At 50.9% G+C, this 143434-nt stretch overlaps 1 protein-coding gene across 3 annotated transcripts; it reads right to left on the reverse strand.

Moving 5' to 3' along the window:
• Positions 1-15671: 15671 nt before the first annotated feature.
• Positions 15672-96381, reverse strand: CHST15 (carbohydrate sulfotransferase 15). 3 transcript variants are annotated; one of them, XM_068961245.1, is made up of 8 exons: positions 96259-96381; positions 52902-53947; positions 51652-51991; positions 49578-49724; positions 46199-46355; positions 26398-26554; positions 20072-20219; positions 15672-18160 (listed from the first exon to the last, which is right to left on the reverse strand). In XM_068961245.1, the coding sequence occupies exons 2-8, from the start codon at positions 53445-53447 to the stop codon at positions 17970-17972; spliced, it is 1686 nt and encodes a 561-aa protein (XP_068817346.1). In that variant the 5' UTR covers positions 53448-53947; positions 96259-96381; the 3' UTR covers positions 15672-17969. The 3 variants fall into 3 exon arrangements, with proteins under 3 accessions (XP_068817346.1, XP_068817347.1, XP_068817348.1); XM_068961246.1 differs by lacking the exon at positions 96259-96381 and adding an exon at positions 95116-95172; XM_068961247.1 differs by lacking the exon at positions 20072-20219 and having other exon boundaries at positions 18027-18160.
• Positions 96382-143434: the final 47053 nt, after the last annotated feature.

Below are 143434 nucleotides of genomic sequence, written 5' to 3' on the forward strand. Positions count from 1 at the left end.
CAGAGGGGTCCCTGAAGTCTGAGCACGCCTTGCGTATGTCAGCTTCCTTCCTCATGACCTTGTCACGGGCGGGATTCCTCACACTGGCTCCCGGCAGTCTACCTATGAAAGGTGCTCAGTGGTAAGAGATAAATGGAGGCACTGTAGAAATTTCAAGAGATTATTTGAGCATTGTTGCTATTGTTCTTTCAGTTGCTAAGTCGTGTCCAACTCTTTGTGACCCCATGGACTGTAGCCCACCAGGCTCCTCTGTCCATGGGATTCTCCAGGCAAGATTACTGGGGTAGGTAGCCACGGCCTCCTCCAGGGGATTGTCCCAACCCAGGCATCCAACCCATGTCTCCTGAAACTCCTGCACTGCAGGCAGATTCTTCACTGCTGAGAAGCCCCCATTTGAGCATACACTGATTAAAATCAAAGATGGTTAGGAGCTGGCCACCAACAGGAATAAGGGGAAAGGATTTCATACAAAAGATGTGGACACAAAACAGGGAAACAACAGGGCCGAGGCCGTTGCCCTGCTGGGGACAGTTAGTTGGCTGCTTGTTCCTATGTGTGTATCTTCCCGGATTCCAGTGCATTGACCTGGCTGAGGTTTCAGCCAGCTTAGCTGAGCTACCAGGCATCGAGCCACTCAGTCCATGGCCTCCTGGTTTAATTACTTTTACATCAGTGACATGATTCTTTAATTTCTCACTCTAACCACCCAAACGTGCTGGACCTGTGGGCGGATGCTGTGCTACAACTGGGAAGAAAGCTCAGCGATCTTATCCTTGCAACACCATGAAACAAGTTGCAACATGACCCCCTCTTCTGTTTGTGGATGGGAAATGCCGGTCCTAATTGGCCCAAGGACCACCACCCCCTGCCCCGTGCATGCTGTGAATGCTGTGATTGGCCCTGCCTACCTGCCGGCCTCCCAATCACATGCCCCAGCCACCAGCGTGGGTTCCCTTATGGGATCTGAGGGCAGAGCTGCCACTTTAACACCCGCATGTCACCCATGACATGAGGGACCTCATCCACGTCGCCCATGAGCCCAGCGTGTCCCTGCAATGAATAACTCAAGCAGGGAATGTGGGAATCTGTGCCTCCCCCTCGTCCCACAGCCATTTCAAACAGTGGCCTCTCTCCACCCCAGACTTCCTTTTCAAGAGGGTCCAGCTCCCCCCACAAGGCTTCCAGATTAACCAGACGCTTCCTGCAGGCATAGGTCATCCTGGTGCTTTGCCACTTGCTGGGAAACCAGTATCACAGACCTGACCAAGTCAACCAAGAAAGAGAAGGAAGACCCAGGGACCAAGATGGGGACCAGGAGGCCCCAGATGAACCAAGTCCCTCCCCACCCCTACCCCAGGCGGGTTTCCTCCTTGTTAAATGGAACAGCCAGGCCAAATCATGTCCACCTCTCTGCGTCTAGCCTTCTCCTTGTAATTAATATTTCACCTGATTATATGAGTCAGAGGAAACCAAACGGAATGAAGATGATGAAACCAGAAAGGTCTGGTCCTGAAACTCACACGGTGCACACATCCTGGAATTATTCCACAATAAAAAGCCTGTTGAAACGTGGTCAGACAGAGCAGAGGCCAGTCCTTGTTGTTTAAGCAGAGAGGGAACAGGAGCTGCTTCCAGGGAACTTTGTTGGAAAGACCGGCCTGCCCAGGACAAGGTGGTGTGGGTCAGGTCTCAGGAATAAATACCAGCCCAGGTGATTAAAGGGGCCTCATGCAGGGTCCAGTTTCCTGTGCTGTGACCCAAATGGAGGGCGGTGGTGCCCACATCACAGCCTCCTCTGTCTCATCCATGCCCTGCCCACCTCTGCGGGTGCCCGGGATGTCAGGGAGGTAAGAGGGGAAGCCTGGCAGCTCCCGGTAGCACTAAGCAACTTTGCAAACCTCTGGGGCCTTCTGGAATGATCCAGACCTGTATATAGTTTCAGGGTCTCCTCACTTCTCCAGCATCTGGGAGGGAAACTCAACCTCTGAGAGCTGAAAAGCAATAAGAGGAAAACTCCATCCCCTTTCCTTCCACAGCATATCAGGACAAAAGCATTGTGGTTTAAAATCTCCTTGAAGGAAATACATCAGCTGCCCCAGACTGAGAAGCCCAGAGATCCAGGAGGGGCCATGGGTCACCTGCTCTGGCCGTGGGCTGGCAAAGCCAGGCAAAGCGGGGTTCTGGGTCAGCCCTGGCTCATGGTGACAAGGGGGAAAGCAGTGTTCTACAGCTTAAGAAAATTTTATATCTATTGCAAATGAAAAGTGTGGCCTCCCTCATCAGTAAGAAAAGGCTACTGCCACCATCAAGCCACTGTAAGCCACCCCTCGCCAACAACGAGCCCTGAGAGGACTCACAATGAGAAAGCACCAGCCAGCGGCCCCAGATGGCCAAAGTGCATATGGAAGGAATGATGTCAACGAGCCCAGACTCTTGCATCTTCACATACACAGAAAAGTGTTAAATTCATTGGCTTGAGATGTCTGGTTTTCTTTTAATTAACAGTAATCTTTTGATGTTCCGACTACTCGATCTCTCATGCAAAAGCCCCTGTATAACCCGGCTCTTCCCTCGCCTCTTTGAAGCAGTCCATCTGAGCAATCTGAGAAGCTGCGTCCATTAAGCCCCAGTTTTGTCCTGCCAAATAAAACATAATTCCCAACTTTTAGGCTGTGTTTTCTTTTCGGTTGACACTATCTGTCCATCTTTCATACATGACATAACAGGTATTCTCCTGAACGTTTCTCAAATATTAACTGGTTTAGTCCCACTTTACAGATGAGAAAATCAAGGTGTGGGGAGCTGAGGTCCCTCGGCTACTGGTGGAGCCAGGGGTTGAGCCCAGCCTCCTCCCTTTGTGCCTGCCTGTCTATGTAGCCCGGGGCTGGAGCTGAGGTAGGCAATGGGGCTGGCTCAGGGCTGCCAAGTGGGCTCAGCGCCTGGACCTGGCTAAGAGCTGCAGACACAGTGGTGACTAGGTGAGCTGGCCTAGAAGGACAGCAGGGAGGAGGGGGACAGCCCTCTCACCAGCCCCCGGCCCAGTACCCCAGCCCCCAAGGGCCAGGCCAGCCCGGACCAGTGGATGGACTAGGCCAGAGATCCCTCAGAGACTATCTCCTTGATGAGGAGCAAGCTGGGTCCAGGCAGGGGCCAGCGGGCTGGTAGCGGGCCTTTGGAGGGAGTCAGATTCCTGCATTCATGGACTTTGCCCAGAAGCGGGGAGGCAAGCCGCAGCCACTCACTCCCAGTGGCTCCAGCACATCCCCAGTTGCAGCCTGCCCTCTGCTGGGCCTGTCGGGGGACCAGGCAGCAGTCTGCATCCTCGGGTGGCTTCTCAGAGCCCCCGCCTCGGCCCTTGTTCAGAAACTGAATGACGATGCTTTTGTGCACAAAAGCACGGTACAGCGCGGCTCACACGCCCATCATCATTCTAACCACTTATTTGGGCTGGAACTTTTAGTTGATTGCACTTGTCAATGAAACCATTGCTTGAGTTGTATAAAATGTGTGAGTGTCACAGCTGGGGGTAGGAAGGGAAGGGTTGAGGAGCAGGGGATAGAGATCTGAGCTCCAGGTCACCCCCCCCCATCAAGGTGTCGGGGTCCATTCAAGCTTCCATGGAAAGAAGAGTATTGCTCTGTTTTCGAAGTTAGAGCCACCTGACCCCCTGCTGGCAGATTCTTAGTAAGAGACTTTGTGATGCAAGACGTGGTCAGGTTCCAAGGCCATTGGCACTCGAGACCTAAGAGCCCAGACTCTTGACTCAGGGCTTAGCCAACAGGGGTGACAGTCTGTTAAGGAAACAGCGCATTGCTAGTGGAGAGATGTTTTTCCCCCTCTGGTAATTTCATTGTTTAAGTCTGGCTCCATCTTCCCCAAGATCTACAAACCCTCTCTGATCTCACAGGACAGTTACAGAGGATCAGAAGTGCCTCTCATTTACATCTTATTCACCACCCAGACTTAATCACCAGTGAAATCTCAGCCTCTCAGACTGGTTTCCAATCAGCTGCTACTATCTGAGTAGCTGTGGAAGAAAGTCTAGCTTGGCGTTCCCTCGGCCAGCACCCTGGTGTTTAGTTTTCTAAACCTGGACTTACCTGGACAGTCAAGTCCCTATTTACCTAAAAACAGCAAACAGAAACCCATCGCCTCGAGCTTAGGTCAGGGAGGAGCTGTGTCTCAGCTCTGGAGACGCTTCCTCTGTGGTCCCTGCTCCCTCCCAGCTCACGTCGCATCTTAGCTTAAATTCATCCATCATCTATTCTGGTGACCAGAAAAAAATTCCAGTTCCTTTAGAGACCAGCCAGCCTCCCTGTCCATCCAACATCGTCAGCATCTGCGGTGCCCCAGCCTGTGCTGGGCACTGACCTGGGAGCTTGGGACAGGAAGTATCAGGCAGTTACAGTCAAAACTCCTCCCTCCATAGTGCTAGTTAGCAAAAGTGTTATTTGCTCAGTCTTGTCCGATTCTTTGAGACGCCATGAACTGCTATCTGCCAGGCTCGTCTGTCCATGCAATTATCTTGGCAAGAATACTGGAGTGGGTTGCCATTTCCTTCTTCAGGGGATCTTCCTGATGCAGGGATCAAAGCCGGGCCTCCTGCACTGCAGGCAGATTCTTTACTGTCTGAGCCACCAGGGAAGGGAAACGGGAAAACAGTAAGCCAAGTTCATCAGTGAAAGATGATCACACAGAAGATGAAAAGTGCTGTGACACAGAGAGGCAGAGGGACCTGGAATGACAGCCTTCGGGTGGCCTTGTTGCCAGGTGACCGATGAGTGCCAGGCAAGGTGATCAATGGTGCAGAGACCCTGGGAACTGAGGACAGGCTGGGGGCTCCATGGGCTTGGATGAAGGAGGGAGGGGATATGGCAGGAATTGAGGTCGCAGAGGATAAGAGCAGGTCACGCAGGGCCTGGAGGACCACAGGAAGGACTCAGTGGTTGTCTGGGTGAGGGGATGTCTTGACAGGGTTCCGGCAGAGTGACAGCCCCCAACTCATACCTGCAAGTCTCCTTCTGGCTGATTGATTGTAAAGAGAGCCAGCGTGGGCGCTGAGGGCAGGCAGACCACTGCCCAGCCACTGGGAGGCAGCGTGGAGATGATGAGAAGGAGTCTTATCTAAGTCTGGCCTTAGTTAAGGGATGGGCAGGAGGGGTCCCAGGCCAGAGGAGCATGGGGTGGGAGAGAGCTGAGGACAGCTCCTGGTCTGGGGCCCTGGCTGTGGGGAGGATGGGGATGTCGGCCCCTGAGGCCGGTTTGTGATGCTGGGTGGTGGTGACGGTCAGGAGGCAGATGGGCTCTGCAGAGAAGTCTGTGCTGGACACGTGAACTGAGGTTAAAAGTCAGCCCAGCTGCCATCCTGTCCTCTCTCCCCCGCAGTCTGGCCCCCTGCACCTCCTTCATCAACACAAATGTCCAAGTAACACCCCTACTCCAGCTCTCTTCCCCCGAGCCACCCGTCCCCCGGCTTCCATAGCCCCCAGCAGCCCTAGACATGACCACGGTTGCTTACACAGTGGTGTCCCGTCCCAAGGACAGCATCCCCTCCTCTAAGGTAGACACTGGTCTCACCACGTCCCCAACCCTGGTGGGCCTGCAGTGGCTGAATGCAGCCCGCGGGCCTCTCCCTGCCCTGTTCCCCTAGGGGCTGATCCTCGGCCAGAGTGTCCCAGAGGTGAACGCAGGTCCCACTGCGGGGCCCAGGGATCCAAGTAGTCACTGCTGCTCTTGGGGACCCCAACAGAAAGGAACCTCCTTCCTGCAGGCTGCAGGCTCTGCCCGGGAGCCTTCGGGATAGAAGATAACACCAAATACACACACACACACACACACACATTCCTACAAGCACGCACTCACTCACATACACACTCACACACACACATGCACTCACACACATACTCACTCATGCACTCATTTACACTCACACACAGATGCACGCAGTCACACACATGCGCACACTCACACATGCACTCATATACACTCACATACACACACTCACACATGCACTCACACACTCTCACACACATACACACTCACATATACTCACACACTCACATGCACTCACATATGCACTCATACACACTCACTCATGCACTCATTTACACTCATGCACTCACACACACTCTCACACACTCACTCACACTCACACACATACACACTCACATACATTCACTCACACACACACTCACACACACACTCATACACACTCGTACTCATGTACACTCACACTCTCACACGCACTCGCACACTCTCACACACATAGACACTCACATACACTCACTCACACACACATACTCACAAGATTTCACCTTTTTTTCCTCCTCCTCTTCCCTTCCTCAGTCCTTGCCCGAGGGTTTTAGACTGGGAGACTGGAAAGCCTGAAAACCCAGCTCTGCCTGACTGTGAGCATTTTTTAAACACAAGGCAATATACGAAGTATTGGTCATGAGTCTGATGAAGAGTGACACTGACGCTCCTTTAAGCCGTGGAACCACTGAGCAGGGTCACCGCAGAGGACACAAGCTGGGCTTGCGGGACGTGTGTCCCGTCCTGATTCCCCAGCCAGCACAGCAAATCTCTCAGATAGTCAGGAAAACACTGCAAATGCTGAAAAACGCAGCCGAATCGATGCAAATGCACGTAGATGTATTTGGGGAGCGAGGGGTGGTAAGGATTTTTCCTTTCGTTCTTAATTTCAGCGTCCCATAGTCACCGCAAACCCGTAACCAGGGAGAACAGCGCCCAGGGGTCTGGGCTCGCTGCAGGAGCGCCCCCTGGAGGACGCGCGGCCGCCGGCTCCCTCCTCGCTGTCGCTCCCCAGGCTCCTGCGGCCCATTCTCCGCGGAGAGGCGACCAGCTTGGCCGCCCAAGCTCTGCGTCATATTTTCTGCTGCAAAGGACATCAAACTGCTTGGGTGCTATTTAAAAATATCTAAACAAATGTCCCCTAATTCCTAGCCTAGGAAGCAGGATAAATTGTGTCGGATTTTTTCCAGAAAAAAAAACTTTTTTTTTTTAGAATAAACAGAAAACAAACAGCAAATAAACAAACAAGGACAACAAAAAGAAACCCTTCCCAATCACATAGACAACTTTAATTTATACCTCCTATAAAGCAAGGGCATCCCAAGTCCAAAAGTTATTGCAAACTTTGTTTCCAGAGAAGTGACCCTTTGGGTCCAGACCAAAGCAAAAATAAAAGCCCTTTCTGCAAATATCTCCAATCCCAGGGCTCATGGGAATTTCCTAGGGAAAAAAATGGTAACGTACCCCAAGAAAAACTCATAATGATTTTTTAAAATAACAAACTACACATGGAAACAATTCACAAGGGAACGCCAGCAGATTAAAAAAAATAATAAAAACAGAATGATTAATCCTCCAAACACTTATAACAACAGAACAGTTCAAATGAAATGATAAATCATGTTTAGAATGATTAAAGACATAAAGAAGGGACAAAACCCACATTTAAAAAACAAAGTTTTATGAAAAAAAATTACAGACTTTTTTGAAATGAACCAAATTGAAATTCTACAATTGAAAATGACCCAAATATGTCATTTTAAAATGAAAAACTTAATAGTTTCGAGACCAGGGTTGGTGATGTAGAGAAGTAGAAAGATTTGGTGAACCGAGACATAAACGGGAGGGAATTTCACAGAATGCAGTGCGGGTACAAAGAGGCAGAAAATCCGGAAGTGACTGAGAGGTGGGAACATGACTAAGAAGGGCCAGACTGGAACCCGTGGGGGTTCTGACGGAGCTGGGGGCACTGGAGATGACCCTGGACATCAATTCTCCTTCCAGCTCCTGGCAGACTGCCTGTCCCATGGCTGGAGGCGGAACGTGACGAGTTCTGGCCACTGAAACACGATCAGCCTGGACTGGGTCACCTCTCAGCTGATGAGGGTGCTGAGAAGGTCACATGCTCCAAAAGGGGCAGTCCCCAGGTGGCAGGGGAGAAGCCTCCTGGAGCAGCTGGGACAGACGAGCAGGAGCTTGAGGAGCCTGAGGGAGACAGCTGTGAGGAAGTGGAGGGAAGGTGACAACCTGGACCCTTCAAACATGTCTTGCAGCAGCTGCTGGTAAAGTGCGGTCATTTTCTTTGCTCGTTAGGCAGTGTGTCTTTGAATGTCCTGGCAGCGTGGGCACAGCGATGCTTCTGGGTTGTGCCAAGCTTGGCTTGTCATTGACACCCTGGACACTCCCAGAGCTGCCTTGTGGCCATGTCTCCAGACCTGCCTGTTGGAACCCAAGTCCAGCCCAGCCCAGCTTTGCTCCATCCAGCACATGCCTCATTGCAGGAGGGAGAGCAAGCGGTGGGGAAGGAAGGTCAGATCAAGCAGGAGGAGTACCCAGAGCCACGTGGAAGTCCAAGACCTCAGTGTGCCCACACTAAGCAGGACAAGTGTCAGCCAATGATCCCCTAAAGAAAGGGGGTCCCCCTGGACCCCTGAGCTCTGTCCCTTCACATCTAGGAAGGACAAGGGTAGCAGAGCCTGCCTGGGTGGGGCTAGAGGCCACAAAGCCTGGCTTATGGAGATGGCCTGAAGCCGGGAGACTCAAGGTCCATTTTGCAAGAAGAGAGGAGAGCCCAGGAAGGACGCTGTGGGGAGTGGAGATGGCAGAACAACGATGGATGAGGAAGGAGCTCTAGGTCTGCAGGCAGAGGCTGCAAGCCTGGTCCTCATCACCTACACTCCCACCTCTGAGGGGCCCCTAGGGGCACCAGGGCTCCCCCAGGCTCTCCTGAGACTGGGAGGGTGCGTGAGACCCAACTTCAGGTCCGCTCAGGACAGGGTACTAGGAAGGGTGGGCGGGCCGTCAGGGTTGAGAAGGAGAGGCATCCATGTGGGAAGGACCAAGATGGGGAGGGGCTGGTGGGGGGCGGGTGTCTGACCACCACCAGTCTCAAAGGGCAGAAAGGTCTCAGCTCAGTGCATCAGCTCTGTGTCCTGGTGGCCCCAGATGGAGCGAATGGACCACTGGGCTGGAAGTCAGTCTGGCCCTTTCCCAGCCTCCCTTTCTCTAAAGGCATGACGGGCATGATCCTACATGGCCTGCAGGCCTCTTAGCTTAGACAGGGGTTGGGAAGGGCCTGGAGACCAAGAAGCACGTGTGAGCACCTCTGGTGGCCCCTGAAATCCCTCCTCTGCCACACAGTGGCACTTCCAGAACAACTCGCCTGGTTGGCTGATCGGAGATCTTAGCCCTTCCACCCTGGGGCGTCCTCATCCTAGGATGACCCTTGGTCACCAGGAGCTCCCTGGCCCAGGTGAGAGGTGAGCAGGAAGACAGCGGGAGGTCGAGCGGGCCAGCCAGGTTGGTGACGGGCATCTGTCAGGGTAGCCCCTCAGAGAGGTTGGTGAGAAATGTTTTCCTGGTGCAGTGCCCACATGGGTCACACGGGGGCAGCACAGGGCTGCATGTCAGTGGGAGCCTCCTACTCCCAGGGCTGGCTTCCTGGAATCCCTGAAGAATGGGGAGGGGGTTGCCACACCCGCCCCAATCCCTTCTCCAGACACTTTCTCTGCAAAACACGTTGGGCATGGAAGCAGCTTGGGGAATGTGGCAAGTTCTCAAAAGGCAATAAAGAGAAACGCAGATCTGAGGCCCCTTGCAGTCCTCCAGGTCCCCCACACTGCTCAGAAGTTGGGGAAACCAGGGTTCGGAGAAGTCAAACCACTTGCTCAGGGTGGTCCAGATCACCAAGCTCCCCGTTCAGTTCTCTCTCCAGGCACTCTCGGCCTCCCTCTCAGGAACATTGCTCCATGGCTGGGTATCTGAGGGTGGAGGAAGGAAAGCCTGTGTGTACCCAGGATCCACTGTCTGGATGGGAGATGAAATCACAAGTGACTACCGAGTCACGTGGAAAGCAATCAGCGCCACGCTAGACAGAGGTGAGACAAGAAGGGGAAGAGTCCTCAAGCAGGTCAGGAGGTGGGAGACAGAGTGGAACCCAGGAGGCCGTCATGGAGAAGGAGGTAATGCTTGCACTTGGCCTTGGGGTCGGGGGGAATGAAGTTGACTCAGTTGAACAATGGGGAGGGTGGGCACTCCTGGTGGCACAATGGCTCAAGCAAAGGCAGGGAGACAGACCATGTGGAGCAGAGGTGAGGTGTGTGCTCTCTTAGGGGAAGTTGGCCGTGCAGGCTGCCTTTGGAACTGGAGGCTGGCGTGGCTTTGGAATTTGCCTGAATTCCAAATCATGTTGAAAGTGTAGAAAAATGGCAGTTTCTCCAGATTATCTCATGTGGAGGTGGGAGTAAACAAACGATCTCCATGGTGACCGTGGGGAGGCCAGCCCGAGGAGGGAAGCGGCCACTCCCCATTCCTTACCCGTGACTTGAACCCACAGCTCCGCAGGAGTTGCTGGCCACAGGGAACACAGAGGGCCCCTTACTAACCTCAGAACTGGCAAGATGGGGGCAACCCGAGATTCCTGGGCTCTGAGAAAGCTTCAGACCATGAGATGGAAGGGCCCCTGGAGCCACCGGTCCCTCCTGTTCAATCCCCTAAAAAGTCAGGGGCTCAGCACACACACAGCTCAGCTTCCTCCCTTCCAGATGGGTGCAGGACACAGAGGGGAGGCAGAAAGAGGGGGCAGAGGCCAGGATCAAGGCTCTGCCCAAAGGCCCCTACAAGGCTGGCAACGACTGATGAGGTGCATGGAAGAGGGGGTGGGGGCATGTCCGTTCCACTGCTTCTACAAGGAAATGACTTGAAGAGGCCACCTGGTCCTGACCTCAGTCCCCAGCGCCTGTGTCGGCCTCCCGGCCCAGACTGTGCAGAAGGTACGGGCACCCACCTGACTTCACCTGAGTCTCTGCCTGCCTCACCTGCCTCCTTAGAAGAAACTAGGGAGACTTCATGGACTCAGAGGTGAGGACAGCTGGTTAAGAGGCAGGTCCTGGAGATCAGCAGACCTGAGATCAAGGACTAACTCTGCTCCTTAGGAGCCAGGGTTGGGGGGGGCGGTGGTCTCGGGCTTATTAGTGTCGGCCCCTCTCAGCCTCAGCTCCCCACCTGTACAAGCAGAGGACCTCTCTCACAGTGGTGGTGAGGGTCCACGGAGACGCTGAGCACAGGGCCTGGCGCTCAGCGTGTGTTCCATAACAGCAGCATCGCTGTCACTCCGTCACCTCGGGTACTGTGGATGCCTCTCGTCTCCCTCTGCACAGACAGGTGCCCGTCTCCTTATCCCGCAGCATCCTAGCTGATGCTCAGGGAAGGCTTAGTGCTGTTGGCCTTTCTGCAAAATGCCCTCCAGGCAACTCTGTGTTTATTACAAGTCAGTTATGCTTTTTCCCAAGTCTTTCTTATGCCAGTTGTGCTTGATATCAGACATGTGTGATTTAATAAATATAGAAACTAGCAGTTCTCAAACTGTTTGGTAGCCAGACTCCTTTACACTCTTAAAAATTAGTGAAGATTCCCAAAGAGCTTTTGTTTATATGGTTCACATTTATCAGTATTTGCTGCTGTTCAGTCGCTCAGTTGTGTCCAACTCTCTGCGATCCCATGGCCTGCAGAACACCAGGCTTCCCTACAGGAGAAATTAAGGTGGAAAGACTTTCAAAGCCCATGAATGCACAAGCGTGTAGTCCATCAGCTATCAGAGTGGGCTTCAGCCTCTAGAATTCATCATTTGTACTTTCAAGAGGAAATGAGAGGATAAAAGGGTGAAAAACGTCTTGGTATGGTCATGAAGAGCCTTAGTTTTGCCTGGTGGATCTCTTGAAAGGGTCTTGAGGGTCGCCAGCATCCTTGGACCACACCTTGAGAACTGCTGATGTAAACAAATGAAATACAAGCGCAAAATATGAGTCACTTTCTGAAAACCAGGTCGGAAGGGTTGGTAAGTCCCAGCACACGAGGGGAGTAACTACACGGATGACAAAAGACTCTGCCTGCCAACGCTTCGCAAGGGCCTTTCAGTTCTCATGCCCCTTTAGAGAACGAAAACCAGAAACCAGCTCTGATTCAGCACCATGTGGTTTTGGCCACAAAGGCGACCCGAAACTCCAATCTGCAGACTCATGTTTGGGCAAAAGGCTTTGGCCCTTATATCAGAAGACAGATACATGAATGTACTTTAAATATTTTAAGTAAAAATCAAATGTTTAAGAACGTGTATGTGGTTAAGAATGATTTACAGATGCTCTGAGAATTCTGACCTCACCCAGCCCATGCTGCCCACCGTGGACACAGATCCGGGCTTCATCCGGGCCTCTGACCTCTGACCTTTGCCCTCTCCCACCCCCACTTCACACAATCAGGGCCCCATAAATACGTGGTGAAAGAACCAGTGAAGCCATCACTGAATGAGCAGATGAGCAGGATCCCACCCACCCTAATGCCTGGCCCAGAGCCTTGTGCAAAGTAGATGCTCCGAAAATCCCTGCTAAAAAGTTAAATGCGGACTCTGCAGACTTTCTAGCTGGGTGTCCCCTTGGTGCCTTTGAGGCCACCGGGCAGGGCTGAGTCCAGGGACAGCCCGTCCATTTCTGTTGTGACTCCAAAGCCCCCACAGCCAGCCCCCTAAAGGCTGCTTGGTCCTGTGAGTGGGAGGCTTGGCCAGCCCAGGACTTGGAGGACTCCTCTGCCGGCAGGAGTCTCAGTGGCAAAACCCTTCTGGCCGAACAAAGCTGTGTCTCCTTCCCTTTGTTTTCCCCTAGAAGCTCCGGTCACCACCTAGACCCCTGGATGGGCAGGTCTGCAGAAACCTCTGCCCAGAAGACCCAGAAACTGCTGCCCTGTGCCTAAGGGTATCAGAGATGGGGCTGACACGTGACATGCAGACAGGCGGCTGGGGAGGGGGAAGCTGATGAGTGTGGGGAATGCATGCTGTAGCATGGTTAAGAGCTCTGACTTGGAAGATACAAAGGAAAACTTCTGAATTGACATTCTGCTCTTTCTTTCCAGAGATCGGAACTGTGGGACCTCAGGTAGACGGGGAGCTTCTCAGACCCTCACTTTATACTTTCATGTACCATTACCAGGGCCTGTGGTGTCCGCGAGGAGACGGGGTGGACACGACCCTGGCCTTGAACCCAGCTCATCTGGCTCCAGGCCCAGGGCTGGCCCCACGCCCCCTCCCCACACTGTCCTCTTCGGGGGCCAAGTTTGTTGGGTGCAAGTCAGACTGTGCCTTTCAGGGGAAGAATGGTGAAGAAAGATGGCCAATGACTTCCAGCCTTATTCCCAGGACCTGGGCTTTCTCTGCTCTGGGAGAAGGGAATTTCTCAGGGAAGTGCAGGGCGGGGTCCGCCACTACCTCTCGGAGGTCTTGGGAAAGTCCTGAGACTCGGGAGGCCCAGGCTCCAGGCCACGTGCTTCTGGATCTGACCCGGGCCTGACCTTAGAGGGCCTGCTAGGAGCTGGAGGTGGACAGAAGGCCCTGGGAGCCCTGGCGGGCCCCAAGCTCGCTGCCCTGCTACCCCCAGCTGGAGCCCTCCACTGTGGGGGCTGAGGCTCCCTTCTACTCTCCTCTGTGCCCCAGACTCGAAGCCAGGCACCCACAGAGCAGCGGCTCACACGGGATAGACAGCCCTATTTCTTGCTCTGCCCGAGTGTGCGCGTGATGAACGGAGGTGCAGCCGATTGGTCCCGACCCCTGGCGGGAGGACCCAGCCACTCCAAGTGGCGGACAAGGGGGAACGACTATTATTCCTCTGGGGGGCCTCTGCAGACACTGAGGTGCCACCACTTCCGTCTCTGCGGTGTCCTCGTCACCTGCAGGCTCTCAGGGACAGCCACCTGCAGGTCAAAGAGGTCCAGGACCGCCCAGCCTCCGCCCTGCCCAGTGGGACCTGCAGGAGCCATTCTGCAAAGGATGGGCACCACGAGGGGGCGGGGCCGGGCACCACGAGAGGCGGGGTCAGGCAACACGAGGGGCGAGGCCATGCTGACGGGGCGGGGCTTCAGCAGCATGAACAGAGCCAAGGTCACGGAGAGGAGGCCAGCCTGGGGCCACCAGGCACAGGCGCTGACAGCGAGGTTGCCGGTTGCTTTCCAAAGGCTTCCTCTTGGAGGCTGGTGGGTCCCCAAGAGGCCCTCGGGGGCCAGAAGACATTCTAACCGTTTGTGTGGTTTTCAAAAGCGACTCCCATGGAAGCATGACTCACTTCAGAGCAGCTGAACTTCAGAAACTCAGAAGTGCCTGTGTGGCTTCTGCAGGTCCTCCTGGGACCACCGCAAGGCTCACTTGGAAGAAACATATGAAGGAACCACTCGCCATTCACCCTGTCTCCTCCCTCCTCTCACAGGCACTGCCTGGACAGAAGACCTGCCGTCTCAGAACAGACACATTGGGAAGCTGGGCCTCCCTCTGCTAGGCAGATGCTGCCCACTCAGACCTGCTTGTCCAAAAGGGGCAGGCCAGTGGGCACCCCCTGCATTCTCTGACTGCCAATCTGCTCACGGGACCACCCCCTGTTGCTGACTGGATAAAGGTTCCCAAAGATGCCTCCATCCTAATTCCTGGAACCGAGAGATATGTCATGTTACCTGGGAAGGGGGCTTTGCAGGTATGGCCTGCAGACGGGAAGGAGAGCTGATCTAGCTTTAGCATCCTGCAACCCAGAGTCCAGGTGGTGCTAGTGGTAAAGAACCTGCATGCCAATGCAGGAGACTTAAGAGATCTCGGTTCGATCCCTGGGTGGGGAAGACCCCCTGGAGGCGGGCATGGCGACCCATTCCAGTATTCTTGCCTGGAGAGTCCCCATGGACAGAGGAGCCTGGTGGGCTACAGTCCACAGGGTCGCAAAGAGTTGGACACGACTGGAGACTGGGCACTCAGTCTGAGTGAAAGTTTACACTCAGACATAGATGGTCCTCATCAGAATGTTCCCTGAGAGCTGGGTCCCGAGTGGGGGTGGGAGTGGCCTCACAGCAGCGGGGGTTTTGGACAGGCCCCCGAGGAGGGGGTCCTGGGATCCACCTTCCAGACACCCCCATCTGCCCCCATCCCCGTCTCCCACCCGCCCCTTCTCCTCACGGGCATAGCACCTTCCTCGCTGAGTGAAGCTGTCCCTGGCTTTGCCGTCAGGAGCTGGGGGTCTCCTCGTTGGCAGACCCAGCCTTGCTACCCCCTCTTCCCTCTGACACACCACTGTGGGGGGCAGTGCTGGGGCGACGCGAACCCAGAGTGGGTCTTTCCAGAATTCGGGAACCAACCCAGCTCCCCACTGCCTCCAGGATGACCCAGACTCCCACAGCCCCAGACCTGAGGTGACCTCATCTCCCGCAGGCTTGCCCCGGCTCCACCTGGGGGCCTTGGGTGTCCAGGGACAATGACATGCGTACAGTGACACCAGGAACCTCACACTCACAGCCCCCAGGGGCCAGGCAGGCCTGAGACATGAGGAGAGCAGCCTGTTGGGAGCAGCAGGACCTGTGATCACCCAAGCCTGAAGCCTGAATGTCTGAAGACGACGCTAGGCCCGTCTGTGGACAGGGCTGCACCTCGCCGCCCTGACTCACACCATCCGCCGGCCGCACACAGGAGTCCCTGGGGACGTCCGCGTCCTCTCTCTCACCGTCACCGCGCGTGGCAGGTCCCCTGTGTACAGTGCCGCAGGCGAGACGCTGAGCTCCTCCTGTGGCTCCTTCACGCGCCTGCACTCGGCGGAGATGCTCCCATGGGTGCTGTGATGGCTAAGGAGGAAGGGCGTGCCCTCTGGGGTCCGCATCTAGTTACGATCAGTATTAACAAAAAGACCGCACATCGGTGGTTCATGAACACACCTTAACGCGACGAAGGGGGTACAGTTTAATACAGTCGGATGCACAGCTTTGGGGACATAAAGTAACTCGGGTCGTGAGAGAGGCTCTGATTTGCTTTGGTTCGGGATGATGGGCTCAAGGACCACCGCTCGAAACAGCAGCTCTGCTGTCACAAGGAGAGGGGCCTCGCACGCGAGAGCAGAGGAAAGCAAAGGCGGCAGACAGACAGCCCTTTGGAGAAAGGCCCCTGGAGAAACTGGGTCTGCGCAGACAGTGCTGACTGGCCCCCAAGGATGGGCCTGCGTCTGTAGAAAGATTTGTATAATAAACCAAATAATATTGGAAGTAAGACTTTCGGTTACACTTCTGTAAGAAGCAGAATTATGCTGCATGTTGTTCACATGCGTAGGGGTGCGTGAGCAAAGTCCTTGTGACCACAGTTGGGGCCGAAGAGCAAAACGTGGGCTGAACCCGACAAGCTGTTAAAGAACTGGCAGAGAAAGGAACCCATGAATGGGGGTTGAGTCCAGAGCAGAGGGGGCTGATAGGCAACAGAACTGAAGGGAACCCACTGAGAAACACACGCACGCACCCACACACGCACACCTGTACTGCAAATAAATACACACGAATGCGCCAGTTATATCTCCCTACAGAACCTCGTGCTCAGGCCACGTCTCCTGTGGGCTGCTGCTCTGAGTGCCACGGGGAGAGAGGAAGAGGGGGCCTGTCCCTGAAAGTGGGAGTTCGGGACCCAGGCTCCTCCACAGCGGTAACAGCCCGGGCGTGGGTGAGCCCACTGCGTGCCTTCAAGTGGACAGAGCATCCCACCTCTGACGGCAGTAGGGATGGGACAGCTGAGTGAATCCTCAGCCCCACGAGTGGTGGCTGCCCATGGAGGTGTTTGCACTTTCTGACTGGTAGTGTGCCCGGCACCTCGACCTGGAGACCTCTGACTCGCAGAAGCTTCCACTGACAAACCACGTGCCTAGCTTAGCTGGGGGTCCCGCCTTGGGGCTTGTGTGCAAGGACAGTGTTCAATCTTTCCCATCACCTCCAAGAAACAGCAAGACCGTCAGCGCATCTGACAGCAAACCGAGCTGCCAAGTGTCCCAGAAAGTTCTGTCAAGGATCTGCTCCCGGCTTTCTCGTATGGAATCCCAGCACAGCTCGTCCGGCCCAGGCAGAGCTCACGTGCGTATTTCTGGATCAGAAACAGGCATTCTGCAGTTCGCTGGGTGAGGAAGGCCCTCTGGCCACATATGGAGGAGAAAGTGGTAACAAGCTCACTAGAGAGGAAGGCAGAGCAGTGGAGCCTGTGGCCCCCAGAACTAAAACCTCCCAACGCAGGCAGCTCTCTGAGGCCCTCAGGGGCACAGCTGGGGCCAAGGTCCATGGAAAAATCCGTATTCCTTCAAGGTGCTCAGTCTGGCATTAACAGTGACCATTTCCCTTCCGATTTTAAACTGAATTTATATCTTCAGTTAGAAACTGAAAAAAAAAAAAAACCTCTTGAGAAAACATCTAGATGGACAGAAAAAGAGAGCTCCAGCCAGTGAAATGCAGAAAGTGGTTTGTTTTAAATACATTCGCTTTCTTTTTAAACATAAGTAAAGTCCACGAGGACAGAAGGGGAGGAGGTCCGAGACAGGAATGTGCTACCCAAAATTGGCTTGTGTCTTTTCTCTCGTAAATAGTGAAGTTGATGGGGTTTATATCTGAAGAGACAGAAGGGCTGACTTTGGGGTAAAAGGCAAAAAAAAAAAAAAAGAAATGAACCTCATGATTCTCCATGAGAATCCATTCTCCACCATCATGAGGTTTAGTGACCTGAACAGAGGATTGTGAAACTGAATGTGTAGTGTGTATCCTGGCCCTCCCTGGGCTGGGGCCTCCAGTGGATCTTGGAATCTTCAAAGCCCAGACTCCACACCCAGCACCCTCCTGCACCCCCGCCCAGCACCGGCCTGCCTCGTCCTGGAGCCCAGACACTCTCAGAGCAGAAGGGGACCCCTTTCCAAGTGGACTCTCCGACAGCCTCCATCCGAGGCTTGGCGATGGGTCCTTGCTGGGCTGTGTGACGTCACAAAAGATTCGGAACCAGATTCCACAAATATGGGCCCAGGGAGGGGGATCTCCTCCAGGCTCTGAGTGCAAGAGTTCCCCACCAAGAGAGACCTTCAGACCATGGAAGTCACGGAAACCGCAGCCCTGCCGGCTCCGGGAAGCCGGTCTCACGTCTTCCTCCATAGGAAGGCCTCATCAGCGAGGACCTGTGCCAGCCGGGCATTGAAAGGCCCGTAGAAGTCCCGCAGAAGCCTCTGGGTGACCGGCCACATGGGCCCCAGATCCCGGTCCTCGGGACGCCGCGTGTTGGATGCCGGGCTCTTGGTCATCAAGGCCTCTTGCTTCTCACTTAAGGGTCCTGGAACACAAAGGAAAGAGTCTGTGAGGCAAGTGAGGGGCCTAAGAAACTCTGATGAGAGAATCCGGGCCATGCTTCCTGGGGAGTCAGGAGGTTCCCGTAAGAATGTGTATGGAGATTCAGATTCTTTGGCTGGATTCATTGCGGACTTGCTGAGGGAAAGTGAAAAGTGAAAGTGAAGTCGCTCAGTAGTGTCCGACTCTTTGTGACCCCATGGACTGTAGCCTACCAGGCTCATCTGTCCATTGGATTTTCCAGGCAAAGGTACTAGAGTGGGTTGCTATTGCCTTCTCCAGGGGATCTTCCTGACCCAGGGATTGAACCCGGGTCTCCCGCGCTGTAGGCAGATGCTTTCCGTGTGGTCTGGTGGATTACCCGCCCTGGAAGCACAGCTGGGTCTCTGGGCACAGCCTCGCCTCCTGGTTTCACTTCCAAAGCCCCCTAAAGAGGAGCTGGCCTGTGCCTGGAGAGCTGTGGCCTGCCACACGCGGCCTCTGCACGGATATGCTCCGCAACCAGCCACTCGAATTCTGCCTCCACCATTTCCACTCCAGGCCGCTGCAGAGGGCCTCGTAGTGGGGCCATATTTCACCCTGTGTGTCCTGCTGTGTAGTCATCGTGGGGGGACGGGTGGGGGCCACCCATGCCCAGGGACCACCCTCCACTGGCTGAACCTCCACCTACAGCAGGGGTGTCCATGCGGAGAGGCCCAAGAACAAACCAGCAGGTGCTGCCTCCCAAGGGTGCCGCCTCCACCCCGAGCCCTCAGGACCTTAAGCCTCTCACTGGCTTAACCTCTAGAATCCCTGCTCAGCCTCTGTGCCCCAGGGCTCTTGGGGTCAGGCTGAAGTCCTGAGCCCATGCACAAAAACTACACCCCAGTATCCCTGGGGTGCGTGACAGGGAAGGAACAGACTGGCCTTTGCCATCGTCCATCTCAGGAACCAAAGACGAGTCACTGAAATGTGCCAGAGTCTGCAGGTGGCCCAATCAAAGGTTCCAGGCCTTAAAAGGAAAAAGTAATCACCCTCTATCACGTTATGAGGTCTCCGAGAAAAGAAGAAAGGAATCAAATGACACAAGGGCCCTGAGTCCCAGCGGTGGGCAAATGGATTTCAGGAAATATTCAGTTGACAAAATTCCCAGGCAAGCTCATCAGACAGGGCTGCAGGGGCGTCTGGGTGGGTGTGGGGGAAGAATGTGCAGGTCAGCCCAGCCTCTCGAGGGGTCCTGGATGCCGCCCGCCGGGGAGCACTCTGCACCCGCGTACACGCCTCTACCAGCCATCACTGGGGCCAGCGAGTCGGCCCGCTGCCACAAAGTGCCACTAGGGACTCGAGGGGACGGTGTCCTCTGGGTGGGAACAGGGTCCTTCACCCTGGAGGCCCAGGAGCCCAAATCTGGCCACGTGACACTGCCTCCAGGGGTCCCAGCAAAGCAGGGACAACCAGTGACCTGCCCATCCCGTCCTCCAGGCCCTATGGCCTCTGCAAGACAGTTCCAGCAGTCAGGACACCCTGTCCATCCTCATGGCACGCCACTGCTTCCAAGGTCCCTTCAGCAGCTGGGACCCCCAAGTCATGTGTAAGGATTGCACGTGTACGAGGATGCTAAATTACTCCTCGCCCGTGTCACCCTGTCACTAGGTGATTCAAGCCTTGCTTCCTCCTCTCCTTCCACTGGACCGTAAGCTCCCAGATGAGTGGCAGTCTCTTCCTCCCCAGAGACCCCCTCCCCACACTACACACAAGGACCCATCTGGAGCTGGTGCTTCACCAACAGGTGCTAATCTGTGGGTCTCCCAGCCCAGGCCCACCCTGCTCAGGCTCACAGAGTCTGCCTGGGACCCGGCAGGTCGGTGTCCATGGAACTCGCGCCCTGCTCTGTGGGTGTCCGGCTCGAGATTCATACCAAGGCTGAGGAACCGGAAGACCCTGTGCATGGTGTCCTTGACGTTGGAGGCATGGTCTTCCAGGCGGAGGATGAGGAACTGCTCCTTGTTAAAGACAGTGAGCCAGTCTAGAAGGTACACGGCGTACAGCCCAACCTGGAGCCTCACCTGGGACCAAGCCAGAAGGCGGGCGTTAGTTCAGGTTAATTCCTCCCAAACCGCAGATGCTTTTCTACAGGCACTACACGTCATAAACCAACAGCGAGAGGAATCCCAGCAAACAACTACCTTCAGAAGCTGGATTTTTTTATGTGGACCGAAATGCTGGACTGGATGAAGCACAGCTGGAATCAAGATTGTTGACAGAAATATCAATAACCTTAGATATGCAGATGACACCACCCTTATGGCAGACAGTGAAGAAGAACTAAAGAGCCTCTTGATGAAAGTGAAAGAAGAAAGTGAAAAAGTTGGCTTAAAACTCAACATTCAGAAAACTAAGATCATGGCATCTAGTCCCATCACTTCATGCCAAATAGATGGGAAAACAATGGAAACAGTGAGAGACTTTATTTTGGGGGGCTCCAAAATCACTGTAGATGGTGACTGCAGCCATGAAATTAAAAGATGCTTGCTCCTTGGAAAAAAGCTATGACCAACCTAGATAGCATATTAAAAAGCAGAAACATTACTTTGCCAACAAAGGTCTGTCTAGTCAAGGCTATGGTTTTTCCAGTAGTCATGTATGGATGTGAGAGTTGGACTATAAAGAAAGCTGAGCGCCAAAGAATTGATGTTTTTGAACTGTGGTGTTGGAGAAGACTCTTGAGAGTCCCTTGGACTGCAAGGAGATCCAACCAGTCCATCCTAAAGATCAGTCCTGAGTGTTCACTGGAAGGATTGATGCTGAAGCTGAAACTCCAATACTTTGGTCATCTGATGCAAAGAACTGACTCATTTGAAAAGACCCTGATGCTGGGAGGGATTGAGGGCAGGAGGAGAAGGGGACGACAGAGGATGAGATGGTTGGATGGCATCACCAACTCGATGGACATGAGTTTGAGTAAGTTCCAGGAGTTGGTGATGGACAGGGAGGCCTGGCGTGTTGCAGACCATGGGGTTGCAAAGAGTCAGACATGACTGAGTGACTGAACTGAACTGTTTTTTTAAGTCTTTATTGAATTTGTTACAATATCACTTCTGTTTTTACATTTTGGCCAAGAGACATGTGGGATCTTAACTCTGTGACCAGGGACCAAACTTCCATCCACCCTCTGCATTGGAAGGTGAAGTCTTAACCACTGGACTACCAGGGATGTCCCCAGAAGTTGGATTTTAAACACCACTCATGCTTGCTGCCTTGTGCAGGCCTTTGTGTCCCATGCACAAAGGATTCCCACACTCAGGGTCTCATTTCATCCTTAGAACCACCCTGTAGGTATCTTCACGACATCTCATAGAGAGGACCTGGGTGAAGGGAGAGGCCAAGGTTACGCCCACCAATGGCGTGGAATTCCTTTATACAGGACCCAGCTGCCTTTGCTTCTACACCCAGCACTCAACAGCCATGAGAAACACCTGCAAATGCCCAGCAACCAGCCACAAGAGGAACCGCCAAATGCCAGGTGCCACACAGAGGTCTAGGACCTTCAGTGTGTGTGCACATCCCAGTATGAGCAGCATTGTACGAAGTCCTTCCTGTCCACCTGCACTTCGGGGTCCTTGTCCTTCTTCTGTGCCTTCTCTTGTGCCAAACTGCAAGCATGTGTGGTGAAGCATTAACCTGACTCACAGAGATGTCTGGCCTTGGTCCTTGGCTCCTGAGAGGCCACCGCAAGCCCTCTGGGAAGTCCTGCCTGATGAGAGTATCTCGCTTGCCCAGGGGGCAGAGGGGGTGGGTCTGGACACTGGACAGTCTAACAGCATGACTTAGGATGCGGGCTTTGGGCCTCGCAGGACCGGTCTGACCTCCAGAAGGGACTGGATGGGTAAAGGTCAGCCAGGCGGGCAGTACGTGATGGAGCCTCAAGAAACGCTGCAGACACCAAAGGCTTGGCTGGGTGTCTCCGGCTGGCAATATGCTGCGTGTACCATCACACGTGCTTCTTCTCTTGGCTGACTTTAATCCGTGTCTCTTCCCTGCTGTAAACCGTAACCATGAGTGTAACAGCCAACCGTGTGCTCTTGATTCCTTCCAGTGAATTACTGAACCTGATGGTACTTTGGGGGACTTCCCCCAGTTTGCAAATAGTGTCAGAAGGGAGAGTGGTCTTGAGGACAGTTCCCTCTGACTTCACAGTTGGCTGTGCAAAGCTCCAGAAAACAGCAAACCCTTCCCCTTCTGCTCTGAGGTCCCCCCTTTCTCCAGCACTCCTACCCATGTCCCCCACTCAGGGACCCGCTCCGTGTCCAGCCTCTGGTTGTGCCTCGTGTCTTTGTTTGGGCACCGTCCCAGCCCCATGCGTGGTGCTCCTGCCTCGAGTCTCTGAGGGTGAGCTCCCCACACTGATGCCTGGCCTCACCTGGCTCTCCTCGTGGGCAAAGTCCTTGGCCTGGCTGGACCCCCAGCCCACCCTCTCCCACGTGGAGCACCTCCCAGTGCCCAGTCCTGGTTCCTGACGCAGACACTTTCACCTCCTACTTCCGCTCCCTCTCAGCTCGACCCTGACCTCCTTCCTCCAGGGTGGGGGCCAGGATCTCAGTCGGCATCCCCTCATCCCGCATGAGGCCAAGCCCCCTGGCACTCCCACGCTGAACACGGTGACGACCACAAGACAGTGAAACGCTTGACAAAATATGTACAGACACTAACTGGCTTCATCTTTAGCTATTCTTTTTTCCATGTCATTGTTCTCCTAATTGTGTGGGAGGTGGTGGAGGAAGAAAAACAATTGGAGGGGGGAAAGCTATCTCCAGAATTCATTAGCTGCCTGCAGCCCTTAGGTTGCAGCTACCTCAGACACCAGCTAGCAAAAAGACCTCAAGCTGGGCCAGAAATAAAGAGAAAACAGGCACGTGCCAGCCTCAGAAATAAATACATGCGTCGCCTCCAACACAGACAACCAACCACTGTGAGAACGGCTTCTTGCTAAATCATCGAGAGCTTTCTGTTCTCAGTCTGTCTGTCCCTCCCATGGAGGACCAGCCTGACCAGGTTTATCTCTTCCAGAGAACCTGCCCTCACTCCTAAGAACCTTCTAGAAGGTTCTAGAAGGTCCTGACTTTGTAGCAGGATGGGGGTGTTTTAAAGTAGCTGCAGTGGTCCCTGGACCTGGCCACAGGGGACAGCATTTCCCTGGAGTGCGTCTGTGCCTTCATGGACAAAGCCCCCCTGCACTGGGCCAGGCAGGCCTCCCGCAACTGGGTCTGCCTTCCCAGGAGAGCTGTTCAGCAGCAGAGGGACCGTCCGGGGCAAGCAGGGAACAAACTTGAGAGGGCTCTGCAGGGGCAGAGGGGTGGGCAAGCCCTCCTGGTCTCCTGGACACTCCTGTCTCACTCCAACCCCTCACCCCCCACCCCCAGCCCCCTTACCAGTCAAGGGAAGTGCCACTCACCTCGAATGATAGTTTCTGGTTCATGGAGCATCACTGCTAACAAACTTAAGACAGTCTCATGCCACCCCTCCCTTCATCTTTCGCCAGTACCGATCAGAGAATCAAAGTGGAATGGGGATAAAAAAGAGTCTTTAGGAGAAGTGCCCAATACGTTTAAAATTTAAAAACATTAGAGCTTAGAGAGGCCTTTGAGGTTATCTGCTTCAGCCGGCTCTGGGTGGAAACACAAGATGCCCAGGGAGGGCGAGGAGCCTGCCAGGGTCGGTTGGAGAACACCCACCAGAGCCTGGTCTCGAAGCTGGGCCCTCGCCCTGGGGGCCTGTTCCCCCATCCCAGCCAGGAAAGAGCTGAGGAGCGCGGTGTAGGGTCTCCCCTGACAAGAGCATACCGAACCCCTCTGCTCCTCACTAGGGATTTGGTTGGAACTCTCCACCCAGCTTCTCCACTAGTTTCACAGACTGCCCATTCATTCATTCATTCATTCATTCATTCTGCAAATATTCTAGTGCATCCTGCATGCCAGGTTACATGCTAAGCAACGGGGATGTGCTGCTATGTAACTGACGTGGCCCCTGGCCACGTGGAGCTTGCAATCTGGTGGAGGTGGAGCTAAACTGGTGAAGAACAAATTATCTGTAATGGCCAACTGTGATCCAGGCTGTTGGGAAATGAAAGGCGTGGAAAGAGAGCGAACGGAAGTCAAGATTAAAGCAAGACCCGAAGGATGAGGAGCACGTGCCAGGGAGGGGCGTGGGGTAGGCTCTGGAACCAGGTGTCCCCAAGACGAGCGCCCAACACAACCCCTGGAGGGCTGCTGCACAGGCAGATGGACCCGCTCCCCTTCCCCTCCCCCATAACCCGCAAAGCTCCTGATTCTGGAGTCTGGGGCTCAACCTGAGAGTGTGCTTTCCTGACAAGTCCCCAGGGATGCCGATACTCTTGGTCTTGGACCACACCTGTGAATCCCTGCTCTGAGGCAAGAGGACCCAGCAGGGGAGGGTGCGGCTGTAGAGCAGTGATGGAGAGGGAGGTGGGGAGCGGGAGGGCAGGCAGGTGGGACCGGCTCCCGAGCTCAAGGGCCAGATTCTGTGTTGATCCTTTGTGTGCGTCTTCCCTGCAAAACTATACACGCCAGCAGGGCGGCCTGGGATCCTACCTGCTCCTCTGTGCAGCCTGCTCTTAGGGGAGACACTGACTGGAACCGCCTACCCCAGCCAGGCAAGATAGGAGCCACTCGCATGAGCTATCTTAACAACAGGTCAGGAACACGTGGTAAGGAATGTGGAACTAACAAGCTCCCACAAACCAGAATAATTCAGGAAGGGTCAAGAAAAGAGGAGATGCCAGTCCCTATGTCCTACCAACCTGCCAGAATCCTCCTCGCTGAAATCCATCTTGGCTGAGCCATGCACACACCACCAGCCAGGATGGAGTCAGAGTGATTGCCCAGAGACAGCCTGGAAACTAACCCCTTCACCACGAGACCTAAAACTTTAAGCCGCCTGGCGGGGTGGTTCTCCTGGGTTCCCTTCCCCTGCTGCTCTCCACAGGGCCACCCGTTCCCAGTAAAGTCTCTTGCTTTGTCTGCACGTGTGTCTCCTTGGACAATTCATTTCCAAGTGTTAGACAAGAGCCCCCTTCCTGTAACGCTGTCAGATAAGATAGTCTGGACAACAAAGAAAAGGGAGGGAACCCTCTTGACTTCAAACCCCATCACACCTGGGGGTTCCCCGGCCTCCACCTCAAGCAGCTCTACCACGTGGCACACTCAGTGGAGCAAGCCTGTGGACCACACTCAGGGGCTGAAGGAGACTTACCACTGCGGCAAACCTGCTGAGAAAACACTTGTGACAACCCAGGGTGCTGTGCAGTGCAAAACCATCCCTTAGCCACACCATGCTGAAGTCACCAGTAACGGCTTCTTTTGCATGAGAGAAAAAGGGGGGACAAGGAGCTCAAACCAGTCAACCTGGAGGGAAATCAACCCTGAATACTCATTGGAAGGACTGATGCTGAAACTGAGGCGCCAATACTTTGGCCACCTGATGCAAAGAGCCGACTCACTGGAAAAGACCCTGATGCTGGGAAAGATTGAAGGCAGGAAGAGAAGAGGGCATCAGAGGATGAGATGGTTGGATGGCATCATCGATGCAATGGACATGAACTTGGACAAACTTCAGGAGATGGTGAAGGACAGGGAGGCCTGATGTGCTGCTGTCCATGGGGTCGCAGAGTTGGACACGAATGGGCGACTGAACAATAACAGCAACAACAAGAAACGTATAGCTATATTCCTGAAGGCAAATGAGAGCAAAGAAAAGAGGGATCAATGGACAAAAATGTTCCATTAAGACTCAGTCGGAGAAGCACTGAAAGTCACTGGTGGGTAATTTTTTAAACCAACAAAACAATCCAGCATTAGAGAGAACACTCTTAAGACAATCAGAGAGTCGGGTCCTCATGTCTGCCAGTCCTAATTGCAGGGTGTGTTTCTGAGCCTTGCTAAATAATAATCTTCCTAAATGCACCCTCTTTCTTTCGCGGGGCGGGGTGGGGGGAGGAGTGAGCATTGCATCTGAGCCATCAGTGAGGAAGAAAGCAGGGTGCCAGCTGAAAGCGCCCATCAGCTTTTATAGTTTTTACATCCATGAATATTTGTTTGGCATTAGCCACCGCTCAAAGGCATGGGGAGAGGCATTTGCACATTAAAATGCTTCTCTGTTTAAATGCTAAAATCCCCATCCACAATGCCCTCACACAATAAGCGCGGAGCAGCCCTTCCGCATACGCACAGGCATGGCGTTGTTGAGGGTGTTGTTGTAGACGCAGGCGCGCAATGAATAATCCAGCATGCAATTTTCAAACAGCTGCAGAGCTTCTGTCACTTTTTCATGGAAGTCATCTGCAGATTTATTCGAACTTGCAAAGTAGAGATAGTCGGAGTACAACCTGTGAATAAAACAGATGGATCTTTTTACCCCCAGGAATGTGAAATCGCGCCACTTGCGTGACAATGGAAATCAACAAGCAATTATGTTACCTCATTCGGTTCATTAAGACACCACCACTCTCTTCTTCCCTAGCCCACAAGCTGCTTCCAACCGCCCCTGCCCGGACGATCTCCCCACCCTCCACAGGTCCACCCATGCCCTCCTGGACGCAGGCACGGTCTACACTGGCCCCAGACAAGCCCCCATTCATTTTTTCTGTGCTTTCCTTTTTTTTTTTTTGGTTCTTTCTAGGCACCTTCGGCCGAGGCGGTTTTCACAATGAGTGAACTTTGAAACAACACCAGATTACAAAGACTGTACAAGAGCAGAGAGGCCATGAAAATTTTATGCCCTTTCATGATCCTATCTCCTCTGTTCATGGCGACAGTAACAGAACAGCTGTCGCTCTGCCAATATTACAGTTCTGTGTGAGATTCCTGGCCCATTTCAGACTCTGAACGTTAAAGCAAAATTATGAAATGTATCTTTCTAGGTTGATAGGAATCTATTTTTAGCACAATGTAGAAACATCTCCACCCCAGGTCTAAGGCATGCAGACACCAGTAGACCTCCACACGTGTCCACGCACATGGAGCTGTTCACCCAGATCCCACAGCATGTGCATAGGAGCTGACAGTGTCTCTATTTAACCAAACTGGTCTCAGGTTCCTCTGGGCCTTCTTCCCAGCTCAGCCTTGACTCTTAGACTTTCCTTGTCAGTCTCTGCATCTCCCAGTTTTAACAAGAATCCTGCCAGGTCGATTTAGCCATTTAGCCGGACTCTCCCCTTAACGCTGCTGTTTCCTCTTAGTTAACTTCCCATCCGCCAAGCCACATCCTCCTGGGCTACAAATTCCCACCTTTTCTTGCTGTATCTGGAGTTGACCCCAATCCCCCTCCCCTACTGCAAGATGCCACCTCAGTGGTCCCTACACCTACAGCCCTCAATAGTCGCCTTATCATTCTTTAACAGGAGTCAGAATAATGATTCTTTCTTTTCCCACAAATCCTTTGCACCAGGGGGTCCTCTGGTGGCTCAGATTGTAAAGAATGTGCCTGCAATGTGGGAGATCTGGGTTCGATTCCTGGGTTGGGAAGATCCCCTGGAGGAGGACACGGCAACCAACTTCAGTATTCTTGCCTGGAGAATCCCATGAACAAGGAATTCTGGTGGGATACAGTCCATGGGGTCGCAGAGAGTCGGACATGACTGAGTGACTACGCTTTCACTTTCTCCACATATATTTTATTGTACTTTAACACTACAGATAGATATTTTCTTTGACCATGGGATAATTCTTTTCTTATATCAAATAAACAAAAGAAAGGGCTTCCCTGATGGCTCAGTGGTAAAGAATCCACCTGCCAATACAGGAGAAACAGGTTCAATTCCTGGTCCGGGAAGATCCCAACATGCCACGGAGCAACTGGGCCGTGCGCCACAGCTACTGAGCCTGTGCTCCAGAGCCTGGGGGCTGCAACTACTGAACCCACGTGTTGCAACTAGTGAAGCCTGCGCACCCTGGAGCCCGAGCTCCGCAGGGAGAGAAGCCACCGCAGTGAGAAGCCCGCACACCCCCGCTGGAGAGTAGCCCCCACCCACCGCAACTAGAGAAAAGTCTGAGCAGCAACGAACACCCAGCACAGCCAGAAATAAACAATAAAATAAAAGCAAAACAAAACAGGTTATAACACTATACTGAGCACACCTTTGTTTTAAAGTCCTCAGCCCCAACTTCCCTTGTGCCCTTTACTTTTGATCCCCAGCTCCTACAATCTTAAGTCATGGTGGGAAGGATGGGTATAGCATTAAATTCATCTGTAAAACAGGAAAACTCCTTGTGCTTTCCCCATGACAAGGTAATCCATACAGACCTCAAGGGTGAGCCTCATTATCAGTTTCTTGTACATCGGTCCAGAAATTTTCAGTGCACCTTCAAATATATATCTGCATATCTTTCATTTTTTAAAAACACAGACGTATCAGGTTATATCGGATGGGATCAGATAATACATCTGTTCTATGGCACTTCTCTAATTATTTAATTAGGGAGAATTTTGAACATTCATAAAAGTAGATAAGATAACATATACACTGCAGCCAAACACAGATTCCATTGTTGTAATTTTTTTTTGCAGTTCCACTCAGCTTGGAGGATCTCAGTTCCTCGCTCAGGGTTCGAGCCTGGGCCACAACAGTGAAAGCCCAGAAACCTAACCACTAGGTCACCGGGGTATGCCCCAGCAATTTTTTACTTTAATAGAATTCCCAAGTTGAGAGTTTTCTACACCTCTTTTCACCTCTTCTCCTTTTTCTGCTGGCAGAGAGCTTAAGTCTTTACCCTTTTTTTTTTTTTTTGGTTTTTCAACACTTCCCCCTTTGTTTCTGTCTCATGCCTTTTTCAACACACACCTCCTGCCCTCCTCCCTGCCCCGCCCCGCCCCATGCCCAACACCCTTCATGCACACTCAGCCCGGGGCTGCCAGGAAACCAGGCTGATGCAGACTGGCTCCCTGCTCGGCGCTGGCCTGCCTCTGGCCCCCTCGGCTCCATACTTTCTATTCTCCCAGCATCTCCAACCAGGCTTCCTTCTTTCCAGTGAAGGAAACAGCAGATCTTACTAGGGTCCCACAGGTCTGGGGACTGTAGCTGTGCACCGCTGATTGCACCCAGGGCTTCCTTCTGGCTGTTGGCCACCCTCATCCCCCTGCAGAGATGGCAGTGCCCTGGGGGCACAGGTGGGCTGCAGACACCCCTTCTCCAGCTCCCACCCCTCCCCACTCACTAGTGAAAAGAAAAGAAAGTGAAGTCGTTCAGTCGTGTCCGACTCTGCGACCCCAGGGACTGTAGCCCATCAGGCTCCTCCATCCATGGGATTTTCCAGGCCAGAATGCTGGAGTGGGGTGCCATTGCCTTCTCCAGGGGATCTTCCCAACCCAGGGATCGAACCCAGGTCTCCAGCATTGTAAGCAGATGCTTTCCCATCTGAGCCACCAGGGAATCCAAAGATTTTCTGACAACTAGAGCAGCTTCTCAGGGACCGATTGTCTTCCCCTCTGGCATTTGGCACAGTGCCTTCTGCATGCTGCTAAGTCGCTTCAGTTGTGGCCGACTCTGTGCGACCCCATAGATGGCAGCCCACCAGGCTCCCCCGTCCCTGGGATTCTCCAGGCAAGAACACTGGAGTGGGTTGCCATTTCCTTCTCCAATGCATGAAAGTGAAAAGCGAAAGGGAAGTTGCTCAGTCGTGTCCGACTCTTAGCGACCCCATGGACTGCAGCCTACCAGACTCCTCCATCCATGGGATTTTCCAGGCAAGAGTACTGGAGTGGGGTGCCATTGCCTTCAGGCTCTTTAGAAATCACCCACTGCCAATGTCCAGAGAGAATACCTCGGAGAAGTAGTGAGGTGTCTGGAATCTGCCCACAGATTGCCTAGAATCCATGCACACACACTGGAAGGAGAGTACCTGTACGTCTCAGCCTGGTCAGCCACATCTCCAAAAGGACTTGCTTCAAGACTAATCCTGAGAGATGCTCAAGCACTGGCAATTAGCTCTTCCCCCAGATCCGTGTTCAGCCACGCACACGGCCCCGATGACACTGCGCTTGTCGACTACAGGTGGCCCCCACATCAGCTGTGCGGTTTTCCCTCTTCAAACACGGGACCTCCATCAAGACTGAAACATGGCACCTGTCCCCGCAGGCTCAGCCACAGCATAACCGAAGAGCTGATGAATAAATGCCCGAAATCAGATTTGCGTGGAGCTCAAAGTGCAGTTGGGTGGCACACACCTGGGCACCTTGTAGCATCGAGCTTGTTGGAGGCCCCTCCGAGCTCACACCATTTCCTATGAGTGCTGCCAATTTACAGATTTGCCCAAGAAAGATGCCGGGGGGTAGTGACCAACACCTCTGAGACTGTCATCAGAATCTGGACTTTAATAGGAAGCTCAAGTTTAGAGTCGTTAGCAAGACCTCCCACACAACCGTCTAAATCGGTCGGTAGAACTGGAATTCTATCACATCGACTGCCATCTAAAATTCCAACCCTGGGCTCAGGCTTTCCACAGTGAGTTTATTTTGTGGTAATGACGTTTCTTGTAGAGGGGTGGCTCATAAATAAAATAAGAGTCTCTAAAACCTGGCTTAATTTTAAACACAAAGTAACTTCATGAAGAATCTGCTGACTCCATACAATTCTTTAGAGATCCAGAAGTCACTCCAGCAGACAAACTGGGACATGTCCTCAGGTCCAGCCGCGCCAGTCCAGCCCTGCCCAAGTGAGAAGACTGATTTTCATCTGCCTGGGGTGCAGTGAAATGAGCTCAGGGCCCCACCTTCTATGAATCAGGTTGGTTCACGGCCCTTAGTACCAGGCCAGGCCCACTTCCTCGGCAGGGTGAGGGGAGATTTCTCCTTCCCCTCAGTTCCCCAGGGACCCTGGATCTGCTCACAGGGTGGGCAGCGGGCCTCCCTGGAGCCCACACACGTGCCGAGATGAGTGTCTGTAACAAGTCCTCCACACCCTATTTGAGCAGAGAACCTCCCTGCGCCCGTTTGGAGTCTACAGATGTCCTGAAAGATGCCTAACTCCTGACCACCGGTATCTGCGAATGGGATCTTATTTCAGCAATAGGGTCTCTGCAGATGTCATTATGGTGAAGACCTCCAGGTGAGAACGGTGGGCCCAAAATCCAAGGACTGGTGTCCCTCTAAGGGGCGAGGACGTGGACACATGGGGAGGAGGCCACGTGAAGACAGAGGCAGAAACTGAAGTGTTACCTACAAGATAAGGATGCCAGGACTGCAGAAGCCACTGGAAGCTGGAAGACCAGTGGAACGAACCCTCCCTCAGAGCCTCCGGGAGGAACTAAAGTCGCCACCACCGCCTTACCTTCGACCTCTGGCCTCTAGAACAATGAGAGAATGAATGTCTGTTTTTCAAGCCAGCTCATTTGTGATGATTTGTTACGAGAGCCCCCCGAGAAACTAACACAGACCCAAAACCAAATTCCTGAGGAGTCATTTCTGCCAGCACCTGTCTCTCACCCTGAGACCCTCGAAGAGTAACCTGCCTGTGCAGGAGGATGATGGCCGTGTGGCCAGCTCCTCCGCAAAGAAAGAAGAAGGAAGACGAGCGACACAAGACCTTTACCTCCCCAGAGGGCACTATCTGAGTACTCATGAAGAATCAGGGGTAAGACTGTCTTGAATAAACGATACTATGATTTTCCCAGGTGGGCCTCCTAGGCGGTGCTAGTAGGTCAAGAATCTGCCTGCCAATGCAGGAGACACAGGAGTCAGACCTTGGGTCCATCCTTGGGTCGGAAGATCTCCTGGAGGAGGGCATGGCAACCTGCTCCAGTTGCCTGGAGAATCTCACGGACAGAGGAGCCTGGTGGGCTACAGTCCACGGGGTCGCACAGAGTTGGGCACAACTGAAGCTACTTACACAAGTGTGTGACTCCCCACAACTACTCTCTGGGGAGAAAGTCAGATAATGATTTTGGAAGAGTGCCAGTCACTTGGATGCATTAAGACCATTCAAAAAACGTTGAGAAAGAGAGCAGATATATCAAGAATAAGGCTCCAAACGCACCTCAAAACACCAGAGCAGGACACTGTGGACCATGTCCTCCACCTGCCTTTGTCTGTGGGACAACGTTCAGTTCAGTTCAGTCGCTCAGTCGTGTCTGACTCTTTGTGACCTCATGAATCACAGCACGCCAGGCCTCCCTGTCCATCACCATCTCCCGGAGTTCACTCAGACTCACGTCCATCGAGTCCGTGATGCCATCCAGCCATCTCGTCCTCAGTCGTCCCCTTCTCCTCCTGCCCCCAATCCCTCCCAGCATCAGAGTCTTTTCCAATGAGTCAACTCTTCGCATGAGGTGGCCAAAGTACTGGAGCTTCAGCTTTAGCATCATTCCTTCCAAAGAAATCCCAGGGTTGATCTCCTTCAGAATGGACTGGTTGGATCTCCTTGCAGTCCAAGGGACTCTCAAGGGTCTTCTCCAACACCACAGTTCAAAACCATCAGTTCTTCGGTGCTCAGCCTTCTTCACAGTCCAACTCTCACATCCATACATGACCACAGGAAAAACCATAGCCTTGACTAGACGGACCTTAGTCGGCAAAGTAATGTCTCTGCTTTTGAATATACTATCTAGGTTGCTCATAACTTTTCTTCCAAGGAGTAAGTGTCTTTTAATTTCATGGCTGCAGTCACCATATGCAGTGATTTTGGAGCCCCCCAAAATAAAGTCTGACACTGTTTCCACTGTTTCCCCATTTATTTCCCATGAAGGGATGGGACCGAATGCCATGATCTTCGTTTTCTGAATGTTGAGCTTTAAGCCAACTTTTTCAGTCTCCTCTTTCACTTTCATCAAGAGGCTTTTTAGCTCCTCTTCACTTTCTGCCATAAGGGTAGTGTCATCTGCATATCTGAGGTTATTGATATTTCTCCCAGCAATCTTGATTCCAGCTTGTGCTTCTTCCAGTTCAGCGTTTCTCATGATGGACTCTGCATAGAAGTTAAATAAGCAGGGTGACAATATACAGCCTTGACGTACTGCTTTTCCTGTTTGGAACCAGTCTGTTGTTCCATGTCCAGTTCTAACTGTTGCTTCCTGACCTGCATACAGATTTCTCAAGAGGCAGGTCAGGTGGTCTGGTATTCCCATCTCTTTCAGAATTTTCCACAGTTTATTGTGATCCACACAGTCAAAGGCTTTGGGATAGTCAATAAAGCAGAAAGAGATGTTTTTCTCGAACTCTCTTGCTTTTTCCATGATCCAGCAGATGTTGGCAATTTGATCTCTGGTTCCTCTGCCTTTTCTAAAACCAGCTTGAACATCAGGGAGTTCACGGTTCACATATTGCTGAAGCCTGGCTTGGAGAATTTTGAGCATTACTTTACTAGCATGTGAGATGAGTGCAACTGTGCGGTAGTTTGAGCATTCTTTTGCATTGCCTTTCTTTGGAATTGGAATGAAAACTGACCTTTTCCAGTCCTGTGACCACTGCTGAGTTTTCCAAATTTGCTGACATATTGAGTGCAGCACTTTCACAGCATCATCTTTCAGGATTTGAAACAGCTCCACTGGAATTCATCAATTCGTAGTGATGCTTTCTAAGGCCCACTTGACTTCACATTCCAAGATGTCTGGCTCTAGATTAGTGATCACATCATCATGATTATCTGGGTTGTGAAGATCTTTTTTGTACAGTTCTTCCGTGTATTCTTGCCACCTCTTCTTAATATCTTCTGCTTCTTTTAGGTCCATACCACTTCTGTCCTTTATCGAGCCCATCTTTGCAGGAAATATTCCCTTGGTATCTCTAATTTTCTTGAAGAGATCTCTAGTCTTTCCCATTCTGTTGTTTTCCTGTATTTCTTTGCATTGATCACTGAAGAAGGTTTTCTTATCTCTTCTTGCTATTCTTTGGAACTCTGCATTCAGATGCTTTTATCTTTCCTTTTCTACTTTGCTTTTCACCTCTCTTCTTTTCACAGCTATTTGTAAGGCCTCCCCAGACAGCCATTTTGCTTTTTTGCATTTCTTTTCCATGGGGATGGTCTTGATCCCTGTCTCCTGTACAATGTCAGGAACCTCATTCCATAGTTCATCAGGCACTCTATCTATCAGATCTAGGCCCTTAAATCATTAACCAAAGGATAAGTTTAATCAGAGAAGAAAATGCAGAGACAAAGGAAAACAGTTCAACAAGACTAGATAAGAGTAATGCAATCATTAAATCAAGGACCTTCAGTTCCTCAAAGGCTGTAGGTAATATTCTGAGCCGTACCCTGTTAGCTGTCTTGTAGATACTGAAACCCCCACCAGGTGGAAGAAGTTAACTACATGATGACCAGACCATCACCATGATGTAAGCTGCTGGAATTCTGAGAACTGGCCTCCAGAAAATGGAAACGAACTGACCCTGGAACTGAAGATTAACTATACCTAAAACATTCAAGATGAGCTGGTCAGATCACTGATGACCAACTTCAAGATGACTGTCAGAGCTGACTCTGCTGTTTCTGCACGTACCTCCCTCCCTCCGTCTATAAAAGCTCTTGTCCCCTGATTGGAGGGAGTAGGGGTGGGGAGTGGGCCTTTGGAGAAGCATCCACTCCCCCCACCCTAGTTGCCAGCATCCAAAATAAACTTTCCTTTCCACTAACCTTGCCTCTTTATTGGCTTTTGAGCAGCAAGCAGCCAGAGCCCACTTTGGGTTACAGGCACACTCAAATAACAAGTGGAAGCGTAACAAAATAAACCTAAATATCCATATTTTACTCTTTAAAAACCAACTGTGCAATGATGATGTAGCGGAAAGAGGCCAACCTGGAAACTGCACAAGGGGTTTAGCTGACGCAAGTGCATAATGAATCATCACAGACCTGCAGGGACCCAAGCACCTCAGGCCTCATTAATGAAGGCATGGCACTGAGAATGTTGGGAGGGTGTTGCTCTGCACCACCCGGCCAGGTCAGAGTCCTCGAGGCCACTCGCCTTGGGGGCTGGGTGCCAGACACAGAAGCGGAAGGAGTCACTTCAAATCTGGAGAAGCAAGACTCAGCAGGAAGGACGCCAGCTTCAACGGCTAAAAGGCTATTCAGAGCTGGGAGGGGACAGGTCCCAGACTCCTGAAGGACCGACCCCTGGGTAGAAGGTTCAGGAAGAAAGCCGGATTTGATACGGGGAAACCTTTCTCCAACTGGGGCCGTCCGGCACAACGGGCATGGTCCAGGCTGCAGGGGTAAGGGCCTCCCAGGCCAAGTGAGGGCCAGCTGACCTGATCCCCACCCCCAGCCCTGAGTTTTGGTGCTGCCAAGCCCCCTCCTGCTGAACCATCTCATTTTCTGACTCTCAGACCCTCCCAAACAGATGGGTGTTACATTTGGCCAGAACTGTTTCCAACAGCAATTCCAAATATAAGACATTCCGAGCCTTCTGTGCTGCGGTTATTTTAGAAGGCTGCTGGGGCGGCCCCGAGACAACAGGCTTGCTCATGGATGTGAGCTGTCTTTCCTGGGCAGGACAGGGGTCCCGGGACCCCAGCAGTCCTGGAGAGGGGCATAGGAGTGGAGGTGGCAGGGGCTCCCTGAACCTGGTACCTCTGGAAAGAACCACATCTCTTTCCAGGGGGACAAAGGAGTGGCCAGCAGTGAGCTCACAGGTCTCACCATGCAAAATCTGGGTGGTTACCCCAAGGTCACAGCTGAATTCATCCAACAACAGCAGGGCACTCTGAGCCTAGGTGAGCAGAGTTGGGTGTATTGATACAGGAAAACAAGGGCGGCCACTACCCCTTGGGCCTCTCCTCCAGCCAGGCTCACTCCAGGGCTGTACAGGTTAGCCTCCCAGAATCCTCTTGGTATCCACCTGCTACATGGCTGCACCTGGCTACTGAGGCCTGCCCTGTGCTCAGCACTACACGTGCAATCTCCCTCCCTGTTCACAACCAGCCTTCGGGATGTGCTCTGTCCTCTCCAATCCTGCAAAGCTTCCCAAGGTCATGGGGCCCAGGAGGCCCCAAGGCTGGGCCCAAACCAACCCAGACCTGCTCAACTCCAAAGCCCAGTGACCCGACAGGACCTGGCCCCGGGCTCATACTTTAGGGACAGAGCCGCAAACCGGCAGCTGGCCCGAGTCGGGGACTAGCCATCTGATGGTTTGGGGGGCTTTGTTTTGAGGTCTTTATTGTTTTAGGTGCAGAGTGATTTGGAAGCAAAAGTCAGTTCTGTCACAGAACTACTTAATAAGTTACAGGAGACTGAAACGCCATCACACCTGTAATACAGCAGCAGACATCAGGGTGAAACCTGGCATGACCAGGAAGAGAAAACGTGCTCGACAACTGGAAATCACAGCACAACAGAGGCCCAGGTATCTCCCGGCTTCCGTCCCTACTTCCCGATCTCTCGTCACGTGGATGAGCTGATACTCATTGGCCACGGCAAACAGCTTATTTCAGTTTATAATTGAGCTCTGAGACCATGACATGCATGTTGACTGGCCTTCCTCTAGGTGCAGACTGCAGGTTCCAGCTCAAATGTCACTACTTCGGTGAGACCACCCCTTGCGGCTGGTTTCTCCTCCTTTCGTGAATTATTTTCATACTATGTTTAAATTGAGAGATGATCCACAGCCCATAAAATGCACCCTTTTAAACAAGCGAACAATGTAGTAGTTTTGGGTAAATGCACAAATTTGTGCGAACACCGGCACCATCTAATTCTATGTTTTCATCACCCCAAAGGGAGAACTGGTTTTCACCGGTCAGTCCTCAGAGGGGCCCAGGTCCCGAATCGATCAGATCCCCAAGCCTGAAAGGCCCACAGAAGCTGGAGCCTTGGTGTCAGGTCTGTCCAGCCAAGTGCAGGCCATCAGAGGCCTGGAGATCCTCGTCTTTCCAGCTTACTACTGCTCACCCCTCAGCCATCACAGAGAGCCATGCTTGGTGGAAAGACCCCAGGGCAGATGCCAGAGCTGTGGACAGCTGACCGACAGCTCCTGGACAGGCCTACCTCAGGCCAAGTACTCCCTGGCCCTTCTGTGCCCCTGAAGTGCGTGCCAGATGGCGACACACATGTGAAGGGTCACATTTCATCCCTGGCAGCCCCAGGAGTGGGCACACTCATGTCTTCTAATCTGCTCCCCCCCGCCCCGCGTAAGAGCACAGGGTTCTGCGGCTTCTGGAGGGTCTCGTGCACGCAGTGACCACAGTGCCAGCCAGAGCAGCCCGTCATTGCTGTCCATCTGCTGGCACCCAGACCCAAATTCCTGTCAATAACTTCCCGACCTTTAACACGGTGTCATCAATAATGATGATGTATAATTTTCCTACGAGGAAAAAAAAATAGCCATTTAATATCGCTGAGATGGAGGCCCTTTGTCTACTGACTCACGCACCATGACCATCTCATCATGAGGAACAGGGAAGCGGGGCTGGCCAGACCAGCTTATTCGGAGAAAACCTCTGGAGTCACTCAGGTTGTGTGATGCTGATGAAGCTCACTTTCTGCCAGAGAAAAACATACTAGGTTGGGGCCTAAAAAGGGTCCACAGGGAAGCAGGGCTGCCCGGGCTGGGCCTTCTCTTCCCCTTGAACACAAGCAGGATTCTGGACCCAGCTCTGATTCCCTCTGCACATCCAGTCGCGGGGCCTCAGTGAACCTCTGTGGGTGGAGGCCATGCCAGCAGCCCTCCACCCACGAGCCCCGTGTTGCTCACAAATCGCTTTCATGGGAGATGTGTCTGAGACCCTGAGACCAGGGGAAAAGAGAAAAAGCAGGCGCCAAGAATGGTTGGGCTACCCCCAGATTAAGGCAGCAGCAGGGCCAGGCCGGGACCCCCAAGTGGGAGACCTCACCACAGAGCAATGGCCACCATCCCCAGGCTGGCCGGTCCAGGACATGGGCCGCCCTTACTCGTCAGCCCCCACACCCTGGGTCGGAAAGGCCCCCTGACTTCTCTTGGCAGCCTGGCGTCGGTGCCCCATGCCCCCACCGCCCTTCCAATCTCTGCAGAAGGACACACAGCGGGCTCTTCTTCCCCACGCTCCCCGGCACACAGAGCCTCCTTCTGCAAACAGTCCGTGTGGGAATACTCAGGACTGCCAATGACTTTGTAAACACTTCCCGAAAAAATAAACACTGTTAAACACATGGGGGTTTTCAGCACGATGGCTTTTCTCCCGCCAGTAATGAGAGGAGGTCCCTCCCCGTACGGACACTCCCGAACGGCCTTCAGAGGACGGGGCCTGTGGCCCTGACCCAGAGCCGGCCAGCTCCCTCTCCCTTCCCTGGCGGCTCACAGCGCAGCCTGATCAAAGGACATGGTGTCACCATTAAGGCCCATACCAAGGTGTGTCAGTAACACCCAGACAGGCAGCTTCTAAGAAGCAGAACACCCAAATTCACCAGGAAATTAACCTGTGGCTTAGGACACTCTGCTACAGTCTTTCTCAAGACTGCTGCCTAGGATTCCAAAACCTCCAAGGTCTTGAAGAGGGAAAAGGGAGGAGGGCAAGGCCTTAGGTGGCGGGAGTGCGCGTTGCTGCGGTTGTCATGACCTGTACATTTCAGCGCCATGGCCCCCTCCACCAGATTCCATCTCTTGTCCACAAGGGAGTTCTCCTAATTTCCCTTTGAGCTGGTTTACATTAAAAATTAATCTGTCAGTGCTAGGGAACCGCCTGCCTTTCAGTCTTCATGCAAAATCTGCTATAGAGAAAACATCCCTTGGCCTTGGAATGCCAGAGCTCCTGTACTGCCTGAGAACATGGTGGGAGTTTTTCAGCAGCAGCTGAGTCGCCAGAGAGACTCTCATCAGTAGCGGGGACACACAGCAATTTCAGAAGCATCAATCCGGCTCTTCTCCCTGCTCCGCAAGCTGCTCCACGCCCTGGGTCAGGATCCTGCTCTCACTCATGTGGAAACAAGTGAAGGAGCTGAGTGCAGGCTTAGGGCTCTACATAGACTGGCATCCTTACTGATCACAGAACTCTGCCCAAGTGGGGAGCCTCCATCCTGCTCACAGCTCACAAGTTCAGTCCCTTCACCGAAAGACCTGCACCACCCAAGGTTACACCTCCCCAGGGCAGACGCAGCCAATGGCCGGTGGATGGGAGATGCCTCGAGGAAGTGGTTGGCTGAGACCCCTGTTGTGACCTCTCCCTCTGTCGATCCTGCCCTGTCGCCCCTCACGGGGGCTGGCCCAAAAGCACGCCCTGTAAACTTCATTTTGTGGGGGGGGGCGGGGGGGCCTCCAAAATCACTGCAGATGGTGACTGCAGCCGTGAAATGAAAAGACGCTTGTTCCTTGGAAGAAAAGTTATGACCAACCTAGACAGCATATTAAAAAGCAGAGACATTACTTTGCCAACAAAGGTCTGTCTAGTCAAGGCTATGGTTTTTTCAGTAGTCATGTATAGATGTCAGAGTTGAATTCTAAAGAGAGCTGAGCACAGAAGAATAGATGCTTTTGAACTGTGGTGTTGGAGAAGACTCTTGAGAGTCCCTTGGACTGCAAGGTGATCCAACCAGTCCATCGTAAAGGAAATCAGTCCCGAATATTCACTGGAAGAACTGATGCTGAAGCTGAAACTCCAATACTTTGGCCATCTGATGCAAAGAGCTGACTTACTTGAAAAGACCCTGATGCTGGAAAAGACTGAAGGCAGGAGAAGGGGATGACAGAGGATGAGATGGCTGGATGGTATCACTGACTCAATGGACATGAGTTTAAGCAAGCTCTGGGAGATGGTTAAGGACAGGGCAGCCTGGTGTGCTGCAGTCCATGGGGTCACAAAGAGTCAGGCACAATTGAATGACTGAACTGACACTGAACTGATAAACTTCCTGTACCCTCTGCCGCAGAGTCGGCCTCCCAGTAACTGACCTATGACAGAGATGAAAAGCTTGGCCCCTCAGTCCAAGTGACATGCGATCAAATCCGTCTGGCCACTTAGTAACCAGGTGACAGCTGATAGGTAACTTAACCCCACTGAGCCCACACACATTAGCTGTGACACGTCAAGACAGCCCTCTCACCTGCTTGCAAAGTTCAGAGGAGGCAATGCCTGAAAAGGACTTAGCACTGAACCAGGCTAAAGAAAGTGATTGGTGAGTGCTAGGCTGCCACCTCCCCACTGGAGAAGACTCTGGGAGGGCAGACGGGAAGGACTCGGCTCGGCTCTCCAATGTATGCAGGGCATCCAGCATATCAAGAGGGCTGGATAACCACTTCCTTGAGTATCTGAGTGCTTGGTCTGGATATTGTTATTCTTACTTGCTACTATTGTGGCTGAATAATAGTAACTAATAAGTATATAATAGTTACCATTTGCCCAGCATTTTTAAACACACTACACATATTAAGTCACTTCATCTTTACAACCCGATAGGACTGAACGTGAAAATGTTACTTGCTCAGTCATGTGCGACTCTAGGCGAACCCATGGGCTGTAGTGGGCCTGGCTGCTCTAGTGCATGGAATTCTCCAGGCAGGAATTCCGGACTGGGTAGCCATTCCCTTCTCCAGGGCACCTTCTCGACCCAGGGACCAAACCTGGGTCTCCTGCATTGCAGGCAGATTCCTTACCGTCTGAGCCACCATAGAAGCCCCAGATATAGGACTATTTCCCCTCATTTCATCAATGAGGAAGAAAGAAGGCATAGAGAGGTTGAATAACCTGCTGAAACTCACATAGACAGAGAGCCGCAGAGATGGGGTTCAAATACAGACCCTGTGGTCCCTGAGGCTGTGTCCCTATCACAGTGATCCTGGGTCCCTGTTCACCACCCACACACCCCAACAGCCACTCTGGAGATGGAATGACATTGATGAAAGGTTCAAGGTTCCAGTCCAAAGGTTCCCTCCTGCTCATCACTCTCTGCCCGAATGAAAAACTGCACAGAAATGGATTCATTTCATTAGCAGCCTCATTCCTTCCATTCCTAGCTTATCGCCATGAAGAGAATAATTTATTTAACCAGCCCAGTGGGTTGTTAAGAAAATCAGTTCATAAAAGCAGGTAAAGAAAATAACTCCCCAGGTTCCACGGCACTGGGGACAAGACACTGGGTCTCAAGACACTGGTGTCAAAATCAAGCTCTACCCTTAATGGAGCTGACTTCTCCTTCTGCTTTGACCTCTCTTCATAAGACGTGAAAATCAAAGACTCCTGAGGTGGTCGTTATCATGCACTGTGGGAAGACCACCCGAAAAATGAAGCCCAAGATACAGGGATGGTAAAGTCCATGAATGATGGTGCAAGACCACTCTCCAAACATCCCTCAAACAAAGTATGTTGAAGGGGTGGGCACCTCCCAGCCATTTTCTGCATTTCTTGCTGACTGTAACCACCTCTACGCTGAGTCAAACTCCATCAACTGTCTCACAAATGAACAGGCAGGCGGCCAATGTGGGCAGTGTTGAAAAGAAGTCTTTTCCACTTAAGAATTGAACTAAATGAAGGAAAACCCTCCTTGTAATTGGTGGCTTCTTGTTAATTAACTGGGCCGATTTAGCCAAGGAACTTGAATTTTAAATTGTCTTTATCTCTTACGTAGAGAAACTTGCAACAGGAATTGCTGGCTGGCCCTTTGGCCCTAAGAACCATCCCATCCACATTCCACTATCCTCTCTTCCTTGCCAGAAAGATAAATGGGCTTGCTTCTCTGGAAGCTTTAAAGTGGTTGATTTGATTTTGCTTACAATTCCAACATTTTCAAACCCTCTGCCTTTGATCAATTATAGACATAAAGGCTAAATGTGAATTTAAACTAGAAATGAAGGTTTTCCCCCACTCCTCTCTGAGCCTATTTGTACAAGGAAAGAAAAATTCAGTCCAATCCCACGGGCAGGGAGAAACTCAGGGAATCTCCCACTTGCAGAAGTACAAGGTCACGGAATGGCTTAAGTGGCTGATAGCCTGGGACCCAGTTAAGACTAATGGGAACTCGGGCTCCAAGTGTTTGCTTCTTCAAGAGTGACCTAAACACCCGGTATTTATCATCCTTTCTGGTCGCGATGGGAAATGAGCCAGCCATTTCAGATAGGCCATGAGTCATGGGGTTCCAAAAAGAAGAAATTCCTATTAGTTCCATCCTTTATCAACGTTTACAAAGCAATGGAACAGCTGCTGCTGTCAGTAACCCCCACAGAAGACGCACACACACACACACACACACTGCCCTGTGCACGTGGGCTCGCTGCCCCTCCACACAGCACTGCGCCGGCACTGCCTCTCTTTCCGGCTGTAAGGGCGTGGTTTCCCAGAGGAGCGAGAGAGCAGCACAGAGAAGTAGGTAACTTCTAAGATGGTCCCGAAGATCCTCTCCTCACCCTGGGACTCATTCCCTGTAATCCCCTCCCCTTGCCTGTGTCCTGGACCACGTGACTTGCTTCTCGAGAGAATATGGCAAAGGTGATGGGCTGCCACTCTTGTGCTCAGATGACAAAAGATGGAGGCTCCCAACTTGGCAGCAGCTTGCTCCTTTGCAGGCTCTGATGGAGCAAGCAGCTTCTGATGACGGGGTGGCCCAGTGGCAAGGTACTGAGGGCAGCCTCTAGCCAATGGCCAGCAAAGAACCATGGCCCTCTTCCCACACTTCTTGGGGAACTGAATTCTGCCAACAACTGCATGAGCTCGAAAGCAGATCCTTCCCCTACCGAGCCTTCGGATGAGACCCTGCCTTGACGACAGCCTTGGGAGAGCAAAGCTGTGCCGGGTTCTGCCCCATGAAAGATAGTGCAAGATAGTTAACTGTGCTGTCTTAAGCTGCCAGGTTTCTGGGTGATTTGTGACACAGCAGTTGATGAGAACTACAGTCAGCAGCCCCGCGACAGGGTTAGCTTCCTGAGGAGGCTGTGTTGCCATGGCATCCTGCCCTCCTCCGCACCATCGCGTGTGCGTGAGGATCAGTGCCTCGCATTCCTGACAAAGTGCAGCTCCTGGAGGGCAGGCGTCTGTGTGCGCCTGCTCAGCACCAAGAGCACTGCCCAGCATGTGACTGGGAATCAGTGAACACTGTAATTGATGAACTCTTTCTGTTAAGTGAGTGTCAGGAAGGCAAGAACTTTCAGTTCCCAGTATAAACAGAGCATTTGCTCTTTAAAAAAAAAAAAAAAAGGAGACAAGACTCCTTGGAATGGCCTCCTACTAAGAGGGGAACTACGGGCTGAGGTCTGAGAGGTGAGTCGGGCAGCCCTGGCCCCTGGTTCCATGTCTGAACCCGGGCAGCATGACGGCCCTTGCTGTCCAAAGCTTGTCTTCACAGTTCCCGTGTCCCCAGAGGTGGAATGAGAGCTGTGGGGAGAGGGACGTGCCCACGGAAGCTGGCTCCGCTCTCGGAGAGCACACGAGTCCTTCCCTTTGCACTCTCCATCCTCCCTGCCCAGTATGCTCCTTCCCTTTGACCATGGCCCTCGCTCCTTACTTGGCAAACTCTTACTCAGCCCTCAAAACCCCACCTGGCCTCAGCTCTTCCAGAAAGGCCTTTCTCTGCACTCTCCACTAGCTGCTCTTTCCCTCTTGGTGCCACACTTACCCCTTCCTCCCCGCCCTGGCTGAACTGCAGACCGCAACGCCCACACCCGTCTGACTGCAGCTGGTGTGAGCGCCTCGTCCCCCGGGCTCCCATTTCTGTGCTCAGGGGGTGACAGAGCTGGAGTCTCACCTTCTCGGCCCTCTGGAGTTGAGGCAGGTGAACTTCTTCAGAATGAGGAAGAGGGAGATGTGATGGGAAGACACTGGCCAAGCAGTGAGGCCCCCCCTCCTTTCTGAGAGAATGTTGCAGCCTCGTGAGCCACAGCGGGGGTGGCCTGGGGGAGCAGCTGTGAAAACACCTCTGTGGGCAGCACGGGGTCACTGAGTCACCGGGCCTTTCAAGGCTGACGGTTATGTAATCAAGCACACACGAGAGCACTGCTGGTTTGGGTCAACTGTTCTCAAGCTGGGGCAGTGGGTTCCAGCCCACTCCCTGGGCAGAAGGGCTGAATTCCTGTCTCCCGAGGTGTGGGAAGCGGCAGGCAGGACATGGCGAGCTGCCCCGAGGTCAGGGCAGCCTCGGGACCAGTGCGGAGGGACTCCCGAGGCTGGAGGAGGTGCAGCGGGCAGAGTGGAACCATCTGCAGCATCAAGATGGCCCCCACAGGGGGTCTGCAGGGGTGGGGACGGGGCAGGGGCCATCCAGCTCTCTGACCAGATCACTGCAGAGCACAGAGGCCACTCCAAGACCCACATGGGGTCCGTGGAGGTAAGCTAAGAGTTCGAAATGAAAGAAGCAAGATGTGAGACCGTATAGTCACACAGCTGTACACACACACACACACACACACACACACACACACACACACACACACACCACTTCTCCGCATAGATAAGTATTAGCTTAGAAGAAAACAAACCAAAATAAAAATATTGATTATCTGGGTAGGAGATTCTAGGCGTTTTTAAACAATTATCACTCGAAAGGCTATGGGGCCAGGAATGTCTGCCATCCAAGGAAGGGACCAGGGCTGTGTTAGTGCCCTAGGACTGCTGATAATGAATTACCGCCGATGTGGGGCTCATTCCAGCAGGAATTTATTCTCTCACGGTTCTGAAAGTCCAAAGTCTGAAATTCAGGGGTCAGCAGGGCTGGTTCACTCTGGGGCTTCCGAGGACAGTCTGTTCCGGGCCTCGGTCCCGGCCATCCCTGGCGGTCCTCGGGGGTTTGGGAGCATCACACCAACCTCTGCGTCATTCTCACACAGCGTTCTCCCTGTGTCTGTGGATCCCGGGACCCACAGTTCCTCTCCCCGTAAGGACACCAGCTCCTGGGTTAGGGCCCACCCTCCTCCAGTGTGACCTCATCTTAACCTGAGTCCATCAGCAAAGATTCTATTTCCCAACAGGGTCAAGTTCACACACATCTTTGGCATGTGTGGGGGCGTGGGGTATAATAACCCTTGTGCTGTGTGCTAAGTCGCTTCAGTCGTGTCCAACTATTTGTGACCCCATGGAATGCAGCCCTCCAGGCTCCCCTGTCCATGAGATTCTCCAGGCAAGAATACTGGAGTGGGTTGCCATGCCTTCCTCCAGGGGATCTTCTTGACCCAGGGATCAAACCCGCGTCTCTTATGTCTCCTGCACCGGCAGGCGTGTTCTTTACCACTAGTGCCAGCTGGGAAGCCCCTATAACAAGAGGCATTTAGTCCAAAGGAAAAGAAGACACAGGGCCCTGACGATGTCTTCTATATCTGACAGGCTTACCCATTTAGAAGGATTAACCCTGATCTATGTAGCTCTATGGGGAAGAAATGGGTCCAAAGTGTAGACACTCCCAAAAGATAGACTTGGGGTCAGTGTAGGAAGGGTGCTCTCACAGGGCTGTCTAAGCAGAACTGGGTTGTTCTGGATGGGAACTCTTGAACCAGAATGGAGCCTCTTGTCTCTGGCGCAGGGGTGCTGGTCCGGCCAGAGGGGACGTGATGGACTAAATGATTTTAAGTCCTGGCAGCCCTGAGATTCTGCCACGCACACAGCCGTTGTCAGTGACCTCAGCATGGCCCAGGGCTGGCCAGGCCACACTCACCCAGTCTGTTTGGGACCACGCTAGCCTGGCCTCATCTGCACTGAGCAGCTACCGCACTTCACAACAGAGCGGCTCTGTGGTTTTCTTCCCCTCAGGAAAGGTGCAGCTAGCACTTTCAGAGGCATCAATCAAGGCAGAGGACAAAGAACTATAGGAGTTACACCCTACAGAGAAACCCGACACCCCTGATTCCAAGGGCATTTCTCATGCCTGGACATCACTCAAGGGCCGTCCCACATCCCCAGGCCAGACCGGCAGAGGCTGAAGGCCCGCAGGCTAGGGTCAGAATGGCTAAGGAAACAATCCACAGTTTGTTTAGAAGCAGTGAAGATGGCCCCAAGAATAACGTTTACAGAAGAAATAGCAGTAACATCACATGTTAAGCCTGTTTATTTAAACAAGAGGAAGCAGCAAAATCTTGTCTGTGATGAGAAGGAAGACTGGCCTTCAAAACTGGCTTTTCTTTTCCCCAAACAAAAAAAAACCCACGAATACGCTGCTCACCTCTCCACAGGGTCCCTGAGCATGACGATCAGCTTTGCGTCTGGCTGGAAGGCGTGGATGAAGTCCTGGGTCAGAAAGGGGGGCTCGCCATCTGTGCCGTTGTCATAGAAGAGCGTCCAGGCGTTGTTGTCCCACATGGTGGAGGCGCTGGCCTCGCCTGGAAACAGAAAACGCTGCGAGTGAGTGGGGCTGAATTACGGGCTCCCGCAGAGCAGCCTGAACTAGGGGCCATACCAGGCTGTGATGCCGTCTAAAACAGCTGTGCACAGGTGAGCTGGCCCAGGAAGCGGGCCGACTGGACTCTGGGAAGAGGAGGCTGATGACTGCCCTCTACTACACCATCACCCCTCCCCGCAAGGACCTCCGTCTGGAGACGAAGGTGATCTGAGCCACATTGAGCATCCCTCTTCCTCCCAGTTCCTCTCTCCAGGATGTGGCAGAAAAACCTCTATGAGCATCTGGCCTCCCAATTTCACGATGTTTAACTTTGCCTACGGCACACTGCTCCATGGTGCGCTGAGATGCCTTTCCTTCAAAAGGCATCAGGGGTGAAGGAGGCATTCGGGCAAGCTGACTCTCATTAGGAAACTGCATGCAATCTGCGTCAGTCTTCCCTTGAAATCACAAGGGTCAGTCCCCAAGCACACTCAAAGAGGAAGGCTTTGCGGAAAGGCTCATGGGACCTTGGTCCTGCGTGCCCACCCACCCCGTGGCCTGGCACACAGCATTCACTCAGTGCTGGCTGGGTGAACGGGAAGCTGGTTCTAGCCCCTGTTTGATCACGGTCTGCATGACTGAAGCATGATGAGGTCAGTTAAGCACATTCTAGGCCAGGGGTGAAGCCAACACACAGACCTTTCAGCATTTCTGTCTCACAGACTTGAACTGGTTCCCTCTTTTTTTTTTTTTTTTGAAGAATAGTCTTCAGAGATTCAGAAAGAAAGGCAAATCAATCAATTAATTATACATTCGATTTCCCGACATTGTACACGGGACTATATGACACATCTGAAAGTCACTTATTCAGGGAAAATCTGAGCCTGAAGACTAAGTCTCTTTGATCACTGATGAGCACATCACAGTTATTTGGAGAGTTAGCAGGCTCCTATTTATTCTGTTGGATGTGCAATCATGTCCAGGTGAGTATTTCTATTCTGATCTCTCTTTCTTTCTATTTTTTTTAAGAAATAATACCCTAGAACACAGAAAAAAAACAAGCCCATCTGAAGTCCTTTGAAAATTCTACTCACAATGAATAAGAGAATATTAGGACAAGGAAAGTACCTAAAACTAAGTTGGCACAAATTTTGTCAGTCTCATAAATGAGCTGGTTCTATGCTTGTCCATTTACCTAACAGTCTGTCCATCTACCCATCCAGCCTCCATTCATCCTTCATCCATCATTCACCCATCCTTCATCCATCCATGCAGAAGGCTCTGATTTGGGGTCTAAAATGTGCCCAGCACTGTGCTTGGCACTATAGATAGATGACAGAAACAAGACAGACAGTCCCCTTTAATCTCAAACCTTACAACCTAGGGGAAGATCAATAATTCAATAAACAATCAGAGCTTCACTTGAGCACTTTGACAGGGCACAGCAGGGGCCCTTGAGAGCCCTGAGAGAGGGCAGCAGCCTTTCCACATGTCTTGATCCCCAGCCCAGAGAACCAGCCACTGGAGTCCTTCCTGACTCCAGCCATTAGCCCAGACCACCAAGAAAGGGCCCTCTATGATCCATTGGCCAAGATGAAGAAAGACCAGTATGCTTCTTCCAGGGATCTAACCAGAAGAAGCTGAAGCAGAGTTTCAGGGTTGGGAGGAACCCAGAACTGATCTGGTCCAATAAACCCATTTTACAGATGAGTAGACTGAGTTTAGGAACACAAAGACCAACTTGTCGCATGGCACAGAGCTCGCTGGTGGCACAGCCCGGGCTAGATGCCAGCTTTCCATCTACCATAAAACTCAACAAACTCTGCTTCAGGTAAACATCAGAGCGTGGATATAGTCTTCAGTTTTCATTTCTAAATCTAGAAGTAAATAAAATGAGAAAACCAAAGTAAAGCCTTCCTTTTTTTATTCATTAGCTTGGGCTCTATTTCCCGACCCTAGGATGTATAGCTTTTTAACTCTTTCACAAGAACATGAGATTCTCCCAGAGACACATGGTATGGGTCGTGGTGGCTTAGTCGCTAAGTCATGTCCAATTCTTATGACCCCATGGACTGTAGCCTGCCAGGCTCCTCTGTCCATAGGATTTTCCAGGCAAGAATTCTGAAGTGGGTTGCCATTTCCTTCTCCAGGGGATCTTCCTGACCCAGGGATCAAACCAGGGTCTCCCACACTGCAGGCAGATTCTTTACCAACTGAGCTACCAGGGAAGCCCACAGTATGTTCAAGCCACAGTCAAATATTAGTCAAGATTTGTAATTTGGGTATTAACTCATGGCTGCAAGAAAACAGCTAGCACCCAGTTCGGACTGAGTAAGAGGGTATGCTCTCATCTGGCTTCTTCGAGTTAAAAATAAATAAATCAGAGCTTCAGCATGTAAGTCTGTCCCCTTGGACATGGGACACATAAGTAAACAGCCGTCTTTCAGATGGTTGATTACAATTCTTCTTAGTCACTGATAGTGTAACCGAACTTAGAGAATCAAAATATAATAGATTTAGAACGAAAAAATAGATCGCTGCCTCAGGTAACCAATTTAAGAAAAATATGTGATTCGATTTCTCTCTCTCAGAGGTGTAAGTGGATAAATGTCTTTTAAGCTGAATCCAATAGAGAGGGTGAACAGATATGTTTTTTATAAAACACCCTTGTGAATTAAAAAAAAAAAATTGCTAATCAAACCACCTCACTTTGAATGTCTAAAGGCATTAGGTTGACAAGACCGAAGCTTTTCCAACAGCAATCAGTCACCCATGATGCACGAGGGATGTGTCTATTTCAGGAGAGGCCACTTTCATCTTCACAGGGTCCCAGAGGCCAGGGAGTACAAACGCCACAAAAATTAAACCGATGACTAAACAGTTCATTTTGCATTTATGATCCCCCGTCCAAACTTACTCAGATGGGTGTATCTCGAAAAGAAATCCAACATGCAAGCTTAACTTTAATAAAAGCAAGAAACGGCAACATTTTTAAAAAGCCATTTCAGGTGCACTTGAGTCTCCATGGAAATAGAGTCTACTAAACGTTTTTGCTTTATGGAAAACTGCACAAACAATATGAACATTTTACACAGGGGGAGAGAGGTGGGGGGAGTCACTGGGGAAACAGGCACTCAGCAGCTGAGGGCAAATGTCATGCAAATGCTTGCAAGTGCAGTGAAGCCCGGCCTGGCCCAGGGCAGGAGCTCCATGGAAGCCCTACCGATAATGATTCTATTCATCTTGCTCGGCTCCTTCGCAGCGCTGGCCTGCAGTCCTTGATGAATCTGGTGTGCCGCCAGGTCAAAGAGGTCCAGGTAGTCTTCCACAGGATAGCGGTCCCGCAGCCCGTCCCTCAGGCGAACGATTCCTACAAGAACCAGGAAGCAGGGGTTACTGAGGACAAAGCTGCCACGCTGGGCTGGTGGCCTCCAGGGAGTGACCACAAACGGATGGAAAGGTCTGAAGGCCCAGCTGCAGCAGCCAAGGCTTGACCCCATGAGCTACAAGAGACGGAGGAACCTCTGCAAACCGGCCGCCCTCTTTTGAGCCACGTGCACTTTGAGGGGTGGAACACACCACCACTTTGGTGCACAGTAGCCCCTGAAAAGATGGCACGCCTATTCAAGAACTATAATCGGGTCTACTTGGAGGGCCGGGGAGGTCAGGGCTGGTTAACACGGGCACCAGGTGAGGTTCCCCCAGGGGCAGGGCAGCAACGGCATCAGAATACACACGATGAATCACAAGAAAACACCTCCCATCAGAGGTGTCCTCTGAAGCTCAGATGCATCTTCTTTTTTGTCAGGGCTCCCCAGCACCTTCCCGAAGTTCTTTTCCATCAGGAAGTCTATCCATTTCTCCAAACAATAAGGAGAACTGATGGTCCCCGGATGGACACCTGAGTGATTCTGGCATCAGCCACAAGCAGCCTAAATTGTCCCTTGCCTGAGAGGTGGGTAAATTTACCTTGAAAATGTATTAACAACACACTGCCCCAAACCACAGCCACCAAGGTTAATGGAAAGTGGAGAGAGTATCCACAGGCAAAACAGCAAGAGGTTCAAGGTGATACCGAACACCAGACTCCAGAGGCTCCATGCCCCCGTGACTCTCCCCTTGACCAGAGGCTCCATGCCCCCATGACTCTCCCCTTGACCAGAGGCTCCATGCCCCCGTGACTCTCCCCTTGACCAGCAGGAACCTGGTTTTCACAGGGAAAGACAGGGAGTTCTGCAGGGGAGGGCCCCCTAAAGATGAGCACAGAAACTCCAGCTTCCACAGCTGCCGCTGCCAAACTACAAAAGACAAATTTACACTTCTGTTCACTTTCGGAGGAACATCAAAAGGATTAAGTCAAACGTTTGTCAGAAACACACTAAGAGTTGATCTCAACTTAGGTTGTACTGAGAAAAGCTTTCAACATTCCTTTCCAAGCAACCTAGGTCCTTTTCACGGAAATCGCCCTCTAGGCTCACCCAGACTCTGGCATTTGTCATCCCTTAGCTCCAGTGACCAAATGTCTCCTGGAAGAAGGGAAAAGGCTGAGGAGAGGAAACAGTGACCCTGGGGGCTGAGGGGGTGGCTCGGGCTGGCTCAGGGCTGGGTGGAGTAGAAACCAGCCTGCAGGAGTCATGAGGTGGTGGCTACCATCAACCTCCTGGGAAAGGGGTGCTGTGAGCAGGGTGGCCCAGAATTACCTTCGTGGGGCTTTCATTCTGACCCTCTGAGCCCCAAGGGGCAGGCAGGTCAGAGAAGAGGCAGGAAGCAGCTCAGTGACAGGCTCAGGTCCTGGGATGCTCCAGCAGGAAGTGGAAACCTGGCCAAACACAGCCGCCTTTCTTTCTCCTGCCTCCTCCCAGTGCAGGGGTGTGGGTGTGGGGGCTCCAGCAGGAACAGCACTGAGCTGGGAGCTGGGAGCGGACAGGCCCCAACAAACGTCCACCTGGATGATGCATGTCCCAAGGCCCTTCAGGACAAGAAGAGTGCCCATCCGGCACCCTTTCGCTGGCCTTGCACACTGCCGGCACTGTATAAATGCTCATCAGGTGATCAGGAGCTGGGTACGCAGTCCTGCTGGGCGCCTGCCTGGGTATCTCTAACCACAGAACTCTCTAATCTCCGCCTCTCAGCGTGTTTTCTCATTTCCCCACCTGCCTCCCTCCTGGAACCTCCCAGAATGTCCCGCTCGGGTCAGTCTCAGGGCTCCCACTCCAACCCTGACCCCTGACCCCGGAAGGAGTGACGGAGTGAAGGCTCCTGAAGCACCCTTGCCATGGGGACATGGTGGCACGCACCGAAGCGCTTCCGGGTCCACCAATGCGGTTCCTTGATGGCGGAGAACTTGACTTCCGGGTGCAGCCGCAGGCGGTCGTAGAGGTCGGTGGTGCCGCACTTGGGCTGCCCAATGATGTAGAAGTGCGGCAGGCAGCGGAGGCGGAAGTGCTTGCCGTGCGCGTGGGACAGGTGGCCCCAGAAAGCCTTGCGCAGCGTGTCGAAGGTGGAGCGGAAGCGCTTGGAGTAGAGTACGTAGGAGTTGGTCAGGTAGGGGTCGGTGGTGTTCCTGCCAGTGAATTCCTCGTACCAACAGGGGCTTTTACTATTGGGAAGAAATTTGTGCGGGATGACGGAAAACATCTGCAACAGAAAGAGATAAAAATGGAGAGACACACTGAGAGGGGAAAACACACTCAGTCCTCAATATGATCCTGCTGCTACTGCTAAGTCACTTCAGTCTTGTCAGACTCTGTGCGACCCCATAGACGGCAGCCCACCAGGCTCCCCCGTCCCTGGGATTCTCCAGGCACGAATACTAGAGTGGGTTGCCATTTCCTTCTCCAATGCATGAAAGTGAAAAGTGAAAGTGAAGTTGTTCAGTAGTGTCATACTCTTAGCGACCCCATGGACTGCAGCCCACCAGGCTCCTCCATCCATGGCGTTTGCCAGGCAAGAGTACTGGAGTGGGGTGCCATTGCCTTCTCCCCAGTATGATCCTACACTGAGGCTTATTACAGTGTTTGCATAGGGAGTATTATTGGATGATGACTAAATACTAAAAGTAAACTTGGTAAACAAAGACCATGCTTTTCCTAAAACCCCAATAAAAATAAAATATGAAGAGAATAAAAATACAAGTTCCATCAAAATCCATTCTACCATGATTTATCTCACGCACACACACGACTATATAGTTGTATATTTCAGTGGCTGTTAGAGACAAACACTGTGATTTAGGGCAGACTAGAGAGTGTTCTACAAAAGTAATTTTAACTGCCAGGACCATCTTTCAAGCAAAACATCCCAGAAAGGAATTATTAGAAAGGGGGTTCCTTCAACCGTTTTAGCTGTGCCATTTAATACAGAGTTCCCTTGTTGGTATTAACAGCATGGACACAGCCCTCTCAGTGAACTCTCATCCATAAGGCTGTCAAATTACCACTATTACACTAGGGACATTTTTGGTCACTTTCTTGCCAAAGGTGATGATAGGAAAGGAAGCAGCCATTCTTTAAAATCAGTCAACAGAGATGCGCATCAGGCTACTCACATGCAATTCCTGCTTCTTGAGCTCTTCTATGTCTGGGAGCTGTCTGGTGGTGAACTCAATCCTGGATGTGATGCTGTTGATAATTAACTTAATACTTGGATAGTCCTTCACGTATGAAATATTATTTACAGAGGATTGGTGATGATGTTCTTTTGTGTCACTTGGATTTTCGCCCTCCGTCAAGCTTGGATTGCTGGGGAAGGCTCCGTAATGGAAAGGCGATGAGATCAGAAGCTCTTGGTGGACCCCAGAAAGGATGTAAGAAGCCATCACCAACGTCATTATTATCAATCCAAAAACAAGGCTGCATCGCTTCCCCTTCTTGAAGCGCAAAAACCCACCCCAGCTCTCATTCCCATCAGCCCTCACTTCGAGAACAGCCAGCAAGTTCATCTGCTTACCGTCCACTCGAAACACAATTTTGTTTTCTGCTTTGCACACTGGACACTCCTGGCGACCGTGATGGGAGCCTCCTCGGCAGCTGACCTGCTGTGTCTGTACGTCGTCAGGCGACAGTTGGATGCAGCAATTAATGCAGTGCCTCATGATAATGCCCCTGGACTGCTGGCCCACTGAGCCATGGGCGAGCCCCTGAGGCGTCTGGATGCCTGCAAGTTGTGCTGTGAAACTTGAAGGATGGCTCAGTGATCACATAAGATGATTGGAAGGCACAAGCAACAGAAACCAGAATAAAAATGAGCAGGTGCCAAACCACCAGATAATGAGGGATCACGTTCTTTGGTTTGCCTCCGAAAGATAACCCGAGTGATGTCCAATTGTCATGCTCTGTAATCCTGGAAAAAGCCACAGGTCAGGAGCACTTCTTCCTGACCTTCAGGTTTTTCCCATGGCACCAAATGAAGTGGACGTGTTCTTGCTGGAGAACATGGAAACACCCAAGGGATTAGAAGATGTCATGGCCTCAATGAGAGATGGACAGACACACCATCCATGTAGAGTCCATGGAGATTTCTTCTTTCACATCCTATGTTCCTTTGAAATGTTTCCTCTTCATGGGGAATAAAATCCTTAAGATGTCAGATTACCTAAACAACAAGGAAAAGAGGTTTTATTGCATTAGATGATGACAGCAACCACCCTGGGAACATCTTCCAAGGAGAGAAGTTCCCACTTCTTTTCCACTTTTAAGTTTCAGCCACGCTGGCTCGGTCACAAGCAAGAAAATCATACAGGATGGAGGGAGAGGTGTCAGGTCCTCGCTGTTTGGCTTTGGAGTTCAATCTCTGCCACCAAATGTGACCCTAACACCAGCTCCACCAGCACCTTATTAAACACGTCTTATTTCACACAACCCACATATTCTGTAATGTCTGTGCCTGGACACAGCTAAGTGACTAGAACCCTTGCTCTCAACTTGGAATCATTCTTAGATTCATGCAGAGTTAGTCACTCTGAATTTGAGGGATGAATTGAAATAACAACTCTTTTAAATCAACAAAAAAAAAAATCCAAGAGTAGTTAAGATGGGAGCAGGCAGAGAAAATAATTTTTCCCCTCCAAACAGCACTAATAGTCTCTTAACCTAGAGCTCCAACCAGTCCATCCTAAAGGAGATCAGTCCTGGGTGTTCATTGGAAGGACTGATGCTGAAGCTGAAACTCCAATACTTTGGCCACCTGATGCAAAGAGTTGACTCACTGGAAAAGACCCTGATGCTGGGAAGGATTGGGAGCAGGAGGAGAAGGGGACGACAGAGGATGAGATGGCTGGATGGCATCACCGACTCGATGGATGTGAGTCTGAGTGAACTCTGGGAGTTGGTGATGAACAGGGAGGCCTGGCATGCTGTGATTCATGGGGTTGCAAAGAGTCAGACATGACTGAGCAACTGAACTGAACTGAACATTTATTATCAGTGTAGGATGCAAAAGTTAATGAAAATTTAGAAACACTGAAATGATTCTCTCCTTCAGCAGACTGTATCATATTAAAAAAAATTTGACTTTAAGTTATTAAGCAATTAAATCCAACATGCAGTACTCCCCCGAGTAACAGAACACTTCAGACCCTGAAACAACTTTTCACTTTCATCATCCTTGGGAAAACATGATTCTTAAAAATCCATTAATAGAAGTCTGCTGTTATAAAATGTATTGTTGCCCAAGTGACACTTCTTTGTAGACATTGTAAAAACAGCAAAAAAGAGACCTATATGGTTTCTAGCAGTGGTAGAACATTGCTAATGAGCTAACCGTGTGACCTTGAGCCAGCAGCATAACATTTCTAAGCTCTGGTTTCCTCACCAGTAAAATTAGGATGAGAGTATCTCCCTTTCAAGTGTGTAACAAGTACTGAGTCAACTAATGCATGTGAAGAGTTTGCAGAATGCCTACACCTGTTTAGGATCCCATAAAAGAGAGATAACATGAATAATGATAGCATCATCAATGACTCTTACTATTACGTTTTTTCATTGTCAGTGAATGCCAAGAATGTCTGAAGTGGAATGAAAGATGGGCAATCCCATCACAGTATCTTGCCTTAGCACCTGAGAATCAGCTAAAGGTGGCAGACTCACTTCTGCCTCTGCACATACACACCCCCCTCCAACAATCCTCACTGTCCCCAGGAAAGGTGGTGTTAACTAACCCTGCATAAAGCCCCCCTCATTTTGGCAGAGAGGCCAAGCAATCAACTCAATAGCAGCAACATCCCCTTCCCTTGGACAGAAAGGCTTATGTTTTATCACAACATGATGACCGTGAACTAGCCATGCGGTATTCCTAAAATGTCCTCCACAAAATGTTCTGCATGGTCGATGGGTCTTCAGGGCTTAAATTACCTGGAGGAGAGGTAGAATGGCCCAAATGACACAGAGTTCTTTAGAGCAGACTTCACCTTTTCACTGTGAATCCATAAGAGAAGACTATAATACACAGCATTTCCAAAACATAATTGACCATGGAGTTCTAACTAGTATCTCAAGGAAGCAGTCTGAGGAATGCTAGTGAGTAAAGGCTGAGACAGGGGTCAGAGCAGTTCTGAGAAGCACAGAGAAGAGGGCAACGTGGGAGCAAACAGCCCAGAACCAGGCCAAGATCTCAGGCTCCACCACCCCCTCATCCCCGAGAGTTTTTGGAGGGACTCGGTGGAAACCTCAAGGCTCAGACCTCTGCCTCCAACTTGCTCAACCAGCCCTGAACCATCACTTGCTACAAACAATTCTCCCAAACCAAAGAAACAAAAGGGCAAGCTCCCCTACTCAGAAACCCCGTCACTAAGCCAAGAAAACATTTTTCACACAGCGAAGATAAGGCCAAGCAGGGTTAAAATGAGATTCCAGCCAGCATTGCAGGGGGGGAGCCAGTTTGCACCCTTCTGTCTCTCTGGCTGCAGGAGGCCTAATTAGATCTTTTCCAAAACATGGTCTTTGAAGCTCCAAGACAAAAATGTACAAAATCTGGACTCACCAGAATGGGCAAAACATTCCTCAACCAGAACAAAGGTTTTCTAGGACAAACACAATAAATAAATAGACCTGAGTAGCCAGAGTAGCTGACAGTCTCAACAGAGAGGCCTGGGACACAGCAGACCAGAGGATTTGTCAGCTGGGCCAGCGGCACCCTCCAGCCAGACCTCCCATTCTACGTCTCAATTCGTAAAATGGGAGTAGAAAACTGGGGAGACAATTCCAGAGGCCTGCAGAGCCTAAACACTCAGATCCAATGTTATCTCCTAAAATTCACTCCTTCATCCCTTCCCTCTTTAATTCTCCAGATCCCTCGCGAAGGAGGACTCTGCACTGGGCGCCACCCGAGATGCACGTCCAGGTTTGAAAGGATCAGTCACCCTGTTGTGTTCAGCTCCTTGTGACCCCATGGACTAGCCCACCAGGCTCCTCTGTCCATGGGATTCTCCAGGCAAGAAGACAGAGTGGGTTGCCATTTCTTTCTCCAGGGGGTCTTCCAGACCCAGGGATTGAACCCAGATCTCCTGCATTACAGACAGATCCTTTACCACCTGAGCCACCAGGGAAGCCGGCGTGGCCAGGTTTGGGGGCCTGAAACCAGGACATGACGGGGATGTGATGTCACACCAAAGAAATATCTGGTCTTTGTCTCAGTTCCTGACACAGTGCTTCTAAAACCCTTGGAACATCCTGGGTGAGAGGGGTGACATGGACAATACCTTTTGCCATTTGTAACAAGCCCCTTTCAACCACACTTCAGCTTATGTTAGCAAGGTGACTCTTGGAGGGGGAGAGGGGGCCCAGACAGCTTCAGGATGGGACTGGTAGCAGGAAAAACTTGGAAGCTTGGAACTCTCAGCCCTGCCTCTCCAGCCTCCAGGGAAGGGGAAGAGGCTGGTGACTAAGTTAATCCCCAGTGGCCAATGATTTACTCACTTGTGCCTACATAATGTTATTGTTGTTCAGTGTCTAAGTCATGTCTGACTCTTTGCGTCCCCATGAGCTGCAGGCCTTTCATAAAAACCCTCTAAATGACAGGATTCCGAGAGCTTTCTGGTTGGAGAGTCTGTGGAAGTGCTGGGAGGGTGGTGTATAAAGAGAGGGCCTGGAAGGTCCATGACCCTCCCCTAGGCTCACTCTGTGCATCTCCTCCATTTGGCTGTTCTTATATTGTCTCTTTTGTAATGAACCCATAATAGTAAGGACGGTGCTTTTCTGAGTACCACACATCATTCAACTTAAGGAACTTGAGAAAGGACTGTAGGAACCTCTGACCCTGCAGCCATTAGAACAGAAGTGTGGGTAGCCTGGGGACTCAAGACTTGTGACTCAGGTCTGAAGCAGGGGCCGTCTCAGAGGTAGTGCTGGTGGTTTAGTCACTGAGCTGTATCCGATTCTTGCGACTCCACGGACTGTAGCCCGCCAGGCTTCTCTGTCCATGGGATTTCCCAGGCAAGAATACTGGAGTGGCTTGCCATTTCCTTCCCCAGGGAATCTTCCCAACCCAGAGATCGAACCCGAGTCTCCAGCAGTGCAAGCAGATTCTTTACCACTGAGCCACCAGGGAAGCTCCAGTCTCGGAGGACTGAGCCCCTAACCCGTGAAAGCTGTGCTAATTCCAGGGAGTTACTAGAAAAATTCAACTGAACTGCAGGACTCCCAGCTGGTGTCTGGAGAGAGGACACCAGGGGAGACTCTCCTCGAGAGAAAAAAAATGTCTGTTACATTTACGTGTTTTATCGAAACATCTGACCAGCATATAGTATGTAAAATACTGGATTAAAAACAATGACCGTATGACTAGTGAGTGCATTGCTGTGAACAGGGCCTGGAGCTTTGAGGTTTCCAGACCACCCTCGTCCAAGCGGATGGGACTGGTACAGCAGTGACCATAATAGGGAGACCTTTGCCTCACCTGGAACTTATATCCCACCTGGAGTTAGGGGAATAGCAGGAAAATAGACAATTTAAAAAGTCACAAATGAATAACATAATCTCAGATGCTGGAAGAAAACACAAAGAGAGAAAACAAGGACACCCTTAGAACAGGGGCTCCCCGTGCCACACCAGGGCCGGGTGATGCTTTGTTGTGGTGGCCTGTTCTCTGCACTTTAGGATGTTGAGCAGCATCCCTGGCCTTCATCCCCGGGGAGAACTGCTGCCTTAGAAGAAGGGGAAGTGAAGTGGAGAGGATGGCCAGGGTAGACCTAATTCAGGTGGATTCATCTGACTGATGAGAAGGAAGCCAGTCACGTAGGAACCAGGGAAGTAAAGATCCCGCAAAGAAGGGAAGCTGGAGAGCAAAGCCATGGGGACCAGCAGAAGAGCAGATCTCTGGGTTATGAGGCAGGAAGGGGGTGGGAAACAGATGGGAGAAAAGGCAGGGCCAGACTCTGGAAGGCCTGGAGGGCTGGGATCCGTCCACATACAAAGAAGGAGGCACACTCTGGATGCTTTCAAAAGGATCTTTAAAATACATATAGCTGGGAACTCATGGACCTAGAATGAAAGGAAAATGGATTGCTGTTTTTTCTCCTGGGTTGAGATTTTCTATACACCAAGAACAGTCATTCCGAAACCTAACACTCAGGCTATTCTTTCTTAAGAAATAAGCAATGGATATCCACTTCACCTGTCTGGAATGTCCCCGTTTTGGTGCCAGTGGACTCCGATTAGCCAGGACCCCTGGCTCTCCCATTCGTGTATTAAACTAGAGTCCGCAGGCCTGCATTTCAGTGAGATCGCCCTCCAGCCAGGGCTCAATGCTGTGCCCTGTGGGTGCAGGCTGGAATCGTGGGAACCCAGTACCACTGTAAGAGATCAGATAACCGGCCCCAAAATAGAAAGCGTTCAATTACCCAGCCTTGGCTAAGATGGCCCCTATTAACCTATGCACCCCGAGCATCATTAGCAAGCCATTTATAACAAAATTGTAATAGAGAGACCCAGATATAGTGCTTCAGATTAAGTAATTGAATGCCCCCTCAGCGTTAAGATTGATAAAGGGCATCCAGTTTCACCCTGGGAAAACCTTATTAAATAATTGTAGCTATAAGCTGATATAGTAGAAGAAAGATGTACAAAACTTCCAAAGAAATCGGGATGAATTTAAATAAATGCCTTCATTTAGGTAAAACATTTACATCTGCCCTCTGGGAATGGCGGGGTGGGGGGGGGGAGTGGGGGGGGTCGGTGGGGGGGGTGGGGGGGTCGGGAATAGCTAATTACATTCTTTTACTTCAAGGTTTTAAAGAAAAAAAATTGATGGGTCTTAATTAACCTTTACTAAAACACAAAGCCTTCTACTGATTACTTTGTCTAACTGCTGACATTTCTCTTCAGGCTATGTATATGAAAATACATTTTTTTTCCCAAGGAATATTAATCAACAAGTGGCAAGAGGAATATTTGTCACATTTAGCTCAAGGAGAGGGGAGAATTCTGAACAAACAACAGATGCTCAGTCTCAATCTCATACCTGGGTCTCATGCCTTTGGCCACATCACAATCAGTAAATAGAATAAAGAAAGCTACATTCCTCAGTTCACGTCGTCAGTCAGTAGCACAATGGGAAGAATACGGTCAGCAGTCATGTGGGCCAGCAGGCTTTAGCTGTGTCCACCGCCTCTGTATTCGCAACAGTCCTTCACAGTAACAGATCACGTAGAGCACTGAAGACTGGGTGCTGGAGCGGGGTTCCCCTACTTTGACCTCGAGCAAGCCGCTAAACCTCTCTCCTATTTCCTTGGGTGCGAATTGGAGATAATCTTAGGGTCTATCTTGTCACACTCAGAGAACCCATTTGTGTCCAGCGTGTAGAAGAATGTCTGGCCCACAGTAAGTGCCAAATAAATCTTAGCTATTATTAAACACACACAGTCCTGGCCCACAGGAAGTAACTGGTAAGTAGCAGTTTACTACTGTTTATGGCAGTTTGACCTTTGGTTCCAGCTTATTATTCCTCTGTCTGTTCACCCCCTTCACCAGATAAAGGACTCTGCAATTCTGCTCATCAAATTAGCAGAATACCTTTCTCTACCCTTTGACTTGGGTTTGGAAACTGCTTTGGCCAACAGAATGTGGCTGCAGTGACAGCAGGCCAGTCCCAAGCCCAGGCCTCAGACGGCTCAAGTGTGGCCCCCTGGCCTCTCTACCTTTACGGGTGCTGTGGGAAGAACACGGCAGCTTGGCCAAGGGGAGGACAAGAGACACGTGAAGCAGAGCCACCTGGCTGAGTCCCCCCTGGAGTAGCCAATACCCTGCTGACCCCCCGCCAATGTCCACAGACACACGAGAAATAAGTGGCTGCTCTTTTAAGCCACTGAGTTTGAGGGTGTCTTGCTATGTGATAAAAAGCTATCCAATACACCCTTTTACAGGTTGCAAACAATAGATTTTACTAAGTTTAGCTGATACCATTCGACATTGAAGAGTTTCAAAAAGTATGTTTATCTAAGTGAGCAATTCAGGCCAAAGTAATTAATCACCGACTCAATGGACATGAGTTTGGGTAAACTCTGGGAGTTGGTGACGGACAGGGAGGCCTGGCGTGCTACGGTTCATGGGGTCGCAAAGAGTCGGACATGACTGAGCGACTGAACTGAACTGAACTGAATTCATCCAAAGAAGACCCAGTAAACCAACTGAATCAATGCTTTTGCCCTGGAGAATTCTTTGGCTAACACCAAAAGTAGATATGCCAAAATAATGCTGAAAACCCACATGGCAGTTGGTCCCAAATCAAGACAAAACTACCCAAATGGCACATATCAGGTTATTTTCTGGCAAAACGTGTATTTATGACAACCACAGCTACTATGTTTTGGTAATCAGACTGACCCCATTCTCCCCACTCCCTGATGAAGAAACTCCCCCCTTGCCTATTTTACAGTCACTCTAACTTCTTCCTTGCTTCCTCTCCTTGAGCAAGCCCTTCCTGCATCCTGTTCTTCTGGCTTCCTTGCCAGATTTCACCTTTCCTGTTGACCGGGAAGTCTCATCTGTGTTTTGTTTGAGACAGGATTCTCAAACTGACCTGCAGAATATCCCTGGCTCACTCAAAATGTATGTCACATGCAACACAGGCAGTTTTTTAAAAGTTATTTTTAAAGCATACTTGCCTCTGTATTAAGCTCATCATCAAAATTTTATTTGTTAATAATGACCATTGCACATGCTTTACAGTATAGAAAACACATTCTAAACTATTGTTTCATTCTATAAAATATATCTATATGAAAAAGACATTTTCTCTGAGATCAAATTTCCACAAACACACAGCCAGCTCCTCCTCTGCATCTAGCCCAGGGAAGCAAATGACGCGTAACTTGGTAGAAAGTTGGGAGGGAGCAAAAATGTCTTCTGAGCAGTCAGAACAAAGCTTCGCAGGCTTTGGAGTGAGGCCGACCTGCATTTCGATCTGACTCAAGTCTGAGCCAGGCTAATGATCTCGGGTAACTAACTTCACTATCCTGTGACTTTATTTCCTCATCTGTAAAATGGGAATAAAACTATCTCCACCCAGCATGGATGTGAAGAGGAAATGAGATAATATATATAAAATGCTTAGCCTAGCAACTGGCACACAGCAAGCCTCAATAAATGATACGTATTCTTTGAGTTATTACAGGAGAGGCCCTTAGGCCTTTTTCATTCCAGGCTACTTGCTTTCATTGTATATATAGTTCTAGGTACAGGTGTCCAATTTTCCCGTCTGCAACTAGTATGAAGTAATGAATGAGAAGAGGCAGGTGGCAGCTAGAGGCAGGCACACAGATGACAGAATAACAGCCAAGTTTTATAGCCGAAACAGGATATTAAAAAGCAGAGCCGACTGGGATCATTCAGATGCTTCCATAACCTGGGTGAGGAGTCCTGGAGAGCCTGGGATGCCTGGAGTTTCGCCCTGGGGAAAGATGAGACCCCCTCGGAGTGAGCATCTGTCTCCAACAAGGCAGCGAGCCACAGGGTGTGGCCCCTGAGCTGAGATTTCCCAAGAGGTCACCATCCAGACCTGATGCTCACCTGGCCAATAACCCCGGACAAGTCCCTGCATCTCTGAGCCTGTATCCTGTACATAAAATACGGACTCAGGACTACCTCTTTCAGCCCGGACACTCCTGAATGGATGATTTGCAATGAACTCCTCCCTAGTAAAAGCCCATTATCATTATACTCATAATCATCTATTATGTCTTCGGGCCACTAAGAAGCCAACCATTTTGCAGCAAGGACTGAAAAGCTGCTGCAATACTTGCCTTATGCCAGGCAAAAAAGCTGGACAATTAATTCCCAAACACATGAAGTGTTCTCTCCTTATTAGTAGTTCCCACTGGGCAGCACATGTTTATCAAGCATCCATGGTGTGCAGAACACTGTTTGTTGAGGCTACAAGTATGAAAAATGGCCCGTCCACCCCTCTGGAACATCCTAATGAACCCCAAATCGGAGGTTCCAGAAAAACTCCCACACTCCGAATGACAGATCCCCTTTTGAGGGCAGCTGCAAAGCCCACCAGCCCCTGAGTGTCTGCAGAGCTGGGAGAACCAGCATTAGTTCAGGGGGCCGAAAAGTCACCCCAACAACAGGGCTGCCTCACTGACCCACGGGATCTCCGACGGCGGAAGGCAGGAGATCAAACGAGATCTTTCTAACATCCTCCAGGACCACTCACTCTTCCAGAGGGTAACCTGCCCCGGCTCCTTCATGCAACAGCCAGATGTACCGACGACACTGGCCAGATGGCCCCCTCTCTCTGCAAAGCACAGGACAGCCGGGGGCAGGGTGGACAAGAGGCTGCGAGATGTTCACACTGCACCATCGCCTGAGAATCTCAACAGGCTCGAGATGCTAAAGGTCTTCATGACACAACCCATGATTTTCTTGTTCTGAAACCAAACTTGTGGAGAAACTGTTCCTAAATGCTCATTTTATTATTTCCGGTCATAACCCGAATCAGTGCTTGATTTCGGTACTTGATTTCCCACTCAAGGCTGCACATCTACGGTGACAGTTTTCTATTAGGGCAGAACCTACTGGAGACAAGCTTTCCAGGGTGCTGCGGGACCCACCCACCTCCACGGTTCTTGGCAAGAAAGCAAGGACAATCCTATAATGCACAGCATGTCAAGGAAGCCGCGTGGAGTCTGTTTGAAGACACTTGACATTAGAAATGAAACACCACTCCTTGCGCCGACTGAGATGCATGCTTCAAAGCATGGGTCCAGTTTACGGTTTTAAGCGGCTCCAGGGATGGTGAAAAGAGAAGGTAACAAATGTGGCTCCAACCCCTGCCTCGCAAGGTCCTTTCTTTTCTTTTATTTATTTATTTAGTTGTGACTGTGCTGGGTCTTTGTTGCTGTGCGGGCTTTTCCCTCGCTGTGGTGAGTGGGGGCTACTCTCTAGGTGCGGGGCTCAGGCTCAGTACCTGCAGCTCCAGGCTCTAGAGCTCAGGCTCAGTAGTTGCGGTACACGGGCGTAGTTGCCCCAAGGCATGTGGGATCTTCCCAGATCAGGGATTGAACCCACATCTCCTGCACTGGCAGGCACATTCTTCACCACTGAGCCACCAGGGAAGCCTGCAAGCTCCCTTCTTGATGGCAGCTCTCTGAGGTCTGCACTGTGACCCCCAAGTTATATACAAGAAACTGAGGCACAGCAGGGTTAAAAATATCCCGGGAGCCCCATGTGTAGCCACTGGCAGGACCACAATCCAACCACAGGTGTGTTGGCTGCAAAGCCTATGACCTCCCTCTGCACCTCACCATCACATAAGGGAGTAACGCGAGGGGAAACCTGCCCAGAACTCGAGACTCAAGGAGTGGCGAGGTCAGCTTTCACCCAGCCGCACCAGCCACCCTGGCTCCCAGGCAAAGAGGCTTGGCTAGGGTCCGGTGACTGTCTGAACCATTGTACTGTCAGCTCCACAAAGGTAGGGTCAGCGATGCTCAGTCCTGAAATCAAATCAACTTAGGTACTGGAGTTCCTTGTACAACAACGATGCCTGGCACAGGGGCGGGCATTTTCTGAAGAGTTTTTAAATGAATGAGTGAAGGAGCAAGCTCTTGGCAGAAATCCAGAGCAAAGCTTTTGCTACTTAGTGACAGTAATAAAAGTGACAGGAGCTAACATCTAGTGAAGGCTTTCTGGTGTCCAGACAGCAGGCTGGGATTTATACGGATAATCCTGTTTATACGTGATGATAATCTAACAGGAAAACATCATGTAGTTGTCCCACTTTATAGACGAATTTAATGCAACACACTCCACCCTCCACATGACTTAGAAAACGGGAGAGAGAGGGCTTAGATCCAAAGACCTGGGACCCCTCTCAACCACCCACGGGACTGTAAGCAAATCCCAGCACCACTTAGACCCTCAGTCTCTTCTTCCCAAAGTATGATGCATCATCACAGAGTCCAGTGACCTCAGGAATGCAGGTACCTGATAACTGAGGTATGTTTTTGCATGCTTTCAAGAATTCAAACATCTGTAATAACAAACCTTAACTACTGGGGGGTTGGGGGGGTGCAGGGGGGTAGTGCACATTTTCAGCAAGGGGATCCTTTTGGCCCTTGATCACCTAGACCACAAAGATGAGAGGTAGATTCTAGCTTCCAACAATGTTTCTTTACCACAAAGAGGAAAAGGAATGGAAAAGAGAAGTGGCCCCAAGTATAATGCAGAGACTAGGTATTCGGGCCCCAAGGAGCAGGCTGGCTCTGTTCCCCCTCACTTGGGAATCCGGAACCCTCTCACCTGCTTTGAAGCGGTTTCAGGAAGAGTAAAAAGACTGCCTAGCATCAGGAGATACCCAACTCAGATGTCCTTCAGGAAGGGCGGAGGAAAGAGGTCTTGCCCAGACAGAGCTCACATATTCAAAACCAGCAGCGAATAATGACCCTGCAGATGCGTGGCGGCGCTCTGCAATGAATACATTAGAGGTGGCAACCATTGAATGTGGAGCAGCTGCGTACTCCCCACCAGATGGCCTTGCTGATCTGAATAGTTTTAAACATTGTTTTATTTCCAAAGATAAGCGAAATAAGAATCTGGTTAACCCTTGAACAAGAAGAACTGCCTGACAACAGTTCTTGGGATTTCTTTTGGATGGAAAGAGTGAGCAATCGGACTGAAATGCAATATCCCCTGGAGGGTTCTGGAACAAGATGAGGGTGAAACAGGATTTCTCCAGAACATCCACTGTCTGCTCGAAGAGAGGTCTAGCCCTTACTAGGGGTGGCAAGAGGCAAGGACAGCAACTCCTGCACTGCTCCCAGGTGGGATGTGTAGACCCCAGAGCCATGGGGACGTGTGGGCCAACCTCCCAGGAGTGTGCTAAGGTATGCCAGGAGCTGCAGGAAGCCACAACTAGAAGCTTCTGGGTTTTACATGTTTAAACACTGAAAACAGTGTTTATAAATTAAGTTATACTCAGATATATCGCTAAGTGATACAAAATCTGCACAGAGTTGCAGCTTGTCTTGCCTTCTGCAAGCTGCCTGGGGACAGCCCCTGGCACTCCAGTGAGAACTTATTATCTTCTGCCTTCAGGGTCCCCTAGAAGCGAGCTTGAGAAGCGCTGATACAGGGCCTGGGAGAACTAGCAGGAGCTGAACACCTATTATGGCAGGGACTAAGGTGCCTCTCACGTACCTTGCCTTTGAAACGATAACAATAGATGCAATCGCTCCGTTTTGCAGGTAAGAAAACCGAGGCTCTGGGCAGTGAAGTGGCTTGTCCTAAATCACACAGCAAGTAAGTGGTAGAGCTGGAATTAAACATGAGCTGAAGTCTAAGCCGCCCCTCTCATAGGGGGCGTGGGGGCAGGGCCCACACATACATTATGGCTTCCAATCACCATGCTTGCAATTTTACTCACATAGAGTATCACTTTTACAACCACAAAGATGGGAAAGATGACAATTAATGTTGAGGAAACAGGAGTGGCAAATAGAAAGTGGGGTGGGCCAAGGTCCCTGGGACACGAGGTCCCATCTCTGAGCCTCAGTTTCCTCATCTGTTGAAAATGGGTCACTCTTGTTCTTTTCCCCAGATCAGGTGCAACAGCAAAGAGACTGCAGGGCTGTACAAGGCAAGGTGTCATGGCACAGAAGGGGTTTATGCAAAGTGCCAAGTGGGAAGTTACAGTCAAGCTCCACTTTATCCCTTCACTTTTCAAGTTATCTTCTCTCTCCAACAGACATAGTATAATGCTCAACTGCTTTTTTTAAAAAAAAGAAAAACAAAAAATAAATCCGATTGCCATTTAAGCAAGAATGACATGACTGGGAGTGAGCCTGGGAGGGACATGTCCCTTGCCCTCTCTGCCACAGCCATGGGAATCCCTGAGCCAACCACAGAAGTCCCTAGAGTAGGCATCCACACGCACAATCCAGAAGAGTGCCAAGGGACCACAAGCAGAAAGGGCAGTGAGACCCCAGAGGATGATGTCTCGTGACTGACTGTGTGCTGAGGCCAAATCAGCCTCTGACTCCTTTGACCCCAATCCTGCTTCCCATAGCTGCATGGCGTGGGAACAGGCACATTGCCCCCGTGGAAGGCGGAGCTTGGTGGCTGGGACTAAAGATGAAGTCCACGCCCTAGAAGTATGTGAACACACACACACACAGAAACGTGCATGCATACCCATCAGGTTACTATGTGCCCTTGACATGCTAAGTCACTTCAGTTGTGTCCGACTCTGTGTGACCCCATGGACTATAGCCCACCAGGCTCTTCTGTCCATGGGATTCTCCAGGCAAGAATACTGGAGTGGGTTGCCATTTCCTTCTTTAGGGGAGCGTCCCAACCCAGGGATCGAACCCACATGTCTTACATTTCCTGCACTGGCAGGCAGGTTCTTTACCACGCCACCTGCAAAGCTCCATGTGCCATTGGGCAGACCGCTTTACATTTCTGCCTCGGTTTGCTCATCTATCGACGAGAGACAGTGGCATTACGCACCCACCAGAAAACGGTGAGGGTCAAGACAACTCGTGCACAATGCCTCCACGGGGCCGCCAACTCCAAGTGCTCCGCGAACAGCAACCAGATCCCCACCGCCTCTCCCATGTCCTTCTCTCCCTCCCACCTCTGCAGACAGGATCTTAGTTGAGCAGGATGGACTCTCGCCTGGGGTACGAAGACCCAGCCAGGCCTGGATGCAAGACAGGAAGAAGGAAAGTCGTGAAGGCTGCGTGTCAGCAACATCTGAACAAAACCGATTGAAACAGGCCCTCTCCTTTGCTGACACGGCAGCAGTGACGCTGGTCCCACCAGGACACGTGGAGCCAAGAACTAGATTTTGGATGGAAGGAGAGACCCAGAGAAGAAACTAATTTTAAACGTGGTAGTTTAAGCCAATATTTTATAACTATAAATGGAATATAACCTTGAAAAAAAAAAGTAAATGGCAACCAAAATACATGTAGTTGTACCAGTTAAAATAATCGCAAAACAAAACTCCTTAGTATTCAATAAATACATAATTTTAAATGGTAGTCTCCAACTCTCCTTCTAACATCCTTGACACTTTTAGAAAAGAGAGCCAGTTTCTAATAACCTCACTCAAATCTGAAATCTAGATTCCCAACCTCTGTAAAATAAATAGGTCAAGTAAGTATTTATTTATAGACATATCACCCCAGACGCTGAACACAGATCAGCCTATCGAAAAGGAAAAGAATTCTTGTCTCTTCTCCATTAAGTAGAGACATCCTGAAAGTGTTTGGTGGGGTATGATTTCTTTTGAAAAAAATCTTTCCAAGTTTTGATTCTTGACACTGGAGAGGTGGACCTTCAATAACCATCAGAACAAAGACATGTTCTCCAAGAACAGCTTGGTAAGATGCTGCTTCAGGGGAATCCTCCATGCCCACCCTGCTGATGGAGAGGACTAGTCTCCTTCTACAACGAGTTAAAGCAAAGAGGGGAGCTTCTCTGGCAGCTCAGTGGTAAAGTACCTGCCTGCCAATGCAGGAGACATGGGTTCGATCCCTGATTCAGGAAGATCCCTGGAGAAGGAAATGGCAACCCACTCCAGTATTCTTGCCTGGAGAATTCCATGGACGGAGGAGCCTGGTGAACTATAGTCCATGGGGTTGCAAAGAGTTGGGCATAACTCAGTGACTGAACATGCACACAAAGCAGAGAGGGGATAGGAGAGGAAGTGATATGGGCTATAAAAGCAGACAGCTGGGCAGCAAGAGCTGCCCTGGGAACTCAGTTCTACATAAACAAGTAAACATGTAACGTCTTGGAATTACCCATGGAAGAGTGGAATTTTTCCATAAAGATCTGGAAAGTGTTCAGGCGTCATGATGAAGGTTGGCACTTGTTTGCAGACAGCAGACTTCTTCCTGAGCTTAAAAAAATCTCAAACTTTTAAAAAGTTGACAAAAAAAAATCCTAGTAGCTGACTTTCTATCAAGAACTGCTCTGAGTCGGTTCAGAAAAATATTTGGTCAAAGCACATAGATATTCAGACCTTGAGTCAGCTCAAAGTCAGTAACAACTTCTCCTGACACAATCCGAGGGCCTACGTGGTGATTTGTCCACCCATGCAAGGCCAAGCAGAGGCCTTGGAGCACAAATGAGCACTGGACTTGGTGTCCCCAGCGACACACGGTGAGCAAAGCAGGAGCGTGCCCGATTCGATGGCTCTGATACCACAAGGCCCGGAAACAACCCCCTGCCTAGGTGACCTTGGGCAGGCCCCCAACCTCTGAGCCCTGGTCAGCAGCCATGCTGTGAATAGGGACATTCTCCAATCAAGGAAAGGGCAGGACTCTGCCCCAGGCAGGTGCCACCTCTGTTTCTGTCTCCATCTGACTCCCCCAGCCTCCCTGGAGGGCTACCATCTCCTTCTACATTGACCCATGGACTCCTGCTCCCCCTTCCAATATCAGCCAAGCTCTCCCAACCCAGCCCCCAGACCAAGTCAGCCCCTACATGCTTGTTGGGCTGGCATTTTCCTTGACCAGTGGACTATAAGCTCTATGAAGGCAAGAGAGTCTCTTCTGCTCACTTTTAAAATATTTCCTAAAGAAGGAAATTGGAAAGCCAGGCAGGAAGCAGGCAACATATACAGAAATAGAGTACAGTCACAAACAGAGAATTCCCAACGATGGGAAGGGGAAAGAGCTGATGTTCAACATAGGATTTTAAATTTTGCACGTTTTTGGAATCTGCTTCTCTAGGATTAGTCCCTATGGCACTGAAAAGCCATTTCTTGGTATCTCTCTGGCCTGAAGCTGACGCTGGCTTCAAGGGCAGGACTGTCCAGTGGGCTGGCCCCAGGCTTGGGCACCCAGAGGGCTGCCCCACCCGTCCTCCGTTCTGCTGGAGCAGAAACAAGGGCCACCAGGGGCCGAGGCTGTATCTTACCCCCCTAACCTCCAGTGTACCTCCCCGCTGTTCCAAATTAGCTTTCATCCTCAAGAAAACACCAAATGATATGTCTTAGTAAATTACATGATTCTTATCTGTGGCCGGAAGTTTTGTTTTTTTCCATCTTGTTTTGCTTTTCACCCATTTTCTGTTCTTAGAACCCCTTCAGGCAAATTTTTCTAAATGCACTCAGCCTACCCAGTTTCTCAGCACAAGCCACAAAACCCCAGGACTGAGTTCAGGACAAAAGAGGGAAAAAAGAAAATTCTTCCTCCTGTTGGATCCTTTTCATTCCTTTCCTGTAAAGGAAATCTGGAAATGTTTCAAAAACATCAAGTATTCAGAGTCAACTGAAAATCCAAATTAGCTTTCTCCTTTCTGTCTTTCTCTTTTTCTTTCTTCTTTTTTTTTTTTTTTTTTGAAGGGGGGAGTGTGCTCTCCTCAGCCACTTTCCCCTCTTCTATACTTAAAAGAGACAAAATACCAATGACTATGTAAATAAATGAGCTCCTTCATTCAATCAGTTTGAAGGATTTACTGGTTTTTATGGGCAGGAGAAACCAGATTTTCAGGTTAAAGTAATTCTTCATGGCATTCCAGAGTGCCAGGGCTGGATGGGTTTAAGTGCCAACCAGTCTGCGCCAGCAGGTTAGCACCGGGGGAGACTGGAGCCTCTTTAACGACCCCTCCACGGGCCTGTCACTACTGCCTTTCTCCAGCCTCACCCACCCCTCCTCCTCTAAAACTGGCCACAAGAAAAGCTGACGTTGTCACAAAGCAATACGGGTTGACTTTTTTTTTCCTGACTGTTCATACCCTAGGATTATTTTCACTTTAGGATGACAAAACACACTTTACAACATTGCTGGGCCGCCTTTGGTTAGTTAACTCAGTGTTTCTGAGGTTTTCACACCCTTTTCTGCAGTTGTAAAAATGCTGAGCGGAAACGAATGATCATGAACAAACCCCAAAGAAGTTTTTCCCTACGAATGGCCAATGGCATTCACTTTACAATGGAAAAAGAGATGGAGGCGGTTCAGCTTGGGGAGAAGGGAGACCCCTACCTGGACTGTCAGTCACCTCGCTCCCAGAGGGGTGGGGTCAGTGCCGAGGCCCCCTCCTGGTCCCCTCACAGCTTGCTGGGAACAGGCAGGGCCTTGGGGAAATGGCAGGATTGTGTGAGCACCTCCCAGAGCTTTGACCTCTTCCTCTTGCCCCGGTCACCCCCACTCCCGCTGAGATCTGACCCAAAAGGGGCTTTGCAGCAGGAGCAGAGGAGCTGTTTGCACGCCCCCAGAGTCACTGGCTGGGCTTCTCCAAACATCACCGGGCACGCAGACCCCCGACCCCTAGTGATGTGACGACACCACCCACCACTTACTATGATAATGTGCTAGGACTCTTGCAAGCAGCATATGTGAAGCCTCTTTAAAATTCTCCTTGGGATCTCAAGGAAGAAATTAGGGGGGAAAATGTTCAAAAGTAGCAGGAAGCTCTTAGACATTTATCTTCCTTGGATATTTTCTGGCCATTAATTTGCATTCACATCATTCAGGGAAACCACGGGCACTTTCACACCGGTCCTGACCCATCTGTTCAGTCATCAGTGCTGGGCCTTGAGGAGGGATGAAGGGAAAGGCAGACTTCCATCCCACCCTCCTGAGACCCGTCCGTGACCCAGTTAGGGACAGAAGTCACCAGAACAGAGCCTCAGAACCAACCCCAGGCTCCCAAGAGACCTTCTTTTCAGAGTCTTCATTTCCCAGGAAAGGAAAAGTCAGGGAATCTGTCCCCAAATCAAGGTTGATTTTCAAGTCTGACAAACAGGGCATTTGGAGGAGGTTATATGTTGGCAATGAAGCCGATAACTAGAAGCCAAACCCATCAGCTACTTTGGGCAAACAAAGTTAGAAATAGAAAGTAATACTGCTTCTCCAGGTAGAGCTGGGTTTTCAAATTTCATTAAAGGTTGGGTCTAAACATGTAAAATGAAAATGATGTACTGAGGCAATTATCCAGATACTTAATGTCCAAACTCCCAGAACCTTTGCCTCAATTACTGAAATAACTGAGGCAAAAAATGAGCATATGGCTCATTGCAGGAGCAGCTGCCTCCAGTTTTCACCCTCTCTGGTGGCAGGGAGGGCTGGGGGGCGGTCAGAGGCAGAGCCAACGGTGGTGGAGACTAGTCACCACTTATGAGGAGTTCCTGGGGAGCAGGGAGGTGGCTATGAGCACAGAGGGCAACCAGGTGACCAGGGTCCTTGTCCTGGCCTCACAGCTTGACCCCAAGCCCACTCCAGTTCCCCAGCTGAAAAGAGAGGGTGATGACCATAACGTCTAGTCTAACGGAATTGCACAGAGGACTGAGATGACCATGGAACGCTCTGAGCAAGGAGCCTGGTACTCCCAGGTGCTTGACTGGTTGGTCACTACCGTTATTATATTTATCATCATCATTACTATTATTCCTATTACCACTTGCTCTTAGGACTTGTGTTTAGTAAACATATTGGGTGTGTCTCTGGTCTGGTCTGTGTCATGCCGTCCCATGTTTCATTCTGGCCTCTTCTGGAAGCCAGCTCTCTGAAATGCATCAGAAACAAATTACTTCGCTGTCTGTTGCAACAACTGATCCTTCATATTCTAGTACAGAAAGAGAAGATCAAAGCGCCTACATTTATTTTAATGTCTTCTAAGCTGGTTGAAAAAGAATCACTGCACTCTTATTAAAAATTCTGCTTTCATATCACCTGTCTTGATAGTCCTACTCTTACCAAAAAAAAAAAAAACAATCAGAGAGGCAGAGGAAATAATTATTCTTTTAAAGAGACCTTATCTTGCAAATAACTGCAGATTGTACTAAGAACTGCAGATAATTGTAATAAGAAACATAAATTCGAACAATTTTAAAAAAGGATCATTTTTTTATTTCCAGCCTTAGATCTGATGGTATTTGGGGCCCCAAGCCCACAAAGATGGCAGAGCAAGGAGAAATGCAAGCTGGGAAGAAAGTGTCTGCACAGGTCTGAGCACGTCCCTCTCTGGGCTAAGCCACCAGCAGACATGAGTGGGAAACGACCAGTCATAGTGGGGACTCTGCCTCTCAGAGCCCTGTCGCTGCACAGACATTCAGCTCAGTATCGTGCCCCGCAGGCCCCCACCTCAGACCAGTGATCTGAAATTCGGGCTCCACCAGGCAAAGGTGCAAACTCCCAAATCAACATCTCTCTTGCTTCCCCACATCCTGTGACTCCCAAACACAGGGAGAATCAGGTTCATCTGAATTCTGCAAGTTTAGCTCGAGCACCAGTCAAGGCCACACAGACCATACAGACAGCCAGGAGACACAAGAGTCTTGTCAAGTTCAGGTTCACCCTTGCAGTTTTCAGATGCCATCTGTGGGTGTGAAGGGTGTGACCCTGCGGTGTCAGGAGGGCTGGTCCCACGGGGTTGGGTGGGGGAGCCCAGCGGCTCTAGGAGGCTGAAAGCTGCCTCCTCCACACCCAGCGACAGAAGGGAAAACCCTGACAAGCAGAGTGCAGGGCTGAGGCCTGGGTTCAGAGGGCGGGGAGCCAGGTGTTTCCCCAGAGACCAGCAAGACCACAGGACTCATGAGTGTATGGTTTCAGGTTGTAGAAACCTGAGTGACTGACTTTGAACAAGCGAGGCAGAGAAGACCACCAATTACACCACTGTCCCCTCAGGAGCTCCTGCCAAGGGACACCTGAGCACAGAGCCCAGCTTTGCCCCTCTTGAGCCCACCAGCTCAACCCTGCCTAACCAAGGACCTCCGAGGGGGACTCTGTTTCTTACCTCCTTCATTCCTCTGCCTACCTGGCCTCCCAACAAAAGGCACTGGGAAATCACTGTTTCCCAAAATGGATGTAAGACTCCGTAGGGCACAAGATAAAACAGCTTTCACCCCAGCCCAGATCTGCAGAATCTACTGCGGGCAGGGTGAGGCAGGTAGGCACTCTCTCCTACTCACTTTCAAGCCTCAAGCCAATGGCCACGGATATTCCTTCCTTCCAAGCCTCCCTTATGCAGCCACAGCCGCTGCTGTGAATTAGGAATCTGATGGAACAAGGGCAGCACTCACACCTTGGCACTCAGCCTTGGCTGGCCCCATAGGACTCTGCATTCAAGGACTTCTAGAATCCTTTCTCCTCGTTTCCTGTCCATATCATGGACAACAACATGCCCATGGTGTGAACACAGGGACACCTGGGAAATGCCAGCTGCCTCTTCTCACTGCTTTAGACCCCCCAGTCACCCTGAACATCAGCCTTGTGGGAAGAAAAAGTTCCTTCTCTGCCTTGAACACAGTCGGGGAAAGTCTGGCTGGTCAGGCTACGCAAAAGGAGAGAGTGGGCAGAACTGGTTGGTTCTGGGACTGAACCCATTTGCAAATAAAATCTAAGTGGTGGCAGCTCTCCTTTCTCATCCCTGCTCCAGGAGGAAGGAACCCCAGGCCACCCACTTCCAACTCAAGGATCAGCCTAGAGGCTCTGCTTCAGTGACGACGCCCCAAAGGGCAGTGACTAAATGCTGGGCTCTTCCCCATTCCTAAGTTCAGGCACAAAGACTGGCTCCCAGTGAAACGTGACCATGGGGTGCAGAATCCCAGGAGGGAGGGACAACTCTCTGGGGCATCACAGGGACTCTCTCTACTCAGATTCCAGTTTATTCATTCAACGCAAGCCTGCGGGACAGTCAGCAGTTATCCCCCAGAGTCTTTTGCAGGGAGAGGACCAAAGGGGCGTCAGTCTCATGGTATATTTGTTCCAGGCTCTTATTTCATCTTTCAGGAGACTCATATGCTGCTGGTGGGAACCGTACTCAGGACAAAACCTTGGAAGACTAGCCACACGTACGGATACTGAGCACATTGTTTCCCAAAGACCAGCGATTCTACTCGTAGGTCCATGCCCAGCAGAAATGCATCCTCACGCGGCTCAAGGCCATGCACTAGAATTAGGATGCTCAGAGCCCTGGCTGTAAGGCCAAACTAACACTGCAACACCAGGGAAGAATCTCACAGATGCAGTACTGAGCGCAAGAAAGTAGACACAAAAGAGAACATTCCGCATAGTTCCATTTATATTAAGTATAAAAAACAGGCAGAGGTGGTGGAGATGATGATGGTGATCTTGCCTGACTGGGGGCTGGTGGGGGGTGCTCAGTGAGTAGAATGGAACTGGGCGATTCTGGGGTATGGTTTCCACACTCGACCGAGATGCTGTTACACAGGTAAGTTCTGTTTATGCAAGTCCATCAAGCTGTGAACCTTTGCAGATGCTCTCCAGCTAGGTCTGCTTTCCTCCATGGGAGGGAAAAGTTCATAAAAAGAAAAAAGAATGGGTGGTGGTAGGTTTCTGTTCCATAAGAAACTGAGAGAGAAGCAGAGGGCACACAGGAATTTGACTCATGCATGAATGCGCCCATACAATTCCACTCTCTCGCTTTGACCCTGAAGGACAATGTTCTCAGAGAGATGCCCACTTCCTTTCAGAGGCACCAGACCAAAGCTGCCTCTGCTCATAACCATTCAGGGCTGATTTTACAACCCATGTCTCGGTCTGGAGGCTAATGACCTCCAATTCCCAGATTCTAAGAGTTTCCAGGGTCTTAAAGGGTTCTTCTCAGGGTGGACTTGGCAAGGAGGCTGCAAGCCCCAGTCCTCTTGGGCCATGTCGTGGGGCCATTTCAGCCTGGCAGCCACCTGCAGGCCAGGCAGCTATGAGGTCTAAGTGTCTGTTAGTCGCTCAGTTGTGTCCGACTCTTTGCGACCCCATGGACTGTAGCCCACCAGCTCCACTGTCCATGGAATTCTTCAGGCAAGAAACTGGAGTGGGTGGCCATTCTCTTCTCCAAGAGGATCTTTCCGACCCAGGGATCAAACCCAGGTCTCCTGCATTGCAGGCAGATCCTTTACTGTCTGAGCCACCAGGGAAGCCCATGAGTTTTAAAGTGAGAAGGGAACATGCTCTTTGATCCTGGAGAGAGTTGGTCACTATGGAATCCCATCTGGTGCCCAGGGGACAAGAAGCCCACCACATTTTGAACCCTAAGGAAAGAGGCCCCAGGTCCTGGCACGTCACTCAAGGTCACCATGACCACCCCTGTCACTGTCCCAACATCACAGACTGCCCATCCAGGAGGCCTGCTAGGCCATCCCTCCCTCCTCTCTGGGCTCAGAGCTTCCTGTGCCTTACTCTTCTCCCAGCTTCCTCCATCACTCCCTGGAACTCTCTGACACCTCCATGGACCCTTGGCCATGCTTGCTCAGTGTACCAATGGGCACATGCACGCAACACCCCTGCCCTTCATCTCCCTTAGGGCACTCATCACTGCTGAAATAAGTCACTTGACTCAGCGTTTGTGTCTCGTCCACCCACTAGAAAGCGAGCTCCATGCAGGCAGGAACCAGGCATGTCTTAGCCACCACCAGCTCCCTGGTAGCCAGTTGTCTATTTCCGTGTCTGTGTCAATCTGTGAGTTAAGGCTCAGAATGGGGACACCAAGACATTTCCAACACCTGGCTGTCGGTCAGTGTCATTTCTTCCTCTCCCTGACATCTTCTGTAGAAAGAGTGGTGTGCAGCCATGGGGCAAGTCCTAGAACCAAATCTCAGCCCAGCCATGGCCAGCTGGTTGACCCTGGGCAAGTTGCCCAAGCTTCTCTGAGCTTTATCAGCTTCTCTATAAACAAGGATCAGGTTATCTACCTCTCAGGGCTGGAAGGGAGACTGACTTACGTTAAGCACTGACCAGTCTTTACAGTGTCCTTCCATTTGAGGTCATCGTCCAAGAAAGCCAGCTCACAGCCCAAAACAGGGATCTGGACCCCGATTCATTCATTCGTCAGCAGGTTCCATGCAGTGTGGCTGGGCGAGGCATGGACACAGTGGGTGGACCCCACAGATGAGATCCCGGCCACTTCAGTGTTGGTGAGGTTTTGCAGAGGTAAGAGGGATTTGTGAGGTTCTGCACATTCACATTCATCTTTTCGGGTTTCTCTCTCTCTCTCTTTTTTGGTTTACACATCAAGATTTTTTTTCCCCAATAGTTTTAAAACCCAACCTTATTATTTAAGGTATCCAAATGTCCCACACCAGCTAATAAAAATATTGTGGGCTTTTCTTCCGGTTATTTCTCTTCTCAAAGTAAAAACAATGACTGCGGATGTCTTCACAAGGAAAATGAATAAAACCAGCTTTTGTTTGCAGACCAAGGTGCGATAACGTGTCATTTCCTGAGTGAGTTAAGTCCTGGCTGAGCACAGCCTTGAATGGGAGGATGTGATTCCGGACACCCAGGTACTGCAGACTGTCTTGGGCTCAGCAAGGGTAGATGTGGCCTCCAGAACCACTCCGATTGCCGAGCAGCTCTTTCTCCCCAGCCAGGACAGGAATTAAAGACGGCTTCTTTCTTGGAGTGTCGCAGCCCCATTCAAACCCAGAGGCTTGTGACAATGAAAGGCGAGCATGGCGCTCTGGCTCCCTTTGAGCTCACACCCCTGCTGACCTCTGTACAAACTGAGAACAAAAGACGGGGGAATCCACAGTAGCTCCCCGCATCCCCCCTCCCCCCGCCCCCGCCGCCCGGAGACACGGCTCTAAAGAGCTGTCCTTAGGGATTCTGAGTGGAGCAAGCCCCAGCCTCCTCCCCGAGTAGAAAATAACTTTAATCCTCATTCAAGATCTCCAGTTCCAATGTAAACCCGGCAAGTCCCAGCTCTCCTCCGCTGGAACCTCCCCTCCCTTTGGCAGCCAGCCCGGGGATGCTACCTTCCGCTTCTCCACTGGCTTCTAAGAGGAAACAGGCGCCCACTGAGCCCATACAAGCCCCAGCTCAACACGCTGGAGAGAGCAAAGGCTTCACACAAAGAAGGGGGCTTTTCCAAGCCCAGCAGCCACTGGCTCCTGAGGAGAGATGCTTCGGCCGCCGGGGTCCGCTTCCTCGCCCAGATGCGCCGTCCACCCCCTCCCATCTCCACAGCTTCACTCCAGGGCTGGGAAATGACGAGGCTGACCTATGGTGGCCTTGGAATCCTGGACTCTCTCCAGGGGTCTTCCACTCAGCTGGCAGGGCAGAGCCCAAGCTGGGGACAACCAGAGATGAAAGTCCAGAGGGATGGGGCTGGTTCTCTAAGGACCAAGGCCCCAGGGCTGCAAAGAGAAACACACATAAACCATGCGAGATGTCCAGAAATGCTTTGAATTCTTCTCCAAGTTGAGCTGCAGACAGTAGGAGTTTTGGTCTTCATGCCGTCCATTCTGAAGAGCCCAAAGGTGGATTTTTCCAGATTTCTGATGCACAGATTCTGAGAAAGCCACATGTAATCCCACTAGCAGACAGGGGCAATCCCTCTGTGTCCCAGTTGATCTCAGCAAGTCTCTCCTCAACATGAAGGGGGTCAGGAACCCCGCCAGAGCCCGCAGAGCAAACCAAGGTGATGCGGCCGCAGCCCGGCCCTCCTGGTGCTCACAAGCTATGGTGCACACAAGCTGCTGTAGGTCAAGGTGGTCTAGGGTGGGCATGACACAGGCTGTCTCATGCCAGCTCCTTGGGCCACAACCTGTGCAGTCACACGGGGCCTGGTGCCCAGAGGGGCACTTGGTTAATGCTCTGCTCTCCCTGGTTTGAAAAACTGAAAGTCGCTCAGTCATGTCAGACTCTTTGTGACCCCATGGACTATACAGACCATGGAATTCTCCAGGCCAGAATACTGGAGTGGGTAGCCTTTCTTTTCTCCAGGGGATCTTCCCAACCCAGAGGTTTAACCCAAGTCTCCTGCATTGCAGGCGGATTCTTTACCAGCTGAGCACAAGGGAAGCCCAGTTTGAAGTTCTTAATAATTTTTTCATAAAGTGTTAGTTGCTCAGTCATGTCCAACTCTTTGTGACCCCATGGATTTATAGCCTGCTAGGCTCCTCTGTCCATGGAATTCTCCAGGCAAGAATACTGGAGTGGGTAGCCATTCCCTTCTCCAGGGGATCTTCCCGACCAGGGATTGAACCTAGGTCTCCTGTGTTGCAGGCAGATCCTTTAGGGGCTTGCATTTTTATGTTGTACTAAGGTCTACAAATTATAGCGCCAGTTCTGGAGTTAATGAAAGAGTAATACAACAGGGAAAGAAATCACATCCAAAGAGCTTCTCTGATTCCTGGTACATGTAACAGCTAAGACTCTGCAACCCCACGGACTGTAACCTGCCAGACTCCTCTGACCATGGAATTCTCCAGGCAAGAATACTGGAGTGGGTTTGCATTCCCATCTCCAGGGGATCTTCCCAACCCAGGGATCGAACCCAGGTCTCCCACATTGCAGGTGAATTCTTTACCGGCTGAACCACCAGGGAAGTCCAAAGTATTAAATGTCAATACAAATGGATACTTAGAAAATGGCAAGATGCCCAGGGTTTAATCCCATCGTTGGTTTCAGCAGGGACCTTTCCAGGATCACTGCAGACTTAGTACCTTCCATTCTATGCCAGGAGTTTCCACAAGCCCGTTTATCATAGCTCTGATTCATCGCAGTATCTACTCTAATGCAGCTCGGCCTGATGATTTAAAAAATATGGGGACCTTTAATTTATCAAGCTAATGTGATTACACGGCCATCCCACAGTCTAGCTATCTCACAGGCACTCCTATGAAATTTATGATCGGAAGCTTACACACTTCCAGCCCCTTTAAATAGGAAAATCTTTACCATAGTTGAGGGATGAACTCATTCCACAATCTGGGAAAAAAGAAAAAAAAATCAAGCCCTTCCACAAGTGCCTTGCTCTGTTAGTTTTTGCCACTCGTCCCCAGACAGCGAGGTTTAAACACCATTTACCAACAAGCTTAATTTTAACCTGCCTTTACAGAGGATGCCAAATCAATTACGTATCAGCTGATAACGTCTGCGCATCTCGTGCTGGCGGCTTCTGGTAACTCATGCTGCCCGTGAGGCTGACCAGGAGCAGCTTCACACAGCATCTTCTGGTTATTACAAGCATCACTCTGACCCAGAGCTGAAAGTAGGGGCTTCAGACATATCAGGCTGCGTGGGGATGTTGCATCTTGAAGAAATCAGTCTGTGTGCAGTGTAATTAAAACACACCAGAGCAAGGGACTTCCCTGGCAGTCCAGTGGTTAGGACTCTGTGCTTCCACCGCAAAGGGCTTAGGCTCGATCCCTGGTTGGGGAACTGAGATCCTGCATGCCATGCAGTGCGATGAAAAACAATAAAAAATAAAATGCACTGGAGCATAATTCAATTGGAATGGAGGTTCCCCATCAAACCACATGAGGCTGCAGAAATCTTCCCAACCTGAAAATGACCTACAAGGCACAGGGTAGAAATTTCCTTCAGATCTTTGGAGTGTTTCCTCCTCGACTGGTATACCTGTTTTCACCATTCAAAGATGGAAGGGACATAACATCTTCTCAGTCAAGTCCCTCGTGTTGCAGATGAGGAAAGAGGCTCAAAGAAATCAGGTAAGCAGCCTGAGGACACAGAGCAGTCAGTGAGAACACGAACTAGAAGTGTAGAGGCCTGAAAAAGTGAGGGCAGCCCCACAAGGTAAGTCAGCGACCTCTGAAGTCAGACTGCCTGGGTTCAAGTCCCAACTTTTATCATTCATAAGTTACCAAAATTTGGGTAGGGTGACCCTCTCTAGCCTCAGTTTTCACACCTGTAAAATGGGGGTGTTAATCATGTCTGTCACAAGGTTGCTGAGAGTAAATGGAATAATGCAAAACCTAGCACATACTAAGTACCCAAATGTAGGTCACTATCATCAGAACTCAAGTTTCTCAGTTCCCTGTCCTGGGTTCTATTTCACCAAAGTGAAGTGAAAGTTGCTCAGTAATGTCTGACTCTTTGCAACCCCATGGACTAGACAGTCCATGGAAATCTCCAGGCCAGAATACTGGAGTGGGTAGCATTTCCCTTATCCAGGAGATCTTCCCAACCCAGGGATCAAACCCAGGTCCTTCACATTGCAGGCGGATTCTTTACCAGCTGAGCCACAAGGGAAGCCCAAGAATACTGGAGTGGATAGCCTATCCCTTCTCTAGCAGATCTTCCTGACCCAGGGATTGAACCCAGGTCCCCCACATTGCAGGTGGATTCTTTACCAACTGTGCTATCAGTGAAGCCCATGTCACCAAACTGCTGCTGCTGGTGCTGCAAAGTCGCTTCAGTCCTGTCCAACTCTGTGCAACCCCATAGACGGCAGCCCATCAGGCTCTGCCGTCCCTGGGATTCTCCAGACAAGAACACTGGAGTGGGTTACCATTTCCTTCTCCAATGCATGAAAGTGAAAAGTGAAAGTGAAGTTGCTCAGTTGTGTCCGACTCTTCGCGACCCCATGGACTGCAGCCTACCAGGCTCCTCCGTCCATGGGATTTTCCAGGCAAGAGTACTGGAGTGGGGTGCCATTGCCTTCTCCATTTTACCAAACTATTTTCTATATCTTATAGGTTCCTTGTCTCTGAGAATCTCTCAGATCTAGAGAAGAAGGCTGTGTGCATACCCGGGGAGGAGGCACCTACAAAGCTCCAGGTGGGCACAGGCATGAAACGCATAAACCATGGGTCTTCCAGAATTTGTTAATCTGATAAAAACTAATTTAATTGATGGCCAATTGGGAGGGATCCAAAAACAATCTAAAAGATAAATGACAACACTGAAGTTCATGAAATTCTAAGGTGCTTCCAAAGTGCTGGGGCTCCCTAGGTTTAATGAAATTAAATGGCAGCCAGACAAGGTCTGTAGCATAGTGATGGAATTGTACCTGAGTCAGTTTCCTGGTTTTGATAATGTTCTATGGTTATGTAAGATGTTATCATTGTGGGAAGCTGGTTGAAGAGTACACAGAACTCTGTGCTATTTTTGCAACTTCTTATGAGTCTAAAATTACTTCAAATTAAAAAACTAAAATAAAATTATGGGCAGAATCCAGGAGTGCCAAAAGATTAAGGGGACTCCTGGCAAGCTGTCAACATATCAAGAGATCAGGGCCAGGTGTGGGGAGCCGTGGTTGGGGGGAGAACCTCCCCATGAGGGCACGGAGGAAGTCAAGTCCTGAGGGACAGGTAGGACTTGGTCAAGGTCGGGGGAAGAAAGCAAGGCTCAAGGCAGGGGCCGCACCAGCTGGGGAGACTGCTATGCCCTGGTCCCTCTCCAAAGGGTGCCCTCTCCCTGAACCAGGCTGTCTGGAGTCAACCCCAAACTCAAGTGAACAGCCACATGCTCATCTTTGGGATTTCACGGACTATTTCAGTCTTGTTTTCACGAGTGTGGTTTCGGCTGCCCACCCAAGACTTCTCCCATCAAGCATGTGCTTACATAAAAATAACGTCTGCTCACAAGCTCACAGAAAGGATGGGGGTTTTGCTTCTCACTAGCCCTACCTTTCGAAACCACAGCAGCTGCAGGCCAGCCCAGCATGGGACAAGGGTTCTTCACCCAGAGATGAGAGACAGTGAGAAAGCGAAGCTGTAAAGAAGCTTCCCCCAATGGGCTTCCCTGGTGACTCAAATGGTAAAGAATCTGCCTGCAAAGTGGGAGGCTCATGTTCGATCCCTGAGTCGGAAAGATCCGCTGGAGAAGGGAATGGCTACCCACTCCAGGTCCTGCCTGGAAAATCCCACAGACAGAAGATCCTGGTGAGCTACAGTCCGTGGGGCTGTGAAGAGTCAGACAGGACTGAACGACTAAAACGTTCAAAGGGAAATGAAAGAGCACCTGATCCAACCGGAGTGTGCTATAGACCAAGCTCCCTGCCCTGCTCTCCCAGACCGGCCCAATCCCATCCCATCAACTGATGCCCTCCTGGGATCTTGGCACTGGCTGTTCCCTCTGCCTGGGATGCCCTTTCTGAGCTATAGACCGTGGTGCCTTCTTGTCGTTCAAGAATCAGCTTAAACGTCACCTTTCTGGAAAGGCCTTCTCCAATCACCCAGTCACCCCCTAACATGTAGCACTTATTATTGTCTGTTCTCTGATATTTATGAACCTGTCTATGAGATGGACCCTGTTTGTCAAGTCACTGCTAGAGTCTCAGCTCTTAGCGCTGGGCACACAGTAGGTCCTCCATCACGGGATGGTGACTCATAAAGGGGGGGCAGAGCCTGAGTCAGAAGAGTTGAAGATGAAGGGTCAGGCTCCCAAATGGTTTTCCTGAGCCAAGCTGCAGGATCAAGGGGCGATTCAGCGTATTTTTGCCTTTCCTCCTTTCAGCCACTTGTCCATCCAGCCAACCGTTCTTTCCCATGGCCTGCGTCCTGGGGATATAACCTTGAATAAGACACACCTCCTATCCTAAAGGGACAAATAACCTTCTGATGGCAGAGACGGAACGGAGGTAATTCCTGCAGCGACATGCTAAAGGCCAAAGGTGACTCCTGGGCCTCTAGCTGGGCCCCTAGCTGGGCCCCTAGCTGGGCCCCTGTGGAGATGAGGGCCATTCACGCAGAAAAGAAAACCAGAGCTAAAATCCCACGGAAGCTGCAGTGATGGAACATGTATGCTAGCTACATCCAGGGAATCCAATAAAAAAAAACCCAAAGAAAGTCACAGTCAAGGACAGACGGAGGATAAAAGAGGCTCGCTCCTGAGATCTCTGCAGATTACCGGCCCCCATCTTTGCCACAGAAGAACTGGAAATCCTTCTCAGAAGAACAGCTGTGATCACTACTACGTTCCATCTTAAAGAGCTTAACGCTCGCACCCACGTACAAACACGAGCACCCACGTGCACACACGAGCGCACACACGAGCATACACATACACAGACACCTGGGGCCCACTCCTGAAGAGCTCACGCAGAACTGGAATATGTGTTTTCTTTTAAAAAGCCCCATAGGGCTTTAGATTTAGAACCTGCATTTAGAACCAACAAGCTTCCAGCAAAGTTCCCTCTGAATGTAGTTATAGAGGTGCATTGCGGTGTCAACATGAAGAGCATGAAATGGATCCAGGAGGATCTCAACAGGTGAGCCTTCCTAAGCGCCGAGAACATTCCAGTCACAATACAAAAGCTAGCCTGGGGACTCGGCTCAAGACCCGGGAATGCACCCCCAGCCACTGCAGCACCCCTGCATGGGAGAGCTGCCGGCTAGCCCTGTGCGTTTCCTTCCTTGTTGTGGCCCAGCCTCTTTAAAAATCAACTTCATAATGTACCCTGGAGTCACAAGCACAGCCCCGTGTTTATGGGCTCAGCCAGATCAGATAAAATTTCATTCTCTGAATTGGTTCCTAATTTAATTACTCCCCGGATAAGCGCTGGCCTCCCACTGCTGCAGGGAAAGAACTCAGGAGGCACTGGCGCCACAAGCCACGAGCTGCAGCTCTCGTTTGGCAGCTGGTGGAGGATGAGCTGTTGCGGGGCCTCTGCAGGTCAGAGGGTGTTAGGACAGCGGGCGAGGGCCAGGTGGTCACCGTCTGTCCGCCCAACCAGCCTGAGTTTACCATCCCCAGCCAATCAAGAGGATGACCTGCCGCTTAGTAAAAGGGCTCAGGGAGAATGCTGAGGGTAACTGAATCGACTCTGAAAACCCAGATTCAATCCTGACTCTGTGTGGCCTCTCTGTGCCTCAGTTTCTCCATCTGCAAAATGGGGCAGAACTATGTTCCCCTGAAGGCCTTTGCAAGCTCTAACATTCAGACAAGTCAGGGGAAATCAGAACCTCATCTGAGAATCAGTCCTCCTTTAGGGCCAGGAGAAGAGCATATAAAAAAGTAAATGAATTATGGAAAACAAGTAAAGATAGCTCAAAAAATTTAATTCTAGAAATGGAAACATGTCCACACAAAGACTCGTAAATGAATGTTTATAGCAGCATTATCCCTAAGAGCCAAAAAGTGGTACCACTCTATCAACAGATGAATGGATAAATGTAGCCTGTTCATACAGTGGGATATCATGTGGCCATATGAAGGAATGAAGTACTGATATAAGCCACCATATAGATGAACCATGAAACATGATGTTAAGCGAAAGAAACCAGATACACAAAAAACCATATCCTATGTGATTCCATTCATCTTAGGTCCAGAATAAAGAAATGAACAGAAATAAAGTAGATTCTTGGTTGCTTAGGGTGGGGGAGGTGAATAGGGAGATAGGGGGCTAACAGCTAATGGTTTCCTTTTAATATGAGGACTTGCTCTAAAAGAAAACATGGTTCTGGTTGCACACATCTGTGAATCTACTAAAAACTACTGAACTGTATGGTTTAAATGGCGAATTTTATGTCATGTGAATTACATCTCATTAAAGCTGTTTTATAAAAAGGATAGGTTGAATAGACAAAAAAAATCTGTTGCATGATTTTGAAAAATAAATCAAATGAGAACATTGTAAAGTAAATATATATAACATAAATACACACACACACATACACACACACACTCTCCCTAAACAGTTCCACGGCTTCATAACTGATCCAAAGATACATAAACCACACACACACAAAAACTGCTGACTTGAAAGTGGGCAGGCTTGCATTTTTTTATTGATTTATTTCAGTTTTAACAGCCAAAAGCAAATTTATTTTCTACCATTGAAATGGCAACTGAGGTTTCATCTACTCTTTAATACATCATTTTTATTCTCAGAACCAAATTGTGAACAATGCGAAAGCTGCGTGGATTCTCAACAGCCAACCAGTAAGCAAAGGATTTTTTTGCTATTTCCAATGAAGAGGCCACATTTGCTAAGCTCCCTCTTCCCTTTTGTGTATCTTTCTAATTTCTCACAGAAACTGCTACGGAACAAGTATAAATAGCTTTCAAAGTTAGGGCGACACAGATGTCAGGCTGATCCCAATTCCATCATTCTGAGTGTTCTTTCATCCTCTCATTTAGCGCTCCTGACAACTTTCTTCAGCAAATTCAACATGTCCTAAAAGCAGCTATTTCCTCTGACTTTCAAAACAGCGCGGGTGGATTACTGGTCTGATATGGGGTTGGCTGGGGCCTTCCTGGAACTATTCCCATGACCGAGAACTGTGGGAGAATAAGGGAAGGTCACAACATGTGGGTCCGGCTACAGCTGACCACAGAAAGGGCAACTGTGAGTGTCCCCCAGTTAAGAACATCCAGGTAAGCAGGAAGATGGTCCTCTCTAAGGCCTCACCATTTCTAAGCCCAGAGGGTATTTCTTTCAGATAATACTGACGGGTCAAAGTAAGAGGCAACCAGCAGAAGTTGAGTGCTTAACCCTGGATGGTGCACGGGGCATGGTTAGGTTGATGACTTGGCTCGCCACGCCCCTCCCCTCAGATCAACACCCTGTTTTACTTCCTCCCCTGAGTGGGGCTTGGCATCCTGGGACCCCAAGCAGAGAGATGCTTGAAGGTCCTACAGCCAGGACACCAGGCCCCGTACGAGACCGAGAAGGATTCCTGCCATTTCAGCTGAGTCCTGGTCCTAAAGCAACAGCACACAGGGGGAGAGATGGAGCTGACCCCACCCCACAGAACGGCCCTGGGCGGTCTGGGATGCCAGGCAAAGGAGGTGCTGGTACCAGAAAACCAGAGGCCAGAGCAGGGGGACCCCCCGTCCTGCCAAGATCCCCCTGAATCCCCACTCAGTTGTCCTTCATCACCTTGTGATGATAGGGGGGTTTCCAGGTGGGGGACAGCCTGGATTCAGAGCTCACTTATAGACCAGGTCAGCCCGCTCCCACCGACCAGACGACCCTCTGTATTTGTTGAGAAACTGGAGAAAGGCTTTCCAGCGAGGGCTGCCCCCTCGAGAATAACCCTGCTCCCTCCAACACAGACACACACACACACACACAATGCCAGGAACAGAGGCCCCGGCCCAGCCTGACTGTAGCCACCAGTCTCTCATTCCAAAGAAGAGGGCAGAGAGTGAATAGGTGCTGACATCCTGTCTCCAGCAAACATCTGACAAGTCTGCGCTGTTCATCATGGAAAATTAAAAAGCTAAACGGCCCCAAGAATCTGCCGGAGGATGACATCCGATGGAGGCCCTCAACCTTGAACCTGAAACGAGACCACAGAAAGAGAACCACCGATCCTGAATTCTTCCCCACATCTTCTTAAAGCAACAGTGATTCTGAAATCGAGTGTCTGGTTACGCGACTCAGAGACGAGCCAGCTGCAGCTGACTCCCACCTGGATGTCCAGGAAACTGAAGGCAGGGAAGCCGGCTGGTCCCACGGAACCTGGGCCAAAACTTCACCCTGCCCAGGGTGGCTGCAACTTAACAGATGGCATGATCACAAGTGTCTACTGGGAAACCCCACTGACTGGCCCAGTTCCCCGGGGCCACCCGCTTTCTTGTAATCCTGGAGATCCCTGATGTGCACAAAGCAAATGCAGCTCTGCGTGTGTGCATTTGGAAGGCTCTTTATATAAACAGGTTCACGAATCAGAGGGAACAATCCTCTGTAGACCAATAGTCTGATTTTCAGTTTGGAAATTATGGTCTCTATAAATACACTCCAGGACATACTTTATATTTTTAATGCAAATATTTACATTCCAAACAAAGGAGCATGGAACTTAATGACAAGCAATTTATACCGGCTATAAGAAACACTAACAGCTCCCACATTTCTTGCCTGAGTTAATGGCTCCTGCTTCTATTCCTGAGATACAAATTTCCATAGTATTTTTCCCCAAGACTCTCAAGCCACACAAAAAAACTGTGGTTACTACCTTTTAATAGCCCAAAACCTAATGTCAGGAAAGCCCAGTTTAGTACATTAGGCTCTTGACTCCTTCTGAAATTTACTGATAAGCACTAACTCTCCTGCACCATGCTACCAGATTGGGGTAACTTTTCCATCTTCTTTGGGTGTACATTCAGAGGCCCACATGAAATCCATCACAGCCCTTTCTCCAGGACAAGCTGGTTCTTGATGTGTTAATTCAACAAACGACAGTCTCTCGCGACTGACCGGACCCCCAGACAGCCTCTCACCCTTGAGAGGCTCACCAGGCCCGGGTGAGTGGACCACACCCAGGAATACTAGAAAGATCATGGTAAAAAGGAGGATGGGGTCAAGGTCAAGTTCAGTAGAGGATCCCTGCAGATACTCAGAGGAGAACGGTAACATTTGGATGGAAGGATGTGGAAAGATGGTTAATCATTACTCACAAAACTTCCAGAAGACAATGATGAGATGGGGGCAGGCGGCTGGACGAAGGTTCAGGGGGAAATCAAGAGCAGGGGACCAAGAGGAGGCAGAAAAGTCTCACACTCAGGCTACCAGGTGGTCAGTCTACCAGTGGTTCTGCCCCTCCTTGTAAATTACCCTTGTGTTACAGTTAGAATGCAGCCTTGAGGTCAAAGGCTGATCATTCCCTCAGTCTGACTCATCACTGCCATGCTCTGCAGATAGCAACACAGTTGACAGGCTTACCTCCTAACCTCGATGACCTTAGCGACTGCATATCTAATGCTGTCCTTATCAACTCTGCACCTAACAGGTGCCACGTGTGAGACCCCTCCATGGGTCAGGCCCTGGGCTCAGCACTGATCATTTGCTCTGGGTGGGTGGAGGGGTCAGGGGAGGTGGGGGGCCCGGGGGGACTCCAAATGTTTCCTTCCTCCTGGAGACAGTGCTGCCTGTGTACCACGACTGTGTCTCCACCTGGTGAGGTCCACACCATCCCAGCAGCGTGCAAGGAAGAGCCTGGCCTCGTCTCTTCCCACACAGAGTCAGCACTGCCCCTGCTGGCTGCCCTGGGTTGGAGGGGGTGGGCAGTGGTGGCTGCCCCGGAAGAGGCTGCCGCAGCGGAACAGACTGCCGCTTTCCCACTGGCCTGCAACTCAGGGGAGGTCAGTGGGCCTCACTGCCCGCTTCTCACTTCAGGTATGCGATGCCCACATGCCCACTGGTTCAATCACATTCTCCAAGATCCACTTCAGTTGGGACCAAATACTGCATTTCTGTCTTTATGCATCTTTCTCCTCCCCTCTCTCCACTGGTTCAGAACTTGGCCAGGAAAGAGGGGTTTAATTTGGGGGGCTCCCTTGAACCCTAATTTGTACTGTGAAAAGAAAGTGAAAGTCACTCAGTCGTGTCCCACTCTTTGGGACCCCATAGAGCAGTCAGTCTCCAGGCCAGAATATGGGAGTGGGTAGCCTTTCCCTTCTGCAGGGGATCTTCCCAACCCAGGAATCAAACCCAGGTCTCCCACACTGCAGATGGATTCTTTACCAGCTGAGCCACTAGGGAAACCCAAGAATACTGGAGTGGGTAGCCTATCCCTTCTCCAGTGGATCTTCCCGACCCAGGAATCGAACCGGGGTCTCCCACAATGCGGGCAAATTCTTTACCGATTGAGCTATCAGGGAAGCCCGTTTGTACTACTGGTACCCAAACTACGCTACAAAAACAAGATAGAGATTATCAACCCCACTTTACAGATAAGGAAACTGAGGACCAAGCAGATGTAACCACTGGCCCAGGGTCACAATAATGGAACAAAGAAACACAGGAGAGACTCAAGCCCAGGTCCACATGGTGTCCAGGCTCACCCCACCACCTAGGCTGCCTCTCCAAGGGGATAAGGGATTCAACACTCGGGTTAAATGCACATCCGTGTGGTGGGCACCAAACCTTTGGTGGATTGGAAAATGAAGGTGCTGGTCAAACTTGCCTCATTCAGCCCATATCAGCTAACACATGTCACAAAGCGGAGACACAGCAGTCCAGACCCCTTTCAACAAGGAGTGAGACAATAACACAGCTTTACAGGCCTCTCAGACTCGGAAACGCACCTTCCAACCTCACAGCAAATGCGCTATGGGCCCCCGGCCCCCTCAGGGCAAGCAGAGCAGGTCAGAACTTCCCCGAGATCCAGGGCTACCCTGGGAGGAAGGGACCCGCCATCAATCGAGGCCTCTCCCACTCTGAGGTCACACCAATATCTTCTCAATCACAGGGAGCAAAAAGGGTCAGCAGGCACATATTCCATTTCAGGAGAAGATGTAAATCCACCAGGTTCTTGCCTGTCATAGGGAAAAATAAGGGCACCTGCCCAGGTGGTGAAGGACAGGGAAGCCTGGCATGCTACAGTCCATGGGGTCGAAAAGAGTGGGACACTGAGCATCTGAACAGCAAGGTGGCGCTAGTGAGTAAAGAACCAGCCTGCCAACGCAGGAGACGTAAGAGACATGGGTTCAATCCCTGGGTCAGGAAGATCTGCTGGAGGAGGGCATGGCAACCCACTCCAGTACTCTTGCCTGGAGAACCCCTTGGACAGAGGAGCCTGGTGGGCTACAGTCAATGGGGTCACAAAGAATCAGACACCACTGAGGTGACTGAGCACAGTACAGCCCTGTAATCTACTTATGTGCCCGTGTTGGGGTATTTTCCAGGCACCTGGATGACGAGGCGGCCTGTCTCAATATTTTTATCACAAGCACAGTTCTGGAAAGCATCCAGGTTTCCATTATAATGACACTCTCTGCTTTTGAGGATCTGCCAGCCTTTCTTGCTTCAGAGACCTGGAAGGCCTGGACCTGGACAAATTCTAGAAATGTAGCATGGGTGTCAGGACGAGCCTGCCCGGGCAAGAAGGCCCCCGCACACCCACTCAGAACTCTCTGAAGCTTGGAGTGGGGCTCAGGAATGCAACATTCGAAAGCTGGCCTCCCCAGCACATCCCCTGATCTGCCCCCGGCTTAATCACCACTACACAGAGGCACAGCCAAACCAACCGGCTGCCTGTCCACGGCGTCCGCTGGAAGCATCTCAGAGGGCGGCTGTGGATGTAGCCCTCTCTTTGCCGGGAGAGATGAAGCAATCAGCCTGACTAGAGGCCAAGGCGTCCTGGGGTGTCAGAGAAGCTCTCTGAGGTAGAATATGCTAGGAGTCATGCTCCCCTCCTCCACCAGGAAACATACACAGCTACATTTAAAAAAAAAAAAAAAAAAACACTGGGCAAGCAATTTCAGGGAGCTCAGAGACATTCTCCCATCCCCAGTAATGAGCTCTAGAGCTGATGTATATTAAGCACTTACTGTATGCTAGGCACCACTCCAAGCAGGTATTAAGTGTTCTGTGCAGGACTTCCCTGGTGGTTCAGACGGTAAAGAATCCACCTGCAATGCAGGAGACTCAGGAGACCCGGGTCAATCCCTGGGTGGGGAAGATCCCCTGGGGAAGGGAATGGCAACCCACTCCAGATTCTCGCCCGGAGAATCTCTTGGACAGGGGAGCCCGGCGGGCTACAGTCCATGGGGTCACAAAGAGCGGGACACAACAGCGAATAACACCTGGCTCAGCTCTCAGGCCAGGGGTGAAGTGGCCTCAGGCCACTCCAGTCTCAGAGCCGCGCTAACCTAGCAACTGCTGCACCCTGGGCAGTGTTACGTGATCTGACTCATGCCAAGTTCTGCCTGGCCCACTGCTCTAAGCTCTGCCTCGTGGCCCCCACGCACCTGGCCCTGGGCTTGCACCTGGAGGAAGACATAAATGCCGCATATGGCTGACGCTGATGAAACAGGCTGCTCGCGTTTCCTCCACATCCCTTTCGAAATCAACAGAGACCGAGAACCTGCTTTCCTCTGCCACACCCCCACCCCACTTGCTGATTCATCACCGCCTTCCCCTTCGAGAGCCATGGCTGCTTTCCCCACCCCGACCCTGTGTCTCTCCTGCCTCCACTGCCATTCTGTGATCCGACCTCCTGCACATCCGGAGGGCTGAATGATTAGGCCCTGTGGTCTCCAACCGCCTCCCCACCCTCTGATTGAGACAAAGGGAGACCTGTCTGACCAGGCTGGCACAGGGCAAGCTGGGAACCGGTAGGGACCCAGCAAAGGACGGCTGTTAGGACCAAATGTCTTCCTCCCCAAAGCCCGTACTTAAAAATATTCTGTATTGGCCCGAATGAACACAGACCCTTTACTTTTCTTCCTAGATGTGGACACTGGATACACACACTAGATAACAGCCACCGCTGCGCTTCATTTCACGCCATGAAGACCCAGGTCTACACATTTTAATCATCCCGTCCTAGCACTTCGTTTTAACGGAGGAGCCTCTCAGGAAGGAAATCAGACCTCAGCACCTGAGAACAATAAAGAAACACCCTGTGCAAGTCAAAACAGTCCCCCAATACGTCGTCCGCTAAGTGAGAAGACAGGCTCTGAATCCGCAGCAAAGCAGCGCAGTTAGGGCGGAAGTCAGCCACCGTCCCCTGAGGAGCCCCACTTTCCTCACCAGCTGATGACTGAGAGCACCACTTCTACATCACGTGCCGCTCAAGAGATGCCTGGTGACGGAATGCTCACACGACGACGCTCCCAGGCCAGCTACGTTTCTAAATAGTTTCTGCTTTTATTCATAGATCAAGGAAACTCGTCTCTCATACAAACAGGTTCCAAACAGTGCCTCTGTAATCCTGGAACTGCTGACGCCTGGGGACCAGGACAGGGTCTGGATCTGGGGGGCAGGAAGCAAAAGCTGCCCAGCACAGGGGGTATCCACTCATCTGGGAGATTCCAAGAGGCTCCAGCCTGGCAGGGTGGGATGTAAGAGCCAGCCCAGTAGCCGGAGCATTGGAGACCTGGGCTGATGTTTCACTTCTGGGCTCCGTGACTTGAGACTCACTGCTCCGCGCCTCAACTCCCACATCGGTAAGAAAAGACTCCCAGGCCACCCACCCCTCACTGGCCTTTTTCCTGGCCTTACTCTCCCAGTTGTTAATGCAGCTCACTGCTCAACTATCTACCCGGCACAGAAATTTTTGCCTGCTCCCTTCCTAGAAGAGCAGGAACTCTGTCTTCTCCCTGTATCAATGTATACTGTTCAATAATGAAATGATATGAAAAGTTTTATGCAGAGTGCCTCTTTCCATATGGCAAGTGAAGGTGTTAGTCCCTCAGTCGTGTCTAACTCTTTGTGACCCCGTGGTCTGAAGTCCACCAAGCTCCTCTGTCCATGGAATTCTCCACACAAGAATACTGGCATGGGTTGCCATTTCCTTCTCCAAGGGATCTTCCTGACCCATGGATCAAACCCAGGTCTCCTTCATTGCAGGCAAATTCTTTACCAACTGAGACAGGTGTTCATTAGACAGCTATTGAATGGATGCATGACACACAGCACACGAAGGCTGGCACTTGGCCACAGGCACAGAGGGCGTCCGTCATTCTAGTCCCTTGGCCCGGGGCTGTGGTCTCCATATCCTTATCACGTGTCACACTTCTCTGATGGTGGGACACCCTTTCCAATACGCAAACTCAGGACCAGATGTCAAGCTTCAGACTTCTTGGCAGAGCGCCCACTCCCAACCGTCTCCTTTCCCTGTAGAATTTGAGCCCACACTTAAATGTTCAAGCTTGAGAATTCCCTTGAAAATTAACAAGACTTGTCAAGTCAATTTTTCTCCCAGCTAGGTAGAGCTGAGTCAAAGCTTCCCTCTTGGGTAGGGCATGTGATCACCTGCTCAGGGCAGCCCCGGAGTCTCCCCAGCTCTCCCCATCCCCTGGAGCTAGCAGGGATTCACCTGGATGCCAGTGCACCCGGCAACCTCCAGCCAGGACCTAGGTGGCCTTGGACACCCACAGTCTAATCACAGCCCAGCTCTAACCTGAAGCACCCACCAGCACAGGTTCCAAGAGCCTGGGGTTCCTGTGGACCAGATGGTTAACTTGGGGCTTCTCTTCTGCGCCTTCTCCAGATACCAAATAAGCAAAGTCCACTTCCCAACCTCGCCCAAACTTTCCTGCAAACACTGCCTCTTCCACACACTGGGATTAATCTTCTCTTCTTCAGGCCAGTGGAAAAACCAAACACCTCCCTTCTCCTGGCCACAGGCAACAGCAACAGAAATGAAGGAAAGTGCAGACACAGAGACCTCACAGCAGCCGCTGTGACAGGGCTGGGACCTCTGGCCATCTGATCGTCAAAGAAAGCAAGGCAGGCAGGGGATCCACTCTGCACAAATCAGCCTCTCCATCCTGCCTCCAAACACAAGGTCCTGGATGAATTAACCCTGCTCGCTGCAGTCATCCAAACACCTGAGAAAGAACACAAAAACACTGCTGAATTTCCTTCCAAGGGCCAGGGAGCTGGACCTGGAAGGGGGAGAAGAGCCCCCTGCAGCTCCACTTCTGACTCACTTGTGCAGCTATGCACCAAGAGAGCCTGGCAAGCTGCTTCACCTGCTGGCTCAGTTCCCCACCCCCCACCCCCCACCAGCAGGAGGCAGGACATTCTCCTGCCAATCTTTCAGGAGTGTTAGAGAGAAAAACCTATTTGATTAAACCTATTTGAAAAACCTATCTGATTAAAAACTACCCAGCAGCAGCAGTTAAAAGGCATTTTATTCCCATGCTATTTTAAACAAAATCATGTATGATTTGTATGCTAAGACATCCGGATTCAACATACTGTTGGTAAAATTAACAAGAACCATGTTCTGGAAGGGGGGGGGGGGGCTCCTGATTTTGCACCACTGGGGCAAGGGGAGTAGGAAAGTTGGGCGTGGAAAATGCTGTGTGTTGAGGAGGGCAGTTCTAGAGGAACTTGGGGCAAATCTCCAGGCCTCAGTTTCCCCCCGGGTGCCTCAGGAGGTGCGCCCCGGACTGCCCTTCTGCTCCGTCACCTGGTGGGTGTCCTTCTAGAACCGCAGCTGATAAGAATTGGGGCCCTGCAAACCCCTCGGCTCAGCCTCACAAGACAGCGCGCCACATCCCTTCGCGGGGCGTCCTGGGGCTTCCTTGAGATATAACTTCATTCCCCCAAACTCCGTGCCATCAGCTCACCCAACGTGAATGCAGCAAGGGCCTCGGGGAATGGGAAAACGGGGCCGGAGGCGGGGAAGCTGGGCTCAGCCCCAGGCTTTATTGCCTCTTTCTCGAACCTCCCTACTCCAGGCGCGGACGTCCAGCTGCCAACAGCCAGCCCCCGAACCTCAGCCTTCAGTCTGTACCCGCCGCTCCAGCCCCCGCGGGCCGACCCCGGCTGGAGGGCGGACGGGCAACGTGGGGCCAGGACCGCGACGGGGCGGTCAAGCAGCCGCGCCCAGGACCCTGGCGGCTCTGAATCCTAAACACACACGCACACACACGCGCGCACGCCGGCCAATCCGTTCGCCCGGAGGAGTCGGAAGGCGCTTCCACAGCGCTTCATTCATTCTCCCAAAGGCGAGGTTCGCTTCTCCCGGGCGCCTCCATCCTGCGATCTTAGGAGGACTCCAAGGGGGCCACCTGCGCCACGACCCGTCCCCCATCAGCCCACGGCCGCCGAGTCCTCTCCACCCGCACCTATAACCCAACAGACTCGCGCTCCATCCCGATCGGCGGCGTCGCCCCCTCGCCGGGGCTGATGCCACCCCGGCTCCCCGCAGCTCCGCCGCCCCGCAGCCCCCGCCGCCCCGCCGCGCCGCTCGGTTCAGACCTGCAGCGTTCGGCTCGCCGCGCCCAGGCCGGCTGGGGACGCCGCCGCCGCCGCCGCCGCCGCCGCCGGGAAGCCTCGGCTCCTCCCAAGTCACACCGCCTCCGGAGCTGCGGCGGGGCGCTGGGAGGGGACAGGGGGCGGAGGGCCCGGAGGAAGAAGGCGGGGAGCAAAAGTTCAGGCCGCTCCGGGCCTCGCCGCGCCCCCGTCTCCTCCCAGGCCCGCCCACGAGGTCCCCCTCCCGGAACCCGGTCCCACGGGCTTCCGCGCCTGGGATCCCCCACCCCACGCCTCGCCGCCCGGAGCGGCTGCGGAATTGGAGCCAGGGCAGGAAGGTGGCCCCGAACCCGAGTCGGGGAGAGAGTGGCTGATAGCAAACACACCAACGTGCCCCGGGCCGCACCTGGAAACTTCCCCGAAGTGCGACGGGGAGCGGAGCGCGTGGCTGGGGAATCCCCACCCCCACCTTCACCCCACGCGCGCTCCTAGGGAGAAAGCACCGATCCGTCGGTCAGTCGGTCCTCCGCCTGCAGAGCGCGCCCCCCGCACCCCCATTCCGACTCCTGGGGCCGTTCTCCTGGACAGCCGGCCTGTGCGTGCCCAGAGGCAGCTGTTCGCAGCGCCACCACCCCTTCGCCGAGTCCCCGGTCCCCGAGCTCCGATCGCATTCTCCCTAGCGGGAGAGGGGGGCGTGCGAGCCCTTGGCGCCGCCGCCGCCGCCTCCGAGCAGCCCTTCCCGCGGGGTCCCCGGCGCGCGGGGCGCCCAGAGCGCGGCCGGGATCAGCGGCGAGGGGACGCCCTCCGCTGGAGACCGCGATTGCCTCGGTGAGGCTGGGCCGAGGGTCGCGGGGCCCAAACCTGCCTCGGCTCTGCGCGCGCTCGCAAGTTCATTGTCTGCCTGGGCCGTCGTCGCCTCCGCCGCCGCCTCCGCCGCCGCCGCCGCCGCCGCCGCCGCCGCCACCGCGCGGGGAGCGCCGCGGGGAGTGAGGCTGCGCGCAGCCTCCTCCGGCCCGGACTCCCTACGCCCAGCCCGGGCCGACCCCGGCGCTGCCCGGCCGGAACGCGGAGGGGCGCCGGAGCTCGGGGCCAGACACCCACCCGCCGCCTGTGGCCGCCCCCGCGCCGCGCCTGGCACCCAACTTGTACCTGAGAAGCGGGAGTCCAGCCTGGGGGCGGCGGGGGCAGCCCAGCCTCTGCGGCTCCGGCTCCGCGGGAGCGCGCCTAGCCCCGCGCCCGGAGCCCGGCATGCGGGGCGCGTCAACCTGACTCCCAGAGCACAGGGAGGAAAAGTTTTGGGAGTGACGTGCGGATGGCGAATAAAACAACCGAAGAGAACCCGCCCCCCCGCCCCCCCCCCTCCCCGCCGCCCCATGTCGCGCGGACACACATCAGCTTGGGTCTGGAATGTGAGACCAAGGCGTGCGCGCCGAGCGGTGGGTTTGGTTCCCGCCCCCTCCCGTTCCAAGTCAACACGAAATGTGAGCTGCGGTGATTCCGAATAGAAAGCAAACCGAAACCCCTCAAGTCTGCCAGTGACACCCTGCCAGAGACTTTTTTTTTTTTAACGAACTTGGTGGTCTGGAGCAGCCCGTGCATTGATATTCAAGGCCACGGCGCTGGTGGGTTCTGCGCCCTCTGTTGTATTTTTGCATCTGGAGACCGCTCTCCCGGGCTCTTCGGCCCAGCCTGCTTGATTTCATGGAGAAGGAAGGTTCAGCGGGACCCCGAGCCCGGCCGCAGTGGCCCCGGGCGCGGCTGCTCCAGGAAACCACCGGGCTGCCCGAGGTCAAGGAAGTGGCGCACCCGTGGTCGACCTGGAGACTCTCCACCGAAGATAAACCAGTTGAAGAAAACACTGAATTCGGAAAGACTCAAGCCCAGCCACTCAGAAAACAGGTCTAAAGGACAGGGAAAAAAAAAATCCTTGTCTTCGGTCACATAGCCTTTTGCCGGCCGAGTCCCCTTGACCACAGTCCATCATCTTGTCCTAGGAGAGACCAGAAGTGGAGCTGAAAATTCTCCGTGTCAAGTGGTGACACACCGCTGAGGGACGCGTGCTGAGGGTACCTTCCCCATACCCTTTCCTCTCTTTTTGGAAAAACATGATTTTTATTGCCCTAGGCTCCTCTCACCCCCAGAAACTGTAGCCCACCCTGAGGTCATAAACTTCTGCTCAGCAGCCATGGCAACTAATGCAGGGGTCACAATCAGAGGATTATAACTGCAGATGCGAAGCTGGGATGAGAGGGGAATTCTTCAAAACGGTATCTTGTTTTCCTGCAAATAATGCCTCTTACATAAAATCTACGGAGAGATTAATGCAGCAAAGAGACCAGCCTTAGAATCTCAGACTAGATTGCTTTTCCCATATAGACACCACTTGGTGGGTTTTGTTCATTATTATTATTATTTTTTAAACAAAAAGCTTTTTCTGAAAATACAATGAGCTGCTTTTTGCAGGGTTCACAATTCCCAATAGATGATGATGCCATTTTTCAAGGTCTAACACACGTTGTGGCTTTGGGGCTTATTTATTAGCTCCCAAGAAAAGCCTGCCTTTCAGTGAGGTTTATATACTCAAGTAATTGCAGGGGGGGGCAGGGGGGATGGACACAGAGCAGGGTGCTGTTGAAGGAGGTTGGTTGTGCATGCGTCTGCAAGGAAGGCCCTGGGCCAGGCAGCTGTCAGACCGGAGTGTGCAATGGGTTTAAACAAACACAGGGAAGGTTCTGTGGAAACACCCAGAAGGAAATCCCCTCCTGTAAGGGTGTGTGGAACATTATTCCACGGCCACACATACCTCTGTCTTTCCTCTCCTCCTTCCAAGTAAACACATCACTCTGTTGCGTAGATGGCTCGGGGCCCACCCAGGTCACTTTCAAATTCAGGTGTCAGAAATCACGGTTGACATGGAGCAAATTGTTTCTAAGTATAGTCATGCTGCCGCTTTGATACAGATTCCACCAGGGACTTTCTAAAGGTATTTATACACGTGCCTGAGATTAACTGGAGGGCAGTTTTTCCTCTCAACTTTAATTCCAAAAAAAAAATAAAAAATCATTCAAGAATTGCCCTTGAGTCTGTTACTCTGGAGAGCTGAGAGAACACCTAAATACTAGACGTGTGTGCATGAGTGGATGGATGGACAGATGGATACGTGTCTGTGCGAGAGGCTGATGTATCACACTGGCAACTAGTGAGTGAAAAAAAATGCAATTTAAGAAAACAAATGTCTCTTCCCCAGATGCACACTTAAGCCTCCATAATTTTGGAATTAAATTGTCTGAGTTCAACCCCTACTGCTGACACTGACTAGCTGAGTGACACTGGACAGGTCACTTTTTGCTTTGCCTCCGTCTGGGGCCTATAATAGCCCCTATATGCAGTAAGTTGAATTATTGACCCCACGCAGGTTATTACACTTCGATATCCTGTCACAGCGTCATAGTACATGGAACATGCTTCCCTATCCCTTGAGTTTGGACTTACCCACATGATTTGCTTTAGACAATGAGATTTTGAAGAATGTGGTTGAATCAGAGGCTCGACATGTGTTGCAGGCCTGGGCTTGCTCTCTTGTGCTTTGAATCCTTAATGAGAACAACACCAACACATCCTGAGAAGCTGCTGCTTTTCCAGCAAGGCTCTAAACTAAACATACATGGAGCAGACCCACACTCAACTTGCAGCCGGGAACCAAGTGATTCCCTCATACAGCTGGAATTTGAACTGCCTCAGCTGACCTATAAACACATGAACAAGGGGGAAATGTGTGTTGCAAGGTGTATGTTGGAGTTTGGTTACACAACATTATCGTGGCAGTGGCTGACTGATACATGCCCTCAGTGGGCTGGTATAAAGATTCATGACACAGTGACTGAAAAACACTAAACACAATTCTTAGACCCTAGTTAGAGCTTAGGGACATTAGCTGTTATCAGTAATCAATGCTATTGAAAGTGGCTTTGCATGTAACAGTCACATGAGAACTGTTGTTCAATTGGTTAATTGAATTCATGAACAAATATTAGTTGAGTAAAGATTCTATGAGACAGTGCAAGCATATCAGAAAACTGGAAGACCGAGGACCTGCCATGATCCCCAAATTACATTCGTTCACTCATTCATTCATTCATTCATTCATCCAGCAGACATTTCCTGAACCCTTGCTTTGTGCCACACACTGGCGTGAAGGTGGGAGCTATTAAGATGGTTAAGTCTCCATGCCCTCCTAAGAATGCTGACCTACAGCCCCCTACCATGTGACATACCCCACAAAGCACTTCCCCTGAGCTATATCATTTGACCTTCACAACAGCCTCGTGAGTCACTATTATTGAATCCCCATTTTTCAGATGAGGAGCCTGGGGCTCAGAAACAAAGCAACACCAGAAAAGACCAAAGGCCTCTCTATGCCTTCAGTGTGTACTAGTGTCAATGAATTCAAGCTCACGGAGGGCACACCCATCAGGTAAGCGCAGTGAGAGCAGAGGAAAGAGGTGGACACAGCTGTGTCAGTCTCCTGGCCTCATGCGTGTGAGTTGCTCAGGAAATATTGAGGCTCGGAGAGCCAGGTTCACTTCTGCCATCAGCTGTCTGTAAGACCTTGAGCCCCTCTCTTGCTCTCTTTCCCCAACTGGAGGGAGGAAGGACCTTGAAAGCTGCAGCTCTGGGATCTTATAACGCTGCTAATACAACAGGCATGGCTGTTGGAAGTTCATTTTGAAGGAATGAAGTGATGGGAATCACAGTTCCAGGAACTGGCCCAACAACTTGAAAACAGAGAGAGCAGGCCACCTGGGGGGAAAGGAGATAAGGTCAGGCCATGGGCACCGCGCGTTACAAGCCCCAGCTCAGCAGCCGCAACACTGCTTCCGGTCACTGCACTATAGGAGCCTGGATACCAGAGCGTTTGGGGTCTCCCCAGATCCTCCTATCAGAATGGAATGCTCCTTTTATTTTTAAATATTTATTCAATTTTAAATTTGGCTGCAGCGGGTCTTAGTTGCGGCACGTGGGATCTTTGCTCTTCATTGCAGCCTGAGGATCTTAGTCTCGGCACGAGGGATCCAATTCCCTGAGCAAGGATTGAACCCGGCCCCCTGCATTGGGAGCTCAGAGTCTTAGCCACTGGACCACCAGGGAAGTCCCAGGAATGCCCCCTTTTATATGTCAGAGGACTTACTTATCACCTAACCCCTTAATTTTCAGTTAATGCTTTAGCAGAGCCTGGGATAAAGTTCAGTTCACTTTCGCTTTATTCCCAAATGTGAGGCTCTTTCCACAGGGACAGCCTAGGGTAGAGGGGTACGGAAAGCTGCTGGAGTCAGAGTTCCTGCGCTGGGGAGGGCTGCCCCTGGGGGCACTGGGGGTCCCTGGGTCTCATGCACCGGCTCTCAAATTTGTTTCAGTGGACGTGGCTTCAGCTCTCTGCCACTAGCAACGACCTGCCTCCAGCCCTGTGACTTTGACGAATTTAGACTCCTCAGTAACCTGAAGTGCATTTCAATTTCATAAATTTAAAAATACTCTGGTTAGACAGATCCCTTCTGCTGTAATGCATCCATTAAGTGCACTTTAAGCCAATTTTGGTATGCTAATCCATCACAAATCGACGTGAAATTTTAGGTTCTTGTGAAAATTTCCTACACTCTATCCAAAACCTCAACCGGATTTAGGATAATAGCAAATACCTTAAAGCTATGGACTTCAACTCTGTTTCAAAACTTCAGTGAAGAAAGCAACAGGCCAGTTTTAAACAAACACCAGAACAGGTGTATTTACATAAAAGCTGCCTATTCTAACGGGGTGGCCCAGAGGGTCAGTTCACTTGCTCTCAAGATGCTCCCATAGCTGGAAGGCTTTAGACTTTACTTTGGAGATCCCTCCAGGGAAATCTGAGAGACTGTAAGCCCTTTGAGGGTGAGAACAGGATCATGTAAGTCTCGATATTCCCAACCCCTAGCTCAGAGCCTGACGCAGAGGACATGCTCAATTTCCGATGAATGCCCCAGTTGGAATTTCCTGGCTTGATTAGCAACTTATCTACCAAACTATTTTCTAAAATCAAATGCTTTCCCCACCAATGAAGGCTGGGGATCCTACAAGCACAGGCAGAAACCTCTGAAGGAAAATCGGCTGAGGATTCCAAGCCGTTTTAGTGATGACAATGTCATCACCTCTTTATCCTCCACGAGTCAGCGTATGGCCAGTAATTGGCGATACAAAGAACCTACAGGTGATGAGAGAGACAAAATGTCATTGTTATCACCGTCTAAGACTCTGTCGCTACCAGCTGTTAACGGGCATCGCCTATTAACTGGATGTTTTTAGCTGCCTAATAGACACTTAGCCAATAAGGTTTACAGCCGATAGCATTTTCACTTTCTTGTTTCTGTCATAAGATCTTCAACCCACCCAACACAAAAATGAGCTGTTGATTTGGTAAATTTAGAGCAGCACTGCCTGCCCTGGTTGTGAAATACCTGAGCCTTCTAAATGCATTCCGCTTTCCTGGTTGAGCATTTAATTCAGGGGAGTGACACACCCACACGCAGAGGCTCCTAGCAGGTTGTGGTAATTTGCATCCCCTTCCCTGCCCACCTTTGCTGCTGGGTCCAATCCAGACCAGATCTGTTTCACCCCTCACTACCCCAGTTCTCTGAATTCCCCACCACACACCTGCCCAGATGCCTGAGGCAGGCACCCCAGTGTCATCCTTAACTCTTGGCTCTTTTACCCGCCCCCCCCCCCATCTCCCATTAGCCATCATCTTCTTCTCAAGCCTGCTGATTTTAGAAGCCTGGGTTGCTTTTTTTTTTTTTTTTAATGCAGATTCCTAGGCTCCAGAACCAAAGATTCCACTTCAGTAGGTCTAGGGTAGGCCTCTAGGATCTGAAACTCCGGGAGTGGTACGTGGGGATCTGTATATTAAACAACCCTCTTCCCGCTCTTTCCCTTGGGCCTCTTGCAGCAGCTTCTAGCTATACTCTCTGCCTCCTTTCCTTGACTTCCACTAACTGGTTCTTTCTACACACACAGTCAGCATCTTTTCCAGCACACAAATCTGAGCATGTCGGCCCCACAGTTAAACACCTACAATGCCTCCCTTGCACCCAAAGGTGAGTCCAGCCCACGGTGCCAGGTAGGGTCCAGGGCCCCTCTCTGTGCTGTCTCCCTTACCAGCTCCAACATGCCCATCAGCGCTGCTTACACTGCCTCCCAAAGTGGCCCAGGGACAATAGACACGGTCATGCTGAGATAAGTTCTAGGTCAGGGGCATCACCAGGCATTCCCAGGGACTATCTGCTCTTGGATGAAAGGTTAACTAGAAAAAAGTTGTTTCCTTACAAGTTTCCTCGATGACATTAAAATCCAGTGTGAGTGTGGCCCCTTCCCTTCCCCAGGATTCACATATCTGCCCATGACATGAGGGTTGAACTGGATTCTCTCTTGGGACTGAGCCCCTCCAAGGTGTCATCAGCATTTTGATTACCCATCACAAGGAGTGATGGAAAGTGATCTGCTCTCTATCTGTATTAGTCTCCTGCAGCTGCGTAACAAATGACGCCAAGCCCAGTGACTTCAAACAGCACCTTCTAACTACCACCCGGTTCTGTGGGTCAGAAGTCTGGTAGATTCTCTGCTCTAGGTCTCACAAGAATAAAACCAAAAGGACAGCAGGGCTGGGCTCTTACCTGCAGGTCCTGGGGTGAAAGCCCTCCCAAGCCGCTTTCAGGTTGTTGGCAGGATTCATTTCTTTGAGGTTACCGAGGCCCCACATCCTCACTGGGTGCTGGTTTGGGTTTGGTCTCTACTCTCAGAGGCCACCGACACCTCTCCTCACATGGCCCCTTCTGTCTGCCAAGCAGCAACAGCATGTCAAGTCCCTCTTATGCTTGGGACCCTGTGCTCTTTCTTTCTGGGCTTCTGTGATGACACAGAGCCCACCAAGGAGAATCCAAGATTTTAAGAATGCAGGATAATCTCTTTATTTTGATAAGGTTGACTGATTAGTAACCTTAACTGCATCTCAAAGGTCTCTTTTGCCATGTAACCTACACATTCATAGCTGTGACCCCAGGGACAAAGGTGATGGGGTTCATTTCAAATTTGGCCTACCACACTTCACTGTTAGGAAATCTGAAAGGTTAGCTCCTCGGGCCCGCATCAGTTCTTCAGGGAACATTTCCTGAGCAGGTCCAGAGATGCCATGCAAGTGCTCTCAGAACAGCAGCCCTGCCCTCTAGAGGCACACCATCTAAAAGGACATGGACAAGGGGAACCAAGTGCCAAGCCTATGCCAGGGCTAGAGCAGGGGCCTGGCGGGGGGCAGGTTTTTCATGCACTCAGTAGGAAGCTGGTCTGCACAAGGGTCCCCAACCCCCAGGCATCCAGGATGCTCCCAGGTTTTGCTTTATCTGGAACCTTCTGTACAGTGATTCACTTGCCACATTCTTTCACTATGCTCACATAGAAGCAATTTACATACTGAAATATACCCAGATAAAGTGTAAGGCGGCTGGAAGTTGCTTCAATAATGGAGTGTGGGAAGAGTGGGCTGATGATGCTTGGAGCTAGAGAGTGGGATGTCAGGCACCCGTCTCTATTTCTGGGCTGCATTGGGAAGTGTCCACAGAAGAAAGCTGAGCACTGAAGAATTGGTGCTTTTGAACTGTGGTGTTGGAGAAGACTCTTGAGAGTCCCTTGGACTGCAAGAAGATCCAACCAGTCCATCCTAAAGGAAACCAGTCTTGAATATTCATTGGAAGGACTGATGCTGAAGCTGCAACTCCAATACTTTGGCCATCTGATATGAAGAACTGACTCATTTGAAAAGTCCTGATGCTGGGGAAGATTAAAGGCAGGAGGAGAAGGGGACAACAGAAGATGAGATGGTCGGATGGCATCACTGACTCAATGGACATGAGTTTGAATAGGCTGTGAGAACTGGTGATGGACAGGGAAGGCTGGCATGCTGCAGTCTATGGGGTCGCAAAGAGTCGGACACAACTGAGCAACTGAACTGAACAGCAAAAAGAGTTTGGGAAAATGTATTTATAAAAGATCATGTGTTTCATCATAGATGGGAAAACCGCTGTCTTTCACCATAAAAAATTGTCCAAAAGTATATATAATTAAAAGACGGCAAAGTGGTCACATTCCAGTAAGGTTACTGATGGATGTCTTCTCCATGTTAATACTCCCTGTTAGGAAAATTAGCAAGTGTCAGAGTTTTAAGGACTTGTACCCAGAGGAGCTTTCTCACTGAGATGGATTTAAGAGGATGTAGCAGTTTTCTCTGGGCCTTCCCTGGTTGCTCAGACAATAAAGAATCTGCCTGCAATGCAGGAGACCAGGGTTCAATCCCTGGGTCAGGAAGATCCCCTGGAGAAGGGGCCTGCTGTCCCCTCTTTCCTCAGCCCAGGGGATCCACTGCCTTTGTGCCAAGATGAGGGAGGGCCTATTTTTCCGCAGCTGCCCCCCGGGGGCTGAGTTGGAGATAAGTCGCCCACTTTACCCACTGCCACTGGTGTCCCCCCGAGACTGGGTCTCTGTGAGTCCCCGATGCCCTGCTGTGGGGTTCCCCTGAAACCAGCCTCATGCAGGGCTTCCCTCCTGCCTCACAGGGGCCCGGGACCAGGAAGCCCATCCCTTCAGTGGGGATGAGGGCTGAGAGGTGCTTCAGGGACCACGACTCAGACGTTTGTATGACACGTCTTGTCAACCAAACTAAGTCATCCCTTCTCAGGGTGTGATCAGGGCCTATCGAGGTTCTTGCAAAAACAATTATTTCTTCTTTCAATTCAACTTGAGAGCTGAGTTGATATTTGAAGAGTCAAGGTATCAAATATTCATGAAATGAATACAAAATTCTTATTTGGAATATTAATTATGTGAAGGGAACAACAGAAGCAGTTGTTTCTTTTTCTATTAAGCCCTGATGAAGGAGCTGTCCCCAGACCCTACTAAAAGCCTAACACAAATAAACAAGGTCCCACATGCAGCTGCCTGACCTCAGTGAGGACGTGCCCCAAGCAGAGGCCACGATAACAACTGCACCTGAAAAAAGGTCATACCTGGTCTCTCGAGGGCTTTACAATTCACAGACGCTTCCACATTCATTTAGTCCTTTGGGTTCCTGTTGTTGTTCCGTCGCCAAGTCGTGTCTGACTCTTGGCAATCCCATGGACTGCAGCACACCAGGCTTCCCTGTCCCGCACCGTCTCCCAGAGTTTGCCCAAGTGCGTGTTCTTTGAATCGGTGATGCCATCCAACCATCTCACCCTCCGTTGCCGTCTTCTTCTGCTTTCAGTCTTTCCCAGTATCAGGGCCTTTTCCAATGAGTCGGTTTGGGTCCCTGCTGTTGCTATTGTTATTGCTTAGTAGCTGCAGTCATGTCTGACTCTGTGCGACCCTATGGATTGCAGCCCGCCAGGCTCCTTTGTTCATGGGGTTTTCCAGGCAAGAATACTGCTGGAGTGGGTTGCCACACCTACCTCTTAAAGGTCCATATTGGACCTGCTAAGACACCTTTATATGAAGAAGCAGTAGGCTCAGAAAAGGGCTCCCCAGCTGGTGCAGTGGTAAAGAACTCGTCTGCCAATGCAGAAGACTCTGGTTTGATCCCTGAGTCAGAAAGATCCCCTAGAGGAGGGAATGACAACCCACTTCAGTATTCTTGCCTGGAACATTCCATGGACAGGGGAGCCTGGCAGGCTGCAGTCCAGGGGGTCACAAAGAGTCAGCCACGACTGAGCACACACAGGCTCAGAAGGAGAAAGGGTCTTGCCCAAGGACTCAGCTAAGCAGCCCTAACTGTAAAGGAAGGATCCAGTCCAAGGCCAGTGCTTTCCCTCCTAAACCCTCTTCACTCGGCAGAAGATCTCAGCCTTATTGCATCCCTGAGGAAATGCATTCCTATCTGCATTTTACAGATAAGGAGACTGTAGCTGAGAGGGCTACAGCTGGGCCCCTTCTTCCCAAATGCCCTGTAACATTCACCCACCCATCCTTCTACCCTCGGGAGGCTCCTGGCACCCTAGGACACTGACTCATTTCTCCAGGATCAGGGACCCACGAGGATCGTGGTGTTCGCGGGTGTTTTTCAGTCCTCATGGCTTTCCAGCTCCGTAGTTGAAAAATATCAACACACCAGCGCCACAGAACACAAGGTTTTCTGCACCTTGGCTAACTTCCTGCTGATTCAGCCAGGCTGGGAAAGGGCCAGTGTGGTAACTTCTCCAGCGTGTGAGAGAAATATTTATTGTTGAATGGTCCTCTGTTTAATAAAATGCGCTCAGACCTCTCTGCTGGGCAGAGAAGATGCCACAAGTGTGGCTGTCATCCCAAGCCTGTCCCTTTCATGTGGGATGATTCGGGGGGATGGGGGGGCGGGGGTGCTGCCTTCTCTCTGGGTCTAGCAGGGCTTTCATCTTCTCTCTGCAGAGGCCAGGTGCAGCCCTGACTTACAGAGACTGGAGCAGAACTTCTGGTTCCCATTTTCACCCTGAGGTGCTTTTCCTCGATGAGCCTGGCCAAAGTCTTGACCCCTCAGCACCTCCGTGTACCCATCTGTGAAATGGCTAGAATATAATGCAGGTATTAATTGACAGGTAAAGAGCCTGCCTCTGATCAGGACCAGGGTGCTCCTCCCTGGAGGCCGAACCGTAGACTCGAAAAGAGCCTTTGAAATGCCTGAGCGTAGCAGAGAAAACGGCAAAGGACTCTGGGGCTCATGAAGACCACCTCTCCTGTTCAGTTGTGTGCGAGACTTTTGGTGATGCTAATGGGAACAACTCCTGTCTGCGGAGGATGAGCTGAGAGAGCCAGTTTCAGAAAGGAGTCCTTTACAGTATATTGGATTCCAAATCCCAGAGACGAGGGGGATTCATCACGTTGCTGTTACTTCAACGGTTGCAAAGAATGATGTCAGCATGATGCTCTTAGCACCTCAATTCTTGTCCCTTAAGCCCTCCTGGCCTGCCCCCAGATTGGATATGTTCAGACTGGGCATTGATCACCAGTTTCAGAACTTCCCCGGTGGCTCAGATGGTTAAGAATCTGCCTGCAATGTGGGAGACCCAGGTTCAATCCCTGGGTCAGGAAGATCCCCTGGAGAAGGGACTGGCAACCCACTGCAGTATTCTTGCCTGGGAAATCCCATGCACAGAGGAGCCTGAAGGGATACAGTCCATGGGGTCACAAAGAGTCGGATGAGACCGAGTGAATAACACTTTCACTTTCACACTTCAGAGCTTCTGCAGCTGGGATGACGCAGTAGGGGGTGGGTGCTTGTGCTTTGAATCCATCACCCTCCCCTTTGTTCTTCCAGGACTGGCCAGTTTCTTTGTCTCCACCAGGTGTGCCCAGCAGGGGTCTGCACACGGTGGGTAACTGACAAACGGTGCCCGGCATGGGACAGGGGAGGCAGACAGGAGGTCTGGGCTCTGTGGACTGATGACTCTTTAGCCCAGGCCTCTCTCCCAAGCCCTGTTACATTCCATGGCCAGAGCAGAGGCAGGGAAGTTCATCTTCCCTCAAAGCTACCCTAACCTCCCTGATCCCATCTCAGACCAGAGGACCCAGTGAGAAGTCTGGGAATCGCTTCGCTCTCATCCCTTCTTTCCAACTTGCAAATGGTCTCGATTCTGTTTGTTGACAGCTCAAGGCTTGTCCTCTCCTCCCACCCCATTGCTGTGGCCCCAACTCAGGCATCCACTCCCGTTGCCCAGATTCTTTCCTCCCAGTGAGTCTCTCTGCCCCCAGCCACGCAATCTGTAGCAGCCAGAACCCTCCAGTGTGACCCACTCTCAGCCTCGCCACCACCCTGCCCTCAGCCCGCACCATCCTCGCTCTCCTAACTGCAGGAGCCCTTATCTGCTTGAACTTTCAACACGCCTGGGCCCTCCCCTCACCTGGAAGGCTCTCCCCACCTCTGCCCTCTGCATTTCCCAGCCCTCCCTGTGGTTCGATGGGACCACGTGGCAGATACTGGTCAGGGGACTGCCAGTAGGATGGTACGTGTCATTCCTGGCTGAAGCACAGAAGAGGAGATGGGCGCTCTCCCTGTGATGTCTGGGGAGGGGTGGACCCCCCCACCCCAAGCCAAAGCAGACTCCATCACTGAGTCACCACAAGGCGGACACCTCATGGCCAGTCTCAACATACATGGCCTGTGTGAACACAAAGCAAATCATGTGTGTCGACCCCCTAAGAGGCGAGCCATGCAGTGGCTGTAGCAGAGGCCCCACCCACCCAGACTGATGGCCTGGGGCACTCCCTTCTCTCTTCCACGCATTGAAGAGCCACCCCCGCTAGAAGAGAAGGAACTTGGTCATCACCATCCTTGCAGTCGCTGTCGCCACCATCATGCTGACCGTCTGAACGCTTTACACACATCCCCCATCTCATCCAACCCTCATGATCAGGTATATACTGTTTCTTCCTCCCATTTTTCAGACCAGGAAACTGAGGCTCTGAGAGGTTATGTGGCTTGTTCCGTTGCCCAGGTTCCAAGGGGTGGTCCATCCAAGCCCACAGCTGACATGCCCCAGCAGAGCTGGATCCCTTCCGTATCCACGTCTCTAGCCCCACACTCAGCACACAGTGGATCCCCGGTGAAGTTTGTTGACTGAATCCATTAATGATGCTGACTTTCTGGCCTTCCTTTTTTTTGTAGGAGACCTCAGGGGACAGGAGCTTCCCTGGTGGCTCAGACAGTGAAGTGTCTGCCTGCAACGCGGGAGACCTAGGTTCGATCCCTGAGTCGAGAAGATCCTCTGGAGAAGGAAATGGCAACCCACTCCAGTACTCTTGCTTGGAAAATTCCATGGATGGAGGAGCCTGGTAGGCTACAGTCCATGGGGTCACAAAGAGTCGGACACGACTGAGCGACTTCACTTTCCTTTTCCTTTCCTCTCAGGGGACAGGTGGGGCTGCTCCTGGGTGATGGGACAAAGTGGCAAGTGCTGCCCAGAAAGATCTCTATTATGCCCTCTCTCCAGGACAGCTCACACAAAACATTTTCTCTCAACTTAATTTGCAGGAGACTCATATGTGTGTGATGGAGCCTAGGGTTTTGTTTTGTTTTGTTTTTGAAAGGAAATTCTGAAAGGAATAGGATGGACATGATCCTCGTCACTTGCTTCTACCTTGACACTGAGATTCAGAGGCCTTGGCCCCCCTGTTCTAGAATAGCCCCCAAATTTGCATAGTGCTCCGCTGTGTGCAGAGCACTTTTTAAGCATCTTATCTTGTTTGATTCTCAATTGTGAAGTTACTACCCCCATTTCCTAGATGAGAACACTGAGGCCCAGAGATGGTGGGCAGTCACCCCTACTCAGCCAGCTCCCAAGAAGCCCGGCTGTGGCGTGAGCCCAGGTCCACTGGGTGTCAGAGGTCGTGTGACCTCTCAGCCTCGTATTACCTCTGCTCTGGGGTGGGAGGGGGCAGGGGGGTGGGTAGAAGACTCTCCCTGAGACCCGCTGCCCATGAGCACTGCCGGGAGGAAGTGAGAGGAGCTTGTCTCTGGTGCCACATCTAGCACAAGGGAGCCATTATTCTGATTGTCTTCCTTCCTGGGCAAAAAGAAAATCGGACACAAGGTACCAAGTGAGAAGACTGTCTGAAAGACCTCGGGGAGACCACTTCCGGGAGGGAACGTGGAGGAGAGCTGCCAGGTGAGCAGACAGTCTGGATGTTGTGTTTTCCCAGCTGGCTGCGAGATGCCAGGCTCCAGGACAAGAGAGAGACTCAGTGCTGCCCAGCAGGCCATGCCACCTTGCAACCACTCTGCTCAGCTGCCCAGTTGCTTGGCCTCCAGGGACCAGCGGGAGGTCATTGTTTGATTTTTTTTTCCACCAGTTAGGCCTTATTTGAGACCCACTGAGACAGTCAGTTGGGTCTGAATTCACTACCCCCGTGCCCCAACCGCTTATCGGCCTTTTGGCTAAGACCAAGTGTGAATTCACTCCCCGGATTGGTTTGTGGCCTCTTCAGGAGACTAGAAAATCCATAACCAAAGGCCATTGAGAGAGACAGAAGAAGAGAGGGTCCCTCTTCTTCCCCAGGACTGTGTAGATGCCCAGAGCAGCTGTGGCCGTGTTGTCTCGAGCCGGAGGACAAAGCCGTCTTGCAGAACCAATGGGATCGTGAGAACAAGGTCAGAACCTTGACAGCCCATCTGGAGCCTGCCCTGCTCTGGTCTTCTGGTTATGAGATGTCTGGGTGGCAGTCAAAACCACTTTGAATCGAGGCCTCTTATTCCTTAGAGCAAAATCATCCTAAATCGATGTACCAAGAGTCTGGGAAGCAACGGAGATCAGGTGGAAAATGTGCTGGTGGAGGGACGAATGGGTGGGTGGGTGGACAGATGTGTTAACAGATGGGCAGATAGCCCTGCCTGGTCTAAAAGCATGAGGCTGCCATAAAGATGACTGGATCTACCAGAGGGGGGCTTTGGGAGTTTGGAGCAGAAAAGATTGGCATCTGGTAGGGGTAGGAGAGCCACTGGTCTGTCACCAGGCATGGGGAGTTCACCCATCGCGCCACTGGGAATAAGCTACAGCCTAGAAGGACGTCAGACCTCCAGTGTGACAGTGCCCGTCACTTCTCCACCCTTGGAGACAGCACCATGCCTGGCTTGTCAACCCACAGTCATTGGAGGGCATCGTTGATTGAAAACACAACCACGTAATCATGCCGTCACCTCCTGATTCCCTTTACCAGTAAACAATGGGAGAAATCTCAGATCAGAAGCCCAGGAAGTGCCAGCGTAGGGTCTTCAGAGAGCAGAAGGGACCAAATTAGGATATTTATCTTGCATGTGCTACTCCAATGAGTCACACAGCCGGAGACCGTCACCTGCTGGATCCTAGTGTTCATTCACTGGTAAGTGGACCACAGGAGAACCAGGCACTCACCAGATGTTTGCGTGGCGTTCACCCCAAATCTCCCCTAGGAGTCTCTGTTGGGAGGCACGTGCGATCACACACCCCTGGGATGACATTGCAACTCTGCCATTTCCTGACAGGGTGGCCACAGAGCTGCCCCTTCACATCTCTGCACCTCAGTTTCCCCAAACTTTGTATGTGCTGCGTGTTAGATCTTCGTCAGGGAGGGTGGAGCTCTCGGGGGGGATTGAAGGCAGAGAATTAAGGGGGAGTGGCGAGAGGGGGAACAAGGGGAGGGACAGGCTGGAGGAAGGGGATTCGATGGCTTCTAATCAGAAATAACCTTTTCCCCATCTTCAACCACCTACAGTTTTATTCTCTTCCATGGGTAGCTCAGATGGTAAAGACTCCGCCTGCAATGCGGGAAACCTAGGTTCGATCCCTGGGTTGGGAAAATCCCCTGGAGGAGGGCATGGCAGCCCACTCCAGATTCTGGTCTGGAGAAATCCCCGTGGATAGAGGATCCTGGTGGGCTACAGTCCATGGGGTCACAAAGAGTTGGACACGACTGAGCGACTACGCACAGCACCCCACGTATATTCACTATTACGCCTTTGAGCTGAGCTTAAATAGAGTGTCTTGAAGGTGCATTCCGTGTTGGCCCTCTTGATTCCACATTATCACCACCTGGAAACAGGAGTGCTCCAGTGGAACCCAGGCTTCCTGGATTTCTCCAGCATCCTCATGCTCTGCTGGCCACAGAGACAGCCTGGCAGTTTACCTCTGACTTCAGTCCTTTCAGGCTCATAGTTCCCTCTTTTCCTTTCCAGAAAAGGCCCCGTGTGGTCATTTTCCCATCATCTTACAAATCTCCCACAGCATCTTCCAGACCTCAGCCTGTGAGGCCAGCATTACAGATTATATATGAGCTCAAGGAGCGGGACTTCCCCATGCTCATGGATGGGAAAGCCTACAAGTGCAGAAATTACATCGGTTCCAGGGGAAACAGAATCCTCCTATCCAAGAAGTCAATGCAACAGATGTTTCATTCTCTACCTTTCTCCCTCTGACTTGACTGCCCTATAGTTTTCCTTCCCTACTGCACATGACTGGTGGTCTGAGATCACTTTTTCTGTTAGTGTAGGAAAACTCTTCCCATTCCATTGATTGTCCCTGTTGGTGACCTCCCTCCCACTGTAAGTCCTGCAGATCTTCAGAGTAGACCTTGAAGTGAACCCAGAAAAAGGAGTAGGGGAATAGAGAGCAAAAACCAACAATAAACCTTTGTTCCACGTCCCCCCTCTTCCACACACACAGACCCTCCACCCTGGAGAGGGCCAGGCCCGAGCTGGACAGGATGTCAGTGACCTTGCCAAGCAGGCAGGACACCAGCCCTCGTGACAGCAGGGAGACTGAGAGAGAGGGCAGCCCTGGAATTGCCTGCATCGCAGGATGGGGAGGGAAGATGCCACCAGCCCCTCCAGAGGTGCTTCTGGGAAGATGCCAGCTCTGTGGGCTCAGGGGGGCTTCTAGGACATACCACCTAGTGGATGGTTGGGAGTCTCATATCCCATTGCAGGCCCTAGAAAGTCTGGTGGGAAGGCTCAGGGCCAAACAGCAACTCGTGTTCCTAATAATGTGAACATCATTCACCGTCTGCTGGGGAGGGTTTTATGCCTGTACCCTGGAGGGTGACATGGAGATGGATGGTCAGAAAAAGCCATATAGATACCAGTGTCTTCTTAAACACTCTACACGAAGGAGCCTTCTGATGAAGATGGAAATAACGCTTTGCCCTCCGGTTTTGAAAGTACCAGAAATGAATAGCCTCCTGAAGCTCAAAGAATGTTCTGCTGGGTAATATTGATTATCTTTGGGGCCAGAAATTATTTTGCAGTTGTTCCTGATTGAAAGGTTTCCTATTAATTCCTCCTGGCAGCCAGAATAAGAAATATCGAGTAACTAATTGCCTTTGAAATAATTACACCCCCAAATGTAATATCTTAACCAACGCATCACACAGTCAATGTTTTGCTGAACTAGGGAGGTTTGGGAGGCAGGAGGAGGTCAGTCCTAGACAGAGGGAGGGAAGCTCTGAGGCAGGAGGTGATGGGGTTAATGCAGGTTGTCTGCAGCTTGGTCCTGGCTTCCATCTGCAGAGCGTGTGGCTCTCATCAGGGCCCTAGAGACACAGAAGGGCGGCCCTTTGCCAGAGGCAGCCGTTGGGTAAAGCATGCATGTGTGAGTGCTAAGTTGCTTCTCTCATGTCTGATTCTTTGCAACCCTATGGACTGTAGCCCACCAGGCTCCTCTGTCCATGGGATTCTCCAGGCTCTTGCCTGGAGTGAGTTGCATGCCCTCCTCTAGGTGATCTTCCCAACCCAGGGATCGAACCTGCATCTCCTGCAACTCCTGCGCATTGCAGGTGGATTCTTTACCACTGAGCCACCGTGGAAACCCAATGGTGTAGAGCAGAGAGCACTACACTGGCGTCGGAGACCTTAGCTGGACCCAGCTTCATCCTGCCCCACATCCTGAGGACAGCTAGCCAACCCTCGCGCTTCCGTCTCCTCTTCTCCAAAACGAGGCAGACCGAGATCAGCCTCAGGGGGTCTGTGAAAATCCATGGCGATAACTCACCAGTGTACATGGACGTGCTTTGTCATCTGTGAATTCCTCCATTCATTTATTTTAACAAATATTTATCTGGCCCCTGCTCTAGACCAGCACTGCTCGAGATCGTCAGACGACAGCCATGAATAAAGTAGACCCAGTCCCTACCTTCAGGGAGATTAATTCTAGGGAGGCAGCCGGCACCGGAGAAACGAGTAAGGTTCTATAGCAAGACAGGTGTAAGGAGAAAAAATAAGGCAGGGAGGGGAAAAGGAGGGGTTTGGCAGAGAGAATTTGGAGACAGTGTGAGTAGGCGGTGTTCTCCAGGACCTAGGCTACAAAAGGAAGGAGGAGAAGGGGGTGGAAGGTGGAGGGAAAGTGGGGTCACAAGAGGAGAGAGAAGCAGAGATGGAAGAATGTGGATGGGGGTGAACCCATAGAGAAAGGAAGACCTGATGTGGGCAAGGAGGATGGGAACTTGCTCGAGTAGCGTCTTCAGAGCAGGAGGGATGAGACGGGATCCGGTACCCCAGGGCTGGATGTGGGTGGTCGGTCCAGCGTGCAAGAAGAGAAGATGAAGACTGTGAAAGCAAACGAGCAGGTGGGCGGGGAGCTTGTGGACAGCCTCCTAGGTTGCTCTGATTCTCTGCTTGAAGCAGGTGCAAGGCCGTCCACGGAGACAGGCGATGAGGCGGCCGTCTGTCCCCCAATCCATGGGCTGAGCACTTCCGTGACTTTCCGAGGGGTAGAAAGGGCGTGCTTCTCAGAGAGCGATCCTGCCTCCCTTCCCAGCTGCCCCTAGGGATGTAAAAGATACCGCATGTTTTGCAACACCTCAGCCGTGTTGCCGGGACAGGGCACCTTCCTGCCCACATTCTTTCCTGAACCCCAACTCACAGACTGGAGCACAGCGAGGCAAAGGCTGCACCTTTCTTTCTCCTTCTGGTGGGAACCCTGCTCCCATTGCTAATTTGATCACCTTTAGTACATCACTTTCAGAGTACTGGGGTGGAATATTTTTAGTGACTGCTCTAATTACCCTTAGCTTGGCCCCCTGAATGCTAAAAAAGAAAGAAAGAAAAAACCTATTAGTCATATGTTCCACAGAGAATTTTAAAAAAGAATAGAAAATGAAATAGCATTTTTAAAAAACTGCTCGACGTTATCCTAAAGACACCTTGCTTTTGAATTTCCTTTCAGCCTGAAGTCTAAGATGTGGAGGCTTCGGGAAGCGGGGTGGAGGGGCCTCTGGTTCCTGAAAGCCCAGTTCAGGTTTCCCTTCGGTTAACAGACTTGGTTCCCATCCATGCTTGATAAAATCAACACCCTTCTGTAAAGATGCTTCAGGGCTGAGAGCTGGGGGATAGAAAAGAGGAAGATCCATTTTTCCACTCTGCTCTGCACTGGCGACTTCAGAAGGAACCCCTGGGATGTAACATCAGCCAGGGGGCACTGACTGGCGAGGCTCTGGCTTGGGAACATGGCCGTGCCCTCCCCTGTCTCAGACCCAGGCGCACAGAGAAAGAGGCTGCAGTGGAGGCACCTCGACCAGTAACCTGCACGGTGGGGATGAGGGTCCTCCAGCAGCCGCCCTGTGCCGGCATCTGTGAACTCGGAAGTCCTCTGGACACAGAAGGTCCTGGAAGACAGGATGCAGCCAGGCCCTGACCAAGGTCCAAGCAAACATGGCTGCAAGGAGGCAGGCAATAGCCTTGGCCCCACCAGCTCCCAGCCACTGCGTGTGCCCCGATATCTCCCTACCCTTTGTCCTTATTTTGGCCCTTCGGCAGCATTAGGCGCCCATGGTCACCCTCCTCCTGAGGGGTCGCCTGTCCCCCTCTTGGCCTGGTCCTCCCCCAACAGCCCCGGCCCTTCCCTGTCATCCTGCCCCTCCCAACCTGCTTCTTAAAAGATTTCTCCCGCAGCCCCTTCTCTGCTCTCTGCAGGGTTCCAGCCACCTTCCTGATCTTCTCTTATGCAGACAGTAATTATTTGGGCACCCGGTGTGTGCCAGGCGCTGGCAGAGGAGACCCGACAGCAACATGGCATTTTCGGTGAGTTGGTGGGGGTGGGGGGCTGGGGTGGAAAGGCAGACAGCGAGAAAGAAAACATGTGGAAAGCTCCAGTCTCCAAAGTCTGAACTCTTTCCCCAGTCCTCCTCAAGTGGAGGATACAGGACAGGATGTCAGCATCCCAGGCCCTGAGCCTCACTCAGCCCCGAGGCCCTCAGCAAGACATGTCACCGCAGCAGGCCCTGGCCTCAGTGTCCGCCTCTGTAGGATGGCAACGCTGGACTGTGGTCTAGTCTCTGCTAGATCAGCCCATCCAGCAGAATTCTCTATGATGAGAGATGCGGCCTGTACCCGGGCTGTCCCCTCCCGTTGTCACTGGTCTCATGGGGGTATTGAGCACTGAGGAAGTGAAATTTTTATTTTATTTCATTTTTAACCATTTAAATCACCATGTGTGTCTAGGGGCTGCTGTGTGGGGTAGCATAGTTCTCACTGCTCTTACTCTCATCTGTAATTTTATGAAAGCTTCAGCCAGTATCTCAATAAAGTTACCTATAAATTTGTTGATTTGAAGGACAAATAAATAGGAGCATCAGAGGTGAAAACAGTTCTGGCTTTCAAATAACTTGTTTCTCCTTCCCAAGGCCAAGCCCCGACCCCCAGGGGAGACCCCGAGGAGAATCCCTGCCTTCAGCTAGGCCTCAGTTTTCCAGCTCAGCTGTGACTTCAGATTCGCTGGCAGAGATTTTTCAAGGCAGGAATAATCGAGTCATTCAGACAAATCACATCAGAATCTCAGGGCCTGGGGCTGGGCCTCGGTTGTGTGGTTAAAGCTCCCTGGTAGGGAATTCCCTGGCAGTCCAGTGGCTGGGACTCTGTGCGCTCTCTGCCAAGGGAGCAGGTTCGATCCCAGGTCAGGGATAATGTTTGGTTGCTGTCTCGTCCCCCAGCCCCGCTGAACAGATAGGGACACCGAGGTCGGGAGGAGAGAGTAGAGCAATTCGTCCAGGGCACACTGAGGGTTCATCTCAGAGTATGAGCTGAAACACAGCTCCCCAGGCTGCACGGGACCAGGCAGGCTTTGATGCCGGGCTGGTGGCCTCAGACGCAGGGACCAGCGTGCAGCACCCAGAGAGGGTCGACGTCTTGCCTCCTGGTGACTGAGCTGAGGCCCGAGATGGGGCCCCTGTCCTCCTGTGTCCTCATCCTTTCCCATCAGTGGGGCGAGACCACCCTGGCGCACCGCTGCTCCAAGGGCGGCAGAGAGCCTTCTCCCTTCCCCAGGGGAGCGTATGATCAAGACCAGGCCCTGCAAAATGGAGAAAGGTGACTTTCTTGTTGGCGCATTGTAAAATCAGCTATTTCCTGCTCCTGAGGAAACAGATTTCCATCTCAGCTCGTCCCAGACACAGAGGGACAGAGCCTCACAGGGGCTCCCTTGCCTGAAGGGAAGGGAAAGGGCGCGGCTGGGGTGGGAGGGGGCGAGGAGGGGGCTCAGGGAGAGAGGAGAGGTCAGGTGTGCCAGCGGCAGAACAGTCCCCAGGGCAGGGGGGTCCTCCTCCGCCTCCTGGATCCCTGCATGGAGCCTGCCTCCTCGGAGCCCCCAGTCGGGATGAGCATCGTAGCCAACTCGGGCAAACAGGGTCCCTTCTGGAGCACGGGACCAGCCACTTCTCCGTCTGGCGCAGGGCTTCCCTGGCCTGGGAGCCTTGTCTCCTCCACTCCTGGCCCCTCCCGGACCCCTTCTGCAAACCCACAGGCCCACCAGCAGGCACACACGCAGCTCCTGGCCTGCGAATGTTTCTTTTGCTGGTTTTGTTTATCTCTAAAGGCAGGCTGGCCTGGTGACCCAGCCACAGCAGACCTGGGCCCAGATCTTGGCTTCCCCGCTTAATAGCTGTGTCACTTCCTCTTTGAGCTTCGACTTCCTCATCTACAGAATGGAAGCTGCCTCCCGGCTGACAGGGAAGAGAAAGCTTATATAGGCACAGTCCTAGACAACCCAGCAAGAGCTCCACGGATGACGGCTGCTTTCCCCGCTCCCCCGACCCCTCACTGCCTGCCAATCTTCAGCTTCCCCAGGATGTGGATGCAGGTCTTATTTGTCATTTTTTTTTTATTCCCCAAGCATTGCTCAGTGGCTGGTGAAGGGCTGGGGAGGTGGGCATGCTGCAAACACTCGGTCAGTGCATTAAAATTACCTAAAAGACAAGCATATAGGAGGGACTCCTCTCCTCGCTTCTGCCCCAGGAATTAGAATTCACATCCATCTCCCCCTTACTGATAAACCTGACCAACAGAGCATTTTGCAGCCATTTCCTCGGTTATGGCTACACACCGAGGCCATATGGTTACACACACACACACACACACACACACACACACACACACACACACAGAGCATCAAGTGCATCCTCTTTGAACAATAGGAGGAAATGAATGGGGACTGGAACTCTGCTGGAGAAGCGCGCAATCGTTCGGAAGCCTTGTGTTTAAGATGCTGCTGGTGTGAAGAGGAGGTGGCTCGGGAGCAGGCAGGCTTGACAGCAAAGCAAAACAGGAAATGGGGTTGGGGGCAGGGAGTGTGGGTTTGTGTGGATGTGTGTGTGTGTGTGTGTGTGTGTGTGTGTGTGAACCACCTGTGGAATGATCTCCATTCACGGATGCAGATGGAACCAAGGTCGTGGCAGCCTGGGGGGCTTTCTGGTACCTGGGAGTTCTCTAGGCGAAGGGGGCACCCCGAGAACGGGAAGCCAGAGTCCAGGCTAGAGAGATGCTAGGAAGACACAAGATACCCAGGAAAGCCAGAATGTTCTCTTGGGAAAGCTGGTTTCCGTTCCTCTCGAGGAGACTCAGGTATTGTTTGCATTTTGTCTGCACCAGGTTTTAGCTTGTGACACACGGGATCTTTAGTTGTGGCGTGCGGGATCTAGCCCCTTGACCGGGGATCGAAACCCGGCCCCCTGCATTGGGAGATCAGAGTCTTAACCACTGGACCCCCAGGGAAGTCCCAAGCCTGGGGTCTGATTGGAAAAAAGATGCAAGGGTCGAGAACTGCTGATCAGGAGAGAAAGTCCTGGGATTCTGAATCCTAACCCTAGCCTGCCATTGCCGTGGTTAACAGCAGGACCTGCACAGAGAGCTTGGACAGGGTTTATGCTGAGGGGCTGCGAAATTCAGGAATTTAAAGTCTCTCTGTCTCTCTATGCATCTTTCTCTTTCCTCTCCATCTCTGTCTCTGACCCTCTTCCCTGAGCCCCATGGTCTCACTCCTCTCCACGTCTCTTTCTTCTCGTTTGCCATCTGCCTGAGTACCTGTGACCTTGCAGTTTTAATGGCCACGACACACTGAGTAGCCTCTGGGTTGCCTGGCCTAGTCCTTCGGTTAGTAGATATCAGGTGCCTGCGTGCTTGCTAAGTCACCTCAGTCGTGTCCAATTCTTTGCGACCCTATGGACCGTAGCCCGCCAGGCTCATCTGTCCATGGGATTCTCCAGGCAAGAACACTGGAGTGGGTGGCCACGCCCTCCAGGGGGCCTTCCCGACGCATGGATCAAAACTGTGTCTCTTGCGTCTCCTGCATTGGCAGGTGGGTTCTTTACTACTAGCACCGCCTGGGGAGCTCTGCTGGCTGCCAAGAGCTGTGAAGCACCAGGACACAGGATGGGCAGGGAAGGCTGACCCTCATGGGCTGACGCTGTCTTTCCATTTCCCTGGGGAAATAATTTGATTAGTCAATAGCCTTAGTTCGCTATCATCCGGGTCCAGTCAACTACAGTAAGAAGTCACATGACACCAAAACGACTCAGCTTAAATCTTGCAACCAAGTTGTACAAATGTGTTTTGAGAAAAGTGTTACCTCATCTGTGGTCAAAACAGTATGTCCATTTGCCTGTATGTTTTCCACCTCCAATGCCCTAGCCCACCTTGAGCCAGCCACACTCCCCTTGTCTTTAGAGCACTGTCTGGGGATCTAGCTCCCTTGCTGGCATCTCTTTTCCACTTATTCAGTACCCTGAAACACACACATGCTACACTTCTCAAACACCAAACACGAACCAGACACATACACACAAATTACATACATACATACATACTACACACACACACATTCTCACGCTCTGCCAGCACGGCTGGAGGATGTGCGTCAAACTAAATCAAGTATCCCAGGTCAGTAAGATTCACCCTCAGGACATGAGGTTTTAAAATTTCAACCACTTTGGTCAAAAACCTAGATAAAGTTTTATATGCTTCTTGCATTCTGACATCAGTCGTGAGTAAGATCATCACATGAGCGCTAGCTCCTGCAGAGAGGTCTGCTTCATCCGCGGCAGTCTGTGGCTCTCAGGCCCCAGGCTTCGGACCTCTGCGGTGTCCTTGCTCTGATCCTCTGGCTGCCGTGCGACCTGCCGGCTCTGGCTGGGAGACTCACTCCTGCTGCAACCTGGGCATCACTGGAAGCCCAGGTGAAGGATGAGCCATAGGCGTGAAGACCCAGAGCATCCCCTGCAGGCCTCCCCCATCCTCACTCCCAGCTCAGACATCAGATTCTAGACCCCAATTTGCTCCAAGTCTGATTTCCAGATCGGTGGAGTATTAAAAACACTTTCATGCAGTCCATTCACTTTCCCTGATGGTACGCTGAAGTCTTGGTTATATGCTAACTTGACCTTGGAGTATACTAACTAGCTCTTGTCAAAAACTAGCTTAACCTGGTTGTACAGTGATGAGCTAACTGTACACTGATTTCCCTGACTCTGCAAGAACTTGACCCGGTTAGAGAGTAACTTTCCTAGTTGAAGGCTAATCAGCCCCTGTTGAACTCTGACCTGCCCTGGTTGACACGCGCCTTTGCACATTGTTTCCCTCCTGTCTCCAGAACCAGCCCTGAGCTGTGGTGTCTGAGCTGACCTCAGCCACCTGGGAGTCGGCCCCTCCCGCCTCCACGGCCCCAGCTCAGCGCCTGGCGGGTCCTGGCAACTAGTCGGTGTCTCCTAACACTTGTGAGTACCGCTCCAGGTCCAGCCCAGGGCAAAGACTGCCAAACTGCCAGAGTTTATGTTAATATTTCTGAAAATATGGTCCTGGTCCCAAGTCAGCAAATGATTACGGAGCGGACGCCGCCTCTGGGAGCATTATCCTTGGCCAGGGGATTTAGATTCATTGGATTTCAGCATTTATTAAGGGGGAAAAAAAAAATCTTACCTTCAGGGGCTCTGAAGAAAATCCCATTCCGTATTTTAAAGTCACAGCCTAGATTTTTAATTTCCTAATGGATTTATAACAGATGAAAAATTACCTCTTAATATGGTATTCTTGCCAGATGCTAAATCTATTCCCATTTGGAGTTCGGCTGTGTGGCCTCTTAGCTGCTGAGCCCTGGTCTCCCTTTAGCCGCTGAGCTTCATGCCCTCACAGAAAGCTTCTTCCCCAGAGGGAGCTAGTTGGGCAGTGCCCACACCCCAGGCCTCTACCAAGGTCCCTGAGGGTGCCGCCTCCATCCTCACACACACAGCCAGCCAGCGCCCTGAATGCCACTCATCAGGGGTTCGGAGCCTCAGAAGAAGCCTGAGACCTCCTCGTCTTCCCTCTGGTGAAGAATAAGGAACCAGATGGAGGCCCAGAGGCAGCCTGGGAGGGTGAATTGGAAGCAAATCCCAGAAGGTACTTCAAAGTTCTTCCCCTCCACCACTTTTTATCGGCCCAGTGCCCGCTGGGCACAGGGTCTAGCCCTGCCTCCAGTCCCAGCTCCCTTATGGTGGTGGACGGGGAGGGAACAGTGGAGAGAGGGTGTGCACCCCATGCCTTCTCTATGGCCAACAGTGTGCCAAGTGCTCTCAGATGCCAACAGTTCTCATAAGAACAGCATTTGTTCAGCTGTACCCCGAGAGCCCCATGACTGGAGAGAAGATTCCCCCAGAGAAAGGAGTGTGGTGTTCTGAGCAGACCCAAACATAAACACATGCTGTATCTTCCCCTCCAAAATATGTTGTCTACAACTCAGAGCAGTTCAGAGATCATCGTGTGGCTTGTGCATTAGTCTGCTCAGGCTGCAGGCTTAAACATCTGCTCACAGGCCAGGCTTCTGGTGAGAACTCTTCCTGACTTGCAGATGACCACCTTCTCTCTGCCTCCTCACATGACAGAGAGTGAGCACCTCTCTAGTGTCCCTTCTTGTAAGGACGCTAACCCCATTGTGGAGGCCCCACCCTCATCTGACTCTAATTGCCTCCCAAAGGCCCCATCTCCAAATATTACATTAAGGAATAAGACTTCAGCATAGGAATTGGAGGGGAGGGTGGCACAAACTTTCAGTCCATAACAGCTGGCAAGTGGCAGAACCCAGCCCATCCCCTACGTTTCCCCCTGCTATAGCTCGGTGGTCCTGGGAGAGCCCAAAGTTGCCCCCCACCAGCTGCCAAAGAGTCCCCTAACCCTCACTCTCCAGAGCCCATATCTAAGCAAGCACAAAACCCCTCTGTTGCTGTATTTCAGGGCTCCTATTTTTAGAAACTTCCATCTTGCTCCCTTTCTAAAGGCTTTGAGCCTTCCTATGCCAGAGCCCTTGAACCTGGCACCTCAGCAGAGGTGAACTGCAGGTGCCCCAGTGGCCACCCACCTTGGAGCTAAGAGCATTCTTGCCCCACTGTTCTGCTAGGTGGCACACACTCCGTGTCACAAGCTCACCAGCCTTCCCTGGAGCCCTGACAGTGAAATCTGGGGCACCCTCACTCCAGGACTCTTTCTCCTCTGCCAGGACAGGCTATCAGAGCTTTCTCTCAGGTAAGTGACCACCTCCCTCACCTTCCCCAGAGCCTCATCCCAGGAAGCCATCCAGCAGCACAGCGGTCTGTAGAGATAAATGTTGAGGCTCTGAATGGCTTCTCCAGTAGGCACAGTGTGTATTCAGCAGACCACAGAAGACACTTCCCTGGGCAAACACCACCCCATCCCCACCCTGCTCCACCCCTGGAATGACTGTCTGCCCCCAGCCCCTGTGGGACCCCTGAGAGATTCCCAGCCACCCTGCCCCCTGCGTCTTCTCACTCAGCCCTGACCAGCGGTCGGCCCTCCCGGGCCATGTGGTCCTCTTCACTGTTTGGCTGTAGCCACCACCCCGTCCCCTCACCTGGTGTCTCTGGATTTGACCAGCAGTAGTTTGAGGCACTCCTAGGCTCACTGACCCCAGTGGCCCCAGCAAGGGGAGAGAGGAATGGCCCCACAGGGCCAGCCTAAGCATCACAGCTGAGAGGTGGAAGCAGGAGGCAATGCCCGGGATCCTGGCTGCCATGAAAGCTCTGTTTGAGGCGGGCAGCAGCTCCCAGCTCTGTGAAGCCGCAAAACCCAGAAGGGGCCCTGGTCTCACCCCACATTTCCCAAGCAGCCCCGAGGGGTTTCACCACATTTCATCTTCCCTCCACCATTGTGTGACCCTGGTTCGGTCATATCCCCTTCTCTGCATTCCCGTCAGTCAGTTGAGGGTGTGGGTTAGACTCTCTCCTACGCTTTTTCAGCACGAGCCTCCCAAACATCCAAACTGCAGGGCCCATACGTGGGAGAAACAGGCACTTCCTCTTCTGCTTTCACATGTTGCAAGGCCCTTCTGTGGGACTTCCCTGGTGGTCCTGGGAGAAATATCAATAACCTCAGATGCGCAGATGGCACCACCCTTACAGCAGAAAGCAAAGAAGAAGTGAAGAGCCTCTTGATGAAAGGAAAGTGGAAAAGTTGTCTGAAAACTCAACTTTCAGAAAACTAAGATCATGGCATCCGGTCTCATGACTTCACGGAAAATAGATGGGGAAACAGTGAGAGACTTTATTTTGGGGAGCTCCAAAATCACTGCAGATGATGACTGCAGCCATGAAGTTAAAAGATGCTTGCTCCTTGGAAGGAAAGCTATGACCAACCTAGACAGCATATTAAAAAGCAGAGACATTACTCTGCCAACAAAGGTCCATCTAGTCAAAGCTACAGTTTTTCCAGTAGTCATGTATGGCTATGAGAGTTGGACTATAAAGAAAGCTGAGCACCAAAGAACTGATGCTTTTGAACTGTGGTGTTGGAGATGACCCTTGAGAGTCCCTTGGACTGCAAGGAGATCCAACCAGTCCATCCTAAAGGAGATCAGTCCTGGATGTTTATTGGAAAGACAATGCTGAAGCTGAAACTCCAATACTTTGGCCACCTGATGCGAAGAACTGACTTATTTGAAAAGACCCTGATGCTGGGAAAGATTGAAGGTGGGAGGAGAAGCAGACGACAGAGGATGAGATGGTTGGATGGCATCACCGACTCGATGGACATGAGTTTGGGTAAACTCCGAGAGTTGGTGATGGACAGGGAGGCTTGGCGTGCTGCAGTTCATCAGGTCGCAAAGAGTCAGACACGACTGAACAACTGAACTACTTGGTCGTCCAGTGGTTAAGACTTCACCTTCCAATGCAGGGGGTACAGGTTCAATCCCTGGATGGGGAGCTAAGATCTCATATGCCTCATGCCCCAAAAAACAGAATATAAAACAGAAATGATACTGTAACAAATTAAAGACTTTAAATATGGCCCACATTAAAAAGACAGTCTTTAAGAAAAAGTCCCATTTTGCACAAATTTCCCAACAATTATTTCCCTGTTAACCTGCATCACTGGAGTGATTTTCCTCTTCAGTCACACATCACCCCACAGGGGAGGCATGGCCCAGAAGGCAGCCCGGAGATGAGCCACATTCTGCTCGCTCTCCCAGCGGAGCGGATCGTGGTGCAGCCCCACTCCCAGCAGAGCCTGCCCTGCCGCCTGCCCGCGGGGCCATGTATAATTGACGAGGCCCATGCTCTCCGCAGGCAGCCCTGAGACACCCACGGCCATAATGCAGGATGTTAAAAGCTTCCTGGGAAGCCCTGCTCTGGTCTCCAAGAGGGATAATTAATGTAATAAAGGGGTTTCCAATTATGAATCTTGCTGCAGCTTTGATTTCCCCTGCAAATGCTTCTGAGGTGTTTCCAGACGCACCCAGGCCTTTGGTATCTGCTTCCTCGAAGGAGCTACATCCGCTCTCATCTGTTCCTTTCATCACTAAAGAAAGAAGGGCACGCCACTGGGGTCCAGGCCTTTGTGCCCAGGGCACCCCGGGGACCCCTTTGTGCCCAGGGAACAAGGGATGAAGGAGACAACCATCATAGAGGAACAGACTGCACTCAAGGGCCCTGCCTCTGTTTTCTCGGGGGGGGAGCGGGGGCAGGCCACATTTCTGGATTCCTGCTCTCTGCTTTTAAACCATCTTCCTTGTTCTCCAAAGGGGGACCTGTTTGTAACTAGACTGCCTGATTCCGAGGATCCTGGAGGGGAAGTGGGGCTGGGCCTCTCTGTCTGAGAGCTTAACCCAGGGCTGCAGCATCCATCGGGGCTTTCCAGCACCCTTGAGAAGCAGGTTGTCAGCCCCACTGTGGTTTACAGATGTGCCCTCTGAGCCCAGAGAGGTTAGGCACCTGTCACATGCATACACAGGAGTGGCAGGCCCTGGACTCAAATTCTGATGCTGTTCCATTCCCCCGCCCCGTCGGTGAGCAAGCCCACCCTGCACTGGGCTCCTCCCTTCTCTGCAGAACGCTTGAGAGGTGTCTGCTCTCTCCTCATCCTAGGGGTCAGCTGGGGCCACTGGGGAGCTTCTTCCTTTGAAGTGGAAGGATGGAGCAGAAGAGAACTTTACAGCCACCCCCCGCCACCCCTCTCCCCTTTACTCTGCACCTACAACAGACCTGGGTTTGAGATGCCCAGGGACCTCAGAATCCTAGACTGGGCTACTGGGGTCAAAGGGACATTTAAGGCACTTGAGAAAACAACTCTGCTGAGAAGGGGACCGCTTGGCCTCAGCAAGTGGGAACCCAGGCTGGGGCTGGGCTGGCCAGGGGCAGTGGGGAAGACCGAAGGGTTGCCAAGACATCGATCAGGTTCCAGCCAAGAAGGCGGCAGCTCAAGGCAGGCTCCAGGCTGGGGCTAAAATCTGGAGTGCTGAGCAGGGAAGCTGAGGCCAACCCCTCCACCCCCACCCCGCCCAGGAGGGCAGAGCACGCCATCACCTTAGGGCGGGGAGAGGCTGCGTGACTCTGAGCAGTTACCCAGGGCTCATAGCCAGCACATCACAAGGCAGGCCAGCAACACTCTCCCAAGTGCTGCCACGCTGTCTGGGGGTAGGGGGCTGATACAGCTGCAGGGAGAGGCCCCAGGGGACCAGCATCAGGAGGACTGGGGACCGGCAGGGAGAGAGCATCCCTCCCTCTTCTCCTTCCCCTCTTTGGCTTCCTGGTTTCCTTTTCACACCTCTTCCAGCCTCCTTGCGCTTCCTGGATTTCAGGTCAAAAGCCAAAATCCTCTAGGCTGTTTAATCCCTGGAGGACTGAAACGAACCCATAAACAGGAAGGAAATAAGGAAAAGAGTGGGCAGCCTGGAAGTCAGGAGCAAAGGAAGAAAAAAGATATGGATGGAAATATAATAGCTCAAAAAATTAAATACGGAAAAATGTCTTTTGAAATAACATCATTGGTAGCATTTCACTCAGCATCTTGGGACTTCCCTGCAGACCCTCTGGCGGAAGCTATCTCTTTTTTTTTTTTTTCCCTGCTGTTACATTGCCAAATCTCTTCAGAGTCACTGATATTTCTAGTTAGCCTCAGGCAAGAACTTGGAAATTCCTAGATATGAAACATTAACATGGGCACATGCCCTTTTCTTACAGAAAGAACAAGCTAAAATAGCGAATTTGAAATTCACCAGCCTTGTGATCTTCTCTCCTGCCCCACGTGGCTCAAGGGGCGGATGGTTCCATCCATCCACTGTACATATGTGGATCGCCCCTACTCCCCTGGCTTGGTCTTGAAAAGAAGGCACCATTTAAACCTCCTGGAATATTTTTGCATATTTTCAACATTTGTAAACTTCCCACCCCATCAGTCAGTTTAATTCCGCCATTTGTCATCTCAGAAGAAAGAACAAAAGCATTGTTCCAATAAGAATTGCCTGGATGGAGCCAGGCTGGGAAGACAGATGACGGAACCATGGTTACCCACAGGTATTAGCACTGGATCTCCAGGGAGGGAGTGAGGCTGACTGTTGTTGGGGGGGCAAACTGGTGACACCCCCCAGCCACCAGCACTGCAGACCTGCCAAGGCTGTTGAAGTCACGAGGGCCCAGGGACCAGGTGCCAGGTGTCCCAGGGAGGGTCTGGCTACAGGATGAGTTACCTTCCAGGTAGCCGAGTGGGGAGCTTTTCTGTGAGAGGAGAGACTCCCTCAACCCAAACTTGGGCATTTCCTAGGCCCAGCCACAGGTAAAGACAATTCTAAGGTGGGTCCTTGGCCCTTCCCCTGGAACTTCATCATCTCAGCAGTATAGATAGATTTTGACATTGCCCATTCGATTCCAGACCACCATGATAAAGTAAATACCACGGAGAAGAAAGTCGCGTCAATTTTTTTTGATTTCTTATTGCACACAGAAGTTATGTTCACAATACACTATAGGGTATTAAGTGTGCAATAGCGTATGTCTAAAAAATCCCCCAATATACGTATCTTAATTTAAAAATACTTTATTGCTAAAACTTGCCAGCCACCATCTGAGCCTTCAGAAAATCCTCATCTTTTTGCTGGTGGGGGGTTTGAAATCTTTCAAGAATTATAAAAATGTGACACAGAGACACAAACTGAGCAAATGCTGCTTTAAAAACGGCGTCAATAGACTTGCTCGACCCGGGCTTGCCACAACCTTCAATTTGTGGAAAAAAAAAAAAAAGAAATGCAATATCTGCGGAGCACAATAAAAAGAGGTCTGCCTGCAATCACTTTTTAATACCCTATTGTAAACTGATGACTGTAAAGAAGCATTTGGATTCTACCCCCGGGGCTTTAAAAGCAAAATAAAGAAAGCACATATTTGACAAATACTCTTCCATGAAAGGGGGCAACAGAGAATGAGACAGTTGGATGGCATCACCGAATCAATAGACACGAGTTTGAGCAAATTCCGGGAGATGGTGAAGGACAGGGAAGCTGGTGTGCGCAGTCCAAGGGGTTGCAAACAGTCGGACATGACTTGGTGACTGACTGAACAGCAACAACTTCTGTGAAAAGAAAAGCGTGATGGCAGAACTTGAAGATATATCACAAGGAGACAGGAAGGGTCCTGGGGGGAGGAACTGGGGGCCTGGCCTCTCTCCTCAGCTCTGCTCCCAGCCAGCCAGGGAAACCTTGAGAACCTCACTCCATTGTTAGATTTCTCTTTTGCATTTGCTTACATGTAAGTTTGTGCCATTTACTGAGCCCCTTACTCGATGTGTAGCTGGTGCAGACAGCTGAGGCTCCGGGTGCAACTTGAGACCCAGCCTCTGCCTTCTGCCTCCCCAGGCTGGTTACAGCACAGACTTCTGTCTGCTGCTGCGGAGGGTGCACGCTCTGTCAGCAGCCTTGAGAACACCCCACGCGGTTGTCCTGGGCCACAGAGAGACTGGGACAGTTAAAGCTGACCGTGCGAAGGCCAGCTATAGGATCCCTGTGGATTCCCAGTGCGACATGGTAAAAGGGTGGTGTCTGACCTCAGAGCAGTGAGTATGGAAAAGAGAGAGCGGGGCTAGATGTACCCCCAAATTCTCAGGGCCTTGGTTTCCACATCAGAGCTGTGGAGTAACGGTGTCTTCCTGATAAGGAGACCCAGCTGAAGGACAGGGAAGGTCAAAGATAAGAACTGATTTGGAAGTGATCAGCTATGGATACACAGGCATGTCTAGCCCTCTGAGTGTGTGAAGGTAAAATCCTGACTCTGCATAGAAGGATGGAGTTCTGTTTGTTTGACTGTTGCACATAAAATCTATTTTATAAAGCTCTTTAAGGAATCAAAAGCTGTGACTAAATGCAAGCAGAAAAAAAAGGCAGGTTGCAAGCCTCCTAAAGAGATCAGTTAATGGTGGTTGCAAGGAAAAAACTTAGAAAAAGTAAGAAATGGGGAAGGCATAGGCTCTCTTTCATAATTTTTCAGGAAAACTGCCTCTTATTATGAATTTGTTGTTTACCTGCTGCTTCACCAGCCAAGCTCAGGGAGGTCAGAGCCCCAGGGGTCACCCCAGAGCCAGGGTGGAAGGAACAGTGACCCGCCCGCCACAAGATGAGCAGTGAAGGCACCTTCTGCCAAGGAATCCAAGTGGATTGGTGCACTGACAAAGGCTTTTATCCCAGCATCCCTGTGGCTCCAAAAGGTTCCTGCAGCCCTTGCTTGAAAGAAGCTTGTGCACAAAGACAGGCTTTTACTAAGCAGCGACTCTCGATAACTGGAGTATTTGACAAAGTACCTGCTTGATCCTATACATCTGTAATTCCTTAGCTTCTAATCTAAATTGCCAATTACTTTCTTTGTCTATGGTGGTTAGAGATTCGTTTTTTTTTTTTTTTAATGCAGTTGGGGTATAGTTGCTTTACAATGTTGTGTTAGTTTCTGCTGTACAGCAAAGTGAATTATTAGTAGCTGTATGTATACGTATATCCCCTCCCTCTTGGATAGCCCTCCCATCCATCTAGGTTATCACAGAGCACCGAGCTGAGCTTGCTGTGCTATACAGCAACTTCCCATTGTTCAGTTCAGTTCAGTTTCTCAGTCGTGTCCGACTATTTGCGATCCCATGGACTGCAACATGCCAAGGCTCCCTGCCCATCACCAACTCCCACAGTCTACTCAAACTCATGCCCATTGAGTCGGTGATGCCATCCAACCATCTCATCCTCTGTAGCCCCCTTCTCTTCCCACCTTCAATTTTTCCCAGCATCAGGGTATTTTCCAACGAGTCAGTTCTTCGGATCAGGTGGCCAAAGTATTGGAGTTTCAGCTCAGCATCAGTCCTTCCAATGAATATTCAGGACTGATTTCCTTTAGGATGGACTGGTTGGATCTCCTTGCTGTCCAAGGGACTCTCAACTTCCCACTAGCTATCTGTTTTACACATAGCACTGTAAGTATGTCAATCCCAATCTTCCAATTCATCCCACCCCTCTTCGCCCTCCCCACCACATGTCCACACAAGATTTCCTTTCCTATCTTTGTTTTAGCAGAGGAGAATTCTATTATTTTCAGTATGTCATATTTATTGAAAAAATGAGCAAGTTTTATGTCTTAGAAACCCATCCTTACAAGGTGTAGGTAAATATTGAAACAAGACACTGTCATTGTTTGTGTATTTAGAGCCTTGTTTTCCTGACTCCTCCAAACGACGGCTTCCCTCATGAAGCATCAGCCAAGCCCCAGCACATCAGCACATTCTGAGCCATCTGAAAAGGGCTGCGCAAAGCCGACTGGCAGAAAATGTCACTCACACAGGGCTGGGAAATGAAGAGACATGGGCCTGCCCAGTTAATTCCAAATACTGTCACTGTTTTGATGACACACCTTGGGGGAGGACATTTCTCTCCTTCTCAGAGTGCAAATCATCCCATTGGTCCTATCCAACGCCCTGAGTCAAGGTAGCAAGTGCTCCCACAGTTTAAATGACTGGATGGCCCAGGGAACATCCCCAGGGACTTGGAGTGAACTGGGAGCAGGGTTTGGATTCTGAGTGACGTCTGCAGGAGCTGTCTCAACAGGGTTGGCTCGTATCCTGCCATCAGTAGGGAACTCAGATGATGAGCCCATGGGTTCACCTGCCAGTGGAGTCTGGTCACTGTTCAAGTCCATATCCAAGGTCCTGGATCAAGAAGCACCCAGGCCACTCACACCTGTCCATCCCATGGGACACAGCTCACCCTAACTCTACAGCACTGACTGTTTGGAGGCACAGCCCCCTGGGCTCCTTTCACTCTACACGCCAGCCTCTCTGTGCTGCAGCTGCCAGGGGCCTGGTCTCTGTTTTGAAAGAGGAAAAAAAACCCTGTCTGTCTCCCCTTCTAGATCATGACCCCTCAAGGGGAGGCATCCCTCACAACCCGAAGCCTACCAACCTGAATAGAGGTTACTAATACAGCCAGCTAATAATCTGTTTCCAAAGGTCTTTCAACTCTTATATTTGATTTCCTGTACCTACCAATTAAATCAGCTGATCCTAAAAGAAATCAACCCAACCCTTCATTGGAAGAACTGATGCTGAAGCTGAAGTTCCAATATTCTGGCCACGTGATGCAAAGAGCCAACTCATTGGGAAAGACCTTGATGCTGGGAAAGAATGAGGGCAGGAGGAGAAGGGGACGACAGAGAATGAGATAGTTGGATGGCATCACTGACTCAATGGACTTGAGTTTGAGCAAACTCTGAGAGTTGGTGATGAACAGGGAAGCCTGGCTTTCTGTAGCCCATGGGGTCACAAAGAGTTGGACACTACTTAGTGACTGAACAATAAGAATGGAGATTTTGCCTGTTTTGTTCACTATTATTTCTTTGCATCTAGAATAGTATCTGAGTAGTGTCTGACTTTTTGTGGCCCAGTGGGCTGTAGCTGACCCCATGGACACCAGGCTCCTCTGTCCTCCACTGTTTGCCAGAGTTTTCTCTTAGCAACTGAACAACAAACTTCCACATGGCAGTGACTTGCATTCGTTCAAAAAATATTCAGTGAGTTTTTACTACAGATACTGTTCTAGCTTCCCTGTCCTTCACCATCTCCCAGAGTTTGCTCAAACTCATGTCCATTGAGTCGGTGATATAGTGAAATCTGCTGTATTGCCATAGTTTGCTAATAAATCATCTTCACTCTCTTAGGATAAACCCAACTTGATGATTATCATTATTATTTTATAGGTATTGATAGACTCAAATTGCTAGTGTGCTGTTAGGACTTTCAAGCATGCAAACTGGTGAGAAACGTTACTCAGTGATTTGCCTTCTCATACTGTCCTCTGGCTTTATTATCAAAGTTAATAATAGCACTATATTAAGAGATTAAAGAAAAACCATATTAGAATCTCATTAAGAGAAGAAAAGGCATTAGATAAAATTTAACACCCATTCATGATAAAAAAAAATCTTAGAAATCTAGAAAAAGATAGTATTATGTATTCTGAGAGAATAAATTAAAAATCTATATAAACATCACATTTGACAGTAGAGCATTTAAAAGTGTTCCTTTTAGAATGATGAATAAGGCAAGTCTATGATCACTGCTTTTTTAAAATTTTATGATTATTGCTTCTATTCAATGGAAAAAGTTGAATATAAGAGTAAAGGACTGACTCTTAGATAAATGGTGCTAGGAAAACCAGTTATGGAAAAAATGGATCCTCTCTCAGATTATATGGAGGAAAAAAGACAACAAAAATAAATAACAATAGGAAAAAATAGAAGTTGACTACATTAAAAAAAAAAAAAAAAAAAAAAACCTTCTGCTAATCAAAGATACCATAAACAGAAAATGGCAAACCACAAACAGGGAAAAGATATTTTATTTATAAACCATTCACAAATACATATATGCATATAACCAAAAAAGTATTATCCAAAATGAATTTTTTTAATTTATCAAAATATTTTTTAAAACCTTTAGAGGAAAAAATGAAACACGAACAAAAGTTATCATCAGGCATTTTGCAGACGAAGGAAGATGGCAGTCCACTTGTAATCAGTTCAGTTCAGTTCAGTTCAGTCACTCAGTCGTGTCCGACTCTTTGTGACCCCATGAATCAAAGCATGCCAGGCCTCCCCGTCCATCACCAATGCCCAGAGTTCACTCAGACTCACGTCTATCGAGTCAGTGATGCCATCCAGCCACCTCATCCTCTGTTGTCCCCTTCTCCTCCTGCCCAGGGAATGTCAAATCAAAACCACAATGGGATTTAATTTCACACTCATTGGTTGTCAAAAATCTTTAAAATGTGTTATTAGAAAGTTCAGACAACCTTGTAGACTGGAGAAGTTTTCTTTAAATATCATTAATGAGTGCGTAAACTTCTCCAACCATTTGGCAAATTATCTGGCAATACCTGGTGAGACTGAAAGCGTGATTGCCCTGTGATTTGTAATTCCTCTTCTGCAGGATGCCCTTGAAGAGCTCTTGCCCATGTGCCCAAGGAGATGTGTTCACAGTGTTCATAGCAGTAAGATTTGTAATAGCGAAAAAAAAAAAAAAGAAATCAACTTAAATGTCCGTCAACGAGAAGATGGACGTGAGCACACTCGTGTGCATGCACATGCTAGAATACTGTATAGCACTGACTTTGACTGATCTGTGGCCACTGCATTCATGTGAAACATCTCAGAATCATGATATTGGGCACGCATTGCAAACTGTAGAAGAGCGCAGAGATTATGGCATTGATACGAAGTTTTAGAACAGTCTAAGCTGCGATGCAGATTGCTTAGGCATGCGTGCATACACTCGTGGCAAATGTATAAAGATCTTTATAGAAATGCTAGAACAGTGAATTCAGAGTGGTGGTTACCTGGGAGAAGAGAGGAAGAGCACAAGGATTAGGAAGGGGTGACTTCCTTGCTGGCTCGGACGGGAAAGCATCCGTCTACAATGCTGGAGACCCGGGTTCGATCCCTGGGTCAGGAAGATCCCCTGGAGAAGGAAATGGCAACCCACTCCAGTACTATTGCCTGGAAAATCCTATGGATGGAGGAGCCTGGTAGGCTACAGTCCATGGGGTCGCAGAGTCGGACACGACGGAGCGACTTCACTTCATAGAGAGCCTTGTCGTGTTGATTGACTTCATTTCTTAAGCTTAGTAGGATAGTCTTCATAACCCTCGAATGCGGATGTTTTGTTTTAAAATTGAGGGGGAAAGCTATGAGCATCATATGAAGAAGGGAGGAAGAGTATTCTGGGTCCTAGAACTTAGGAGGAGGAAGGAACATGAGCAAAGACGCTGAGCAGATAGACCAGGGGGACCATAAGAAACGTGGTGTTTAAAGCACGCACGGAGAGGGGATGGTTAAAGTTAAGGCTGCAGATGCTGTGGGAGGAACAGGCCATGCAGTAATCTTGAGTGCCAGGCCGAGGAGCCAGGAAATTAGCCCGAAAGCTACAGGGAATTATTTAAGGGTATTAACTGGGTAAGTGATTCAATCCTCTGAGCCTTTTGGAAAGGCCATTCTCATGGCAGTGTGCAGGATGGATTGGACGGGAATGGGGCAGAGGGGGGTTGCATTCTGGCTGCAGAGGACCCAATAGGAGGCTGGGGAGTGGTCTATACCAGAAGCGAGGGGACTCTAGGATAGAGCCAGTGGCAATGGGGAGAGAGAAGCTGTCTAAACACTAAGTATCCGATGCCCATTTCAAAAGCTTTCTAATGCGTGTGGTGCACCCACGTGGAAATGACTGCTCAGTGTGCAGCTGCCTTAAAGTTCACAAAGGCTCCAGCCTTCTTCCCATGTGTTGCTAGAGACAGCTTAAAGTGGCAGATTCCAATGAGCTTGGCCGAGCTCTGCTGGCCTCCGACAAGGTAATGACGTGCTGATTGGTATTTGGAATGGACAGTGTGAGCTCCCCACGTTGTCAGGTCATTGCTGAATCTGAGTGATGGCCTTTCTGCTCCCTTCTTCCTAATGAGGACACACACTTGAGTGCTTAACAGAGAGCAGTTGTGTCCCAGGACCAATGGGCTTCCAGCAGAACAAAGCACTCCAAGGAATTAGTGATTTCTGGCTTTTATTAGCCGGGTTGACAACTCTGGACAAGGAAATCTGAAATTTTGAGTTATTTCCAGATTGGCTGAATTGTAAGAGTTGTTGCAAAGCAAAGTCACAGAATCCCAGATGTTTAACCTCAAGCCCATGGACAAAGCAGATCCTATACCACGGAGTTCAGTAGAAAGATTTTAGTATAGAGAACCAGTTACAAGGTGCAGGAAGAGCAGGAACAAAGAGGATGGTGAGTCCCCCTGGAGATTAGCAGCAACAGGCAGCTGCTACCAACTCTAGGTCTTCCCAGGTGGCTCAGTGGTAAAGGACCAGCCTGCCAATGCAGAAGACACGGGAGATAGGGTTTGATCTCTGGGTCGGGAAGATCCCCTGGAGAAGGAAATGGCAGCGTACGCCAGTATCACTGCCTGAAAAATCCCATGGACGGAGGAGCCTGGCAGGCTACAGTCCATGGGGCTGCGAACAGTCAGATACAACTGAGCAACTGAGCACTGATCCTGGAGGAGAGGCCAAGGACGGAAGGCGGGCGTCCCAGAGCCCAGGAGGGGGTGCCATAGAGGGAAGCAGGATCCAGACTACAGGGAGATGGAGCAGCTGCTGGAGATGGGATGGTCCCTGAAGCAGAGGCAGCCTGGGGGCTACAGATACCTGGCTTCTCCATTCTCCCACCTTCCAATCTGCTGCCAGCTCCTGCCAACAGCTGAACATAACCAAGAGACAATGGCTAGCAAGCCCAGAAATGCATTTCCCAGTCCCCTTCCCAGGGCCCGGTGATGTATCATGGCAGGGCAAGGGGACAAAGGGGCTGGATCGTAGGGCAAACAACCCAATGGCTGGGGTGGGAAGCAACGCTGAGTCAAGATCCATATGCTGAAAGGCGGAACCATGCCAAGCCCTTGGGGGAGAGAATTCCCTCCACAAGAATGCAGAGCGGGCAGTCAGGGATGGCCACACTGGACTCCTCGTCATTGTCCAGGCTTGTCACTGGCACTGGTGGTCTGGTTGACCCCCCTCATGATTCCCTTTTGCCATTTTTTCTACTTCTCTTGGATTTTCAGGATTTCATCATATAATTTGAATTCTGTTTAGTATTTTGAACTTTTCCCCAAAGAGTTAAGTTTGTTTTAACCTTGTTAATGGTGGCTTTTGCTTTGCAAAAGTTTTTATTTTACTATTATCAAATTTATAAATAAATAAATCTTTTTCAATCGTGGCTTATGTCTAAGTAATTATTTCCTGTCCCAAGGGTACAACGTTATTCTTCAGAACTATGCTTTTGGGAGTTCATCAGTGTATTCTAGAAATTTATAAATTCTAATAGCAGACCAGGGTTGGCAAACTTTTTCTGTAAAAGTCCAGACTGGTCCTCCAGTCTCTTGTAGCTACTCAATTCTGTCATTACAGCCTGAAAACAGACTTAGGCAATAGGTAAAAGTTTCAATAAAACTTCATTCACAAAACAGGTGGCAAACAAGATCGGACCCAGGGACATAGTTTGCTCACCCCTGATCTATATCATCTAATTCAAGTATTGGAACACTGGCAATTCCTTATGGTCTTTGTAGGTACCTCATCAAATTTACTTGTTTGGGCATTTGTATTTGGAATTACACATGAGACAGACTTGGTTTTATTTCTCTGAGCCAAAAATAACTCCTCTTTATTTTGTGCTTGGCACTGACCCTGGACAGGTAAGTAGGCTAAGTCATGTGCAAATAAGACCCAAGTTGAATGCTTAGTTCTTCTGAAAGTTAAATGGCTTTAGACCAGATATTAACACACTGCCATCAGTTCAGTGATTGTCTAGGAAAAGTATGCTTGGGTTCAGACACTGTGCAAAATTTGCAAGGCCCAGTCCAAAATGAAAACACAGAGCCCCTTGTTCAAAATTTAAGACTTTAAGATAGTGACAGCTGGACTTGAAACCAAGCATGAGACCCTTCTAGGCAAAAAAACACCATGCCCACCCATGAAGCCTGCTCGTATCACCTGGGGTGGGGGCTGGTTGAGGCAGTGGAGGTCAGCCTACACCACAGACTTTGTAGAAATGGTTCAAAGTTCATGCCAGCTGGCTGGCGAATTACCAGCGTCGATTTAGTCCAAGGATTGGGAGGGCTGGAGACTGGTTAGTACCACTGAGTAGTCTCATAAAGCTTGCTGCATGCTTATTATAAGTTTTAAAATGTAAGTTTCTGAAACATTTAATTTTCCCATTTGCCCTTGGCTGTTTGTGGATTTTGCCTCCGCTGAAATCTGAGGCCCTGAGGAGATCTATTTAAAGCCGCCATCCAAGTTTTGTGGCAGACAAGGGGAGTGTCCGCGTGGAGGTTTACAGAAAAGGGTTTAAAGAGAAGTCTCAGCTCTGATGCCGCCGTCTTGGTTAGCACATATCATCCTTGGAAAGAAACCTCTAGGGGGCTGGGAAGTAAACCTGCTTCTGAGGTTTTTTCCTGAAACCCAGAAAGAAATAAATAGCATCACCCCCAGAAACCCTCCTGCTCAGATGTTTGATCTTAGCCCAGCAGCCACACAGCAAGGCTGGCCAGCCCACCCACCCACCGACCCCTTGATGGGGGCCTGTCCTGGGCTCAGTAACTACAGGGTCATTTGTAGCCCTTCAGGGCTGGAGTGGCTATAAACCCAGCCAGCGCAACTCCCTCAAATTACAGCAGAGGCCCAGTAAGGGTGAGTGACTTGCCTAAAGGCACACAGCAAGTAAGTTCCAGAGCAGAGGGCTGAACGAAGCCAGGCTCCCTGCCGGCTCATCCACGCTCTGCTTTCTCCTGCACAGCCCTGCCTTCCTGGGCCTCCGAACTTGAAAGAATCATCTTTGCTGAAGCAGGTTGGGGGCAGCCAAGGCAGAGGTCACTGAGCTACTGAACCATTCTTTACCCCCTGCCACCGATATGTCCTAATAACACCCCCTGAAGAACCCAGAGGGCGAGGTGTGCAGGAAACCACGAAACTCTTGTTACTTCCTCTTCCTGCTCAGTTTTCTGTGAGAACCAAGTGTGAAATCTAAAACAGCAGCTTTGGAGTCATGGATGGGCAAGATCTCACTGAGAGTCTCAGGGACTCTCCCCACCTGGGCGGTGACGCCCCAGCCAGCATCCTTGTCGCCTGTCTGCTGACACAGCCCATGATGAGAGCTGACTCCAGCTAGCCGGGCTCTGCCTGCAGCCCTGCAGATACTCCAGCTTGTTGTCCTTGTAGATGCCCCTCCCTGGAAGGACGAGACCCTGCAGGTCTGCCTTGCACAGCGTCACCCCAGCGCCCAGCCCAGGAGAGGTGTTCCATTTGTATTTGTCTAGAAACATCCTCTGCCTGCCCACCTGCTTCTGAGGGGGCCTCAGCCTGTGTCTGTCCTTCTTCAGGTGTGATGGCCAGGAGCCCGCCCAGCCCTTGAGGGTTGAGTCTGATGTTGCTGTGTGGGTGCATGTGTGTGAGTGTGTGTCTGTGTGTTGTATGCATATGTGTGTGTCTGCTTGTGGGAGAGTGTCTCTGTATGAATGAATGTGTATATGTGTGTGTGTCTGTGTCTGTATGAGCGTGTCTGTGTATATGTGTGTGTCTGTGTCTGAGTGTCTGTGTGGGTGAATTCGGTATATGTGTGTGTTATGTTACAAATGTGTGTATCTGCAAATGTGAATGTGTGTATATGTGTGTGTTGTGTTATGTATTGTGTATGTGTGTGTTGTGCGTGTGTGTGTCTGCGTCTGTATGGAGTGTGAATATATGTGCATGAGCATGTCTGTGTGTGTGTGCACGTGTATCTGCTCACTAGCGTCTCTGTGTAGGTCTCTGAGTCCCCACCCGGACGTCCTTCGGAGGGAGAGCTGGGTGTGGCTTCCTGGTGACAATCACGCATGTGTGGAGACTTTGTCTCTGAATCACCGAGCACAGGCCTTGATGCCCAGGAGGTGTCCAGCATGACTCAGCCATTACTGTTAGCACAAGGCCATGGTGACTTGTAACCAAGGTCCTCCCTGCTGGATTAGCCATGTCCTGCCTGAAGGGAGACTGCAAAGTGGGGAGGTGGAAAGCCGTTGCTACGGGCTGAATGTTTGTCTTCACAGCTTCACATGTAGGAATTCTAACCCCCAAAGGTGATGTTCTCAGTAGGTGGACTTGGGGGAGGTGACTAGGTCATGAGGGTGGTGCCCTCACGAGGGGATTTGTGCCCTAATAAAAGAGACCTCACTGCTCCCCTGCCCCTTCTAGCATGTGAGAGGGGACACCCTGAAAAGGCACAGTCGAGAACCAAGAGGACCCTCACCTGAGCATCCTGGACTTCCATGAACAAACGAGCCTGGTGGGCTCCAGTCAGTGGGGTCACAGAGAGTCAGACACAACTGAGCGCGTAACACAGCCAGCCAGTAGTCGTGCCATGCTCCAGCAGCCTGAGAGGACAAGGCGGCCCCTCTCCCCCACCTTGCAGCAGCAGGGCTCCTGAGAAGCCTCTGACCCAGCGTTCTGTTCAGAGGGAACCCCAACAGCCCATGGGACGTGGGGCCACAGTCCATACCACCACGTGAAAAACTGTTTTATAGAAGGGGCAAGGACATTGAGTCACCACCCACAGAGTCAGGGCCTAAATAAATATTTTCCATAGTTCATCTCATAGCTCTGAGGGGTGGAAGGAGAGTCTGTTCAAAGCTTCAGATCACCACCCACGGGCAGGACCACTTTCACACTGGCCAGTCACTATTAGCGGTCCCAACAAGGCCACAGACTGAGCCTTAGAGCCCCTCTTTCAGGAGCAGAAAGCTGGGAGGAGTTCACCGACCCCTCCCAGAGACACAGAGCCCAGCTAGGTCTGTCCTAGTTCTGTCCACTCTAAGACAGGGCTTTCATCACTGGGCCCCAGAGGCCACTGCGGGACTTCCTGACACACCACCCAACAAAACAAAACATCCTCAGCTGTCCTTGTGTGTGAAGCAATGCACGTCCCGCTGCCGAGAAATCACCACCAAATCTCTCCAAATTGGGCAATTCGCAGCATGATTTGTGAAACGAGGAACAGGATACGCTCTGACCCCTTGAACCTCTTCCCCACTGACCCTCTCTGGTTCCAGCTGAGCTCTCAATTTTTAAGATAAGTGGGAGACAATCTCTTAACACAGAAGTTCTATGGTCACTACTTCCGGGGGAACCATCTCCACCTGGAGGGTTAAGGTCTCAAAACTGAATTCCCACAAAATGAAAACAGGGCAAAAAATCAACTGAGAAGAGTAGGTGTGACCTTCATCACAAAGGGCTGATTTCCTTCATACACAGAAGTGACCATGAGTTGGATGACCCAGAGAATAGTGGGCAGCATCGTGTGAGGGCGATTTACAAACGAAGAGATACAAGTGGTTGAGGAGTGCAAGGGGGAAAGTTCAGTCTCAACAGTGAATGATGAAAACAAACTAAAATACCAAGATGCTATTTTTTTTAAATAGATTGGCCAAGACAATACCTGGTCCAGATGAGGAAGCAGAGAAATTGGCCCTCCGTACACTGACCCTGGGTGTTTAAATTGGCACATCTTTCTGAAGGGCAATCTGGCAATGTACGTAAACTTGACCCCGCAATTATTTTAAGACTGTATCCCAAGGGACTTGGTTGAGCTGTAGGCAGAGCTGAATATACAAAGACAGTCATTGTGTTGATACTTAGAATACTGAGAATTCTGGGGAAAAAAATACCCCAAATGGCCAGCAATAAATTGCTGCTCATGAAAACTACAGGAAATCCATATGAAGGGATATAATGCCGCTCTTAGAAATGCCGTGGCATCAGAGGCTTTGACTCCAAGTCCATTGTCCTCCCACCAGAGGAAACTGGCTCTCAATCTCACCCTGGAGAGCCTCCTCCTTTTGTGGTTGCAAATCTGCTGGGACAGCAGCAGTCACTAACGCCCCTGAAATGATCCAAGACTCCATGGGCTCGGGTCTGGGAAGGAGAGGGAATGTGGGCCAGGATGTTCCACTGGCATCCAATTTGAAGCCACATGTTTTCAAATATGAGGCTAATTAAGTAATTACCTCTTGCGTATTTCACTCTTGTTTACTTCATCAGCAGCCCCACCCCGGCCACTTGGAAGTACGCATGTGGTCCATATGAGGAAGAGCCCAAAGCGAAGGCCACAAGTCCTGCTTTCCAGCACCTGTCAAGTGTGTGCCCTTGGACCTCTCAGAACACCCAATTCCTGCTCTGAGACCACCCCTCCCCTGGCACCTGGCTGATGCAGGGGCTCATCAAGTGGCTCATTGGCCCTGGCCGGTGGCTGGTTTTTCCTCTGCAGTTTCCCTTACCATTTTACTCCCTTGGGCTCCCACCACTTAGAGCAGTGATAGGATCCCAGGAGAGCCAACTCACTGGAAAAGACCCTGATGCTTGGAAAGATGGAGGGCAAAAGGAGAAGGGGGTGACAGAGGATGAGATGTTTGGATGGCACCACTGATTCAATGGACATGAGTTTGAACAAACTCCTGGAAGTAGAGAAGGACAGGGAAGCCTGGCGTGCAGCAGTCCATGAGGTCACAAAGAGTCAGACACAGCTGAGCAACTGAACAACAACTGGATCTCAGAAAGCTAAAGAAGAGAAAAAGTGAAAGCCCAAGTAGTCATTGAAATAAGGGGTCGGGGAGGAGTACTTATCACTGCACACACCCCTTGTCACTCTGAGTGAAAGTCGAAGCGGAATTTAACCCAGTGATGTGGCAATGGGGTTAATTCCCCAAATCACTCCCCAGTTCTAATAGTCAGTCAAGCACAGACCAAGCTTTTCCTCCAGGCTGTGGGGCTCCCTGCATGGACCATCCTGAGCACTTCCACACTCTGCTGCAGGGAAGTAGGTGTCATTGGTCTTCCTTCCTGCCTGTGTAGTCACCCCCTAGAAGGGTCTGTGATGACATCTCACAGCCACCTCCTTCTCCAAAGAACGCATCTTTGCCTGGGAGGCTATGCCTTCCCCAGACCAAGTACAATGTTGGACCAAGCCCTTGGACTGAACCATAGACTGGCCTCCTGCCTCAAAGTCACTCCTGCCTTGGAGCTGCAGGTTCAGGCAGAAGTAAGACTCTAGCAGAGACCGCATCTTGAACTTAGCTCTGCGCCCAGCCCCATCCACTTCCCTCTCCCTTCTCCTGAGAGCCCTTTTCCAATAAAACCTCTGTTTCAGGTTCTGCTTCACAGAAGCTAAGCCCAGCTTTTTGGGTTCAGCTCGCCTGGCAGTTCTTGAACACTCCATCTGACTGATGCCCTGTGCCAGATATGGGTAGTTAGAAGCCCCTGCATCCTTCTGGGGAGGTCTGTTCATTAGATACAGCATCTGAGCTGGTCAGAGTAGAAGGAAACCTCAGTTAACACTTAGCTCTGTTTCCCAGAGTGAGTCCCAGGGTACATTAATCCTCTTGTTAGGTAGGAAAACAAGAGACTCTGCCTGCCTGTATATATATGTGGCATGTTGGCTTAAAAGTTGAAAGGGTCTTTTTACTGCCCATAGTCTTTATTACTCAGATAGATTCTGGAAACTTCTGGCAGCATTTCTCAACCTCAGCACTATCAGGGAACTTCCCTGGCAGTCCAGTGGTAAAGACTTTGCCTTCCAATGCAGGAGATATGAGTTTGATCCCTGGTCAGGGAGCTAAGATGACACATATCTTGTGGCCAAAGATACAAAGCGTAAAACAGAAGCAATGTAGTAACAAATTCAATGAAGACTTTAAAAATGGTCCACATTGAAAAATAATAATAATAACAAGCCTAAAATGGAGCACTTGTGCTAAGCCCACATCACCAAACCAAGACTTAGCACCAAGCTTAGAGTTTTAATCTCTCCCAAGAATGGGATCTTAGACCGGTTAATCTGGAATTACCTGGTCGGCACTAGTGAAGTAACCTGCTTGATAGAACCCTCCCATCCCCTTTTAAAGGAAAGTGTTGTTATTGTTGTTCAGTCCCTAAGTCATGTCTGACTCTGCAACCCCATGGACTGCAGCAGGCCAGGCTCCTCGGTCCTTCACTGTCTCCCGGAGTTTGCTCAAACTCATGTTCATTGAGTCAGTGGTGCCATCCAACCATCTCATCCTCTGCCATCCTCTTCTCCTTTTGCCTTCAATCTTTCCCAGCATCAAGGTCTTTTCTAATGAGTCAGCTGTTCATATCAAGTGGCCAAAGATTTGGGGCTTCAGGATCAGTCCTTCCAATGAATATTCAGGGTTGATTTCCTTTAGGATTGATGGCTGGATCTCCTTGCAGTCTAAGTGACTCTCAAGAGTCTTCTCCAACACCACAGTTCAGAAGCATCCATTCTTCAGCTCTCAGTCTTCTTTATGGTCCGTCCAGCTCTCACATCCATATGTGAGTACAGAAAAACCATAGCTTTGACTCTACAGACCTTTATTAGCAAAGTGATGTCTCAGCTTTTTAACACCCTGTCTAGGTTTGTCATAGCTCTGCTTCCAAGGAGCAAGCGTCCTTTAATTTCATGGCTGCAGTCACTGGTGGCAATGATTTTGGAGCCCAGGAAAATTGCCACAGTCCTCTCTCTGCTAGTAACCTCCTAGTCCTGCCCCTTTCTGCCTATACAAGACTTCCATTTTGTACAGTTCTTCAGAGCTCCTTTCTGTTTACTAGCTGGGACATTGCCTGATTCATGAACTGTTAAACAAAGCTGATAAAAACTTTAAAATGTACTTAGTTGAATTTTGTTTTTTGAGAGGAACTGGATAAATCTTGGCTGAGGAGACTGTATTGCATGGTGTTAGCAGCAGCACTGGCCTCTACCTACTAGATGCCAGCAGCAAACCCCACCTTCTCTCATTTATGACAAACAAGCAAAGGTCTGCAAACCTTTCCATGTGTCCCCTGGGAATAAAAACCTCCCAGACTGAGAACTGCTGCCCAGGGGAAAGTGTGGTCCACTAGGTCCTTCTGTCCCTTGTTTTATTGCGTAATATCTCTTGGAACTACAATTCTGCAGAACACAGTTTGGGAAAACATCGATGGAAACCAAGTTCCATTTTACAGTTGAGGGAACCAAGGTCCTGAGGGGACAGGGTTGACAAACGACAAAAGCCATATGAGTCAGTTCAGTTCAGTCGCTCAGTCCTGTCCGACTCTTTGTGATGCCGTGGACTGCAGCTCGCCAGGCCTCCCTGTCCATCACCAACTCCCGGAGTTTACTCAAATTCATGTCTATCGAGTT

Source organism: Capricornis sumatraensis, chromosome 23 (assembly GCF_032405125.1).
Source record: "Capricornis sumatraensis isolate serow.1 chromosome 23, serow.2, whole genome shotgun sequence".
NCBI lineage: Eukaryota > Metazoa > Chordata > Mammalia > Artiodactyla > Bovidae > Capricornis > Capricornis sumatraensis.

Excerpts from the sequence above, each read along its gene's own strand:
- CHST15 (XM_068961245.1), bottom strand. The coding sequence starts at position 53,447 with ATGAGGCACTGCATTAATTGCTGCATCCAACTGTCGCCTGACGACGTA. Across the intron at positions 49,725-51,651 it reads GTGGACCCGGAAGCGCTTCG|GAATCGTTCGCCTGAGGGAC; the intron begins GTGCGTGCCACC and ends TGGTTCTTGTAG. Across the intron at positions 18,161-20,071 it reads CTTCCGGTTCCTCAGCCTTG|GACCCTTAAGTGAGAAGCAA; the intron begins GTATGAATCTCG and ends TTTGTGTTCCAG.